This window comes from Polypterus senegalus, chromosome 10 (genome assembly GCF_016835505.1).
Source record: "Polypterus senegalus isolate Bchr_013 chromosome 10, ASM1683550v1, whole genome shotgun sequence".
NCBI classification, from domain to species: Eukaryota; Metazoa; Chordata; class Cladistia; order Polypteriformes; family Polypteridae; genus Polypterus; species Polypterus senegalus.
The window spans coordinates 92,679,076-92,817,019 of NC_053163.1; the positions used below are offsets into that span (position 1 = coordinate 92,679,076).

General features: G+C 37.9%; 3 protein-coding genes across 7 annotated transcripts in view; 1 reads left to right on the forward strand and 2 right to left on the reverse strand.

Annotated features, from left to right (window-relative positions):
• Nucleotides 1–5,866: 5,866 nt before the first annotated feature.
• hprt1 (hypoxanthine phosphoribosyltransferase 1) lies at nt 5,867–60,541 on the reverse strand. Of its 2 annotated transcripts, none has more exons than XM_039766209.1 (9): nt 60,384–60,541; nt 35,260–35,366; nt 33,886–34,069; nt 33,427–33,492; nt 22,468–22,485; nt 15,414–15,496; nt 13,545–13,591; nt 7,370–7,446; nt 5,867–6,671 (listed from the first exon to the last, which is right to left on the reverse strand). In XM_039766209.1, the coding sequence occupies exons 1-9, from the start codon at nt 60,408–60,410 to the stop codon at nt 6,609–6,611; spliced, it is 672 nt and encodes a 223-aa protein (XP_039622143.1). In that variant the 5' UTR covers nt 60,411–60,541; the 3' UTR covers nt 5,867–6,608. The 2 variants fall into 2 exon arrangements, with proteins under 2 accessions (XP_039622143.1, XP_039622142.1); XM_039766208.1 differs by lacking the exon at nt 60,384–60,541 and adding an exon at nt 48,595–48,648.
• A 21,603-nt stretch (nt 60,542–82,144) lies between these two features.
• Nucleotides 82,145–127,803, reverse strand: phf6 (PHD finger protein 6). 3 transcript variants are annotated; one of them, XM_039766213.1, is made up of 11 exons: nt 127,652–127,803; nt 120,795–120,959; nt 118,348–118,449; nt 113,000–113,133; nt 111,015–111,061; nt 107,649–107,815; nt 107,358–107,501; nt 96,999–97,103; nt 96,218–96,351; nt 88,745–88,877; nt 88,075–88,488 (listed from the first exon to the last, which is right to left on the reverse strand). In XM_039766213.1, exons 2-10 carry the CDS (start codon nt 120,930–120,932, stop codon nt 88,745–88,747), a joined length of 1,104 nt encoding a protein of 367 aa, XP_039622147.1. In that variant the 5' UTR covers nt 120,933–120,959; nt 127,652–127,803; the 3' UTR covers nt 88,075–88,488. The 3 variants fall into 3 exon arrangements, with proteins under 3 accessions (XP_039622145.1, XP_039622147.1, XP_039622146.1); XM_039766212.1 differs by lacking the exon at nt 127,652–127,803 and adding an exon at nt 122,684–122,702; XM_039766211.1 differs by lacking the exons at nt 88,075–88,488; nt 127,652–127,803 and adding an exon at nt 82,145–82,786.
• A 5,987-nt stretch (nt 127,804–133,790) lies between these two features.
• Nucleotides 133,791–137,944, forward strand: part of cab39l1 (calcium binding protein 39, like 1) — a 73,201-nt gene continuing 69,047 nt past the window's right edge. Inside the window, exon 1 of one of the 2 annotated variants that reach the window (XM_039766214.1) lies at nt 133,791–134,018. The gene's annotated coding sequence lies outside the window, so the exon portion shown is untranslated. Of the gene's footprint in view, nt 134,019–134,705; nt 134,799–137,944 lie in introns of those variants that run through there. The other variant, XM_039766215.1, reaches the window with a different exon arrangement.

Here is a 137,944-nt window from a genome sequence, read left to right on the forward strand (position 1 = left end):
TGAAGACTTCCGGTGCTGCTACCAACAGTCTCATTACTTTTCTGCCACACCTCGTGCAGGACTCATGCAGTCCTCCCGATTTTAAGAAAGCATATGTAATTGGACACATTAACTCTTTTACGGTGGATATTGACAACATGGAGCCCTGAGAGCAGCGACATCCAGGGGTAGAGGGTGAGAATCAGCTGTAAACGTCAACAAATGTCTCCCTTACGTTATGGGTATACTCCCTCTGTTAGGAGTTGACGTCCAATCCATGCGTGTGCGCGAGTAGCACGAAGCAAAAATGGCATCGATACCTAGAGAGAGAGCAGGGCGAATGCACAAAGCAATGTACCTAGTGGATGGGTGCCTTGTCTGTTGTCTCGCCGTGAGTGATGTCTTGGTGAGGGAGACATTTTTTCCCCAACTTCACTTGGTGATTGATGGGTGCCCACGAGGCGACACTCCTCTTGTTATGGGTGACTCAATGTGACCACTGGCACTGACAATCCTATGAGGATTGTCTCAGTCCCCATGGGTCTGGTGACAGTGGTGAAAGTGGCTCTGGTGACAGTGGTGAAAGTGGCTCCATGTTCCTTGCCTCTGCAAATGGTCAGTAGCTGGATTTAAAACAAAACGGGCACAGCCATCAGCAGCGTGTCTGTTTGTGGAGAGACTGTTGACCTTGTCAAGAGGTTTACTTACCTTGGCAGTGACATTCATGTCTCTGGTGACTCTTCCTATGAAGTCAGCAGACAGATTGGGAGAGCATGGGGGGTCATGGGGTTGCTAGAAAGGGGTGTGTGGCGCTCCCGATATCTATGCAAAAGGAACGAAGGTCCAAGTCTTTAGAGTCCTAATGCTTCCTGTCTTGCTATATAGTTGTGAGACATGGACGCTTTCCAGTGACCTGAGACAAAGACTGGACTCCTTTGGTACTGTGTCTCTTTGGAGAATCCCCGAGTGGCTGGACCAGGCCAAGGAACTGGCATCCCAGGAACACTAAATGTGCTGTAATGAAGAAAGAAAAACAGCAAAGCCAGCTTTGTCCTGCAAGATGTGTATGCAAACGATGGCGATGTTAAAAGAAATTAGCAATTTAATACTAACTTTAAACTTGAGGCTTGCTAACACTTAACAGCAGTGGGTCCTGATGCCTACCACAACAGCACTGGGTGTCAGGTGGAGACAAGTTGTGGCAGAGGTGCCCGTCAATAGCAGGTCACACTCATTCATGCCAGAGCAATTACTACGTGGGAAGAAAACCGAGACACATGGAGAAAACAAGCAGACCCCACAGACAGCATCCAGCACTGACAACTGCGACAAAAACACAATCGCCATCCTCAGCTGTAGCCTTGGGTTTACTTCTGAATGATCGTCTGCTTTCCATGGCTTGGGAAAACACTCAAGTTTAAATAAACACATTGAAACCTTTACAGTTATCATCTGATGTCACTGGAACAGAGGAAACTGGATACAGAATAGTACATTTTTATTTTTGATATTCGTAATCCTTGTGTGGCGTTATAATGAAGTAAGTAACCAGAGAGACGGCGTTTAATGACAATTCCAGCTGACTGAGTTTCAGGACCATACAGAATACAAGAAATGGTTTGTGCTAATATTGACATTAAAAATAAAAACACCAGCCGTGAAAAACAAACAGCACACTCAAAAGGAAGATTTACACTCTGCCAATATTGAATTCATCACTTTGCTTTCCATACCAAGTCATTCCACTTTCATTTCCATTCTTATTACGTTCCAACCCAAGCAACCCCGATAAGTTATTGAGACAAATGGATGACCCCAAATAATAATGCATGGCGGCTGAATACTTTTGCAAAAAGCGGATTTTAATTATGTGCTGATAAATCTTTTTGAGCATGTGGTTCTGTTATAAAATATAAAGTGGAAAAGCCAGTGACATCTGAAAAATTAGAAAGGGCTTAAATGCTTGGCGCGGTGCAATAGCTGTAGACGTACATATTCATGTAATGGTAGTAAATGTTAAGAAAATGCATTCACAGATAAAAAAAAAAAAAACCTGTACAATTTTTATAATTTTTTTAAATTCACTACTCATGTTTAAACTCTAAGAGATGCTATTTTATTATTATGCAGAGAATCTTCAATTCACTATAACTAGAATAAAGAGACAGTAACCTCCAACACACACAACCCATGCAGTAAGTAGTGGTTACAGTTCTAGTAGAATATGAAGTCTTGGCAACAAGCAGTCACAGTTAATAGAATGGACATGAACAGTGTCACTGTCACCAACACCTCTGTGCAGATCAGGCTTCTTTGTGTGGAGGTCAAGACATTCCTGGATTGACTAGTAGGTCCTACCAAATTCTGGGGCCTCTACATCTAAAAGCTCTGCCCGAGAGCTACAGTAATCCCTTGCTATATCGCGCATCGACTTTTGCGGCTTCACTCTATCGCGGATTTTAAATGTAAGCAAATCAAAATATATATCACGGATTTCTGCGGACAATGGGTCTTTTAATTTATGGTACATGCTTCCTCAGTTTGTTTGCCCAGTTGATTGCATACAAGCTTAGAAGCTACCCAATCAGAGCATGTATTACATATTAACTAAAACTCCTCAATGCTATAAGATATGCTTCCCGCGCAGTGCTTGATTGTTTGCTCGTCTCTGCCTCTTTCTCACCCTCTCTGACATTCTCTGCACCTGACGGAGGGGGTGTGAGCAGAGGTGCTGTTTGCCTAGTGGATACGGACGCTCCTATAAGGAATGCCGCTTTATCGAGGTGGTTCCGCATACTTAAAAGCACACTTATTGATTTTTTGATTGTTTGCTTTTCTTTGCGAGCGATCTCTCTCTCTGAAATTCTCTGCTCCTGATGCAGACACTCCATTGAAGAGAAGATACATTTGCATTCTTTTAATTGTGAGAAAGAACTGTCATCTCTGTCTTGTCATGGAGCACAGTTTAAACTTTTGACTAAAGGGTGTTATTTCATGTCTAGAGGGCTCTAATAATGTTAACAATGTGGGAGAGTTTATAAGGGCTTAAAATATATAAAAATAACCATACAAACATATGGTTTCTACTTCACGGATTTTCACCTATCGCGGGGGTTTCTGGAACGCAACCCCCGCGATCGAGGAGGGATTACTGTACATCTTAATATTGAAAAGCAAGCCCTGGAGTATGGCTTCTGCAAGATAAACAGGTAAAATTATTCATTAATGTACACTCAAAAAATGGCACTTAACATACAGAAGTTGATCACATTTCATAGTTCTGTAGTTACAATTCCTGCAGCAGTGTTTTTAATTACCCTCTTGTACACTAAGAGGTTTTTGGAATTTGAACTTGCATGGATCTGTGAGATCTTAAGGTTTTTTTCCCCCCATTTTCCTTTTTTTAAGTAGGTGACATTAATAATAATAATAATAATTAAAAGAATCAGATGACTGTATTTTTCTTTTGGCGGACTTGCACTTCTGTCAGCCTTAAGTTATGTTAGGCTAATAGTAAGATACAAGTTAAATAACAAAGTCCACAAAAACTTCCATTTCACATCTTCTTACAAAGCATGTACACACTGGTTAGTTTACTTGGCTGAGACATTCCTCTTCTTAACGTTTGGTTTTATATTTGCATATTTCCTTCAATTCTCCATACTAGGTTTATTTGAATCCCTGAATTCAACACAATATTAAAATACACTGCTTATTCCCATCAATTTGTTTACCCGATGGTTCAAAAATAGAATAGATCTAACGGACACCTTTTCCAGAACTGGTCTCAAACTTGGCCCACAGGTCCTAATAACTTCTCTCCTAACATCAGCTTTCGACCCATCTTAAGTAGGTAATTACAGACAACCATCTCTCCTCCCTGTTCTATCCTAACATTGTAACATTCAGCCTCTCTTCTAGAGAACAGACTGCTTGATCCTCATCGGCCAGGATTCAAAAAGGACCACTATATAAAGACAACTTTACTTGCCGCGGTCTCCATGATACAGCAGGCCAGAGTTACCAATATGTCATTTGTGCTCATCCTGCTAAATCTGTCCTCTGCCTTTGACATGGTTAGCTACCAGATCCTCCCTGTTACCCTCTCTGACTTTGGCATCACTGGAACTACCCTCAGGTGATTTGAGTTCTCTCTCTTAGGCAGATCCTACTGTATGTCCTGGCATGAAGAGATGTCAAGGGCGCACCAGAAAATGTGTGAGAGTAACACATTACAACCTTTCAAATGTATTTTACAAAATGACTAAATTTCTGGGTAAATACAAGTGCTTATCTTATATATAAAAGTCTACACGTGCAAGTTTGTCTGTCCAGCCCAGAAGTGAGAGGTGGAGTCGAGGTAAGGGCTTCTCCTCCGAGGATAAGCAAGAGAGGCGAGCACATTAGCAAAACGAAACCTCTGAAGAAAGTCACTCGTTTAGCCGCTAATACAGAAGCAAGGTGAGCACTTTGGCAAAACGGTATCCCTTTTACTTTTCCTCCCACTGCTAATACACAATTGAGGTAAGCACGTCGCCAAAACAAATCCTCCTAGGAGAGAGATGCCTAGAGTAGTTCCTTTCAGTTACCTGACATCTCTACATTTCAATGTTTTTTCTGACGTTTTCAATAGTTTCTAGGACCCCGGGCTTTTTACAGCACAAGCTTACACGGCTAGTCGTAACATATTACTTAAAAATTTTGCTACAAAAATGTAGCAAAAAAAAAAAAAAATACACTTTAACTATATAATTCTGAGCTTTTACATAAATTAAAAGTTTAGTCCAGATGTGCTGCCAAGATGTTAAAGGTTAAACAATAAAGCACAGTACATCCTATTCCACAAAATAAGAATAAAAACTAATTTACATCATGAACTAGAAACCAAACTTTCAACTCTGTTTGGACAGCAGGAGCAGTTTTTTTTTTTTTTAAAACTACAGTATTATAATTCTCTGATAATTTTCATACTATCATGACATCTTTCTCTTTATAAAAGTATGAGAACATTCATTAATATATTACCATATATGTTGATTGCATAATGTTAAGAGCAAGTTATGAAAAACTACTTTTCCTTTTAATTCCGAGTTCATCAGCTTCAGATTTTATACTGTGCATCTGTGTATATACAACTTATTATATATACGCACACACACAGCAAGTCCATATGAACTAGCTGAACTCCAAACAACTTAACAGATGGATAGTCACTTCAGTCCTTACCTAGAAATAAATCACACACTGCCTCACCTGTTTATCAGGAAAGGCCTTGTGTTGAACTAACTGGCGACATACTAAGACAATAGAATTTTAAAACTGAACAAGGAACCATTTTGACAAAATAAACATCTATGAAATAAAAAAATGTAGCATACTATTGCCATGATAAAATTTTACAAAATGAGGAATATTTTGCTTTAAACAGTATTTTCTTGTGTATGCTGCTTTCTCTCCATTTATTTCACACTTTTAAGTAGTCAAAAGTCATTCAACAGACCTCAGTGCAGCTGCTTCACCTCAGACCCGAACATTCTGGAAAATTATAGCTCTTCATTCTCAGATTAAAGAAGTCAGCCTGCGCAGTGCTCCCTTGGTGTGAAGAAAAGGCAAATCTACAAAGACAAATACTCTTCTTGGAAGCATAAAAGAGTCAGTTTAAAGACAGACTGGGCCCATTTTTAAAGGTTTCACTTCTCGTGTTATAGGGAGGTTCAACACTGGCCATTTCTAGAGACTTGTAACACTTTCTGTCTCATGTGAAGGTGTGTTAGATGGACCAGTAGAAATAATTAAGAAGCGTGAAGTTCGCTGTTTAGGCATTTTTAGCAAATCACATCACACACAGACTCATTCCCTCATTTCAAGGAATGCAAGAGACAAGGAATTAATTTTCTTACAAATAAAATATTTTATTGTATTTTTAAATAGTTTAGCCCAGAAGAACATTCTCAAAAACAAAAGTCCTGGACCGCCAGTGACTTTCTTAAACAACTAATGTCATAAAAAATAAATACATATATAAGCAATTTAAAACAAATTAAGGCCCTAATAAATGGAGATGGTAAAGGCCAGCTGTATTTTTATCACTATGCCTCGACTGTTAACACCACAAAGATAGCAATTTCATTGCATATTCCAATTGCCCATAACATTAGTACCACACAGTGGCTATATGTTGCAGTAATCTTTTTTTAAACTAGACCATCAGTATTGTTACCTTCCAATCTTTGTAATTGTATGTATATTTGGCTTTAGCTAGGCTGAAAAAACAGCCCAACAAGGCAATTTATACAGGTAAATATTTTACAATCACTATATATGATACAATGTCCGATTCATACTACTAGCAATTTCAGGACAGAAAGAATGATTTTTTTCAAACCTCTAAAACTCTTTACTAGATTTAAAAAATGACAACTTTAAGCCTCCATTTTCACCCTCCCACTCCCAGAAATGTGCCACAAGCATGCATTCCAATATGCATGATATCTTTTTAAAAGCTGAATCTACTGCATATATAAATGCAGCAGTGTTTGGGTGTCTCCCATGTGAAAACATAATTGAAAACTAATAGTTTAAGTGGGTCACATATATAAAAGTTTAAATTAATCGCAGACTGATTTTGGTCAATCTTCAGATTTTGACACTTTGTATTTCTCCTTTCCTTTTTCACTAATTACACAGATATGCTGCAAAAGACAAAAAAAAAAAAAAAATTACATTTTTCTCCCATGCACTGATTTTAAACAGTAGGTGCCACTTATCCACAACAAAGTGTATAACAAATTAATATTTATAACCTATAAAATTATACTATAAATACAGTACATAAAGATGTAAACATGCTTTAGTGACTCATGTAAATTAAACATCAGTTTGGAAAGTTAAGTCTACATTTACCTACAGAAGGTTTTTTTTGTTTTAATAATAATTATACTTACATTGTAATTATTTGGGGATAACCACAATTTGGTGAAAGTATAAGGTCCCAAAACAAAGCTTGGTTGTTTCGTTTCACGAATATTTTCTTTTTCTAATGAAAATTATTCTCACAGTGTAATTATTTGGGGACCATCATCAGGGTTCATTGAAAGTACAATGTCCCAAAACAAAACATGGTTGTTTGGTTTCAGGAATATTTTTAAAATATTGCCAGTAATTAAAAATAAATGCTTAATGTCTTGGCACACAATATATTCGTTTTAAGATATTAGGTGACCAATGTGCTGCCTAAGCAAAATTTGAATTTATCATGACCTCTCAGTTTATTTTCACCTGTGAATATCACTGAGGTCATTCAAGTTTACTTCTTCCAGAAACATTTTAAGACGTGCATATATGGAGATATTTTTGGGGGAGGGGGGAAACAAACAGATGCATTACTCACATTGAGATCTCGGAAATATTCATTGTAATCCAATGCATATCCTACAACAAATTTATCTGGTATTTCAAATCCTACAACTGAAATGAAAAGAAACCAGTTGTCATATTTTGAGACTATTTAAAAGAAACATTTATTTAAAATTTTAATCCACATCATTACTGCACTGTAGCTTACTGTATACCAACAGAAAATAAGGTGTTACCATTCAGTAATGACCAACTTTGAAGTACAGTGGAACCTCAGGTCATGAATGTCTCGGAACACGTACAAATTGAGTTATGACCAAAACGTTTGCCAAACTTTTGCATCTGTTCACGACCACACACTCGGATGACGAACAAGCCAGTTTCCCTTACGATTCGTATACGCCACTGATTTCTGCACGTGTTCAGTCTCTCCCTGTACATTGTTGTCGGTCAGACGTGCATGCATTCGCTGTGAACTCTTTGTGCTCTATTTCGTGTGCTTTTGCATTAATTTTGCAATTAACCAGTCTAAGCAAGTGAAGAGTGATAGTGTTGGTGAGAAGGTTCGAAGAAAATTGAAATCGAATTAACAAAAGAAATTATTGAAAAGGATGAGCGTGGCGTTCGTGTTACTGATCTTGCTGCCGAGTACAACAAGTTAAAATCTATGATTTCGACTATTCTAAAGCAGAAATAGGCCTTTAAACCAGCTGATGTTGCAAAAGGAGTTACAGTGTTAACCAAGCAGAGACCTCAAGTGCAGGAAGAGGTGGAAAAACTGTTGCTAGTGTGGTTGAACGAGAAGCAACTTGCAGGGTATAGCGCAAGCGAGGCGATGTTTTGCAAGAAAGCCAGGAAGATTCATGGCGATTTGCTGCAGGGTTAGTTTTCTTGGTTGTTTATGGTTAGTTTTTGTATAAATTAAGGATTTTTCAAATTTACATTTTTTTCCCATGCTTAAAACTCATTAAAAAAAGCGTTTACAGCGAGTGGTTTGTAAGGCTGTAGCGTGAACTCTTGCAATGTTAGTTTTCTCTGTTCAAGGTTTTCTCAGTGTTATTCAATGTTTTTACATTTAGTTTACTATTACTCTGTGCATTCTATGGTATAATTAACTATTTTTGTGCTTAATCTTTTAAAAAATATATATTTACATTCAGTTCGTATGGTCTGGAACAGAGTAATTGTATTTACATACAATCCTATGGGGGAAATTAGTTCGGGTCACGACCAGAGTTTTGGAACGAATTACGGTCGTGACCTGAGGTTCCACTGTAATTTTTATTAGGCTGCCAGAAACAGGGTAATCAGTGATACACAAATTTTTAAATATATCTTACTTAAGCATAATCAAGAGCCCAATAATCCTGCCCTAAATTTGACTTGAACATATTAAAAAAATGAGACAGATCAGATGGCACTGTGAAAGATGGCCTTGCTTTAACATATACTCCAGAAACATTAAATAAATCTAGAATTTTTTTAACCTTAAAAAGTTAAATGTAAGTTTAAAAGCAACTGTGGAACAGAAAGGGTGTTTGGATGCAGGAGAAATGCCACATAAGTATGTCCCCATAACTTTAAGCAGAACTCACTCATAAGGCAACCATACATTTCAACTGAAAACCTGCCGTTATTCTTTATGACATGTAAGTTGTTCCCTTTTTCTTTACCATGACCTGTGAGTGCAGCAGATATTTATATGATGGGATGCTGATGTGTTTAAAATTTTTCGTTATTATACTATTTAGGTTGACTTCTTCGATAATATATACAGTGGTGTGAAAAACTACTTGCCCCCTTCCTGATTTCTTATTCTTTTGCATGTTTGTCACACAAAATGTTTCTGATCAAACAACACATTTAACCATTAGTCAAATATAACACAAGTAAACACAAAATGCAGTTTTTAAATGATGGTTTTTATTATTTAGGGAGAAAAAAAATCCAAACCTACATGGACCTGTGTGAAAAGTAATTGCCCCTTGTTAAAAAATAACCTAACTGTGGTATATCACACCTGAGTTCAATTTCCGTAGCCACCCCCAGGCCTGATTACTGCCACACCTGTTCCAATCAAGAAATCACTTAAATAGGAGCTGCCTGACACAGAGAAGTAGAGCAAAAGCACCTCAAAAGCTAGACATCATGCCAAGGTCCAAAGAAATTCAGGAACAAATGAGAACAGAAGTAATTGAGATCTATCAGTCTGGTAAAGGTTATAAAGCCATTTCTAAAGCTTTGGGACTCCAGCGAACCACAGTGAGAGCCATTATCCACAAATGGCAAAAACATGGAACAGTGGTGAACCTTCCCAGGAGTGGCCGGCCGACCAAAATTACCCCAAGAGCGCAGAGACGACTCATCCGAGAGGTCACATAAGACCCCAGGACAACGTCTAAAGAACTGCAGGCCTCACTTGCCTCAATTAAGGTCAGTGTTCACGACTCCACCATAAGAAAGAGACTGGGCAAAAACGGCCTGCATGGCAGATTTCCAAGACGCAAACCACTGTTAAGCAAAAAGAACATTAGGGCTCGTCTCATTTTGGTAAGAAACATCTCAATGATTGCCAAGACTTTTGGGAAAATACCTTGTGGACTGATGAGACAAAAGTTGAATTTTTTGTAAGGCAAATGTCCCATTACATCTGGCGTAAAAGGAACGCAGCATTTCAGAAAAAGATCATCATACCAACAGTAAAATATGGTGGTGGTAGTGTGATGGTCTGGGGTTGTTTTGCTGCTTCAGGACCTGGAAGGCTTGCTGTGATAGATGGAACCATGAATTCTACTGTCTACCAAAAATCCTGAAGGAGAATGTCCGCCATCTGTTCGTTAACTCAAGCTGAAGCGATCTTGGGTGCTGCAACAGGACAATGACCCAAAACACACCAGCAAATCCACCTCTGAATGGCTGAATAAAAACAAAATGAAGACTTTGGAGTGGCCTAGTCAAAGTCCTGACCTGAATCCAATTGAGATGCTATGGCATGACCTTAAAAAGGCGGTTCATGCTAGAAAACCCTCAAATAAAGCTGAATTACAAAAATTCTGCAAAGATGAGTGGGCCAAAATTCCTCCAGAGCGCTGTAAAAGACTCATTGCAAGTTATCCCAAACGCTTGATTGCAGTTATTGCTGCTAAGGGTGGCCCAACCAGTTATTAGGTTCAGGGGGCAATTACTTTTTCACACAGGGCCATGTAGGTTTGGATTTTTTTTTCTCCCTAAATAATAAAAACCATCATTTAAAAACTGCATTTTGTGTTTACTTGTGCTATATTTGACTAATGGTTAAATGTGTTTGATGATCAGAAACATTTTGTGTGACAAACATGCAAAAGAATAAGAAATCAGGAAGGGGGCAAATAGTTTTTCACACCACTGTACATATATTATATTTGATGTAAATGTGTTTTATAGTGGCATGCAAATGTTTGCCCACTCTTGTTTAAAATGTCTTTTACTGTGAATAGTTACGTGAGAAGATTTAACTTATTGCCAAAAGGCTTAAAGTTAAAGATGACACATTTCAACATTTTATGCAATATTAGTATGTTTTTGTTTTGTAGAAATGTACAATGATAAAAAAAGGAAAGGAGAACCATGCTAATGTTGGGGCACCCCAAAACACTGGAGGTCTCAGATAACTTTTACCAAAGTCTCGGACCTTCATTAGCTCATCAGGGCTATGGCTTGTTCACAGTTATCGTTAGAAACCCCCAGGTGATGGAGATTGCAAAGCTGTATATATTCTCAGATTCCTCAAACCTGGTCCCAACAATCAGTAGCCATGGGCTCCTCTAAGCAGCTGCCTAACACTCTGAAAAATAAAATAACGGATGCTTACAAAGCAGCAGAAGGCTACAAGAAGATAGCAAAAAGTTTTCAGGTAGCAGTTTCCTTAGTTCGTAATGTTAATAAGAAATGGCAGTTAACAGAAATGGTGGAAGTCAATTTGAGGTCTGGAAGACCAAGAAAACATTCTGAAAGAACTGCTCCTTGGATTGCTAGAATGGCAAATGAAAACTCCTGGTCTGACTGCAAAAGACTTTCAGGAAGAGTCAGCAGACTTTGGGTGGTGGTGCACTGTTCTACTATGCAGTGACACCTGAACAAATATGACCTTCATGATACAGGCGTCAGAAGTAAACCTTTCCTGCATCTCAGCCACAAAATTCAGTGCCTGAAATTGGCAAAAGAACATCTAAACAAACCTGATGCATTTTGGAAACAAGTCCTGCGGACTGATGAAGTCAAAACAGAACTTTTTGGCCACAAAGTGCAAAAGTATGTTTAGAGAAAAAAAGGGTGCTGAATTCCTGGAAAAAAAAACACCTCTCCAACTATTAAACACATGGTGGTGGATCGATCAGCTTTGGCCTTACGTTGCAGCCAGGGCCACAGGGAACATGTCAATTGTAGAAGGAAGAGTGGATTCAAATGAATATAAGCAAATTCTAGAAGCAAACATCGCATCGCAAACATCTGTAACAAAGTCGAAGTTAAAAAGAGGATGGGTCCTACAAGTATATGATCTAAAGCACACCTCAAAATCTGCAATGGAATAAATACCTCAAGAGCTGCTAGCTGATGGTTTTGCCATGGTCCTCACAGTCTCCTGACCTAAATGTCATTGAAAATCTGGATAGATCTCAAAAGAACAGTGCATGCAAGACGGTTCAAGAGTCTTTCAGAATTAAAAGCCTTTTGCAAGGATGAATGGGTGAAAATACCCCAAGTAACAAATGAAAAACTCTTAGCTGGCTACAGAAAGTGTTTATAAGCTATGACACTTGCTAAAAGGGGGGGTCTTACTAAGTACTGACCATTTTGGGTGGCCAAACGTTTGCTTCAGATCCTTTTCAATTTTTTTTTTTTTTACTGGTGAATGATGGAAATAAAAATGTAAAGAGATGTGTCACCTTTAACTTTATGCCTTTTAGTGATCATTTCATCTTCAGCTCACTTAACTATTCATAGTAACAGACACTTTAAGCAAGCATGCAAAAACTTTTGCATGCCACTGTATTTGTAAAACGTAATTTTATATAACATCCCAGTCACACTAAGCCTGGCTGGAGAGTGTGGGAAGAAAAGATGGGAGGGTGATGTGTTTATTTTTCTGTATCATCCTATTCAGACCTCCTCCTCAATAAAAGCCAAACAGTGATCTCCATGTGTTCCTTTCAGTTTTCTTTTCAAAATACAGGGTAGTGGGAGTGTCTTGGATGCAGTAACAGAGCGAGGACCAGCTACATTGGTCATTCACTGGTCATCTTTTTTATCGGCCAACATTGTGCATCATGTGATATCAACAGTGCAAAGTTCACCGAGAGATGTGTACAACTAAAGGGTTAAATGTAAAAAGGGAAAAAAGTGAAAACATTTTTAGGAAGAGAATAATGCCTTAAACTTTTGAAATTAAAGATGCTTCAACACACAGATAGTAAGTTCAATCATGCTGTTTCAGACTATGCAAAATAGACGGTATGAATATAAATGCAACAACAGGAGGCAGGTGTACAATTCAGTAAGAACACATGTTTAGGATGTTGTGAGCATACTACTGGATGACTTGACACATGGATTACGCGGGACCAGTAACTTGTATATAAAAATCTCTGACAAAAGATGGTAACCTGACATTACTTAATTGTAATTTATTTTCAACAGATAATTTAGGTTATATAGTGGTTTACCACTTTGTAATAAACATGCAATATAAATTTAAATAAGAATTCAGCAAAACTGGAAGAAAAAGAAGAAAAAAAGGCAATTTCAGGAACTCTTAATCCATAACACTCTGCTAAGCTTCATCTTTAGCATGGTATAGAGCGGGCTAAGGCACGACACTTAAGTAGCCTTGATTACAATGTGCAGCTTTCCCTAATCCTCTTTGGTGACACAGAAACTGAGATCAAAATAGAGAGCAGGCTAATTTATTTTAAAGATAACACATAGGCATCATAAATATTCATCAAGAACAAGACTAGTAAATCTATTATTGTCCTTGTGTGGTGCCTCATGTTTTTTATTTGTCATTCTTTCTGTCCAATGAATCACTTAAGAGCTAGATAATAAATTTCACTTAGCAAAAACGTGATCTTCAGCAATTCTAAAAAAAAAAATATTGAACATATTTCTACTTAATGTATTTTAAATATCAAGACAAATTATATTACAGGAACATAAAAAAAAAAACTCACAATCGGGTCTGTAACCAACACTCCTAGGCGTTCGCTTTACAAGCAAGCTGCAGAGACAAAGGAAAAAGAGCATCCATTCAAATGTGTACATCAAGAACTTCACTTTTATTTAAAAAAAAAATTAGGCATCCCAGAGGTTACCACCACGAATCCAGAAATGAGGGGTTATTCAAGAGATATGTCTTAACTAAGGTCTTCAGATTCTGGTAATCTTATCTTGTGTGTCACACTAACCTGCACTCTATTGGTGACTGGGCCTTCAGCCATCCTGTGCCCAGACTTTGGAAATTAATTAGATCAGCTGATTCAATTCATTCTTTGAAGAAAAAAAAAAAACTTAAAACTCATCTGTTCAGGAAGACATTTAACTTAACCTAACATTGTGCTCCTCCTTACTTTCAGTTTACCTCTCTGTCCAGATGCTCAGGGTAATTCATGTAATATATTCCATCATAAATTATTTTATTTGTTCAGAATCCCAGTATTGAATTTAGTATTTTACTCTGGTTTATAGTATTTAATGCTTTGTATATCCTGCATTTATCTGTTTTAGTGTTCGATACAAAAAATATTTGTATCTGTTACCGGCCTCAGGCCTAGGGGAACATGGAGTAGGTTCAAGCCACTGTTGCTACAGGGTGTAGCCACAGCAATATGGTGCCAAAACCATAAAAGGAGCAGGCAGCAGTCCAGAGCCTCTGACAATACTTACATTTTTTCATTCTCATTTACCCAGAGGAATATAACTGTTTAAATGTCAACATGACGATTGGTTAAAACAATGGTACACACAAATTTCCTCTTGTTAAACAATGGTATTGTTACTAACTATCCAGATGTACATAGACCACTATATGCAGATCCGGGGTCAATGTCCCCAGAACTCGTTAATTTTCAAAGGAAATAATTACATACATTTTGTAAGGAAGCAGGCACTTCTATTTTGACAATGCGGTACAGTATGTTGACGAGATACCAATTAAAGCAGGTGACTCTTGTGAGACAGGTAAATATATATGTCCTGTAGATGGCTACCAACAATAACCTGTAACAGAATCACTCAGCCTTTTCATTTAACCCAGTCTCAAACAAAAAAGGTGTCTATTGTCTCTTCATTTATTGGCTTTTCCATTGATTAACGTGTTTATTTTTTTTTTTTCCCCCAAAAGCAACACATAGAAATGTCCCTTTCTTTAAAATAAAAATTTCTAGCCCATTACACATCCAATGTTACATATACGCTGTTGTTCTTTCAGAGACTCTGAAGCACCCTGAGCATGGGAAAGGTGCTAAATAAATAAAATGTATCATTATTACTATTACTTATTATATCTTATGGGCATTCAATCACATGTACAAATACAAATCCATGCCACAACTCATTTGCATACAAAATATTGTGTTTTCTTTAATATTCAACACTGGCAATTATACTATTAATTATGGGAAGTATTCCCCATTTTAAAAATATCAATCAAAACAAGTTTGTTTAGTTTATTTCTGTGTTAGACACAATAATACATCATCTCTGGATATTTTAAAATCTAACACCACAGGTCTATATCTAGTCTACATAGCTTATTTCAAAGGGTGCAATATTATACCAATTTACTTTCTATTTAAGTATATAAAATATGTTAAATATACTATCTGTCTAAGGAGTGCTTAGCAATATCTGGACTTTTGCAGCCAAATCAAAGCAACACAGTTCTGATACTGGTGGGACTACAGACAAGGATGTGAAGCACTATTCAACAAAAAACAGCACTTAAGGTGGCATTTAAAGTTTAATCAGGTTTGATAAAAACATCAAAAATATACGGAATTTATAATAGTACACTGTACTATTTTGCAGGAAAAAAAGGCTACCTTGCAACTTTCACCATTTTGGGATTGTACTGCTTTAAAAGTTCAAGCAATGTCTTCATTGTTTTTCCTGTGTCGATGATGTCCTAAATAAATTGAAACAAAGGGAAAAAATACAAAAATAATCAAAACAATAGACATTGGTTTTAATATTATGGAATCTTGTTATACTTGGTACTTGCAAATTCCAAAAACAATCAACAGTTTATATTGCTCACAATCCTGTTGCATCTTATTGGACGTTTAAATTAATATATTCACATTACTAATACTGCAATGTATAAATGTCAATAAATACATTTTGCTATAATCTTCTGAAAAAAAAAAAAAAAAAATTCAACCAAAATTAAGATTGATCTGGATAACAATGAATATTCTTTTTATCAATTACAGGGTTGTGGAGATATGCAGCCTATCCAGCATCCAGTGCTGAATAGAATGGCAAGCCATCTCTGGGTACACAAATACAGAGTACATCTAAAAGGTAACCAGAAAGTGACACTTAAACAGCATAAAGCTGTTAGTCTAAACCTTATAGGGAAAGTCAACTACCCATTTCCATGTCAGGGATTTATTTTCCTTCATTAGTGTGAACATCTTTCTACATGCTTTAAATGTTTTTTAATATATTAATATAGTAGTAACATTGCTATTCTACTTATGCCATGAAAAAAAACACTTCCCTCTTGTAAATTAACTATGCTAAGAAAGATTATTTCAATTGTGAATAAACTTTGGGTTTATTTTTCCTGGATCAGCGCATGACAAATGTGTGAATATGTTCAGAATTATTATATAGTATCTAAAATCTTACTTTACTGCAAGTCACACTTGAGGTCCAAGTCATTCTAAAAGATGTACAGCATGCATTTGTAGGCCTTGTCAATTTCTTTCCAAGAGAAAGCAAGAAATGGCCAAATGTCCGCCACTAGCGGCATACTCTTGTTTCAGATTTTGGGTAGATCGCACCTATGCCAATTTTTGACATCTCAGCCTTGCATTCACAGAGTAGCTGTGCACGGATCATAACTTTAGCATCAGTTTTCGGACTCATAGCATCTTTAAATCCGCAGCAGATTCGTCTGCACGTGTCACATCAGCAGTTCATATTGGGATAATAGTACTAATATTCAGTATTTTATACATAGACTTGAGCAGTAATGTAAAAAGTTGTTAACAGAAAATTTTCCTCCATCTATTTTCTGCTTAATCCAATTCATGATCATAGGGCTGATCACCACAACATCCTGTGCAACCTTTCCAAAACGCCCATTTCAAGCAGCTGCCATATTCATTGTTCATTTCACTCAAAGATATTGAATCCCTTACAAACAGTGGTTAATTATTTGAACCAGTCTGACCCAGTATATGGCTGTGGTGCTCACTTTCCTGAATTTGCCTGCAGCTGTGGCTTGAACCTTGTCCCCCCTATAGATGGCATGTTGAAAGGGCTACATCAGATCATCTCTCTAAAAATGTTTAGCTTTTCATACAAGTTAAAACGATTAAAAAAAAAAAAAAAGTAAGATTTTTTTTTTCATTGCAAAAGGTCAGAGAAAAAATTAAAACAAAAAACAATTCTTGTTGATGTATTATCACAAACAAAGCTGCAGTAGTAGATTTAATGAATAAAAAACAACAACAAACAACAGGAGAAGACATCTTCAATAGCTGGAAGCAAGCTTAGCACACTGCCAAAGTAAAATCAGAGTAAAATAATACACAGATGGATGTTTTTCTTTCCTTTTATCTTCAAATTGCATGATATCTGACCCTGCGCTCTGACCTTTAAAAGGTCATGCAAAAAGAAAATTTCTCCTTGGGATTAATAAAGTGTATCAAATTAAAAAAAATTAACATGACACAAAGTTTTCAGGGGCAAGTCACATAAAGTCACATAGTTACATAAATATTCTTTATAGTTAACCATGCTATACATAAACTGTGAGATTAAAGAAAAAACAAAGGGCAGGTAAGCCACAGACCAATCTTAAAGTAAACTGAGGCATAAAAGCCAACAGTAGTAATATTTTCACAGGAAGAAAAAAAAAAAAGCAGGCAATCAGCATGTACAAATTTGTGAATCATGCGATTTTAGTGGCAATCCACTGGTGTATTGGCTCTGTGTGAATCACTATCTGCCATCCACATCACTTAAATTATTGTGCTGATTTAAAGTTTCTTGATTAAATAATCTGCTTCACTAACTTTACTTATAATGAAAATATACAGGTGCAGTGCAAATAGACCACCATGTCTAAATTAAAAGGGATTCTCATTTGTCTCAAATCAGCTATTTATAAACTGGTAGGCAACTGTTTGAAGAGCAAAAAAACACTTCTGGCTGGTAGATTTGTGCATTACTAATGAAAAGTGTGGATCTTCAGCTATGGAATAAGATAATATTTAACTTGGTGTTATAAAAACACAGTGGGAGTAGGTGTTTCTCATTTATGGTCTGCAACAACTAATCACTCTCTCAACCAATAAAATAATAAAATAGTAATTCAGACAAAGAAATGGACATGGCAAAAGTATTTTATTTTTTAACCGAAGGACTGCAACTGGACTAGATTTCCTTGTTCTTTTCTTTTTTATAGTAATCACATTGGTACAATTATTTTGGTTTTACTATTGCTCAAGTTTCTTTGTAAATATGGTTCTTGACAATTGAGTTGGAAAACAGATGGATGGACAACTGCTATTGTATTTCTTTTTTCCTTTGATTCCAGCTATGAATACTACCTGTTCTCCTGTTTGATTTTTGGTTTTAATGCATGTAACTATTAATTAGTGATGCCCCGATCTGTTTTTTAAGACCAATACCAATCAATGATTTTAATGTTATTTGATCGGCTGATTCTGGTACCATGAACAGTTTATTTTTTCTTCTTTATCCCTGTAAAACTTTTTACATTAGTTTCCAGCATAACCAGATGTATAGAAGCCTTACAGGCGCATCTCAATAAGGCACCTCAATAAATAAGAATATCATCGAAAAGTTAATTCCAGTAATTAAATTCAAAAAGTGAAACATATATTTCAAGTGTTTATTTCTTTTCATTTTGTTGATTATGGCTTATAGCTAAAACTCAAAATTCAGTATCTCAGAAAATTAAAATATTACTTAAAACCAATTAAAAAAAAAAAAAAAAAAAGATTTTTAATACAGAAATGTTGTCCATCCATGTACACACTCAATACTTGGTCGGGGCTCCTTTTGCATGAATTACTGCATCAATGTGGTGTGGCATGGAGGTGATCAGCCTTCTGAGTTGTTATGGAAGCCCAGGATGTTTTGAAGGCAGCCTTCTGCTTGTCTGCATTGTTGGGTCTGGTGTCTCTCTTCTTACTCTTGACAATACCCTATAGATTCTCTATGGGGTTTAGGTCAGGCAAGTTTGCTGGCCAATCAACAACGGTGATACCATGGTCATTAAACCAGGTATTAGTACTTTTGGCAGTGAGTCAAAGTCCTGCTAGAAAATGAAATCAGCATCTCCATAAGGCTTGTCAGTAGAAGGAAGAATGAAGTACTCTAAATTTCCTGGTAGATGGCTGCGCTGACTTTGGACTAGATAAAACACAGTCGACCAACACCAGCAGATGACGGGACTCCCAAAATCACCACTAACTGTGAAAACTTCACACTAGACCTCAAGCAATTTGGATTCTATGCCTCTCCTCTCTATAACTCTAGACTCTGGGACCTTGATTTCCAAATGAAATGGAACATTTACTTTCATCTGAAAAGAGGACTTTGGACCACTGAGCAACAGTCCAGTCTGTTTTCTCCTTAGCCCAGGTAAGACACTTCTGATAATGTCTCTGGTTCAGAAGTGGCTTGACACAAGGAATGTGACAGTTTTAGCCCATGTCCTGGATACGTCCGTGTGTGCTGGCTCTTGAAGCACGGACTCCAGCCACAGTCCACTCCTTGTGAATCTCCCTAAATTCTTTAATGGGCTATGCTTTACAAGCCTCTCAAGGCTGTGGTTATCCCTGTTGCTTGTGCACCTTTTTCTGACACATTATTTCTTTCCACTCAACATTCCATTAATATGCTTGGATACAGCACTCTGTGAACAGCCAGCTTCTTTAGCAATGACCTTTGGTGGCCTACCCTCCTTATGTGACCTACTTAACCAGACAGAGACCATTTCAAAGCTCAGGACACCTTTGCAGGTGTTTTGGGTTAATTAGCTGAGTCGAGTGTGACACCACACTCACAATATTCTAATTTTCTGAGATACTGAATTTTAGGTTTTCATTAGTTTTAAGCCATAATCAGCAAAATGAAAAGAAATAAATGCTTGAAATATAGCACTCTGTGTGTAATGAATCTATATGCACATTTCACTTTTTGAATTGAATTACTGAAATAAATTAAACTTTAGATAACATTCTAATTTATTGAGATGCACCTGTATGTCCTATATTAAACTGTATTTTTAAAATCAAACTATAGGCCATAGGTGTTAACTGTTTTTTATTAACTAAATGAAATCTTACAGGCATATTGTTCAGTGACCATAAAATACTAAAATAAAATTTAATTAAAATACGTATTTTATTAAAGTATGTACAAAAATATTTTTCCGCTAGCAAAATACCCGCACTTCGCAGCGGCGAAGTACTGCCTTGAAATTTTTATTAAGAAGAAAATTAAACCTTCTTAAACTGATGGAAAATATACCAATAATTATTTGTTAAGGATCACTTTGTATACCACATTGTCAGTTCGGCCCTCTGGTTGTAATATGACCAAGCTGTGCGCTGAGCTTACTCTTGAGCATGCAACGTACAGTTGGCCATGTGAACAGTAATCTTGTCTCAAATCTCACAGCTTGGATTGCTGCTGACATAATCTGTTTGAGTTTCATGGTTTGTTTCAATTACGACAGTATTTGCAGGACTTGTGTTGAAGTGACATTCAGCATCTCTCAAGTGTTGTAAGCATACAACCGGTTTCATTGATAACTTCACATTCAGCTTTTGAGAATTTAAACATTCATAAACATCAAAGTGTCCACTACTGAAATCGTCACCTGTGAATCTAAGATGTTTAAGAGGCATTGGCAGTTGTCGAAGGTGTAAAATATTTGCCCATTTCGTTACACTTGAAAGCAACAACTGAGCAATTCAGCGGAAGCCATCAGCTCACATGCAGAATCATAGGTGAAGGGCTTAAGCATTTCACACTTATAGTGCTCCTGTGTAGAATAATTATCTCCTGTACCGTCATCAGTCCACACCTTGAACCTGTCCCAGTCACTCAATAAATAAGACACAATGTTCCTCCGGATATCAAGAGTGAGCCTGATATGGCCGTGCAATATGTAACAGAGAATGGAAAAGGCAGGCACCATCTCCAGGCATGGAAACCACTCTGTAAGTGACAGTTCTTTATTCAATGGTGATCACCTCAATAGATATGTTAAGGGGGGGTACAGTTGGAACGATAAAGCAAATGGGTACCTGAACAACGTAAAGTAAGTCTAAAATACCTACACAATAACTATAATCGTAATAAATGAACAATAAAACAGCGGAGAAGCCGTGGATTAAATAAAAAGGCTGTAGTTATCAGCAGGGAGATGTGAATCCTGTGGCGAAGCAAGGAAGGGAATGTAGAGACCGGAGTGACGGACAGCCTTATATAGGCAGGCAGCTAACAACATGAGAGGCATTGGGATGGGGGACCCAACGCCGCCTCACACAGTGACCGAGCTGCAGGCTATAGACATATATATGTACGTAAGTAGGATTCAGTTAGCGTTGGGAACCCACGTACCAAATTTCTTGAAGATAGGCCCATAAGTAACAAAGACCGTTGGAAAGTTCAATATGGCGGCCGACAGTGGCGTCATACCACTGAAATAAGTACGTACATCAGTTTCGGTTAGCGCAGGGAAGCTGCCTACCAAACTTCGTGAAGATGGGGCCATAAATAATAAAGTTCAACATGGCGAACGTTGTTGACCATTACGCATAGAATTTCGAAATGAAACCTGCTTAACTTTTGTAAGTAAGCTGTAAGGAATGAGCCTGCCAAATTTCAGCCTTCTAAATACACGGGTAGTTGGAGAATTAGTGATGAGTGAGTGAGTGCTTTGCCTTTTATTAGTATAGATAATACATATGGCATAGGTTGGGAGCATGCGCATTGTTGCACCCACTACACAACTAACCACCCGGATTGGGACCCAAGTGCAGCCGTGCAATAGGTAGCACTTCAGCATCACACTGTCACCAACCCACAAGTTTTCTATGTATGAGGGACAATCAAAAAGTTCCCAGAATTGTGATATAGCGGGAGAGTGAGAGATCAGATTATACACACATAGTTGTGGAGGGGAGTGCAGCATGTCTGTAGACCAGTTACAATAGGTCTGGATTGGTTTTGGCATGTAGTATTGTTTTAAATTACAATTTGAGTTAGAAGAGTGCATAGTTATTTGGCTTAATGTTGCAATTCAATTAATGTGCTAACATCAAATTCATGTGCAAATTGGGGGAGGGGGGGGGAATAAATCGGCATTTGGCAAAAAAAAAAAAAAAATATATATTCACAGTACTTGGTAGAAAAATATTTTTATGGTTTGGCCCAGATTCTCATATTTTACATACAATTCACCAAATTCAGATACACTAGAAGAATATATTCATATTTTTGGCATGCAGAACATGCATTTTGAATGAGAACTGTTGTAGATGTTATGCCAAATTAAACAAACATGATTGAAAAGGGACAAAAAGGGACCATTTTAAGAGATTTCATAAATATTACATTGGATTAAATGCCATGGTATTACCAAATTCACTGTGCAATACCAATACCTCAATTGATTACCAGTGCCACTATGTGTATAAATTTCATCCAAATATACTAAAATGAAATTTATCAGTACAAAAAGCTCTAATATACCATATGTTTTACTAGTTATTTTGACATACTTGGCGGTTTCATGCAGCAGGCTGTAAAATTCAATGCTATAATGAAAATAAAACACTAATAATCGAGTAAAAAATTAAAATAATGTGTTGCATTACTTACCTCAACAATCAAGACATTCTAATTCAAGGAAAAAGTAGAAAAGAGAAAAGCAAAAATTAATAACCTTTGCAGTGGTCAAATACTGGAATTCTACTTTTTGCATTACAAGAATTACCACATAAAAAAACAAGAAAAAGCATTTTGAGGGTGAGACAAAAAAAGGAATGGGAAGATGGTGTAAACAATCTATATTTAACATGCGCTTTAATAAACCAGTTATTCACAGAAACCCGGTTTCTAAAATTTAATGTAAAGCTTTATTCCAGTAAGGCAAACTACTGAGTTATTGGTCTTTTAGAAACCTGGTTAACACACTAAAATTTATCCACAAGTAACCCAGTTATTTGGACATGTACTCTTAATAAGGTTACAGATAAGGATGTTGTATCTTGAGCACATCCACTGCACTCTGTTCACCTGCACACACATTATCTATTCCTTCTCCTAGAAACAAAAAATCAAAAAGGTATGCATGAATAGTATTGTACATCGTTCCCACCATTTAATTTTCTTCTACGCACATGTTCTCCAGGGCTAAGCATTACACAGCAGCTACAGGTAGAACGGTCCCACAAATAAACTGCCTGAGGCAATTGTACTGTTCCTTCTCCTGGCTGAAATAACCTGGCTCAATATTTCAGGAATCAGTAGATTTATGTTGATGAACTGAACATAAAGTACTAAACTCAGCAACACAATCTTGGAGGCAGCAGGGCAACACCATAAAAGTAAAATTTGTCAAGTGTTTCTGAATACATTTTAAAGTATCAAGTAACCTAACGCAGTACAGTCATGTTCCAATTTATGGCTGAATGAGTTGAGGTAATATGTAACAACCAAAGGCAACTGGAAAACAACAGAATAATAATGTTCCAGAAATTGCCAAACTCGGCCACTAGAGGCTGTATGCATTTTGTTTATTATGTACTTGTGGCAGTTCAGGTAGCCATAGAATCATACAAGCTGTTGTGGAGCTGCAAAGGTGATAGCATCTTAACTGTCTTTCTTCTTCTACTTAAGCCGCAATCAACAATTGGCCACAAAATAGAAAAATATAAATGTGTGTGATATAGATAGATATCGATATAGATCGATCTCTCTCTCTATATATATATATATATATATATATATATATATATATATATATATATATATATATATATATATATATATATATATATATATATCTATATATCTATATATCTATATATCTATATATATAAAATAAAAAAAATCCTGGAATGGAAAAGCAAGGCAACGATACGTGATCTTCTCTGAGGTTCTCGGAAGACATTTAAAAGACCCGCAAGACAAAAAAAAGACTGGCCACAGAGCGTCTCATGGGGACCGTAAACATGAGACTTGGTGCCAAGAGATTGTCCCAGGGCAGTCTCGTGGGGACGTGGAACATAAGATTCTTGCAAGACATGCCCTTATCAAAAAAGAGCAAGGACAGCCAGCAAAACATTCAGTCATGTAAAGTCACGAGGCACACACAGATCCTGTGCTCTCAGCAAAGAAGAAAGAGCAGCGCAGAGAAAAGAGACCCAAGGCGCAATACACATGGCGAGAAAGGTACAGAATATGAAAGCAGTAAAATTCAGAAGTATTGTAGCATCCCAGCCAAGCTGAAGCCTTTTTTGTTTTAAGTGACTGTTAGGTCTGATCGAGGGAGGGCAGAGTACAGCACGGAAGACTGATAGCTGGATGCTGATTGATGCGGTAAGGGGGAGGTGAGACCCATGGGAGGAGGGGTTGGAGAGGGTGCTAGAATGTTGTGTTTGGTGTTACGCAGTCGGCGATTGTTAAAGTAGAACTTTTGTCACACTTTATTACATCAGTCGCTACAGTATAAAAAAAAAAATAATAGTACAGATCGCATTGATGCAAACAAAAGGAAATTAGTTTAAGTCAGAGAATTTCAAAAATGGGGTTTAACTCAGATACGTTTATTGGTTACTTTGCAAAAAAAAATTATTAACTGCAGATGTGGATCGTTTTGTCTGTGCTGAAATTCCAAACAGAGAAGCCTATCCTAAATTATGGTACAAAGTCATTAAAAATAAGTCTCACAGACCTCATTTAAAAGATTCAGCATATTGGGACATGAAAGATTCCAAATATTGGTTTTTACTGAAGTTCTGAAATAAAAGTGAAATTAATGAAATAGCAACTATTCAAAGAAAAAAAAAAAAATCTTACAAGTGTGTATCCAAAAAACCAAACACGGGGGTTGGCGAGCGAAGCCCCCTAGTATGTCTATCTATATAGATATATCTATATATCTAGATCTATATATCTTTATATCTATATCTATATCTACACATACATACATACATATATACATACACAGCACAACAAATTATGCGAACACTTAATCATCACAGTCTAACACCAAGCCAAATAAGCTACAGGGATCTCAATCTGTCCAGTTAAGAAACATAAGCGATTTGCAATCAATTTCACCTGCTTTGGTGCAAAATGAAAGTGACAACAGGTGCAATAGAGAGGCAACAGCAAGACAACCCCCAAAAGGGAATAGTTTTGCAAGTGGTGGTCACAGACAAGTGCTCTCTCCTTATCCTTCCTGACTGATCAAACTGTCAGAAACAGACTCCATGATGGTGACATGAGGCCCTGACATTCTCTAGTGGGACCTGTGCTCACAGCCCAATACCACAACTGGCAGCTCCACCACTGGCGCCAAGTTCTCTTCACGGATGAGAGCAGGTTCACACTAAGCACGTGACAGACCAAAAAAAAAAAAAGTCTACAGACACCATGGTGACTGCTATGCAACATTATCCAGCGTGACCGGTTTTGTGGTGGGTCAATGATGGTCTGGGGAGTTATATCTTTGTAGGGTCGCGCAGACCTCCAGTTGCTAAACAGTACCCATGACTTATTAGATACTGGATGAAATCCACAGCCATTGCCAGACCTTACACTGGTGCATTGGGTCCCGGGGTTCCACATTGTGCACGACAATGCCTGGCCTCATGTTGCCACAGTGTGTAGACAGTTCCTGGATGATGAAGTCATTGATACCACTGACTGGCCCGCACATTCCTCAGACCTGAATCCAATTGAGAACCACTGGGAGATTATTTAATCGGTGCATCCAACGCTGCCGAGTAGCACCCCACAGACTGTCCTGGAGCACAACAATACCCTAATCCATGTTTTGGAGGAGATCCCCCAGGACACCATCCGCCGTCTCATCAGGAGCATGCCCAGATATAGTCGGAAGTGCATGTGGGCACATGGCAGCAATACGCACTACTGAGTCATATTATAAGTTATAAAGTCAGCCTGTGATTTCAACTTTTGACTTGATTTTCGGTATGATGTTGAATTTTGCCCTCAATGTGTTGGTCATTTTGGGTTACACTGACAATTGTTACATTATTTTGTTCTCAATTAATTACACAGTATTAGTCAGCCAAGATTTTCCACTTGGATTGTTTTATTCATTAAGATCCAATATGTGATTTAAGTGTTCCCTTAATTTTTTTTGAGCAGTAAATATATCATTGTATTCACAGGGTTTTAGTCTTTGGAGCACTGATTGGCCAAGGCAGTGTTGTTTCTAATCTGTGCAGGTGGCTTGCACTTTTTTCTTTCATCAAAAAGATACATACTGTATCTTCTAAACAATAATACATCTTTATTATTTTATAGGGTCCTGACTGTTGAAGGGTTTGTTAAGGTTTGTTTTGATCACTGCTGTTCCACGTGGCTAATTCTTGTGCATTCAGCCCATACTGCCTTCCCTTCCACAGGAAAGGCATGTGGCTACAGACTTGAAGATCAGTTAGTGCTAGTCCATACCAGCTAGTTAAAGCATGCATACCGGTAACCTATACGAGACCTACAGAGCCACAATTGCAATGACCTACACACTCTTTGACTGACATATGGTCAAATGGCCGGTCCCGAATGGAGCCTTTGTCAGCACATGACTATACTCATTCTACGGAAGTAAAAATACCTGCATTATTATTATCCCAGCAGCAGTGGGTACAATGCAAGAAACACACATACTGGTATGCTGGTCCTTTATAGTGCCCTATAGCACAGACAAACAGAAAACAGTGTGCCATGTGGAATCAATTAACAAAACCTATTAATAAAGTGTCAGTTTAATTTTAAACCAGGTATTTGCTATCGGTATGTTGAACCACCAGTATGACAGTGTGTTGCAATGGTCAGTGTTCATACTGCAAATTATCCAGGGCAAAGGCTGAAGATATAAATAAAATAAAAAAGGGATGGGGGGACAGATGTTATTTACTTTGCAGAGCATAGACGACTAAATATATTTATAAAACCAAATAAAATTACCACAAGCTTCATGCTTGTTTTGGATCCACGGCAGCCAATGATAATGTTTAACTCTTCTTTTTACGCAGTTTTACAATGGAGTGTTTTGCCAAAGAACAACTCCAGAAGAGTACCTGTGCTTGTAAACTGAGGGTTTTAAGAAACCTGGGATCTGTCTTGACCGAGTTCCTCACCTTATTGTGGTTTTGTTAGCATATGTAAACACAACACACTAAATGTTGTGTCTTCATCTTATAAAAATGTTAAATGTTTTATGAAAACAGTGTTCCCTTTTTGCTCGGTACATTCATATTCCGTACATGTGAGAAGCCCTTTTGTTCCATAATGTTAAATTAGTGCATTGTCTTTAAGGTGGTGAACCCTAAAATTAAGATTGTTCTTGCTTAAAACATTTTTCTTATTCTTATCTTAACAGCTGTAGCTGTTTTTTCCCCTCTGCCTCTTCATAATACAATTACAGCAAGGAATTTCTCATCACATGATCAGCAAACCATTGTGGAATGATCGACAGAACTTTCTATCAATAAGCAATCTACTTTCATCTAACATCTCTAACTAGCTTTTCTGAACACTAACCTGCTCTGACACCTTTGATTTTGTGGATAATCAAGTGTCAGATTTTTCTTGCATGGCTTACACCAGAGAGAACCTTTCAATGCACTAAAATATAAATGTTTGAAGACTCTACAGCTGACACAGTACATGTGCAAATTAATGCATATATATATATATATATATATATATATATATATATATATATATATATATATATATATATATATATATATATATATATATATATACACACACACACACACACACACACATACATACATACATACATATACATACAGTGGTGTGAAAAACTATTTGCCCCCTTCCTGATTTCTTATTCTTTTGCATGTTTGTCACACAAAATGTTTCTGATCATCAAACACATTTAACCATTAGTCAAATATAGCACAAGTAAACACAAAATGCAGTTTTTAAATGATGGTTTTTATTATTTAGGGAGAAAAAAAAATCCAAACCTACATGGCCCTGTGTGAAAAAGTAATTGCCCCTGAACCTAATAACTGGTTGGGCCACCTTTAGCAGCAATAACTGCAATCAAGCGTTTGCGATAACTTGCAATGAGTCTTTTACAGCGCTCTGGAGGAATTTTGGCACACTCATCTTTGCAGAATTGTTGTAATTCAGCTTTATTTGAGGGTTTTCTAGCATGAACCGCCTTTTTAAGGTCATGCCATAGCATCTCAATTGGATTCAGGTCAGGACTTTGACTAGGCCACTCCAAAGTCTTCATTTTGTTTTCTTCAGCCATTCAGAGGTGGATTTGCTGGTGTGTTTTGGGTCATTGTCCTGTTGCAGCACCCAAGATCGCTTCAGCTTGAGTTGACGAACAGATGGCCGGACATTCTCCTACAGGATTTTTTGGTAGACAGGAGAATTCATGGTTCCATCTATCACAGCAAGCCTTCCAGGTCCTGAAGCAGCAAAACAACCCCAGACCATCACACTACCACCACCATATTTTACTGTTGGTATGATGTTCTTTTTCTGAAATGCTGTGTTCCTTTTACACCAGATGTAACGGGACATTTGCCTTCCAAAAAGTTCAACTTTTGTCTCATCGGTCCACAAGGTATTTTCCCAAAAGTCTTGGCAATCATTGAGATGTTTCTTAGCAAAATTGAGACGAACCCTAATGTTCTTTTTGCTTAACAGTGGTTTGCGTCTTGGAAATCTGTCATGCAGGCCATTTTTGCCCAGTCTCTTTCTTATGGTGGAGTTGTGAACACTGACCTTAATTGAGGCAAGTGAGGCCTGCAGTTCTTTAGACGTTGTCCTGGGGTCTTTTGTGACCTCTCGGATAAGTCGTCTCTGCGCTCTTGGGGTAATTTTGGTCGGCCGGCCACTCCTGGGAAGGTTCACCACTGTTCCATGTTTTTGCAATTTGTGGATAATGGCTCTCACTGTGGTTCACTGGAGTCCCAAAGCTTTAGAAATGGCTTTATAACCTTTACCAGACTGATAGATCTCAATTACTTCTGTTCTCATTTGTTCCTGAATTTCTTTGGATCTTGGCATGATGTCTAGCTTTTGAGGTGCTTTGGGTCTACTTCTCTGTGTCAGGCAGCTCCTATTTAAGTGATTTTTTGATTGAAACAGGTGTGGCAGTAATCAGGCCTGGGGTTGGCTATGGAAATTGAACTCGGGTGTGATACACCACAGTTAGGTTATTTTTTAACAAGGGGGCAATTACTTTTTCACACAGGGCCATGTAGGTTTGGATTTTTTCTCCTTAATAATAAAAACCATCATTTAAAAACTGCATTTTGTGTTTACTTGTGTTATATTTGACTAATGGTTAAATGTGTTTGATGATCAGAAACATTTTGTGTGAAAAACATGCAAAAGAATAAGAAATCAGGAAGGGGGCAAATAGTTTTTCACACCACTGTATATACATACACACACACATATGTGTATATATATAATTCACAGCATTAAACACATTCAAAAGTAACTAACATACTGTATGTATTGCCACATCAGAGTCCACAAATAAAGGGTAGATTCCTTGTTTTTATATAATATAATGCAACATCTACCTTTATAAAACAAAAATAATCAAACATTGCTTATTAAATAATTTAATGTTATTCAATAACCTCCATGTAGACATCTTTCAACTAAACTGTTAGCCAAATTTATTCCCTCTTATGGATAGTTAAAATAATCCTGAATTAGTCACAATTAAAGATAAAGAGAAGACTCATGTCTTTCTATAAATTCTTCCAAGTTACAAATCTTCAGTTGCTCACTTGTAGCAGTCACATTAATCAGTCTTGAACATGTGTCCTGACAGTCCTCAAACAAAAAGGAAGCATTTTAAAATTAGCATCTGCAGCTGATGCTTTTTGACATCAGCACTGAATGAATGGAACATAAAAGAAAAAAGAACTGGCCATCATGATTGTTAACACTGCAATTATGGGGCTACTACAAGTAGGCTCACTTTTGTATCACTGGCAGCTCTGAAAATTCCAACAATTGTCCGCTTGCTTTGCCAGCAGATGCTAGGGTCTCTTATCTTTACATATATTCTATTATGTTTTGGGCACAAGGCAACAAATGCTAAACAGGAGCTTGGAGCTACCATTGCAAAATGTTTAGGCTGTATTTGTTTAGATGTCAACTGAGATGGAGCTGCAACGATTAGTCGACGTAATCAACGACGTCGACTACAAAAAATCGGCAAAACACAGATTTTTTTATTGTCAACGTGTCATAAACAGAACCTTCAATAGAGGCTCCAGTCACAAAGAACCACATTGGCTTTTGTAACTGCAATGCACTACATAAATGTCTGGGGGCAGTATCATTTGTTATTGTTTATCAAGGCTGCACACAATCCTACCAACAAAGAAAGAACGTCTGAGGAGAAGAAGAATGTAGAGGAAAATAAACGTGGTTGCAATGGCGAGTCAGATAGAGGAGGGGGAAGGAGATGGAAAAAAATTGAGAAAGAAACTTTCTAAAGTGTGGGAGCACTTCACCGAAAAAGAAAAAAAAGTTGAATGTAGATTATGCAAAGCGGAGCTCTCTTTTCTGTGTATATCAAGGTTTCGACAATGACAGTTAACCCTTAAACCAACACATACTTGTGGGTTAATGCACCCCTGGACACCAAATACTTTTTAGCTGCGCTTTTTAAGTAAACGTCACAAATCACAAAGAAAATGTGAAATTTTAATGGAACACACATTTTTTTTCATGCAAAGAGCATCACAATTACTGCAACACTGATCATTTTACACACTGCAAATGAACTGTAAAAACTATTAAAAAAAAAACTACTGCAACAATCTATTATTATATGTTCAAAGTGCAACTGAAGCCATTGATGAAATCAAGAAAATCACCAAACCAACTGCACTTGAACTGGTTTCATGCAAACACACAGAACACTGATGATTGCAGGCTCGTGTAGTGCAGCGGTTGAATCCCAGAGACAGTGAGGCTGCAGGGGCCAGCAGTGCTGATGAGCTGGCTGCTCAACAAATATACGTAATGACTGATCAACTCTGGCATGCTGCCAAATTGCACTGAGAAACCACTTTAGCCGGTTGTGGCGGTTTAAGGGTTAAGTGCATATAACTTCAGTTATGTTTGCTAACGTGTCTGGAGCTATAGTTAAAGAGTGAATAGGAGTAGCTGAGCCATCCTAGTGTTTTTTTCTTCTTTTTTCGTATAATATTTGAGTTCATATGAATAGTAAACCACCTCTAACTAACGTTAGGTAACTTGTGTTTTAGAGTATATCAGTAATTAGCTTGTTATGTATTTTAGTTCGTTATTTTTTATTTGGCATAATATAGTACATGATGTGATAAACTACAACACTTTTCCTTCAGTGTGTGATGATTAAAACATCTTTCTCTGTCTGCAAAATCATTCCTGTGTATTCCTGCTACCTGTACTCCCTCCGAGTGTCTCTTCTCTGTAGCTGAGAACATTGTCTCGAAGAGAGCCAGCCTCACACCAGAGCATGTCAAAATGCTCACGTTCCTGCACTGCAATCAGGAATATATAAACTGAATCTTTTATAGACTGTACATTATTGTTTTATTTTATTTGTATTGAAGCTTTATTTAAACTTTTGGACTTTAAGACACACCAGTCGCCATTTTTGGTTAAATGCACTTTTTTTGTTTAAAGACTATGTGTACTTTAGTTTGTATTGTTTAATGTATTTCTTTTTTATTGTGATGGCCACACTAATATAAAACATTAATTATTTTCAAATTCATGTTTCACTGGTTGTTTTAATTTGATTACTATTTATATTTAATCGTGTTAATGCAGACATATCAGAGTGACATTCACAGGTGGACATACGTGAGCAGATGAGAGAAGACATGCACTGGAGCCCAGAACAAAATGAGCAACCACAGGTCACAGGCATCAAAACAGTCAGGCATGAAATAATCATGACTAATCGGGGAAAAAGAATTGAACGATTAGTCGACTACCAAAATAATCATTAGTTGCAGCCCTAAACTGAGATTACATTTATAGGTTACGTCAGGATAAATGATTTCTCAAATTTGTTGTGTTACAACAATAATTATCGCCAGAGTTGCACAGCTTACATATGGCTTTTATCCAGTTTTTCTTAACTGATGCATTGTTTGAATCCTTAGGAAGTCCACACATCTGCTTTAAATGTCTATGGTACTGATTTCAGTTAAAGAGGACACACCATTAAATGCAAAGCAGAAAGACTTAAAGGGCACATTGGCACCATCTACTGGATCTGGCACCTAAAAAGGAGGGTAAGCAAAAATCCACATATAGTAATAGAGCTGGATAGATATTCACAAGATTGATCTTCAGAGATTAAGAATCAATATCATTTAAACAAACAGTAACAATCGGAAAACTGACAATTTTTACCCAGGCCTATAATACATACAGAATACACATTCTCAAAACTACTTATTCCAATTCAGGATTGCAAGGTACAAGAGCATATCAAAACAGAACTGAAGAAATACTGGAAACAACCCTGGTAATAATCTTTTACCATGCTGTTTGGACACCCCAAAAAACAACTTATTAAACTCTACAAAAATAAATACACAAAAACTTGGGATGCAGCAGAGCCACTTTTGGAAGAAAGTGATGCAAGATGGTTTTTTACAGAGGTTTGTATTAAGTGTATGCTATGGAGTTCAAGATGCATACTTTCTTAAAATTCCAAACAAATAAAAGAAAACTACCGTAGAAGGTGAAACCTACAGATAAAGGGTCCACAAGCTTCAAGAATATCACTTTAGTGGGTGATTAAGTTTTTTTTTTTTTTTTAATAACTGTGGCGTTTATCATGATCAGATATTACAGCAGGACAGTAACCGTTGCTTCCACTTGGACAAAGTCATCTACCTTGGTCTTGACACTGGACCATGGAGTGAAGAATATGCTCCTTTAGAATCCCTAACAACAGACCCCATGTCACACTATGTATATAATTCAACATAATTCATGGACAAGAGCTTTACCATAACACAGAAAGAGCATAATTATGAAGAATAAACTGAAACAGATGTGCCATATAAACTTACTGCCAACCAGCCTTCAAAAACAGGGTACAGTACTAATTTACATTTAAAACATTAAAACAACCAAAGGAATATATGTGAAGCATCTACACAACATAATGACCACCCTTTGCCAGGCAGCAAACACTAAAACTGGAGAAAGAAACTTAAGATCTTTCAGTCCACTCTACCTCTTGTATATCATGTATGGCATCTACAGGGTGGTCCAGATCTAATTATGCAGATCCAGATCGCCTGGATGACTGATTTATGCAGGGACAATTCCAGTTTGGCGCAAAGATGATTCTTGATGTCGTCAGTTCGCACACTTTGATGGTCCAGGATTTTTCTGGTGATTTTCTATGTAATAAACTTAGTAAGTTATAGCGTAATGAAAATTGCATAATTAGATCAGTACCACCCTATAGAACTAACTTTAGGTTCATGTTTACCAGAAACACACACAAGTAGACAATTGCAGACAATAAGAGAAGATGCACAAGATTACCTTCCCAGTCAAAGTAGACAGGTCATCGCCACCAATAACTTTTATATCACCAGTTGATTGATCATTCTGCAAAGTAAAAACATAAAAATTGTAAGATTTGGTGTATGGGAGAGATACGGAAACTTACAAAAAATTGTTAATAACAAATGACGCTACTTTATAAAATTACATTACAGTGAAAAACTCTTTCAGATAACGGCCAAGAGATGAAGTGCTAAACATGTACTTTTTTTTTTGTTATGGTTCTACAGTGGGCTGGCACCCTGCCCGGGGTTTGTTTCCTGCCTTGCGCCCTGTGTTGGCTTGGATTGGCTCCAGCAGACCCACGTGACCCTGTAGTTAGGATATAGTGGGTTGGATAATGGATGGGTAGATGGTTGGTTCTACAGATTCTCTTAAGATTTCAAATACAACAGATATCTATATTCACAATAGTCTTTAATGTTTTTAAATACTTACACAGTAGCTCTTTAGCCGAATGAAATCCACAGTCATTGGAATGGAACGGTCACTGTTGCGGTTCAAAGCTTTGATGTAGTCCAAGAGATCAGCAAAGAACTTGTACCCACCCTTAAGGACACACAACGCCACAATGTGATGACCACCCATGTCACGCATAATGTCACGGGCCAGACGCTCTGTCCTGTTCATAAAGAATGAATATTAAAGAATGTTTAGTGCCTTTAGAGCACTGGTCTACATTAAGTTTAGAAAAACTAAAAATAGATTGGTTTATTTCCCCTTAGGTGCCAAGAAAGGTCACAGCAATATGCATTAGCCCTATGAAAACCCCTAGATCACATTTGAGATTAGTTTACACATTTGTAACAAGTTGCTGATAGCAATAAATAAATTTATAGTATATATATCTTCTGAATGAACTCTTGGCACCTTTAAGGGGATGGTGACTTTCTCACTGTAGACTGAAACAAGTTATATTTATATTCTCAAATATGTACAGTGGCAACATCAGTGGCATCGCTTGGATGCCACTCCTGTATTGTGTATTAGAAGTAAAAATGAAGACATTAAAATGGAAAGTGGTTTTAATGAAAAGGCATGAAGGGTATGAAAGAACTACTGTAAGATGAAGGTGGAAGTATAGGGAGCGAACATATGGCCACACATGAAATGGAGTCAGTGAAGGACAGTGAGATGAGAAAAAGTAAAAGTTATACCCACACTTAAGAAAACAAAATAAATAAAACAAATTAGAGACAAAATGTTTCAACTGAGCTGACTTCACCAGACATGCTGGCTAAGCAAGGCTACTCAGCAGAATCACAGTCTCTAACCTTGTTCTTTTTTTTCCAGTGTAGAGATAACCTATTTTTATTTTATACATTATGCATGCAGGAGAAGCATCAGAGAGATCTCTCTTTAGCATAAGGGCTCCTGAGGGCAGTCATATTAAAGATGAAGTGATGTAAGGTGTCATATTACTTTCAGCTTTGGTCCGATATGCTTTTACAGGGCCATGTATTAATTGTAAACACAGAGACTACCTAAACACTTTATAGCAAAATATGAGTAACACTGTAGAATGTGTGGAGTAGCCCTACACATGCAACTAATCCCAACTTGGAAAAACAGTAACATTTCTTTCTATATTTTTTGTTTTTCCTTCGACCCATTCTATAGTTTCAATGCTGTAGCAGCTCTACTACCCTCTTGAGCTTAAGTCATGAACTTGCTGGGGGCCCTTTCAAGATGTACCTGACAAATCAACAACAGAAATACTGCAAGAAAGTTTTATTGACAAAATTGTTTGAGTCCTACAACACACATTAAAAACAGCTGAAAAGTAACACTAAAATATTTAAAGTTACTTACCGGTCCATTATAAGACCATGTGGTATGTAGACACGCTCCAAGTCTGCAGCGTAATGTTTGGGAATGCAGAACAAATCTAAGTCATAGCCCTGTTCTTCATCACCAATCTAGAAAAATACACAAAGAAGAATGCCTCTTAACTCGTACAAAAAACAATTAAAACATTTTATTACCATATACAGCTTATTTACATTTGTGTTTGGCTTTTTGTAATTTGCATTTTTAAATGAAAAACCTGTCAGCTGGATACTTCAATATTTTTGAACCTGGAGTTCCCTGTGTTTATATACATACTAGGACAAGAAACAACACTGGTAAATCTTTAAATGAGAAATCTTAAATGTAAAAAATTAATAGATTCATTCAGGCTAGGGTTAATTTAACAAATTATGTTAAATGTTAATAATGTTAAATTAACCCTAGCCTGAATGAATCTATTAATTTTTTACATTTAAGCTTTCGCGTTTAAAGATTTACCAGTGTTGTTTCTTGTCCCAGTATGTATATCAAGGGTGCCCAATACGTTGATCGTGATCAACCGGTAGATCGGAAAGGTAGTGCAGGTAGATTGCGCTGCCTTCAAAAAATTTTTTTTTTTGAAATGTCTATCATATATCCGCCCTATAGCATTTGCCACTTGAATGACATACAGGGCGGCCAGTCTGAGATCTCTAGTCTTCAAACACACTGGTCAACCAGGATGCATGATCAAACACGCAAGCTACTGCAAAAGTCCAGCTATCTAAGTGATCTAGTTACCCTTCCAATTTATACTGACTAAAGAAGGCATTTCAAAAAAGTTTTGTTGGTTATGGGCTGAATGTGGAATTGGAAGAGGATTTCTTTTCTCTCACAATGTCACAATCGAAGTGCGTTTGTCTGATCTGTCAATTTATCATTGCTATTACAAAGAAGGAAAATGTGGAAAGGCACTTTCGAACTGTTCATAAAAACTATGACACTGACTTCCTTCCAAACAGCGATCTGAGAAAGAGAAAGGAGAGGGAACTAAAATCACAGTTAAATCGGACACCTGTCATTTTTCACTCGGCTGAATTCAATAGCAAAGGCAGACACACCGAAGCATTGTTCTGGGTTAGTCACTCGATCATTAAGCATAAGAAGTCCTTCCAAGATGGAGAGATGATAAAAGATGCCTTTGTTGAGGCAGATGGCTAAGGAGAAATTCCTGCTGAGATTTCAAGACCCCCTGGCTGGGGAAAAAGGAGTTTCTCCTTGTCATTAAACATGCAGAATGCAAGCAACTTAATAACGATCAATGGCCGCTAGACATGGCAATTTTTTTTCTCGATCTGACCAACCTGTTGAATGAGCTTAATTTACAGCTGCAAGATAAAAGATAAAACCATGGTCAATATGATTAGGTCAGTTAATGCTTTCAAACGAAAAATCCAACATCTGTCCTCAAAGCTGCAGCGCCTTGATTTGGGGAACATCCACAACCTTGCGTCAGAACTGTAGACGCAATGGAAGGCGTGTGCGCAACTTGACACCATACGCTACAGAACAGATTGAAAATTGTCTGTCAGACTTTAATGGAAAAAAAGTAACGTTTTGAGTGTTGCCTAATGTAGCGGAGTAAGAGTAGTGTTTCTTCCTTCACAAATGTACTCAAGTAAAAGTAAAAAGTATAGTGCAGTAAAACTACTCTTAGAAATACAATTTTTTTTTAAAGTTACTCAAGTAAATGTAACTCGTTACAACCCACCTCTCTCTCTCTTATATATATATATATATATATATAATCAAAAAAATTAAAGGAACACTTTGAAAACACATCAGATCTCAATGGGGAAAAAGAAATCCTCCTGGATATCTATACTGATATAGACTGGGCAATGTGTTGGGAATGAAAGGATGCCACATCGTTTGATGGAAATGAAAATTATCAACCTACAGAGTCCTGAATTCAAAGACGCCCCAAAAATCAGAGTGAAAAAATTATGTGGCAGGCTAGTCCATTTTGCCAAAATTTAATTGCAGCAACTCAAAATTGTACGCAGCACTTTGTATGGCCCCTGTGTTCTTGTATACATGCCTGACAACATCGGTGCATGCTTCTAATGAGATGACAGATGGTGTTGTGGGGGATCTCCTCCCAGATCTGGACCAAGGCATCACTGAGCTCCTGGACAGTCTGAGGTGCAACCTGGTGGCATTGGATGGACCAAAACATAATGTCCCAGAGGTGTTCTATTGGATTTAGGTCAGGAAAGTGTGGTGGCCAGTCAATGGTATCAATTCCTTCATCCTCCAGGAACTGCCTGCATACTATCACCACATGAGGCCAGGAATTGTCATGCACCAGGAGCCACTGTACCCGCATAGGGTCTGACAATGGCTCCAAGGATTTCATCCTGATACCTAATGGCAGCCAAGGTGCCTTTGTCAAGCCTGTAGCGGTCTGTGTGACCCTCCATGGATATGCCTCCTCAGACAATCATTAACCCACCACCAAACTGCTCATGCTGAATGATGTTACAGGCAGCATAATGTTCTCCATGGCTTCTCCAGACCCTTTCACTTCTGTCACGTGCTCAGGGTGAACCTGCTCTCATCTGTAAAAAGCACAGGGCACCAGTGGTGCATCTGCCAATTCTGGTATTCTATGGTGAATGCCAATCGAGCTGCATGCTGCTGGGCAGTGAGCTCAGGGCCCATTAGAGGACATGGGGCCCTTGGGTCAGCCTCATGAAGTCTTTCTGGTTGTTTGGTCAGAGACATTCACACCAGTGGTCATTTTGTAGGGCTCTGGCAGTGCTCATCCTGTTCCTCCTTGCCCAAAGGAGCAGATACTGGTCCTGCTGATGGGTTATGGACCTTCTAAGGCCCTCTCCAGCTCTCCTAGAGTAACTGCTTGTCTCCTAGAATCTCCTCCATGCCCTTGAGACTGTGCAGGGAGACACAGAAAACCTTTTGGCAATGACACGTATTGATGTGCCATCCTGGAGAAGTTGGACTACCTGTGCAACCTCTGTAGGGTCCAGGTATCACCTCATGCTACCAGTAGTGACACTGACTGTAGCCAAATACAAAACTAGTGAAGAAACAGTCAGAAAAGATGAGGAGGGAAAAATGTCAGTGGCCTCCACCTGTTAAACCATTCCTGTTTTGGGGGTCATCTCATTGTTGCCCCTCTAGTGCATTTGTTGTTAATTTTATTAACACCACAGCAGCTAAAACTGATTAACAACCCCCTCTGCTACTTAACTGACCAGATTAATATCCCATAAGTTTCATTGACTTTATGCTATACTCTGATTAAAAGTGTTCCTTTAATTCTTTTGAGCAGTATATATATATATATATATATATATATATATATATATAATAACATGATTGACAATGTAATTGTTTTGTCATGAGTGTTGCTGGCATATATATATATATATATATATATATATATATATATATATATATATATATATTATATACAGTAATCCCTCGCTATATCACGCTTTGACTTTCACGGTTTCGCTCTATCGCGGATTTTATATGAAAGCATAACTAAATATATAACGCGGATTTTTCGCTGCTTCGCAGGTTCTGCGGACAATGTGTCTTTTTACTTCCTTGTACATGCTTCCTCAGTTGGTTTGCCCAGTTGATTTCATACAAGGGACGCTATTGGCGGATGACTGAGAAGCTAACCAATCAGAGCACGCAGTTAAGTTCCTGCCTGCTGAATGCAGTGTTAACCAGGAAGTCTCGTCTCACTAATTCAGCATCAGCGTGTTTGCTGTGTAAAGAGTTGTGCTCTTTGTGTTTATCTTTGTGCATAGTCAAGCCCTTCATTATGGCTCCAAAGCGATCTGCTACTGCTTCAGGGGCCGTGCCCAAGTGCAAACAGAAGATGTTAATGATTGCGAAAAGGTAAGCGTTTTGGATTTGTTGAAGGCTACGATTCTTTTATTTAAAAGTAGGAAAGGAATATAAGATCTACGGCCGCAGTGTCCTTTTAACCAGGGTGCAAAACGAGTTGTAAGTGGATGTAATAAGGCAGTAGTCTGGATGGAATCTGCTTTAGGGGTTTGCATTGAAGACTGCCAGAAGAACAACGGCAGTGCTACACATTTGCCTGAAGAGGCTCCTTTAAGGGCTGTAACGCTCTCCTTTGTTGTGCAGTAAAATAAAACTCATTGTTATCGGACAAGTCATCGTGTCATTGTTGGTGAGTAACCATAATTAATTTTCTACCAGTGTTTAGTACATGTACGTGCGTTTAGTACATATATACGTAATACGTACATATATACACATACACATACACTATGGGGTACCAAACAGGCAAATACATTGATTTTCTGAATATATAAAGTCAGCGTCAGAATATATAAAGTCAAAACCTGAATATATAAAGTCAGCGTCGGAATATATAAAGTCAAAACCTGAATATATAAAGTCAGCATCGGAATTTATAAAGTCATAACTTGTTTCTGAATATATAAAGTCAACATCGGAGTATATAAACTCACTCCTGAATATATAAAGTGAAAGTCAAAATCTATTGATTGAAACGACTCTGAACTGAACTAAGGTAACAAAAACGTATTCAGAAAAATAAATTGAAAAATCACTATTCGTTTAATGTTTTGAAAATGATGCATGTGCCCTGCCCAGGATTGGTTCCTGCCTTGCGCCCAGTGTTGGCTGGGATTGGCTCCAGCAGACCCCCGTGACCCTGTGGTCGGATTCAACGGGTTGGGAAATGGATGGATATTCCAGCACTGACTTTGTATATTCTGACGCTGACTTTATATATTGAAGTTTTGACTTTATATATTGCAGCGCTTACTTTATATATTCCAGCGCTTACTTTATATATTCAGAAATATTCCAACGCCGTCTTTATATACTCAGGTTTTGAATTTATATATTTGGGAATGACTTTATATATTCAAGTTTTGACTTTATATAGTTAAATTTAGTCATCATTGCATAACTTTTTATTTACCATAGAAATTTAAAGACTAAATTCAACTTCCATTCCTAGATATTTCTGGTGACTAAATAGAACCTACTTATATCCAAATTCGAGCTATTGAGCTGTCGCCTGCCTGCATGAATAAGTCACCCTCGCTTCGCTCTTACTTTTTTACCGTTCATTTAATCATGGCTAGTGGCCGAAAAATTATAAAATTGAAGGAGGATTACACTGCGTAGCTTTACCAAAACAATTATTAATGGTGAATCGATTATTCATAAAGCTTCAATTGGTGATCGTTTTTTCTGTGTTAACCTCATATTTTTTCATACTTCTTCTCAAACCAAGGGGGTGCGAGGGTAAAATGAATCGGGAACTGCTGATCAATGTAATCGGTGTACCAGGAAATCATGCATTGACAGAAGTTCCCCGTTGCTTGTATTGCAAAGTGTGATTAAATACATGATTTTTTAACGCGTTATGGAGCACATGCATTGAAGCTTCTCAGCTGTGCTTGTGCTAAGAAAAGGAAACATTTTAAAAATAACGTAACACAATTGTCAATGTAACCTTTTGTAAGTAGTGCCTGGAGGATTCAGTGTGGAGAAACTGTAGAGACAGCGTGTGTATTAACTTGTGGATTTTTCTGTGAGTATCTGGTGGCAGCATCACAAAGTCGCTTCCGTAACACTGTGTTATAGTGATAGGTCGTTCTTGAACGATTCGTTCATTTTGAATGAATCTTTAATGTGACTCGAGAAGAATGAATCGTCTCGTGGGAGTGATTCGTTCAGTCGCGCATGCGCATTTGCACAACTTCCTATAGTTTCTGTATTGGAATTGATTCACCTGTTTCGAGTCTTCGGGTTTTCGAGTCGTTCTTTCATCACGTGACAGCTCAATAAGCTTAACCAACTCAGTCTGAGCCGGAAAGAGAATTGAACGAACTGACTCGAAAAAAGATTTGTTCATTTTGTTGAACGAGACTCAAAGGTCCGAGTCGGTAAAATGATCCAAACTTCCCATCACTACTGCGTTAGCTGCGGAGCTCAGCTCAGAGCGAAAGGAGGTGAATGGGAGGGGAGATGATGACACGACTCCCCCACCTGCCTTAACTGTCAATCCCCCACAAACACAGTCTCTCGGAATTTGCATAAGCACAACCCTTCATCTGCAATTTTAACTTAGTTACAAAGTGATCAAAACTCTCGTTTATATCCTGCGTCGTCTCATTAAACTTGCATCCCGCATTACCCGTGGGCATGACAAACGCCAGCGGCAACCTGTCTATGAACTTAACTTAAACTTTAGGTTTACACCATGCTTTGTTTCCGAAGTAGCACTCATGAATATGGTTGTATATGTCACTCGCTCGCTTCTTATTGTTTCGCTGCCTTCTCAATTATATAATGCAGGTTTTCTTCGGCTCTTTTTGGAGCTCTTCCTGGTTTTCTACGCACTGCGTTGACAGTCAGTTCACGTGATTACGTGGGAAGCGTGATGATGTCACACGAAACTCCGCCCCCCACAGCTTTCGAGCTCAACTCCATTACAGTAAACGGAGAAAAATAGCTTCCAGTTATGACCATTACGCGTAGAATTTCGAAATGAAACCTGCCCAACTTTTATAAGGAAGCTGTAAGGAATGAGCCTGCCAAATTTCAGCCTTCTACCTACACGGGAACTTGGAGAATTAGTGATGAGTCAGTGAGTGAGTGAGTGAGTCAGTCAGGGCTTTGCCTTTTATTAGTATAGATATATCTATATCTATCTATATAAAAAAAATTTATGGTCACTCTGTCAAAGCTCCAGAGGTCCTCTGTGGAGAGAGGAGAACCTTCCAGAAGGACAACCATCTCTGCAGCAATCCACCAATCAGGCCTTTACAGAAGCCACTCCTTAGTAAAAGGCACATGGCAGCCTGCCTAGAGTTTGCCAAAAGGCACCTGAAGGACTCTCAGACCATGAGAAACAAAATTCTTTGGTCTGATAAGACAAAGATTGAACTCTTTGGTGTGAATGCCAGGTGTCACATTTGGAGGAAGCCAGGCACCACTCATCAACAGGCCAATACCATCCCTTACAGTGAAGCATGGTGGTGGCAGCATCATGCTGTGGGGATGTTTTTCATTGGCAGGAACTGGGAGACTAGTCAGGATAAAGGGAAAGACGACTGCGGCAATGTACAGAGAAATCCTGGATGAAAACCTGCTCCAGAGCACTCTTGACCTCAGACTGGGGTGATGGTTCATCTTTCAGTAGGACAACGACCCGAAGCACACAGCCAAGTTATCAAAGGAGTGGATTCAGGACAACTCTGTGAATGTCCTTGAGTGGCCCAGCCAGAGTCTAGACTTGAATCCGATTGAACATCTCTGGAGAGATCTTAAAATGGCTGTGCACTGATGCTTCCCATCCAACCTGATGGAGCTTGAGAGGTGCTGCAAAGAGGAATGGGCGAAACTGGCCAAGGATAGGTGTGCCAAGCTTGTGGCATCATATTCAAAAAGACTTGAGGCTGTAATTGCTGCCAAAGGTGCATCGACGAAGTATTGAGCAAAGGCTGTGAATACTTATGTACATGTGATTTCTCAGTTTTTTTTTATTTTTAATAAATTTGCAAAAACCTCAAGTAAACTTTTTTCACATTGTCATTATGGGGTGTTGTGTGTAGAATTCTGAGGAAAAAAATTAATTTAATCCATTTTGGAATAAGGCTGTAACATAAAATGTGGGAAATATATATATAATCTCTCTCACTATCTATATAGCATTTTTAATGTAGGTAGATCATTTTGACCTGGTCATTTTAAAAAAGTAGCTCACAAGCCAAAAAAGTGTGGGCACCACTGGTGTATATAAACACAGGGAACTCCAGTTTCTGTATTACATCTTGCCTGAAGAAGGGGTCCGAGTTGCCTCGAAAGCTTGCATTTTGTAATCTTTTTAGTTACCCAATAAAGGTGTCATTTTGCTTGGCTTTCCTCTAAATCTTAAGAAATGTATCTGTGTTTTTATTAATTCTTATCAATATAATTATTCTCTTACGCAGAACTACTCCTATTTTGTTTTTTTTTTGAATACAGATTAACAATGGAATTCTAATGAAGAACAGTAAATAAAAAACACAGAAAAGTCTACACTGATCTGCATAGGAATGGTTTTGAGACAATAAAGCTGTTGAGAACAAAGTCAATTTCATCACAAGCATATTAAGTAGTAAAACAAAAGGAATCTTTAATCATATAAGCAGAGTAATACATGTTTAGAATATAAAACTTTTATGCTGTGCTCTCTATAATGAGGATTTAATTTTGAATTCATGTAAAGCCTTTTTCATAAAATAATTTAAAATGAAAAGTTTCATAACCGTATAAACGTAGTGAGTACATTGCCATTTTACACTTCATCTGTTGGTGTCTAATATTAGAAGTGCTGTTACATCTTGCAACATGTATAAGTTAAAGCTATTAAGCATTTTATTCAAACAAAAAGAATGCAAAAATCAATAACAAGAGGAATGTGCAAAAACACTACAAGGTTGCAGGCAAGTCTGAATGGAGTACATGCAGTTTAAGATGTCCATGAATATTTAAATACAAGTCTCTTTCATAACAAGATGCAGTGTTTGATGACATAAATATATACAGTGTGTGTCTTGTGTCATAGTTGTCTCAACTTATAGCAATACTGCAGATACGAACTAGCATATAAACCTTCCACATTTTTCTTTCAATTAATTTTCATCTTCTATTTTCTATTTATGAACAAAGCAAACTAGTTGACAGTATGTATTTTGTCCCCATTTTCAATTAGTCTGCACTTTTGTTCTTACAAGTCACTAAATCTAACTGGTAGCGCCCAAAGATGTGTAATACACACCATCACAAGTAAGCCTTTAGAGTGCCAGATGTGTTTTTAGCCAAGTGGTACAACACAGCCCCTGTAATTGCCAGCATCCTAAGCATTTATCCTAGCGACGCAGTCTCTGGAAGAATAGTTTCTGGGGTGGGGAGGAAACTCTTTAAGCAATCCTTCAGTAGAGGCAGCATGCGTCTTACAATCATCAGTTATGAGTGGGTTTTCATACCACCATTATCCCAATTCCAACTCTTTGAGGTATCAAATCTTTATCCAAAACAGCACAATTTTTACATACAAGACTGAAATACTATACAGGTGCTGGTCATAAAATTAGAATATCATGAAAAAGTTGATTTATTTCAGTAATTCCATTCAAAAAGTGAAACTTGTATATTAGATTCATTCATTACACACAGACGGATGTATTTCAAATGTTTATTTCTTTTCATTTTGATGATTATAACTGACAACTAATGAAAGTCCCAAATTCAGTATCTCGGAAAATTAGAATATTGTGAAAAGGTTCAATATTGAAGACACCTGGTGCCACACTCTAATCAGCTAATTAACTCAAAACACCTGCAAAAGCCTTTAAATGGTCTCTCAGTCTAGTTCTGTAGGCTACACAATCAGGGGGAAGACTGCTGACTTGACAGTTGTCCAAAAGACGACCATTGACACCTCGCACAAGGAGGGCAAGACACAAAAGGTCATTGCTAAAGAGGCTGGCTGTTCACAGAGCTCTGTGTCCAAGCACAATAATAGAGAGGCGAAGGGAAGGACAAGATGTGGCAGAAAAAAAAAGTGTACAAGCAATAGGGATAACCGCACCCTGGAGAGGATTGTGAAACAAAACCAATTCAAAACTGGGGGGGGAGATTCACAAAGAGTGGACTGCAGCTGGAGTCAGTGCTTCAAGAACCACCATGCACAGACGTAGGCAAGACATGGGTTTCAGCCGTCGCATTCCTTGTGTCAAGCCACTCTTGAACAAGAGACAGCGTCAGAAGCGTCTTGCCTGGGCTAAAGACGAAAAGGACTGGACTGCTGCCGAGTGGTCCAAAGTTATGTTCTCTGATGAAAGTAAATTTTGCATTTCCTATGGAAATCAAGGTCTCAGAGTCTGGAGGAAGAGAGGAGAGGAACAGAATCCACATTGCTTGAGGTCCAGTGTAAAGTTTCCCGGTCAGTGATGGTTTAGGGTGCCATGTCATCTGCTGGCGTTGGTCCATTCTGTTTTCTGAGGTCCAATGTCAACGCAGCCGTCTACCAGGAAGTTTTAGAACACTTCATGCTTCCTGCTGCTGATGAACTTTATGGGGATGCAGATTTCATTTTCCAACAGGACCCGGCACCTGCACACAGTGCCAAACCTACCAGTACCTGGTTTAAGGACAATGGTATTCCTGTTCTTGATTGGCCAGCAAACTTGCCTGACCTTAACCCCATAGAAAATCTATGGGGTATTGTGAAGAGGAAGATGCAATACACCAGACCCAACAATTCAGACGAGCTGAAGGCCACTATCAGAGCAACATGGTCTCTCATAACACCTGAGCAGTCCCACAGACTGATCGACTCCATGTCACACCGCATTGCTGCAGTAATCCAGGCCAAAGGAGCCCCAACTAAATATTGAGTGCTGTACATGCTCATACTTTTCATGTTCATACCTTTCAGTTGGCCAACATTTCTAAAAATCCTTTTTTTGCATTGGTCTTAATTGATATTCTAATTTTCCCGAGATACTGAATTTGGGACTTTCATTAGTTGTCAGTTATAATCATCAAAATTAAAAGAAATAAACATTTGAAATACATCAGTCTGTGTGTAATGAATGAATCTAATATACAAGTTTCACTTTTTGAATGGAATTACTGAAATAAATCAACTTTTTCATGATATTCTAATTTTATGACCAGCACCTGTATATGTGTGTGTGTGTGTGTGTATATATATATATATATATTTTAAAATGATTTAAATCAGAGTACAGTAATATTGTTTTGCTGTCATTTTATTAAGTTTGAAATGTTTGCTGTAAAATTAGCAAAACATAATTTTGCCTTTACTTCACTATTAGCATGCAGTCTTATCTTACTCAACTGCAAGAATCCTAAATGATTACTTAAGTTCAGTGGGTAATTTATGTTATTTATTATATAAAATTAGGCAAAAATCTAATTCTCACTTGGAGGATCTGTGCAAAACTTTAAAACGTGGCTAGATTTCATCAATAACATTTCAGAATAAGCATTTAAATTGAGGAAGCAGATTCTCTTCCCTTTTTTTATTCTAGTTATTTTTCCTACTATTAAAATTTTACTCTGTTGGCCTAGCTCTCTCTCTTATGGGTGGGGGTCGATTTGATTCAAACCTAGTTTTGTAAAATTTGACTTGCTTGTATGGAATGTTAATAAATCCCAAAAAAATGTAAAAACCATTTTGCATACAAATGGTCTAGGAATAGAATGCATTCATAACCAAAGACCTATCTGTATCTGAGTAAAGGATACATTTGCAACATGCAGTTGTGCAGGAAAAATGTATAAAACCTAGCAGAACTGGCTCTCTGGATAATCAAGCTGAAGTTTTTATTTTTTATTTTTTTTCTGATTGTTTGAGGGCGGCAGTCAGGAAAGACATAATCTGGATGTTAACCCCCAATGCAGATTTGAATAAGCATTTTCAATTTGTGCTTCCCTGCTGCTAAAGCAGACTATTTAAAAGCATGCTTCCGGGCCTTCAGACACTTTCCCATATAATTGTTTCTTCTACCTCAGAAATGCCAAATCATTCTGTTTGTTGTGGCCTGTAAAGGGTACATCACACCCCAACCCCCAGACCCAACTGACTCCATGCCAGCCCGAAAAAGACCATTTATTTAAAAAATATTTCTTCCTTAATAGCACGACTTTTTCCTGGTCAACTCCTCCAAGGCAAGCTTTTATGCTGGACCAAGAAGTACTTTGGATGCTACTACATTGTACCTAGGAAGCAGTTCCGGGTCAGGGTGAGTCTATTTAGAAAAGGGGAGACTTCTCCTATGTGTCCCCACCACTGGCACACAACTAGCCCTATCAGGAATGCCCTCCAGAACTACAACTCCCATGCAGCCTTGTGGATGTCCAAAACAGAACAATACCAGAGGAACACTGTCCCCCATGCACACTGGGGGAACTTCTGGTCTTAGAAGAAAGTCTCCCTCTATCTACCTATTATTGCAAATTCCCAGCTGAGGCAGGGACCCATCACGGTCAGAATGCCTATCCATCAATGCTGTCCATCCACTGTGGCCTTCTGTCCAGAGCAGCAGGCCAAATCGCCAGGGCTCCCACCAATCTTTACTGACCATTTATTATGATAGCCTTTTTGCATTGTAACAGAATATCAGATAGCCCAGTTGGGATACCAGGCGGCCCATGGCTTCCATCACAAGGTCTTTGTTTCTAGTATGAATTCCATCACCTTCACTATATTTTGTTAAATACTCGCCTTCCTTTAAATGCATCTTTTGCACTCTGCCCCTTTAAAGATGAAATACTCTCCAGCTTTAAGGCAACTTAACCGATTCATACCTACTATTAAGCAATTCATCAGGGTTTATAAAGAACTAATCTTACGAATTTATCAGCCACTGCTGGTCCAAGCACACACTGTGGAACAATAAGAAGCCATTCCAGCCACGTTTATAGTATGACATAGAAAAATGGTTTAGAGGCACATCACAGCATTTAATGCTACAGTTAGTGATTCTCCCTGCTGATCTAAATTCACCAATTATTATAACTTAATCAGTAATAAAAAATCAACATCTGCTTATCTAAGCTTTACAGTAATTTAGATGCTATGCTTATTTATGCTATTACTGCAGTTGAGTAAGTGCATGTCTTTTTGCTGCAAACTTCCTGTAAACAGACTGCAATAAGGTAGGCTTTAACAGGAAGAGAGACCAAAATATTAGACTTTATGTGCATGAAAGTGGAGTAAAACTGACAAAAAGGAATTGGTGGAGTCACCCTGTGCAATCAGAGACTCTGCAAGAAAAGCTACTTTAATTCAGAACTTTTTATTTTATCATGCATTTAAAGTATACATTGCTCATCTTAGTTTGGACAGTGAGCAAGCTTGTGTTTAGTACAACAGCTGAAACCTTCCATTAGAAAAAGCAGAGATAAAGAAGAATTAAACATTTCAGCATAGTTAACAATAGATTTTTTGGTGTAACAGCAACATTTGTGTATTTTATTTGTAAACTTGTGTAACAGGAAGATACATGGCTAACATCCTTAACATCTTATGAACATTTATTTTAAAAGGCAATGAGCCATGGACCACACCTTACCACAACCTGTATAGGTCAAAGCAACCATTAGCATAAAACACACACATTACCCTTTTTCAAAACCTTGACATCATACAGTAACTGAATCAATATCGAAAAAAAATTATAAATCAAACTGAGTCAATTTTAACCCAGACTTAAACTGAATTTGGAAATGTTTTACAATACCCAGCCTTATTACTTTAATTTGCTCTTTGTTGTTGAAGTGTGTTATCACCATGCCTAGATTGAAAGAGCTGAGGACTTCAGAGCAAAGGTTGTAGATGGATAGGAGTCTAGGAAAAGATTTAAAAAGAGCTCCAAACAGAAATCATCCATTCCACTGTCCAGAAGATCATCTAGAAGTGGTCAAGTTTAGGCTGAGAGCAGAACGCAAGATGCTTTATAAAAAAAAACATAAGACAGTGATTATATTTTTATATTGTGTACATTAAAGAACCATCAACAACAAATCAAATTAATAACATATTGAACAATTATAAAAGTAAAGGTGAATAAATCTGACTATGCAGCTGTATGAATAAAAGGTAAAGCACTACTTCCGAAAACAGAAATAGCCCAAAAGTTGATACAAATCTATTGTTTTGTACCCAATACTTGTATTCAAAATTTGGTTGACCCAAGTGAAAGCATATTCAAATTATTGTGTTTACGTACATACACACAATTCCAAAAATGCTATTTTTGGACTCGGGGAGGTCTAAAACGTTGAGATTAATTAAAATCTTGACATCCATCCTTTGGACAATTATAATACTTTCCCTGTACTTTGTATATAAGACTCATACTATTTAAAACAGGCAACTTAGCCATCCTTCGGATTGTTCAGTTTTTACTCATACCCTATATTGCATTATGGTAATTATACCCCACAGTGCTCACCTAGCATACTTTTGGCAAACCACTGCATGGAAGATGAAGCATATAAATCATCATAGGCCATAATATGCTTCAGCATTATGAATTCTGGCCTAGCTTCATCTGCACTTGCATCTGAAGTGTTTCAGTCGGTTTTCAAAGCTCTCATGACCGTAATGGCACAAATGTTCATTAACCCTGTGACAACTAGAGTTTTCCTCAGGACTGTGGGCAAATTAAAAAGATAATGCTCAGGAGGTAACTGGTTTTCAGTCTAACACAGATCTCACATATTTACTTTTTATGTTTTCAATGGCATGTTTTTTAATATTGCCATTAAATAACTTGTACCCTTTAAAATAACCATCAAGGAAGCTGAAAAACTCCTGAAGCATGAGGATAGGCCCCACCTCTAAAAATGCTTTGTGAGATGGACATCTAACTGCACACCCTTTATTAGGTATGAACAGTCTTAACAGCAATAAGGAGAAAAGCTTTAACTTGAGTCCTGTGTTGGCACCCATGTGTTCAACGTGAAAAGTAGGCAGCCGTACTTTAAACTGATAGCCACCTCAATATACCTGAAGGTAATTTAGTGGTGGTTCTTTCTACTATTTCTGTTCAATTCCCATAAATGGCAGAAGTGACTCTACTCCGTTAGGCCGCTGAGCAAGACCCTTTAACCTGCAACTGCTCCATACTGGGTATGACATTAATCTGCATCCAGCCCTGCAACGTTAAAACAACAAAAACCCTGCACACAGTTCAGTGTGGTCCTGAGGTCTCACCTGTTACACAACTGCACTCGGATCTCAATCCGGGTGGTTTTGCCATGAGGCGGGTCTGACAACACACTGTAATCAGTGCATGCTCTAACAGCAAGTTACCGGGGGAAGAACTAGTCTTAAGCTAATCAATGTGTACGAAGAAGGCAAATCAGTGAGCTGTGCAGACCATTCTGATCAAATCTGTTCCGAATTCATTCCTCAACGTTTGATTACCACTTTGACAACATCCTGTCGTAACAGCAGCTGAACAAACTTATTAAACTGCGGATATTTTTTTTTCTCCCCCACGTGCTGTGTGCGTCTTAAATAACAGTTTCTACAATTGCACTGACAATCGTAGATTCTGTTTAAAAAACACATGAGGCATATAGACGCAAGGTCAGTAATGAGATATATCCTGTTGCTAATATCGCGACTGGTCCAATTTTAACACTTTGAATGCAAGGTCTGAGTTAAGGTGCATTTCACTGAGCCTTTCAAAACACAACATACGAAAGAAATCTTATCCTAATATACAGCCAATACAGAAGCAGCCAGCTTGCTGCTGGTCTTTGCTGCCTCACCTCATCTACTATAGTGCTGCCATCTGATGGAGAACAATAGAATTTATTTTTGGTGGAAAAGGCTTGCGGTAGAGTGTTATAAATAGACGTCCGTAGTAATATCACTGCAAAAAAGGGATAAATCTGCTGATGCTTTGAAACAACTAGATTTATTGTAAGATAAACATTTTGATTATTTGGAGATGGTGATAATCAATTGGAATGAGGAACCTGTAAGCTACTGCACTATTACAGATAGCTAACCCAAAGGCATTTCCTAATCATAAGGCATCCAATTAGTCATGACTCTCAGGACAGCAGCACAGTCACCAACTACCAAATGTATTGTGTGCAACAAACATGAACAGTGCAAAGAAATGTTATGTTTGCAGTATGTGTACATCTAAGCCTACACTCAACATGACGTCATGATTCCAGGACTTAATTTATTAAAATGGAGACTTTTAGGCTTGTTGGTTGTGAAAATAAAGTAATCAAGTTTTTTTACATTTTTGAGAGACTTTCTGTTGATAATAAAACCATTGCTTTCTAATACAGTTCTTAAATTTTATTGCAAGTTTTGATAGAGTTAATTATTTATAATATAGGCAGAGACCTACTGTATACTGTAACCAATATGTTAAAGCAAACTCCAGAGATGATGATGATACACTTACAAAAGCACTTTTCCCATGTGGTCATGAATGATGTTTCTAGCTCTTTTGAGATGGTGCTAGAATCAGCTCAATGCATTTCTAGCACAACCTTGTCATTCATGTTGCTTCCACCACATAGCTTTCTTAAAAATTTTAAGTTGATTAAAAGGAGAACCTTCCATTTCCTTCAAAAACCTCACATGTACAAAAAAAAAGGACTGGCCAATTCATTCAGCACAATAAAACATGCAGTTTTATGGGCCCTTTAATCTCTACTTTGTATGTGAGCAATTTTAATAGCAGGAACCATTGCGGTCTTAAACCATTGTTTCTTATTTTCTTTAACACTAGAATTACCAGAGCCTACGAAAAAACTCGTAATTCCGTCCCACCTTAAACTGCTTCTTAAATCCCTTCACACCTCTCCATGCGTCCTTTGTTCTCTAAATGTGCTGATAAAGAGAAGCCGGCTATTCCATCCCCCCACCAATTTAGAACGTGCACGAACTTCTCCCAGCTCATGCCTTGATTGAGCATCTGGGAGTGAAGTGGAGTTTTAGAGGGAAATAATAGATCGTTGTTTGGAACACACGCATTTCATGTCTGTTCCGTTTCTACAGTAATCTGTGTCAACACATTGTTAAAACAGAAACTTTTTTATATTCTAGTAGTAGATGACAAAATGTAGGCATAAACTATATAATGTATGAAGCCTGAAGTCCAAATAGCAAAGAAACATTTTCACAAGAATAACACAATTGCACTTTTATTCAAACATATAACTGCAGAAAGAAAAAGCCGCCTTAACATGCGACATTGACACCAGTTTACTATAACTGACTCCGTGGTTCAATAGATACAGCCCCGCTTGGAATCAAGGGTCACGGGTTCGATCCTGCGCCTCCCTTTTGAGAAGTAAACTGTTCTTAGTCTTACTGTTTTAGTATAAAAACATACATTTGATTTCAGTCTGTAACAGCCGGTGCAATTTATGATCTTTGTAAAGGTTAGCTTTTTTTTTTTTTATTCACTTTTCACTCTCTCAGTCGCGTTCAGAATCAATCCATACAACCCCATCTGACACGGCTGTTTTCACTAAAGACGCGCTATAGCTCTGCAGTGTACCACGATGCATACTAACGCCCCGGTTCTGACACACAAACGCTGGCGAAGCTGCCTTCTTCATATCTCACCGTCACTTGCTTTTCAGTTTTATTGAGTGTTCCTGCCAGTCCCGCATGTTGCTGTATGCTTTTCTTTTGCACCCAGGACATGCAGAAGAAAGAATGGTAAAGACCAGTAACCGGCGCTATATGCAATCATCAGACACTCCCCATCTGCCCGTGTCGTTCAAACACAGGAACATATATTGGTGTAAAAGTATAACAAAAGTGCACTTTTATTCAAGTGCACTTTTTCCATCGCCTTTTCCTGTAAGAAGCAGTGTACACACTTCTCTCTATGCTGTGGTTTCTATTACACACCTGAAAGAAAGAGACAATACATATGAACATATCCAGCATACAGCAACATGCGGGGACTGGCAGGAACACTCAATAAAACTGAATAAAAAGAAAATCAAGTGACGGTGAGATACGAAGAAGACAGCTTCGCCAGCGCCTGTGTGTCAGAACCGGTGGGGGCGTTAGTATGCATCGTGGTACAGCACAGAGCTATAGCGCGTCTGTATTCTGTTTCTTTTGTACTCCAGGGCACGCAGAGGAGAGAATAGTAAAGAGCAGTAAGTTCGGCGCTATATGCAATCATCAGACACTCTCCATCTGCCCGTTGTTTTGTTATACTTTTTATACTGCTCAAGCGGGCATGCTCAAAAATACACGTGTAATGCCACGAAAAGTGCACGCAGACACTTCATTTCGCAAACAAAACAAGTGCACTTTTATTCAAAACTACCTGTATAACCGAAGAAAAAGAAAGCAAGTTACAGTAGGCGATTGATCGACATCTTGCATGGTGCAATGCTAAGAAGTGAAGATTTTCATTCCGTGCTATATAAAATCATCACATTCAAATATTAACAGTTCCCACACACCCAAGGACCGTCCTTCCTACATTTACCACGTGTACTTGTTGCCGTGTACACACCTCTCTGTGCTATGGTTTCTATTACACTGAATGAGCACCTGACACTGTACTTTCTTCCCTGGGGAAGGTCCGCATCAGAGAATTTCCAGTTCCTGCATAAATTCACACCCGATCTGACGCTGTTCGTTTTCAAATAATATTGCATTAGTGCGATTATATTTTCACATATATTGTCTTTCTTTCAGGTGTGTAATAGAAACCACAGCATAGAGAGAAGTGTGTACACTGCTTCTTACAGGAAAAGGCGATGGAAAAAGTGCACTTGAATAAAAGTGCACTTTTGTTATACTTCACCAATATATGTTCCTGTGTTTGAACGACACGGGCAGATGGGGAGTGTCTGATGATTGCATATAGCGCGAAGTTGGTCTTTACCATTCTTTCTTCTGCATGTCCTGGGTGCAAAAGAAAAGCATACAGCAACATGCGGGACTGGCAGGAACACTCAATAAAACTGAAAAGCAAGTGACGGTGAGATACGAAGAAGGCAGCTTCGCCAGCGTTTGTGTGTCAGAACCTTTGGGCGTTAGTATGCATCGTGGTACACTGCAGAGCTATAGCGCGTCTTTAGTGAAAACAGCCGTGTCAGATGGGGTTGTATGGATTGATTCTGAGCGCGACTGAGAGAATGAAAAGTGAATAAAAAAAAAGCTAACCTTTACAAAGATCATAAATTGCACCGGCCGTTACAGACTGAAATCAAAAGTATGTTTATATTCTAAAACAGTAAGACTAAGAACAGTTTACTTCTCAAAAGGGAGCGCAGGATCGAACCCGTGACCCTTGATTCCAAGCGGGGCTGTATCTATTGAACCACGGAGTCAGTTATAGAAAACTGGTGTCAATGTCGCATGTTAAGGCGGCTTTTCTTTCTGCAGTTATATGTTTGAATAAAAGTGCAATTGTGTTATTCTTGTGAAAATGTTTCTTTGCTATTTGGACTTCAGGCTTCATACATTATATAGTTTATGCCTACATTTTGTCATCTACTACTAGAATATAAAAAAAGTTTCTGTTTTAACAATGTGTTGACACAGATTACTGTAGAAACGGAACAGACATGAAATGCGTGTGTTCCAAACATCAATCTATTATTTCCACTCTAAAACTCCACTTCACTCCCAGATACTCAATCAAGGCATGAGCTGAGAGAGGTTCGTGCACGTTCTAAATTGGTGGGGGGATGGAATAGCCGGCTGCTCCAAGCTTCTCTTTATCAGCACATTTAGAGAACAAAGGACGCTGGCGGAGAGGTGTGAAGGGATTTAAGAAGCAGTTTAAGGTGGGACGGAATTACGAGTTTTTTCGTAGGCTCTGGTAATTCTAGTGTTAAATGATACATTCTGTGTGGCTGTGATTGAGTGCAACACAAACAGATAAATGAAAGTTACCCTGTGTATTTTCTGTGTGTGCTTCACCAATTTTTACGTAGATTCTTCCATTCTCTTCTTTTGATGTACTTTACAACTGGTCTATTTTTTACTGGAATTTTAGAAATTATGAAACCACCATATATATACCTTACCAAAATGCCCAGAGTCTTGTGATGTCACAACACAACCACAAACTAATGCATGTGCAAAGTGCAGGACACCTGGAAAACACTGTTAAATTATACAGAAGTATCAACTGACAACAATAAACTGCCATTTGAGAGTATCATGGTAGGATAGATCCATTCAGACAGTGTTTATTTAATGGCGCAGTTTAACAATGGAATGTCAAACAAAATTTCATGAAGCTTCAAGCAAAGGTCAAAAACCAAGTAGAGATAAAGCTAAGCACAAATTCACTAAAAGAGTTGTAAGTAAAAATTTCTTACATTTTGCATTTTTGAGCACCAGCTAGCCTTCATTTAAAGCAAATTGTACTCTTAACCTCCTTAGCATTGTAAACATGTAAAAAGCATTAAAATTCATTATTATACTTTTGAGATTTAATAAAAATGCATACAAATAACAGTACTGAGTAACAGTAATAATACTACTACTAATGATGCCAAAACAGTATATAATCTCAAAATGAGTTCTTTGTGTATTAAGCACAGTGAAAGACACAATCCAACATCACAGTTGGGACAATAATAGCGTGCTTCTTTTTGGATTTTCTTTCTAGATTTATCAGTTAGTTTTTGAACAGTACACTACACAGTTATGAGTTGGATTCTTTTTTTTTTTTTCCCTTTTCCTGTTGTAGGTATATAATCAAAATGTCTACTAATACAATGCTCTGGATCGATCCACGATGTGCTGGGTCGAAAACATCTCTTTAGTGGTAGTGTAGACGGCGGATGTGCAGCAACAATTTGTTCTACAAGCTGGCATGTAAAGTTTTCATGAGATAACAGTTTCGCCAGCTTTTTGTTTGTTTAAGACAAAGGCATTCCAAATGCACTGTTCCACCAGATATCGTTTTTTTTTTAGTATTTCTTTTTTTGCTACCGCATAACAATATAGAAAGACAATTCTTGATTCACAAGATCTACACCACTTATTGTGCTATTGTAGTCAATCACAGCACAAGGCTTCATAAGCTGCTTGTTGCCTTTTGCCTGTACATTGACTGTAGCTGGACCATCTTTCTTATCTTTCAATTTCAGAGCAAGCTCTTTATCCTTTTGCCAAGCTACTAGCGCACCTCGCTGTAATTTCAAACAGCTTTGGTAAAGTATACAAATCGTCCATGGTTACACAGTAACCATGGTCCAGCAGAGAATCTATCAAAGTCAGCACTGATGACATAGCAACTCTGTACTGATTGTACTTCAGATCAAACATTGTCCCTTTCCCTGTGTACAGAACCGAATTCCAAACATAACCCGTTTTAAATTTACAAAGCTCGTAAATATGTATGCTCTATATGTCTTGCTCTTTTTGACGTGATGTACTGTATCCATGACAGTCTGCCCTTATAAGCCATGAGACTTTCATCAATGCTGACATCATGGTCCAGAATGTAAATGCTCCAAAATTCTGCCCAAATGTTCTTCAGTTTGGGCGCTGGATAGCTATCCTGATCAAAGTCTTCACTGTTGGTAAAGTGCAGATATTTCATAATTAGTGAAAACCTGCTCTCAGGCAGAATTTCTCCAAAGAACGGCAGCACTGACAGCACTTTTACAGCCCAAGTGATTCTCGGTTCTAATGCTTACGCAAGGCACATCTGTACATTTGGCCCGAGTGACAATCGGGACTAAAACTTTTAGCACGATTTTCGCAACCTGAGTAACACTCGGGTCGAACACCAAGGAGACTACACCTCAGATTCCATGCCAAACGCACACGAGCCTGGCAACAGAACCCATGACCTAGAAAACAGATGCAAAGGACACAAAAAAAGCCAATGACATGCCTAATGTGCAATAACTACAAAAAATGAAAAGCAAAATAAAGACTTCCTAGGACAAATAAAGCTAAAATTAAATATAACATTAGGAAGATGTCAAACCGGCTTCAAAACGGACAGAAGTCAACTGTGCATTAATAAATTCTCACATCATAAGAACAATGAACTTCAAGATCTGCTTCGTGTAAATTGTTTAAGGTGTATACTGTTAACGGTCATGTCTTAAAAATTAAAAACACACACACACACATACACAAAGCTCAGCTTTTCTTCTATAGTCACTATAGTTCTTATAAAGCCATCCCAGTGCAAGTTTTACACTGATAAGGATTTACAATTTGCTCTAACTTTATATTATGTATGGATTTATAATTTACTACAACTTATTATATTTACCTTTTTTTTTTATTCAGTTTTTGTAGTGCAAAACTCACAGTTAAAGAGCAAAACAAATATAAGGAAGTACAAGACATAAGAGCTGCCAGATATATCTTCTGAATGGGACAAATATCTTTGTTCTACTTGTTCATACATTTGGCATCACCACTGAATGATATTTTGGAATGAATAGGTGATATACTGGTGGTCAGTAAATAAGATTAATACATTCATGTTCTTGTGAAGTATTGTACTTGCTAACGTGCTTGTGTTTTCCATCAACTTAAGTATGTTAAGAGTTACTCTAGAAGTTTGGCTGATCCCAATATTACAAGATACCCCTTTTACAAATGATTAACAACAAAGACAACTAATTGTTTTTGTTGTGATAAACCTTTGCACATATACAATAAGAAATTTAATTGGTATAAGTGATGATTAAGCTATAATTCTATTTTTCACACGTTAGAAAATTGCATTTTTATAAATGAATTAACAGTTGTAATATACAGTAGAATACATTCTGCTCTTTAAGTATTATTTGACAGATTATGGCACCTTGCTGATGAAAAAAATAATTGGATATCCATATTTTTAGATTTATGTCTAAAACTGTACTTATTTTCTAACATTACATTATATATTTTTAAAATAAAAAGTCTTGAGGCATGTAAACTATGATGACAGACATACATAGCTACACTGATCACACTAAAGTCATGTATTGCATTGTTGCAACAAATTATTTTGTGACACCAATTTTGATGTCATTTAACATGAAGTATGCAAATCTGTGGTAGGGGAACCTTGTCCTAATTTTGAAAACAAAACTGCGGGCTGGAAACTGGAAAAACTAGGATATTAATGTGTAAATGTGAGATGCACAATGCTTGAAGGCCACACCCCAACAGATTTCAAGTTTAATTAATGCATTTTCCTACACACTGCATTATATAGGAACAATTATATAAAATGAAGAAAACTGAACACTTGGAAGTAAAGCAAATCTTCAAAAATTAAAAAGTGTATAATACACAATTACTATTATGTTGGCAAAGCTGGTAAGTGACAGTGACAGGTTCAATTTCTTAACTGCAGCACACAGCCTACCTTGGAAGTCAAAGTTAGGAGGCATTTCTAGACAGAATGTCAGAGAATTAAGTTCAACTTTATTGTCACATATACAAAGCACAGTGAAATTTGATTACTTGTATCTCTATCATGCAACACAAGGTACACTGGCATGTACAACAACAAAAAAATCTTAACCTATACTGTTCAGTTCAGCCAGTAAACTCTACAAGTATTTTGTTTAGGGGAAAAACTCATGTAAATGTGAGGAGTGAATGCCACATTCCAATCTAAAGCTTTTCCGTTCAATAAAATATGTACTTGACAAACATCTTTACAACAATATTGCACAACAGTTTAATGAACACTTGGTCCTCAAACAAATTCTAACACGTTTCCTAAAAAATAAGTGAAAAACAAGAATCTCTCTTAAATTGTCAATATTTATTTTGGTCAAGGACACCTTAATATGCACTGCAATGTTATGGAGGGTGGGAGTGTAGAAACTTGGACTATGTTCACTTTTAAATTAAACACAGATAAAGGCCCAAACATTACCCTGAAATGACCATCAGTACGAAGAGATAAGCATTTGTGCCTTTTTCTTTTGTTAATCACTGGTGACAAGTAACACGATCACCACTCATCAACTTGTTCATTTTTTACTGAACTTGCTCAGTTTTATTTGCGGTTAAAGAGCAGGAGCTATCAAGCAAATCATTTACATTGAGCATGAATGCCATACTTTCTACATAAGCAGGTAGCATCTCTAGCAGTGCGAAGACAAAACATTATAGGGTTTTTCTACCTTGATTCCATAGGAAAACAGAACTATTAAAGGAACATTATATAACCATTTTTTTTCTAAAGCCACACAGTCAATTGCACAGGGAACCAGGGCCTATACCAGAAGCACTGGATGCCAAGGTTGGAACCAAACTCCAAACTGGGAACCAGTTTACCACTGGCAAACTAACGTCTTCAAAACAAATTTGGTTTGCCATTAATCTTACATAGGTGTCTTTCTGATATAACCAAACCTCGAGAAAAAATAGGCTGAATCCAAATACAGTAAGCGGTAAAGGAACGAGAATTCAAGCCAAACCACTTACAACTAAAAGATGCACCCAAGGCGCAGCTCAAGATTTATCCTTGGGAGGTGATTTTATGTGACACAATACAGAACTAAGCAACATCTATTATGTTAAAAAGTAGCTGCTTCATCAAACAAGTCTCATTTGAGAGAACAGGAGGCAGCACCGATAAACGGTCACTCTGCTGTGAAAATCAAATTATGTACAGAGTTCCACGAGATCAGGAAACAAAACTATGAAGTGCTTAAAACCGGCTGAAACTGTCAACGTCACTGCATTTTTTTGTTGTTTTTCCCGGTGGCACTAAAACACCGGTTACTCCCAAGACTGGCTGCAATCGTGCAGGATTTGTTCTTGTGGTTGTTATGCCGCGGTCTCGTGTGCTGACAGCACAAAACAACTTGAGATTAACCAAATAAAATGCTCAAAAATGCAGTATTCTACTTGTTGAATATTATTATCAGAGATCAATTGTAACAGCGTTATAGTTTGAGCGAATTAATTTAAAATCGTACCACCCTCGAAGATATATGGAATTAACTTATACAATATTTACAAAAATATTAACTATGATACCAGTGCAACGCAGCATATAGAATTCGGCATTAAAAACCTGAAAAAGGAAACAATGATGTGGGCACCACCCGACCGGTTGACGAACCAAAATTAACGTGTTAGAGAAGATTAAAAAAAAGTGATGCTTTGTCATTCGAAGACGATAGACGCATGCGGGCCTAGCATAAGGAACAACACGTGCGACTCATATAGTCTGCACTTCTCGGAATACACAGGCGAAAGGGGGCACAGGAAAGCGGGTGCGCCTGCATCTTACACACGTATTTTCTATCAAGAATATAATGCTTTTGTCATTTCTGAAAAATCAAGTAGTAACTGGTCTCCTGCCATCTCTTCATCAGTTATTCAGGCTTAGCAGGATTCCACGAACACGCGTGATTTATATCCAAGGAGTCAAACCTAATTTGCCTAACATTTCTGGGAAGCAAATATCTCCAAAGACAACAAAACACAGTGAGTGCAGTAAAAGAAAACTCGTAATTGTGTTATTTTATAAATTTGTGTATTTTTCCCCCATTCGTGCGCCACCCGCCTGGCTTGCTTGTTTATCACTCACCACAACACACTGGCTGTCAGTCGCCATCTGGCCTCTACACGTTATCTCGCCCTCGGCTCGTAGCCTGCTATAGAGGACTTCTTTTTGGCTCGGGAGATCCTTAATTGTGCCTCAACGCGCGAGAATGTGACCGCGTCACCTCGCGCCGGCAGTAGTGTGCGTGCGCGCGCTCGAGCGCATGCGTAGACCCCATTTATTGCGCGCTTTAAAAGCTGTTAAATATTTACTGAAGCAGTGCTGAGCTTGCGCTTCCATTATGGCACAGTGATAACATTGTTACGGTAGATTTTAAGTAAGTAGGAAGGATCATTGCTTTTGCTGCTAGTCTTGTCTTTCATAGAGAGCCCTAGGTTTCGATCGCAGGTGGTGGACGGAAAATCCTATCTCTGTTTTAATTCAATCTCCAGAAATGAAAATACTAGTACAATTGTGCTAGAGAAAAATTAGATTCTAGATAAGCAATATATTCCTAAATAAAGCGAACGTATTGGCTTTATGAACAAAAAATTAAATGTAACCCATGATTTAGTTAAGTACTCTCCGCATCTTTAGAACTCTCAATCCAGTCGTCTCCACCACCAAGAGTTTCACAAAATACGTCCGTTCTTCGATCATTGTTAATACACAAATTCTTCAATATTCTGTTTTCTCAAATGCAGTCACCTTTCTACTTGCTGATTTTTTTAACCCCCCGATGTTACTCGCAAACAGGAGGCAAAGGATTTACGAGTGCACTACCAGCATGACGATGCCTCGGGTGAAGATAACTTAAAAATTCCAACCACCAATTTTTTCAAACCCACTTTAGTCTGAGCAGGATCATAGGCTGGGGCCTATCCCAACAAGTTAAGGACGCAGGTCCATTGGGTGGACACAAAGACACACAAACGCTAGAGCCAATTCGCCAAACCTGCATGTCTTTGGACTGCGTGAGGAATTCGGAACACTCGGAGGAAATCCATTTGGACATAAGGAGAGTAATACAAAAATTCCAACATGTGGAAGGTTCTGTGAGATGCAGTAGGAAACTTAATAAGACTCAATTCTTGGGTGAAAATGTTAAAATGTAGCAATTAAATCATTCAACTCAAAATTAGTGCCTCAATAACAATCTGGTATGTAATGTAATAATATTATTATATGCGAAATTTTCGAGCATTTAAATTCTTTGGCTGATTTAACTACAATGAATTATGGTCTCTCTCGGCAGAATACACCAGTTGAGAATAAAAAAGAGATGGGAAAAACTGCTGAGCGAGATTCAGATCAATGCCTCTTACTTTTTTATGTTTTTTTTTTTGTTCCTTTTTATTAATTTTGTTACAATCCATACAAATCAATCATGTTTTTACAAAAAGAAAAATTAAGTTAAGAACAGATCGATCCCCACCCTGAGAGAGAGAGCAAGCCAAACGGTGTGAAGTTTAAGACCTGTAAACATACCAAAATTAATAAATTCTCTGTGCTTTATGAGCTTATTTTAAAATATTACTGATTAGATCCTGCCATGTTTTGAAAAAAGTCTGTACGGATCCTCTAACTGAGTATTTGATTTTTCCAATTTCAAATAATATAACACATCAGTTTCCCACTGACTTAAAGAGGAGAGTTTGGGTTCTTCCAGTTTATCAGAATAAGTCTGCGTGCCAAAGTGTAGTGAATGCAATCACAATTTGTTTGTCTTTCTCCACTTTAAACCCACTGGAAGAACCCCAAACACAGCTGTTAATGGGTTAGGAGGGATTGTGAGACCAAGGCTGTCTGAAAGGTAATTAAAATTTTGTCCAGAATAATGTTAATTTGGTGCAGGCCCAGAACATGTGACCCAGTGAGGCTGGAACTAGTTTGCAGCGTTCACAGGTTGGATCATGCCCTGGAAACATTTTGGAGAGTTTTAGTGAGACAGATGTGCTCGATATATAATTTTGAGTTGTATAATTGTATGCTTTGCGGATATGGAGCTTGAGTGAATTCTCTGCATTGCTACTTTCCACTCCTTTTCTGATATATTAATTGAGAGATCTTTTCCCAGTGTCCTCTTGGATCTTTGAAAGGAGGGATTGTAAAATGATTTTATATATTGTAGAGATGGAGTCTAAGTCCTTGAGATTGAGCAATATTTTTCCAGCATGGATGAGGGTGCAAGATGAGGAAAATCTGGAAGGTTCTGTTTAACAAAGTTCCTGATTTGAAGATAGTGAAAGAAATGTGTAGCTGGAATGTTAAATTTGGAATGTAATTGTTCATAGGATGCAAAGACGTTGTCTATATAAAGATCTCTAAGCAAGTTAATTCCAAATTTTTCCAGATATTAAAACTGCATATGTTTGTGAAGGTTGAAAGAGGTGGTTCTCTTGCAGAGGTGCCACAGATAGAAGCTTCTCCGTCTTAAAATGCTTTCTACATTGGTTCCAGATTCTAAGTGAGTGGAGCACAATTGGGTTATTAGTATATTGCCGATAACGTGTGTTTATTGGAGCACAGAGCAAGGAATACAAAGAAGTACTGCAGGATTTTACTTCTATTGCGGTCCAAGCCTGTGTATGTTCTTCTATTTGTGTCCAGGTTCTTATCGCCTGTATATTTGCTGCCCAGTAATAAAACTGGAAGTTAGGTAGAGCCATGCCGCCTTCTGCCTTTTGTCTTTGTAGGGTCGCTCTTTGATGCGTGGATGTTTTGAATTCCAAATAAATGAGGTTATTGTTGAATCTAATTGCTTAAAGAATGATTTATTAATGTATATTGGATGTTTTGAAATAAAAAAAGGAGCTTAGGAAGAATATTCATCTTAACAGTGTTAATTCTTCCAGCTAGTGTGAGATGAAGGGTTGACCATCTATGCAAGTCTTGTTTAATTTTTTCCATGCAGACGCAAATTTTGTTGATAAAGAGCTTTATGTTTACTTGTGATGTTTACCCTAGGTATTTAAACTGTTCTGCAATGATAAAAGGTAGGGTATCTAATCTAATATTATATGCTTGAGAATTCACTGGAAAGAGTACACTTTTATTCAGATTAATTCTGAGACCAGAGATCTTTTGAAATTCTGTGAGTGCTGCTAAGACTGCAGGCACAGAATTTTCTGGGTCCGATATATACAGTACCATATCATCTGCATATAATGAGATTTTCTGTTCCAGTCCTTCTCTGCTAATCCCCTTTATCTGATCAGTATTTCGACAATGTATTGCCAGTGGTTCAATGGCAATTGCAAACAGCAGCGGTGACAAGGGGCATCCTTATCTAGTAGCCACGTTCTAGTTTAAAGTAGTCTGAGCAAATGTTGATGTAAACTGAAGCTTCTGGGTTTAGTATACAGTAATTTAATCCATGCACAAATGTTCGGGCCAAACCCAAACTTCTCCAATGTAGTAAAAGGTATTTCCATTCAATCATGTGAATGCTTTTTCTGCATCCAATGATAATAATATTTCTGGGGTGTTTGATTTAGTTGGTGAGTATATTACATTAAACAGGCGTTGAAGATTTGAAGATAAGTGTCAGTCCCTAATAAATCCAGTTTGGTCTTGTCATATTACCGAGGGGAGCACTTTCTCCATCCTTCTAGCTATGATTTTAGAGAGTATTTTAACGTCGTTATTCAGAAGTGAAATTGGTCTGTATGATGCACATTGTAATAAGTCCTTATTTTGTTTTGGAAAACAGTGATTAGTGCTTGGAAAGGTTTGAGGAAGAGATTGGTTATCTCTGGCTTCTGTAAAAGTTGCTAATAGGAGAGGAGCTAGCTGAGCGGAGAATTTCTTGTAAAATTCTGCAGGGTAGCCATCAGGGCCTGCTGCTTTCCCTCCTTGGAGTGACTTTATAGCATCTAGTAATTCTGATAACGCCAGAGGTTTCTTAAGTTCCTCCGCAGAAATGCATTAGATTGTGTATTGTCTTCTTTAAACTCAGTAGTATATAATGATTTATAGTAGTCTCTGAAAGTGTGCATTATATTTTTGTGGTCGACGATTTTATCTCCGTTCGCGTTGGTGATTACTGAGATTGCGTTGCGCACTTCTTGCTTGTGAATTTGTTGAGCTAAAAGCTTATTAGCTTTCTCTCCATGTTCATAGTAATGATGTCTGGATTTATAAATTAGTTGTTCAGTTTCTTTAGCTGTCAGGAGGTTTAGTTCTGAATGCAGAGCCTGCCTTTTCCTATGTAGAGTCCCGCTTGGTAGTCTGGCATGTTCTTCATCTATTCTAGTAATGTTGCTTTTTATCTCTGCTATTTTTTTTGGCTTCATTTTTATTTCTGTGGGAAAGATATGATATAATCTGTCCTCTTAAGAAGGCTTTAAGAGTTTCCCAGAGTATTCCTGCAGAGATCTCGGAGGATGTATTTGTCTCTAGAAAGAATTTGATTTGTTTGGATTTAAATTCTGTACAATTCTCGGCTGCTAATAGAAGCGGGTTGAGACGCCATCTGCGGGGTGAGTGTATGGGGCTTAGTAATTTTAGCTCCAAGATCATAGGTGCATGGTCAGAAATAACAATAGCATCGTATTCGCAAGATTTAATCATAGGCAAGAAGTTATTGTCTATAAATAAGTAATCAATCCTTGAGTAGCAATAATGTACTGGTGAGTAGAAAGAATATGTTCTTGAATTTGGGTTTAAAAACCTCCAGGGGTCTAATATGTTGTGATCAGTTATAAACTTTGTAATTATCTTTGCGGTGTTAGATGCCGTTCCACCTGGCCTTAATTTCCTATTTCCCCTAGAGTTGTTGCCATGCAGCTTATTACTACGTTGGTAGTTATAATTGTAAAGATTAAGAGGATAGATTAGGTATAGATCAAGCCTGCTCTCTTTCTCTCCCCACCTTAACCCCCCACCCTCCCTTTTTGCCTCCCCAAGTGAGGATAGAACCCACTTCACACAGTCCCGGTCCTCTGACATACCCAGAGACAGAGCACGTCTAAAGCAAAACAAACCCCCACGCAGCGGCATTTTAGGGTTAACAGATAGAGATATCTATTACCAATATAGTCTAAAAAAAAAAAAAAAAATTGTGCACTTAAAATATACAGTGGTGTGAAAAACTATTTGCCCCCTTCCTGATTTCTTATTCTTTTGCATGTTTGTCACACAAAATGTTTCTGATCACCAAATATAACACAAGTAAACACAAAATGCAGTTTTTAAATGATGGTTTTTATTATTTAGGGAGAAAAAAAATCCAAACCTTCATGGCCCTGTGTGAAAAAGTAATTGCCCCCTGAACCTAATAACTGGTTGGGCCACCCTTAGCAGCAATAACTGCAATCAAGCGTTTGCGATAACTTGCAATGAGTCTTTTACAGCACTCTGGAGGAATTTTGGCCCACTCATCTTTGCAGAATTGTTGTAATTCAGCTTTATTTGAGGGTTTTCTAGCATGAACCGCCATTTTAAGGTCATGCCATAGCATCTCAATTGGATTCAGGTTAGGACTTTGACTAGGCCACTCTGTGGTGTTATGGGTCCACAGCTCGTTGAGAAAAGGCCATTCATTTTAAATAAATAATCACCGCACCTGAGGCGGCTTCGTGAGGCGTTGTTGTAGCGAGCCGCGGGCAGTCATCGATGTGGGCGTTTCTCACCGTGTGCACAGGTGGGGAACTGCCCACATTTGTGATTGCTCCCGTGGCTAATGCTACAGCTGTGATGGCCCCTCACGTTTTAAAGAGAAGCGCGAGTCGGTTGTGGGAGGTGAAAAAAAAAAGAGATGGGGGAAACGATCGGAGAGAAAAAGGAAAAAAATGGAGAGAAAAAGAAAAGGAAAGGAAAGGAAAGAGGACGGAGGTTAACGGGAGCAGGAGAGGAAGCAGGCGGTGCGTGAGTGTGGTGAGCGCGCGATCGAGCGCTCGTGGACAGCTGCGTGGAAGCTGGGTGTTAGGCCGACACCCAGGTGTTTGTGTTGATGTCGCCCGCTGGCGATCAGGTAGCGGAGTGACCAGGAAGGCGACTGGCGCAGAGAGGCCATTGAAAGGCAGCGAAGTCGGAGACTTGGTGGTGGGAATCCCCAACGTGAGCGACCTGGCCGTTGGTGGAAATCAAGTTCTCTGGGACTGGGATGAGTGCCATACCGGAGCCAGGGATCGGGAGGTCTCCAGTCTCGTGTGTGTGTCTAGAAGAGGGCAGCTGCAAAGAGCGTCTTGCCTGCTGCTTGGCCCAAACGGGATAAGCAGGTGAGACGCTAACAGAAAATAAGCACGGAGCTTGTTTGTTGTTTTTAAGACTGCTTCCAAGAGAAGATTTTAACCTCTGGTTTTAAGGATTGTTTTTTTCTATTTATTGGTTTTACTCCCACGTTCTTTTATGGATTATTTATTGACTCTTTGAATGAACTGCACTATTTATTTGAACACTTGTTTTGTTGGTTTTTAAATAAAAGCACTACTCATTTTTGCACCACCCCTTGCTCAAGTGTTTATTTGCCTCCACTGACTAGCTCACTCGGTAACTTTATCGACGGTGTTGGGTTCAAGGGTTCCCAAATATCAAAGGGAGCGTGGAGCCAGAACCCACATCGTCGCACACTCCAAAGTCTTCATTTTGTTTTTCTTCAGCCATTCAGAGGTGGATTTGCTGGTGTGTTTTGAGTCATTGTCCTGTTGCAGCACCCAAGATCGCTTCAGCTTGAGTTGACGAACAGATGGCCGGACATTCTCCTTCAGGATTTTTTGGTAGACAGTAGAATTCATGGTTCCATCTATCACAGCAAGCTTTCCAGGTCCTGAAGCAGCAAAACAACCCCAGACCATCACACTACCACCACGATATTTTACTGTTGGTATGATGTTCTTTTTCTGAAATGCTGTGTTCCTTTTATGTCAGATGTAACGGGACATTTGCCTTCCAAAAAGTTCAACTTTTGTCTCATCAGTCCACAAGGTATTTTCCCAAAAGTTTTGGCAATCATTGAGATGTTTCTTAGCAAAATTGAGACGAGCCCTAATGTTCTTTTTGCTTAACAGTGGTTTGCGTCTTGGAAATCTGCCACGCAGGCCGTTTTTGCCCAGTCTCTTTCTTATGGTAGAGTCGTGAACACTGACCTTAATTGAGGCAAGTGAGGCCTGCAGTTCTTTAGACGTTGTCCTGGGGTTTTTTGTGACCTCTCGGATGAGTCGTCTCTGCGCTCTTGGGGTAATTTTGGTTGGCCGGCCACTCCTGGGAAGGTTCACCACTGTTCCATGTTTTTGCCATTTGTGGATAATGGCTCTTCATTCACTCAAAGTCCCAAAGCTTTAGAAATGGCTTTATAACCTTTACCAGACTGATAGATCTCAATTACTTCTGTTCTCATTTGTTCCTGAATTTCTTTGGATCTTGGCATGATGTCTAGCTTTTGAGGTGCTTTTGGTCTACTTCTCTGTGTCAGGCAGCTCCTATTTAAGTGATTTCTTGATTGAAACAGGTGTGGCAGTAATCAGGCCTGGGGGTGGCTACGGAAATTGAACTCAGGTGTGATATACCACAGTTAGGTTATTTTTTAACAAGGGGGCAATTACTTTTTCACACAGGGCCATGTAGGTTTGGATTTTTTTTCTCCCTAAATAATAAAACCATCATTTAAAAACTGCATTTTGTGTTTACTTGTGTTATATTTGACTAATGGTTAAATGTGTTTGATGATCAGAAACATTTTGTGTGACAAACATGCAAAAGAATAAGAAATCAGGAAGGGGGCAAATAGTTTTTCACACCACTGTATATAGTCTTCAGCAATCTTAGTGCATTAAGATAATACACCCAGACAATAAACCCGGGGGATAGTGTTAGAAATTTGTCCAGAATAAGCATAATAAGTCTTAATGCAATAATAGCAATAACAATAAACCAAGGGTTTGATGTTGAACAGTCTCGTTTAGGGTAGAGATAAAATAATTAGCTAAAAAAAAAGAAAAAGTAATTAAGCACAATAAAACATAAACAGATAGCACCCTAGTAATACTAAGTAATAGTGAGAATATATGATGATAAAAACCTGTATTTTAAACAAATAGATCAGACAGTAGATTATTAGTCCTTGCTATATCATTAACGGCTATGACTCACTATTATGTATCAGAATAGTCCCGGGATCAGCTTTCTTAATTCCTTTTCTGCTTCTTCCTTGCTAGCGAAGACATAGAATTGACCTTGCAATTCCACTTTCAGTTTGGCCGGATACAAGAGGCTGTATTTGACGTTGGCTTGCCGTAACCGCTGTTTAATGTTGTAGAAGGCTGCGTGTTTAGTAGCTGTTGCTGGAGAGAAGTCAGGGAAGATATGGATCTGGTTATTTTCATATATAGTATCTTCCTGTTTTCTGAGGAGTGTTTCAAAGCGAATAATAAAAGATCTGGGTCTAACAGTATTTGATCCGCGTAAGTGGTAAGCCGCTGCTATCTCAGATTCTGCTTTAAAGTCCACCCCGATTATTTTAGAGAAGAGTTCAGCTACGAAATTCTCAGGGTTTGGACTTTCTCGATTCTCAGGCAGACCTTCAATTCTGACATTATACCTTCTGCTTCTATCTTCCAAAGCAGCCAGTCTGTCTCAGAGTTTTTTGCATTCGGAGCTGACATTTACTGCTTTTTCTTCGGCACTGGCAGCAAAATTTTCAGCTATTTCAATCCGAATCGTGAATGTTTCCTTGAGATGCTCCAATTGATCAGTAAGCGTGCTCAGTTTAGCCGAGTTTTCCTGAATGTGTTCTTCAATTTTACCCAGCAGCTTTTCATTTGCCTGTTGCAGCATCAGCCGCTGCGTTTCGTTTGCTTGTTGCAACTCCTGTTTCAATTCCTGTCTCAGTTTCTCATGTGCCTTTGCCTTTTTATGTTTTAAAATTGACAGATGTTACCCTTCTGCAAGAAAAAAGGTATACGAGGTGTGGCAGAAAAGTAATGAGACTGATTTTTTATTTACCAAAGTTTTTATTTTTTTCAAACATCAATGTTATCCCCTTCAAAGTAGTTCCCTTGGGCAGCTACACACCGATGGAGACGTTGTTCCCACAGTTGGTAGCAGCGCTGGAAGTCTTCAACTGGTATGGTCTTCAGCATGTCTGTTACACTCTTTAGGATGTTTTCTAAAGTCCCGAAATGACGTCCTTTGAGGAAATTTTTCAGTTTAGGAAAAAGGAAAAAGTCACACGGACTGAGGTCAGGTGAATAAGGGGGCTGGGGAACCACAGGAATGCCTTTTGAGGTCAAAAATTCTGTTATGGAGAGGGCAGTTTTTCGGCACCATTTTGGCACAGACCTTTCGCGTGTACAAATATCCAGTCAAAATTTGATGAACGGTAAATCTGTTCAAATTTAATTGTTCACTCAACATTCTTAATGTTAAACGACGGTCTGATCTCACAAGAGTGTTCACACGTTCGATGTTTTCAAAGTTGAAGTCTTCCCTGAACGGTGTTCATCTTCAACGTGTTTTCTGCCTTCCAAAAATGATTTGTGCCAGCGAAAAACTTGAGCTCGGGATAAAGAATGTTCCCCATAGGCCTGTTTTAACTTTTCAAACGTCACACTTGCCGTTTAATGGCACAACGTTGCTCCAAATTCCGCTGTTCCATTTTGCGTGACGCACAACCAAAAACACAACTTTGCTAATAGCAGTCACAAAAATCACGTAGTTAACGGAAGGAGTTGAAACTCGCACTGAGCTATGGGAGGGTACTGATACACGTGCTCTATCAAGGACAACCAAGTACCAAGTTATCTGACAGGCATTCAAAGATTTTGGTCCAAAATTATCTTAATTTTGTGCACACCCACAACATGTGGACCAGTGATGCTGGAGATAGCTTGCAACCTTCACAGGCTGACTTTTGACCTGGAAACATCTTGGATAGTTTTAATCAAGATAAATGTGCTTGATGGAAAATTTTAAGTTGAATAATTGAGTAATTTGTGCATATGGAGCTAGAATGTATTCTTTGCATGGCTGCCTTACACTCCTTTACTGAAATATTAAGTGAAAGATCCTTTCTCCATTATACTCTGGGATCTTTTAAAGGATAGGACTTTAAAATGTTTTTATAAATTGTAGAGATGCTATCTGAGTCTTCAAGACCGATCAATATTTCTTCTGGAATAGAAATAGGTGGAAGGTAAGGAAAATTGGAAAGGTTCCATTTGCAAAATTTCTCACTTAAAAATAGTGGAAAAATTGTGTTGATGAGAAGTTAAATTTTAAGCTTAATTGCTCATAGGATGCAAAAATATTCTCTATGTACAAATCTCAAATTGTTTTAATTCCAGAGATTTTCCAAATATTAAATACTTTGTATGTTTGAGAGGGTGGAAGAAAGTGGTTGTTATGTAGAGGTGCAACAGATAAGAGCTTCTCTGTCTTAAAGTACTTCTTACTTTGGTTCCATATTCTGAGTGAATGAAGAGCAATTAGATTATTAGTGTATTGACAATAGTTTGTATTTACTGGAGCACAGAGCAGTTAATATAAATACTGCAAGATTTTGATTGTATTGTAGACTAGTCTTGTGTATGTTCATCGATTTATGGTGGTGTTCAGGTCTTCATGGCCTGTATATTTTCTGCCCTGTAATCAAATAGAAAAGTTAGGTAGTGCCATGCCCCCCTTCCGCTTTAGGTTGTTGTAGAGTCGTTATTTGGATGCGTGGATGTTTCGACTTCCAAATAAATTAAGCTATGAATTCTTATAATTTCTTAAAAAAGATTTCTTAATGTATATGGGGATGGTTTGGAATAGAAGAAGATGCTTGGGAAGGATGTTCATCTTAACAGTGTTGTTTCTCCCTGCTAATGTGAGATAGATGGTGGACTCTCCCTGCTAATGTGAGATAGATGGTGGACCATCTGTTCACATCTTGTTTCAATTTCTTCTTTGCAGATAGCAAAATTTCATTGAAATATAGTTTTATATTAATTTTCAGTCCAGATGTCTTGAAAATCTGCCATAAAGATGAACGTTTCTATTTCCTTAGTAGTCAAGAGGTTAAATTCTGATTACAAAACTTCTTTCCTATAAAGTGCCTCATTTGGAGACCTGGCGTATTCTAGATCTATTCTAGTAATTTTGCTGATTAACCAATTAAACCAATTTATTTTTGTTAGAATGTTATGAAATAATCTGTCCTCTTAAAATGCCTTTAGAGTTTCCCAGAGTATTCCTGCAAAGACCTCTGGGAATGCATTTGTCTCCAGAAAATAATTAATTTGCTTGAATATGAATTCTGTACAGTTCTCATCAGCTATAGACAAGGGGTCAAAACGCAAGCTATGAGATGAGCATGTAGGGCATAGTAATTTAAGCTTCATGATCAGAGGGGTGTGGCCAGAGAGAACAATAGCATACTTAACAAGATTTGATAATTGGAAAATAAATTATTGTCTATGAAGAAATAATCAATGCTTGAGTAACAATGATGAACTTGTGAGAAGAAGGAATATGCTCTTAGATTTAGTATTTAAAAACCTTAGAGGGTTTCATAAGTTCTGATCTATTACAAACTGCATAATTATTTTGCCAGTACTAGATGTTATCGCCAGTGTGGCTGAAGACCTATCCAGGTCTGTATTTAAAATTAAAGTCTCCGGCCATTATAATTTTATGAGTGTTCACATTAGGAAGAGATGCAAATACATTTTGGATTAAATCTCTATCATCCATGATAAGTGCATAAATATTTATCAGAATCACTTTAATATTAAATATATTGCTCATCACTATGACATATCGCCCCCAGGATCACATATTACGTCCGTCTCTACAAATGGGATAGTTCTGTGTATCAAGATTCCCACACCTCTAATTTTCTTTGTATAGCTGGAGTGAAAAATTTGGCCAATCCACTCCCTTTGCAACAAAAACTGGTCCTTACTTATTAAGTCTCCTGTAGAAATACTATCTTGGCATTTAAACCTGTTAAGTGAGTGAATACTTTTTTTCTCTTTAATTCATGATTGAGACATTTGATATTCCAGCTCACAAATTTCACAGGTCATAAAAATCATTGCTTCTGAATTTTTGTTGACATTTTGTAGTCTTAAGGTAGTACATTTTAAAATTTTGAATGCTGTGTTAAATGAGCTTTCATTGATGACAGCATTTTTGCCTTAATCGTTATTTCTTTCATGAAAGGCTAAGGACTTTTGCCTCATGACTTGTAAATAGATCAAACAAAATTGATTTTTGGAATTTGTGCAATTGACAGCAGCATCTCTGCATGCAAATCTCCCACTATGTCCTAGTGGAGCACCACTTGCACTTCAGAATAGGTATTCCAGCTGAAGCTAAACATGTCTGGGCTTAGCCAGTACTTGGATGGGAGACCAACCAAGAAAGTTGAGGGGTGCTGCTGGAAGAGGAGTTGGTGAGGTCAGCATAGGGTGCTTACCTTGTGGTCTGTGTGTGGTTTTGAGTACAGTGAGGACACTGTGCTGTAAAAATTGGATAAGACATTAAACTGGGTTGCTGCACCCGGCTTTCGAGTTTATTTGTGCAATTTACTGGTGCTCTGAGTAAACTATAAAGGGAGGATGTATTGCAGTTTTACCCTCTTCATAGCTATCAAGACAATAGAAGTTTTGTCTGGTTCATTTATCAACTCATGGTAAATATATTTTGAAAGGCTGTTGTAGAGCTTAAAGTTTAAAATTTAGTTTTCATTGTTAAAGCAATGGCTTTTTCCTTATTGATACATATCAATGAAAACTAAACACCAATAAAGAACATCAAGATGTAACCAACAGTTGTATAGTCATGTGCTACAAAAACAGTTTATATAATGTTCTTCAAGAAAGACCAATATCAATCCAGTCAAACAAGAATGCTTGTCGGAATGACTGAATTCAAGTTTAAGTGGAAACGGTATGGTAACATTGTGAGAAAAGATGACCAACTAAAGAAGTCACAAAGTGCAGAAAGTTAAAGGTGATGAAGAACCAAGCCTAAAACATAAAGAATGCAGAAACGGAAATGTAACAACTGACAAAGAGCCTGATCATCTTTTGTCCACCATGGCATCAGCTATTACAAACAATTAAATAGATACTACAGAACATAGACATTTTTGGGCTTGCTGATTAATTTTTTAATCTATTTGCTTTGTAAAAATGGTGAAATGATAACCTGCAGTTGTAGAAATACAAATAAAATGCAGCATCAAAAACAGTTAGAGAAAATGGGTAAACAATTGAGTGACATTTGTTTATCATAAAGCAGGCTAGCCAAATATATAAAAACTAGAATATGAAGAAAAGTGCAAACTAGTAAATAGCTTTTCATTAAAATAACCTGGGGTATAAAATACTGTATGTCTTCAAAACTGGAGGAAGTCTTAATCAGCTATCTGCATTTTTATCAAAATCATTTCAGCACCCCAATAATCACAACGCTATCATATGATAATGTAATATATTGCACTGTCGATTGTATTTTACTTTATATTATCTGTGACTTGAACAGCATAAACAAATTCTTAAGTTGTGTTGCCTGCCAATAAGGTTAAAGGTGTAATGTATAGATGTCCAAATTTTGATTACTAATTGCTGATATTCTCACTTCAAAAAAATTGTTTTTCCTCTTGAAAACTACTGGAATTCAGAAAATGTAGAATACTTGCAGCTGGTCTTCCTCTTCTATTGGCAGAAAAACATAACCAAGAAGGTACTGTCTAATGTCAGTTTGTGTTTATATAATGGCTAAAAAAATTTCACCCACTTGGAGGTTTTCATATTTTATTGTTATACAAACTATAAAACTATTTTTTCATGTCAGAGTGAAAACAGATCTCTGCAAAGTGGCCCAATTTAATTACAAATAGAAATGTTATTACTGTGGCACATCTAAGTCATCACTGGTGCAACCAATTGGTTTTAAAAATCAATTATTAGATTAATGGAAATCACCTTTCTGTAGTTCAGGATTTCAATCAATTTAGTAGTCTAAATGCACCTTGCCTAGAAGGAACAGCTTGTGGTGAGTCAGTGAAGTGGCCTATCCTACATAATGGAGACAAAAGAACAATCCAAGCAATTCTATGGAAAGTAGATTGAAAAGCACAAGTTGGGGGATGAATACAAGAAAAGAATCATTCACTACTACTGTATATAACAATGTGATGGTGTTATGTATTGTACATTATGCTAATTATGTTTACCCTGTTATGTGTATACATAATATGTATTCTTACCAAGAATATTCCTTGCAACTTTGATACCTGGCAATAAAGTTCAAGAAATGGAATGAGTATGACATAGCTGTAAATTTACAAAAACCAGGCCATTCACAAAAACTGAGTGACCATGCAAAAAGAACACTAGTGAGGAGGAACTGGAAGTGAAGGAATTGCAAGCTACAGTGGCTATGCATATAGGCACTGTTACCTAGGTGCTTCACCAGTTGCAGCTTTATGGGAGAGTGGCAAAGAGAAAAAACATGTCTTAGCCAGAGTTTGGTAGAAAGCACATGGGAGACTTTCAAGTCATCTGGAAGAAGGTTCAATGGTCTGATGAGAAGAAAATCTTTGGCATAAGCCAAACACTGTATTATCAAGACACAGCATCCTCCACCATGAAGCACAGTGGAGGCAGCTTTGTGCTGTGAAGATGCTTTTCTATAGCAGGCCCTGAAAGGCTTAAGATTGTAGAGGGTAAAATGAATGTAGTACATACAGGGAAGTATTAGTGGAGAACATGATGCAGTTTGCAGGAAACCTGTACCTTGGCACCAGACTTCTTTTCAAGCATAACAACCCTAAGCATAATGCCAAAGCTATACAGGAATGACTCAAAAACAACAAATGTTAATATCATGGAGTGGCCCAGTAAGAGACCAGGGACCTCATGTATAAACGGTGCGTACACACAGAAATGTTGCGTAAGAATGTTTCCACGTTCAAATCGCGATGTATAAAACCTACACTTGGCCACGCACATTTCCACGGTACCTCATACCCTGTTGTATGCAAGTTCTCCGCTTGGTTTTGCAGACTGGCGGCACCCTGCGTCAAAGCAGTGCTACTGTTCCTGTGTGGTTATCCTTTCTTTTACTGATGCGGCTTTATAAATACACAAAATTAACCCCATATTGTTTATTAGTGTAATGCATCTGATTGTAATTAACCTGTAACAATATAATGGTCCACGGAATGCCCAAACTATTCCAAATACCATAGCTGCTTTAGCATTGTTACTCTCACTGCATCATCATCTTCTTCTTTTTCTTCTTTCAGCTGCTCCCTTTAAGGGTTGCCACAGCGGATCATCTTTTTCCATATTAATCTCACTGCACCACTCCATCCACCATCCATCCATCCATCCATCCATCCTCTTCCGCTTATCCGAGGTCGGGTCGCGGTGGCAGCAGCTTAAGCAGAGAGGCCCAGACTTCCCTCTCCCGGCCACTTCTTCCAGCTCTTCGGGAGAATCCCAAAGGCGTTCCCAGGCCAGCCGGAGACATAGTCCCTCCAGCGTGTCCTGGGTCTTCCCCGGGGCCTCCTCCCGGTTGGACGTGCCCGGAACACTTCACCAGGGAGGTGTCCAGGAGGCATCCTGATCAGATGCCCGAGCCACCTCATCTGACTCCTCTCGATGAGGAGGAGCAGTGGCTCTACTCTGAGCCTCTCCCGGATGACTGAGCTTCTCATCCTATCTTTAAGGGAAAGCCCAGACACCCTGCGGAGGAAACTCATTTCAGCCGCTTGTATTCGCGATCTTGTTCTTTCGGTCACTACCCATAGCTCATGACCATAGGTGAGCGTAGGAACGTAGATCGACTGGTAAATTGAGAGCTTTGCCTTACGGCTCAGCTCCTTTTTCACCATGACAGACTGATGCAGAGCCCACATCACTGCGGATGCCACACTGATCCGACTGTCGATCTCACGCTCCATTCTTCCCTCACTCGTGAACAAGACCCCGAGATACTTAAACTCCTCCACTTGGGGCAGGATCTCTCCCCCAACCCTGAGAGGGCACTCCACCCTTTTCCGGCTGAGGACCATGGTCTCGGATTTTGAGGTGCTGATTCTCATCCCAGCCGCTTCACACTCAGCTGCGAACCGATCCAGAGAGAGCTGAAGATCACGGCCTGATGAAGCAAACAGGACAACATCATCTGCAAAAAGCAGTGACCCAATCCTGAGTCCACCAAACCGGACCCCTTCAACACCCTGGCTGCGCCTAGAAATTCTGTCCATAAAAGTTATGAACAGAATCGGTGACAAAGGGCAGCCCTGGCGAGTCCAACTCTCACTGGAAGCGGGCTCGACTTACTGCGGCAATGCGGACCAAGCTCTGACACGGTTGTACAGGACCGAACAGCTCTTATCAGGGGTCCGGTACCCCATACTCCCGAGCACCCCCACAGGATTCCCGAGGGACACGGTCGAATGCCTTTTCCAAGTCCACAAAACACATGTAGACTGGTGGGCAAACTCCCATGCACCCTCAGGACTCTGCTAAGGGTGAAGAGCTGGTCCACTGTTCCGACCAGGGCGAAAACCACACTGTTCCTCCTGAATCCGAGGTTCGACTATCCGGCGGACCCTCCTCTCCAGAACCCCGAATAGACTTTTCCAGGGAGGCTGAGGAGTGTGATCCCTCTATAGTTGGAACACACCCTCCGGTCCCCTTTTTAAAGAGGGGGACCACCACCCCGTCTGCCAATCCAGAGGCACTGTCCCGATGTCCATGCGATGTTGCAGAGGCGTGTCAACCAAGACAGTCCTACAACATCCAGAGCCTTAAGGAACTCGGCGTATCTCATCCACCCCGGGCCCTGCCACCAAGGAGTTTTTTGACCACCTCGGTGACTTCAGTCCCAGAGATGGGAGAGCCCACCTCAGAGTCCCCAGGCTCTGCTTCCTCATTGGAAGGCATGTTAGTGGGATTGAGGAGGTCTTGAAGTACTCCCCCACCGACCCTAGCGTCTGAGTGAGGTCAGCAGCGCACCATCCCACCATATACGGTGTTGACACTGCACTGCTTCCCCTCCTGAGACGCGGACGGTGGACCAGAATCTCCTCGAAGCCGTCCAAAGTCGTTCTCCATGGCCTCCAAACTCCTCCCATGCCCGAGTTTTGCCTCAGCAACAACGAAGCCGCATTCGCTTGGCCTGCGGTACCTATCAGCTGCCTCCAGAGACCCACAGGACAAAAAGTCCTATAGGACTCCTTCTTCAGCTTGACGGCATCCCTCACGCGGTGTCCACCAACGGGTTCGGGGATTGCCGCCACGACAGGCACCGACCACCTTGCGGCCACAGCTCCGGTCAGCCGCCTCAACAATAGAGGCACGGAACATGGCCCATTCGGACTCAATGTCCCCCACCTCCCTGCCGGAGGTGGGAGTTGAAGCTACTTCTGACAGGGGACTCTGCCAGCCATTCCCAGCAGACCCTCACAAGACGTTTAGGCCTACCAGGTCTGACCGGCATCTTCCCCCACCATCGAAGCCAACTCACCACCAGGTGGTGATCAGTTGACAGCTCCCCCCTCTCTTCACCCGAGTGTCCAAGACATATGGCCGCAAGTCCGACGACACGACCACAAAGTCGATCATTGACCTGAGGCCTAGGGTGTCCTGGTGCCAAGTGCACATATGAACACCCTTATGCTTGAATATGGTGTTCGTTATGGACAATCCGTGACAAGCACAGAAGTCCAATAACAAAACACCGCTCGGGTTCAGATCGGGGGGGCCATTCCTCCCAATCACACCCTTCCAGGTCTCACTGTCATTGCCCACATGAGCATTGAAGTCTCCCAGCAAAATGAGGGAATCCCAGAAGGTATGCCCTCTAGCACCCCTCAGAGACTCCAAAAAGGGTGGATACTCCAAACTGCTGTTCGGTGCATACGCACAAACAACAGTCAGGACCCTTCCCCCCACCCGAAGGCAGAGGGAGGCCACCCTCTCGTCCACCGGGGTAAACCCCAATGCACAGGCTCCAAGTCGGGGGGCAATAAGTATGCCCACACCTGCTCAGCGCCTCTCACCGGGGGCAACTCCAGAGTGGTAGAGAGTCCAGCCCGTACGGACCTCGCATTTCAGAAACAGTTTCATCCCAAGAACTATAAATGCACTCAATCAATTGCTCCTTGTAGAACGGTTTGTACTTATAAGTACAATTACCCCACTGTAAACTTGCACTACAGTTATAATATTGCACAACCTGCACCACTTTATAAAGCATGTATTTACATATGATGACTATATCATTTTTAAGATGAAATGCAGCAAAATATGTTGATATTATACAGATAAACCTTTAACTTCATTTAAATAATCTGTATTGTTAATAATTAAACATGCAAGGACATGGTGCCACAAAGCTAGCAAATTCACGTATTGTTCCTGCCTCGCGCTGTTTATTTGCCGAGGCTGGCGCGACACTGGAAGGATAGAAGGATAGAATAATTAAACACGTAGTATGAAGATATTTCAATGTTCCTTAAACGTTTTGAAGAATTGTCGTTTTAAGCTTACAGATGGCTTAATATCTATTACAGAGTTGATTGTGTGGTGATTGGGTATTTGGGGAAAGAAAAGTAAGGACAAGAATTGGAGGTTAGGGCATTTGAAAGAGACAGTACTGCTACAATAAATTATTTCATCGAAGGTTGCGCATAGCGCAGCAGCATCTTGTGTGAGACATGAACAATCAATCACTGTGCCAGCGTGTTCCCATGTTTAATAACATGCTTTCATTCCAATCATCATGAAAATGATATCACGTATACATCTCAGTATTTTAATTATTCAGAGAGCTGTAATATCACGAATGTAATGAATTCTGTGTCCTGTCGGAGAAAGAGAAAGAACGGAAGCACGTAGTGATTCACACACATAGAGCACATAGAAGATCAAATACAAAGCATTTAACATGCTACTTTAGTTACAATGGGATTTGAGAAACTAGTAAATTAAATGATTTTATGATGAAGTTTATGATGTTCTACTTTAATGACAAAATAAACTACGTGATTGAAGTGGAAATTTCGAGATTAAAGTTGACATTTCGTGCTTTTTTCCCCACCGTGTGCCAATTTTTTTTTTGTCTGTACCCTAATAAGCTTTCACATGACAATCGGCCGATGGGCTACAACTCGCCTTTTCACGGTGACTTTGATATGTGAGTTCTTTTTTATTTTGGTACTGTGCGACTTTGCGAACTTGAGCTTTCGAGTTTCTCTGACACGCAATGTCACTCGATCAACTTCCTTTTGTTGTTTATACCACTATTTAAATCAACAAATAGTATATTTTTCCTTTGTCTCCACTTGGTATTCGCTGAAATTCTTATATTTTCCCCCGTGCTTTTCCCAGAACGCTGAGCTTAAGGGCTATTTATATTGATTTTCATATTTAAAGAGGCGTAATTCTGGGAGGAATTGTGGCAGGACAGCAGGCTCGTGCACGAGCGTTACTTTTCACGCTGACCAGGATTTATGTAGCGGAAGAACGTGGAAGCTGGAGTACGCACAGATTCCTGCATCTGGATTTTTCTGTGCGTAAACAGATTTCGGCTTTTGTGCTTACGTCATGTTATAGTGCGAATTCTACGCACGACGTTATGCCTGAGGCCCCAGATCTCAAACCACATAAAAATGTGGCTGTACTTGAAAAAGGCTGTTCTCTCATGATCACCAAGCAATCTGTAAAAAGCTTGAGCAGATTGGCAGTGAATGGGGAAAAAAAACTGCAGTGTCCAACAAAGCTGATCAAGACTTCTGAACACTGACTCAGTGCTGCCATGACTGTCAACAGTGCATCTACTAAATACTGGCTAAAAAGGGTGAATTCTTATGTGATCAATTATTTTCTATTTGTAAATATATTAAGCTACTTTGCAGAGATCTGCTTTCACTTAGACATTAGAGTCTTTTTCTGTTGATCAATATCAAACAAGGCAAATTTAATCCAGTGTTTCACAGTTGTATACCAATAAAATATGAACACTTCCAAGGGCTGAATACTTTTAAAAGGCACTGTAAGTTGATAATTAAACCAAAATCACAAGGATCAAAAATGTAATTACAGAAAATGTATTGGTCTATGACTTTAGTTAAACCTAGTCCATAGGTACTTCAACTTCCATTGACTTTTGACTTTTTTTCTATCACTCATACAGTAGGGACAGAAGGTGAAATTCACAAATTTCAGGTCAAAAATAAAACCCTGGACATCAGATGTGTAAAGCAGCATTGATCCTTCCATCCATGTACCATAAACTAAGCTGACAATTACTGAAATTAGAACTGACTTAATTCAGAAATTGATTTGAAATAGTGTTTTACATGATACAAAAAATAAACATTCTTGGCTGATATTTGTAAGATTAAAGATGGTATGCAATAAATCCAGATTCCTAGAATTTCTTAGATTTTGCACATGAAAAGATAGCAGTACTGAATTAGCTACTGGGGAAGAGGAAGAAGTGCAAAAAATGTGGGTTTCCCTTTTGTCAGAATGATTGTGTTTCTGACTGGAAGTTCCATGTGAGCAGTTACTTTAGTCACAGATAATTACTGTTATACAAAGTATGATATCGTACCAAAAACCTCTGGCTTCTCCTCTTGCACAAGAGGGTACCACAAGTATGTAAGCAACTGTATATTTACCAGCCAAATGAGTCTTCTTTCTTTTTGATTGTTACAAATAACTGGACATCTGCTCTGCAATTGCTTTTTTAATAAAAAAATAAAATAAAATATATATATATATAGTATATATATATAGTAGTTACATACACATTTACATAATTAAGGGAGGGTGGGGGCAGTTGTGGCATGATCCTGTAGCCACCAGTCATGTAGTTTGACATTCCAACAGATTTGATCTGGCCTAAAGTTGCAGCAGTAAGCTGATATGTGTGTGACAGCCAACAACTAATGAGTGCTCAACTGGAATGCATAATACATAGAATGTGATCACAATGAAAAAAGGAATGCAGCAGTTCTGGACCTTGCAAACAGAAGAGGTTTGTCAGTCTGATGTCTTGCATCCATTATATTGCCACTTCACGTCTCTGGAAAGCATTCACTCAAGCACCAGTGCCGCCTGAAACCTTGTCAATTAGATGGCATTATGGAGCAAGAACCAAATACTTTGAAAACATAAAATTATACCGTGAAGTTTTTACCAAGTAGTGTAATTTGTTGTCCCCTACAATTTCTACTCTTGTAAACTGACATTACCAAGATGATGAGATTCAGCAACTGCATTTGACAAGTTTGTTATCTTCTCTGACTCCATGTCATGTAATGTGACATCAGCTTTATTCTTTTTGCAAACCACCAGAAACCTCTCTGGTCCTATCATGATCCATAGTGTGAGGTTATTTGTCTGAGACTGCTAATCACAGTTGACAGGTCAGCTCCAAACAGAATAAAGATGATTGAAAACAATTTCAGTGTCTGAGGTATATATAAAGGCAACTTTTCTGAGATAAAATGCGCAGTATTTTGCAATTACTTTAGAAGGTTTGGCGTTTTACCTTTCATGCACAGCACTTCACAGTGCAAAACATAATATTACAGCACATAAATGAATGTCATATTATTAAATAATACTGACTTTGCTATATTTCTAAGACACAATGTTTGACAAAATAAGATCTGGGACCTTGCAATCCTTAACTGGATTAAGTGGCTTGGAGAAAGTTACATTTTATCTTCTTGTTGCAAGCACACATGCAGTGTATATATATATATATATATATATTTTAACACAAAGTGTCAATAGCGGTGGTTTTTTTTTTTTTAAATATTCAAATAAAAAATTTAACACACACAGGTATTTCATAAAGCACACCCAGATTCCTAAAAGGATGTCTTAAATATTTTTACTGACTTATAAAACTGCCTTTACCAAAACAGACACGCAATACAGGAAATACATTTACAAGTCACTATCTGGAGAGCGGCATTCGCCACAAGTTTTCATTACAAACATGGCTATAGGGTGTTTTAAACTCTTAATTATATTCCTCTGGAATTACAGTTACTGTTTTTGCATGTCTGTATGTTGAACAAATACAGAACAGAAAAGAAAAAAACAGTTTAATGAATCTTTGCAGCCAATACTGCGATTAGCATTTTACTCTTGAGTGTTCTCCATCAATGCTGTGCCCAACTCGGTTATATTCCTTCATGAAATTTGCATGTCCCCTCAACAGGTTTCTCCACAACACCCATAATTCTGCTTGCTTGGCAATTCTAAAATTAGTTTTGTCAGTTATTTTGCAGAAATACTCCCTGTGATGGACTAGAATTCCAGCCATGGGCGGCTCATGGCATGCAAGCTTTACTACCAGTTTAGGCAATGAACACATCGTTCCCAGCGCTATAAAAATCAACGAAAATAGATGAATCCTTGTATTTCTTGATGTATTCAATCTCTCCTGGTGAGTCTGATGAGGTCTTCCTGCCATACGTCTGCCTAAATATTCATAAAACAAACACAAGAAAGCAGAGACAAATGCAAATAACAACAGGAACTCAGTCTAAGAAATGTGTGCTATCAAAAGAACCTGTGATATGTTAACCACCGTTCAAATACACATAAGGCAACAGTCAGTTTTCAAGGATTCTGAAGTCACTAAATAAATTGTGTAAACAAAGCTTGTTCAGATAAAGATAAAAAATTTCAGAGACTTGACATGAAACAGAAGATGTGTAACCACATAAGGATTTTAAATCGCTCAAAATCCTTACTCGCTCTAGGAAAAGGGAAAAAAAGCTATGCAGTCACTTCTTTAAGAATACATATTGATTATCCTGGTACAGAGAAAAAGATTTAAACTGGCCTTATGATAAATGTAGATCATCTTATCTACACACATTTAATTAAATTAATTTTTATGCACACCATTTCCACACATTCAGAGCACTGTACATATACATGTATGTTTGTGTATCTATGAATATAGATGGCTGCTTAGGTTTGCTGTTTTTCAGACTCTTCCTGCACCAAATTGTGGTAAAAAAATAAGACAAGATAAGCAAAGCCCCCTTAGCACTGGTTCAATTATCACCATAAACCTACCTACCTTTGGCATGATTTAGAAGTAAATAAATTCCTATGCTTTAGATGTTAACTTTGATTCCACACGAACTACTGCTCATGTGTGAAAACATTACATATTAACCATGACATTTTAAAATGCAACTTGATGTATAACAGAGCCACCTGTAAGCTCTTATATTAATTACAGAAGCAAGTTTAATGCACATCAAGTGTGGATTTATGGGTTCATTATTGTCACGTACAGAAATATTCTTACTTGCAAAGGATTTGCACATAATCAAGTAACCAGAACATTTTTATACTTTAGGGGCAGAATTATAAATTTTGTCCTGCACAAGTTTTCATGCCAAAGATTCAATTTAGAATCAATGGTCTTTAAATATAAATCTTTGATTATTTATAGAAGACTGTAACACTTGAGTAAATTAGGCATTTTTGTTTTTAAAGCATTCACTCCCTCAACATCTGTTTTTCCTGGAAGAACCTCTGAACCTCCAACCCATACACAGGATATTCTTTAGTATGTGCAACACTACAAATTAACTATAAAGCACAAGAGAGAAAGAAAAAGCAGACCTGCATATAACTAAACATTATGTACACAAAAGCTGAAAGAATATTCTACTGCCATACTGCTCAAGGATAGTTTTTTGCCTTATACCAGCTATTGCTGGAATAGCCCTGGTTCAACAAGCCAACATGTGGTTTATGTAAGTTCAGAAAACAAAGGGATAAAAGAAAGCACTGGACAGAGAGTAGTATGGTTGCATCAATAATATGACATAGCCCTTCTAAAACACTTATATAATGTGGAACAGAACTGTCCATTTTAATGTTAAACATTATGATTTCAACTCAGATAGTGAAAGTTATATATCAGCACAAGGTAATGTCTAAAACACTGAGAGGCAGAATATGACTCGTATTACTTTTTCTAATTGCAAAGTCTATGATCAGATCCCCAAAACTAATCTTATGTAACATATCTGTTTCTATACTTAGTAGAGATACAGCATCCACCCTGCCTTGTTGCACAGTAGTTCTATTGGGATTTTTATTATATTACAACTGAGAAAATGAATGCTCAGCTTAGCAATTTATCACCATTTAAATTTTATCTATATATCTATCTATCTCTACGGTGGGCTGGCACCCTGCCCGGGGTTTGTTTCCTGCCTTGTACCCTGTGTTGGCTGGGATTGGCTCCAGCAGACACCCCCGTGACCCTGTGGTTAGGATATAGTGGGTTGGATAACAGATGGCTGGATACATACATACATGTATATACTTTTTCATTTAATGTGGGAGACCATTTTTGTGGAACCTAGTTCAACTGAACCATTTGCAGTTTTCTACCAGATGGTCCATGTCTGGAAAATGTCTGTGGTGCCCTCCTTCCCTTGATGCCCTAAATACATCCTTATTTTGCTTAATGGTTAATCCAGCCCTAATATTAATAAACAAATCCTACCTAGGGATGTCAGTTTAGTCACATTCTAAAAATCTGCAAACAAAAAACAAAAAAAAGGCAACTGCAACATTCAGATAGGGAGTTCTGACCAATTTTTACCTTAAACCTTACCTTAAACTTACCAGTGCCCAGCTACTGTTTACATTCCAGCTTGTTTAATTTGAATTCCTAACTGTCTACATGTACAGCAGTCAAAGATACTGCTTCATAGAGTCACAGCTCCAAAGACCTGGATTTATTTCTTAGTCACAGTGAATGCAGAATTAGAAGATTCTACTTTAAAGTTTTCTCTGGATGCACAAGTTTCCTTAAATAACCCAAAGTTGTGAGGCTTAAACTAGTCAAGAGTTCTCCCTTCCTGTACCAATGCTGGTATGACTGACAGTGGCTCCCTGCAACTTTGCCACTGAAAAATAACATGGTCATAAAAATGACTCAAAGCACAAAATTTACATTCAGATTTAGCTTCTAATGCAGAAGAGGTTGTTTTGATTTGTGATATATTCCCACAAGGGTATATCCACTATCATGAGCCTTCTGATATTTTATAAACGGTTTCCAACAAACAGGTTCAAGTAATAAAAACAATAAGCAGCACCTCAGCTAAACCAATTACTAAGTGGGCTTTATCAACTCTCTTTTAAAGAAGGTTTATTTCTGACAGAGGATTCTTGAAAAAATAATAATTGGAATTGCTCGAGAATATTTTTCCATTTATCATAAATTCTATTACGATATTCATTATGCAGTCTCTTGCACTAACAAATACATCTAATCTTTTCACAATAACTTTATTTGAAGATTTTAATCTATAAGGAAATTAAAATATAATTTACACAATAAAGAACATCTGGTGTCCCAGGGACATAGACATCAAAGGGCCCACTTTAGAGTTACTCATTTAAGAGAATTAACCTACAGAAGGTCAGAAATAAAGCTGCTAAGCACAAAAAAAAAAGTATTGACTCTATTCAATACTTTTAACAGGAAATACAATTTAAATGTAAAGTGACTAAGGGTTTTTATCTCAGTCATTTTGACTCTTAAAACATTTATTTAGAAAACAATATTAAATATATTAATAGTTCTAAGAGAGTTTAAAATATATGATATTAACATAATTGCAATGGAATTCAGTGTTCCTTGAGAACACACAATATGTTTATTCAACATATAGCAAATATGTAGCAGCAAAATTAAGGAATTAAAGCAAATGACCTACAGCAACTATATTAAAAAATCCTGTCAGTACAGAGCTAGTACACTTCAAACCATTTATCAGTTGTCATTATCTTTCATTTTGAAGAGAAGTATTAATTGCTGATGAATTGCCTTTTAAAATTAAGGAAACATAAAAGATGCTTTATTGGTTTACATTATATGTTTACTACAAAAAAATGTAAAACTGAAGTTTGTGGCTATTATCCAATATGCTACACAGACATGTTCATGTCTTCCCTTATTGTCCTAACGAATTACAAGTATCACAGCACCTTCAAACAAAGAGCTGCATTTAGTCCACCTTAAATATGTTAATGCCCAGGCTAGCTGGATTAATACTATAATGATTTTAACTACAGAATCTCACATCAATTGCTGGTATTTAGCATACAGTATATTGTTGGTATTGAAAAGAAAGAGAAATGCAGTGTCAACTCTGAGATACACTACCAGAATATTTTTTTTCCTCCCAAGGGAGACAAACTTTGATATTAATACAGCACTGGAATCATTTCAATAAAGATGACCAGACAGCTCATGTTCTTTTAGGTTTTCCTACGATAATGTTCCATATGGTTCCCTGGTTAAGTGGATTATGATTGGAAATATTGATATTTTTCTGAATTAAAACAGTAATTACGCAACATAGCATTTTGCAAAAAACAGTTCTTGTGCTAAAATGTAACATTACTTCAAAGCTTCTGAAAAGACTGTAAATGTTTTACATTGTGAAACAGTGTTCCTTCAACATTTCTATAACAAAAAGAGAAAACTGCATAACAGTCAATAGATAGTTTTATGCCTTTGTAACCTCTGGTTTTTCATATTTAAAGTAGTATCTAATACACATATTATGTACATTTCTACAAATAGAAATATGGTTATTGCCATGAACTTAACCATATTTTAAATAAAACTGAAGTGAAAAGCTTGTTTCCTTAATAAAAAAGCTGAACTACAGCATAAGTATTTATTACCTTCATTCATTAATAAGATAACCCAAAAAAGGGTTTATAGATAATTGAATAAGTAATACACAGAGTAAAATTTACTTGCTGGTTTCATGAACTGCATGACACTTTCAAGTGGACAGCATTCATTGCCATTATCACTGAGACACTTGGAATCAGACCACCATTATAAAACATTTTCTAATCCATTTAACATATTCAGCATCACAGATGTGTAGAGCCTATCCTAGCAGAATGAGACACAAAGCAGGAAAAATAGCCATGGACAGGGTCTGTCTATCATAAGACTATGTCACGTACACACCCAGACTCACACTGGGACAATTTGGAAGCGCCAATCATTCTAATTAGCCTGTCTTTGAGGAAACAAGAGGAACCACCTCACACAGACTCAAGAGAGACTGTGCAAACTCCACATGGACAACAACCAGGAGTGGGATTCAACCCTGGGATGCTGGATCTGTGAGGCAGGAGCAATACCTACCATGCCACCTTTATATGTTGCACAATTACTACTTTTAGAAGTGTTAAGAAACATGTTTAAAAATGACTACATACGTATTATAGTACATACAGTAGGGTTTTTCTTTTATTTTTGAGATTTTTATGTCTACTTGCAAATATGTACAGTGCTCTAAGCATGTAAATGGAAATTGCACTATACAAAAAAAAATTTAATTGAAATATTGCTGTTTGCTATTCATATTCCAATATCCTATAGGTAACAGATACTGTACCAGTAATTGAGAAGTATTAAAAGAGGGAAACCAAAGAGGATGATTTTTTTTTTTTTAAAAAGCATTACACTTCTGACACCTAAGGCAGAGTTCATGCTACCAGAAGAGAATTAATCCAGGCCCACAAAATCTATAGCAAGTCATAGATTTTTCTTCTTTTTAACTGTAAGGTAATAAAATATCATACATGTTTAAAAAGAGAAAAATAACACAAAAAATAAAATTTGTCACAAAAAAGGGAAAAAGAACAAAAAGGAACAGTCATTTTTTTAAGTTGAATTAAATAGTTCCAATTAATGCTTTTTTTTTTTTTTTTTAAGTATTCTTTTCTTTCAATATGATATAGTAAAAATACAAGCTTCTCAAAGGCTGGGTCTTTCTACTATGGCTGGCCTTCTATATAGGGAAAGCGGCAAAAGATCCATGATACTGATTAGCCTCCAGGTGAATTATGTAATTTCCCTCCCTTTATCCCCAGTGTAATAACTTAGGTCGTTGTGTTTTGGTGAGGGGAAAAAAAAAAAAAAAAAGGACACCAAAAGGCAGTAATGTCCGGTGCCTTAGCAAAATTTGGTGGGGAAGGTGTTTATGGGAGGCGGTGCTAACATCACTTGGAAGAGTTCAGACTACAAAGTTTCTCCACTTTTTGGCTATTGGAACAGAATACAAAAATATGTACACTTTTTTCCCCCAATCTGCTGTTCTTGCCTCTGCCTGTAAAAGAAAACACATACATAAAAGCTGAAAATGTTTATTTTATCTTTATGACAAAAAGGCATACTTTGCATTAAAAATTAAAACATTTTGTTCACTAAAGGGCTGATTAATTTAAATAGCCCACATGCTCATTTAATTCAGGGTACAAACATTTAAGGTAAAAAGAAAAATGCACTTCCAGCTCTAGCTAAACTCCAGTAACTACTTTTAAAATTGGTAAAGTTTTAAGTAGAAATTTCTGTAACACTTTTACCTAATTGCCATTTTGCTGCAGAGGTGGATTGGTGCCCCCATGGTCAATTCCAGCCCTCTCTCGACTACGACTCTCTCGTTCCTCATCTTCCTCATCTCTTTCTTCATTACCACTGTGATTCTTACAATAAAGTCTGTATGATAAAAAAAAAAATCAATTTTATGTTTACAAATGGAATGACTAAATATGAAAACATAAGGAAGTTGAATTAAAATCCAAATACTCTCCATTTGATTTATGTTGAGTGAGAAAACATAAAAAACAGACTTTAAATAAATGCATAATTTTTTGACAAGAAAATCTGAACTGATGTTATGGAACTGGGGTTAGGGGCACCTTACAAGAGCAAATTAAACTTTTATGTGTAAAAGAAAAACATACTGTATACATCCAAAAACCTTTGTTCATATTTTTCAATTTTACGTACAACATAATTTGAATTTAACAGAATGCTAACAACTAAAAAAAGATGAACTGTACCCTTTGCATTGTTTTGTATATTGCTTAAACTAAGTGCATCGCATATTGAGTGAGGAGGTAGACATTGAAGCCTATTTTAATTTGTAATACTGCAAACAAACTAGAAAAAAAAGTATCTTAAATATACCATGGCAACATTTTAAACAATTGTAACTGGCTCTTCTAAATTTAAGTGTATTTAATATGTAAACTGATTACTTGTGAAACTGGAGTTTTACACATTTAAAAAAAAAAAAACAACAAAAAAAAAACTCTAACAACAGGGCTTTTAAAGTGATGGGAAAAAAACTTAATTAGCAGTGAAAACTGGTCACTGATTACGAAAAGGGTTAGAATGAAAACCTGTAGCCACTGCGGCAGACCAGGCCTCGAGTTCGCCATCCCTGGACTAGTGACAATAGCACACAATACATGCAGCACACACAAAATACAAAAATACAGAGTGAATATAACATCATACATTAAACACAACATCAGAAGATTTATGCAAGAAACATGCATTATCAGCAGGAGTGCCTACTGAACAGTCCTATGACCTGTGGATAAAAAAAAAAAAACTTGTCTCCAAATCTAAGTGTTAAAATGTCCTGAACCATTTGAGAGAATAGAGGAGAAAGAACAGTAAGTGTAGGATGGGTGAAATCTTCAATACTAAATTCCACATCAGTGCTTGTTATATATATGTCTTTACAAGAAAGGGAGTTGTCCTGCTACTAGATTATTGAGCTAGTTTCACAACAGCAGATAGATAGTGATGGGTATCGAAAACTAGTATTAAACTAGGACAGGTTCCTGTCCGGTCAGTACCAAAATATCAGCAAGCTCCTGGACAAATGGTGCCGCTATCTGTATTTTTGTAACGCAAGTCATTCCAAAATTACCAGCATTTAATACCTAACCATTGCCTAATGATGACTACACCGCACGTGTCAGGTGATCACATTTAAGTCCTGTAGCTGCATGTGTAGAAAAGTGTAATCTGTCTTTTGTAATTTTTTTTTTTTAGTTTTTAGTTATGAACTCCCCCAAAGATTGATTATACTTGTATATAGTTTGTAGCATCTAGTGCTGGGCAGTATGACCAAAATTCTATATCATGGTATTTTTCAAAATTGCACAGGTTTCACGGTATTCAACGGTATTTTTTTCCCCATGCACGAGTTAACCACATTTTTCACTGCAATTACTGCAGTAGACTGGCTAAGAATAACCTATTCCACTGTCATGAGAATTGTATTTTGTACAAAAAAAAAACCATTGTAATGTGCACACAAGTATTAATACAGGTTTGCATGGCCCCATAAAGTGATAGTTTTCAATGGGGTGGCACAAAAAAAAAAAAAAAGAAGGAATCGCACTGCATGACAGTTGCAGTCAAAATATTGAAACTTTTTACTGAACAAATTTTGCAAACAACTAAAATTTTGACAACAAATTGCCTAAAGAGGCATTTGGACTTAGTAAAATATCCAGAGGTTCTTGTCAAAAGTTGTATTGCACTGAACATGTCTTAGAAAAGAAACAATTGGTAAATATTTTTTGAAAACAAAATACACTTTTTGTTAATGTTAACAATCTATGTCCACTGACATGTTAAAGTGACTTTTTAAACAACTTTACCATCATTAAACTGCATAATATTTAAACTAATAAATAATAAAAATAAAATAAATAATAGTGCAACTTCCAGTAATAATACTATTACTTCAAAACTTCAAGCCCAGGTACATTACACAGTATTCACCAAAATAAAATAAAACAAGTGCAACTTGGTGAGGAGATCTTTACCAACTGAACCGTTATTAAGGCAAATTGCATTAATATGGACCTTGCTTAAAGATAAGCTATATACATAAATAAAACTGCAACTTACATTTATAATGCTATTTGTGGTATAGTGGGTCCACGAATTAAAAAAAAAAAAAAAACCACAAAGGTCAGCTTTTAAATCCAGTTCGCCGTGTCTATATCCGTAGGCACGATTGCACGACTGCGGGGAGTTGATGAGGTGATTGGGGCGAGTCGCACCCGATCATTCTCAATTTCTTCGTTGGCTTACTGCGCCGTGTGAATAAGGCGCTGCACCCACGTAGACGTATATTTATGGGCCGGCAGGATAGGGGGAAGGAAAAAAGAAGATAGAACACAAGGAGTTTAAAGAAAGGAAAAGGCAGTCATGGGAGACGATCCAGACACCAGGAAGGAGTAGGCAGCACAAGCTGGGGCTCCATGAGGGAGCGCAGGCTTAGGCGATCTATGGGCTGGTTCACCTAATGACTAAGTGTGTAGAGTTGGGCGAGCGAAATGTAAGACCTCCCAATGGATCTGAGAAGTGACTGAGTGAGCACGAATGAAGACGGGAGGTGTACCGACCTCGGACGGTCTTGCTGCACAGTGTGGTGGCAGCCAAAACAGGGGTTGGCAGAAAGCAGTTCGTGTTGCAAAGGCTCCGCCAGCAACGCCAGTGAAGGGTGAGCCATAAAGACAGAAGGTGGTGTGCTGTGATCGGGCGAAGAGAGAGACTGCATTTTAACGGATTTATTTATTATGGATTTTATCCTCACATTTCACTGGCTTTATGGATTTGCTATTTACTTGGATACTGTATTTTTCTGAACACTGCACAACGGACACTTTTGGTTTTACTTTGACTGTTTTTAACAAAAGCACTTGAGCACTTTCCACCATCCCCTGGCTTCAATGAGATGTCTCAACTCATCTCGGTCATAACTGTTGATGGTGTTGGTTCAACAGACTCCCATGTGGGAAGAGGGAGTCTGTAGGGGGCCGGCATCTTCACACTATTACACAGTAGTCAGGTACATAACACAGTATCGAAAAAAAAACAAAACAAGTACAACTTGGCTTGCAGTTTTATCCAGCAATATAGAAACAGCATTCACGCATTTGAACATAATGGTCCACATCCGACCTTTTGAAACCAAAGTATCTCCAGACAATAGTAACGGCACCTTTTTTCGTCAAAAGTTCTTCTGTGTCATCATGTTCAACTTTACCATCTGCTACAGCTTCAGTTTCAGAATGTTCTCCGTCCATTTTCACAGCTCAATACCTCCCCTAACGCATGTACTCCATTGCATGCGTATGTAGCGGTGCACCAGTGGAAAAAGGTTCTCCCCCCCTTAAACAGTTTCCCACTGCACCACGTTCCGAATGTTGTTTAGGCGATTTAAACTGGTGTGCCGGTATAAGAAAAATCCATATCATAAAAATAAAAAACGTTTTTTGGTATGAACCGGTATACTGTCCAGCACTAGTAGCATCCCAACTATATTGTAAGGATCCAGCTGTAGATTCAGATGGTTATGTGGCTGGACAGCTACTGAGCACTGTGCTTTCATAAGGCGCAGGGCGATATGGAAATAAAATGCCTCAGAGTAGGAGGTCTCTCTTTGGGGTTAGGTGTGGAAGGAGCATGAGGGACAGGATGGACGATGGAAGGTGCTGGAACAGATGCATACTTTTTCAGCATGTGAGGGAAGAAGGAACAGTACAGACTGAACGAGCAAGTAGAGGGGAACGACAGCAATAGAGCATCGTGCTTCAGGCCGTAACACTGAAGTAGAAGACGAGCAATGTAAAGGAGTTAAACAAGTCTGATTGCGATTAGAAAGTTGAACTTTCTCCCATGGCTAGAACAGTGGGAGTTCAGTGGAAAGGCAATACAGGCTCATCAGTTTCAAACTAGATGTCTGCATGGGACTGCCCACCCACTGCAGCATACACTCGTCCCCATTTGTGCTGGTTCTGCCCACAGAAACACATTGCTGCTGTATGTAAAAAATTACGTATGTTTGATAATATTGTTTAACATGATCATATACAAGGAGGGGACCAAAGTTTCTTCTTTATTCCAGTTGTCCTTTTTACTAATTTTTTGACCATGCTTTTGCTTCATTAGTATTTAATGTGGATCTCAGATGGGATTTAAATAATTTCTGAGCACAAGTCTGCACAATGTTTCACAGAAAGGCTTGTTAAAGCTTTGTAAGCAGCTAACCGTTTACTGACATTTGCCTTGGCACCATACTCTCAAACTGTTTAATCAAGATGAGAATGTTTCACCAGTTTGTAGTCATTAAGAAGGTCCATTTCTCTTTCAATGGCACAGGGGTGACCTGTGTGTTTCTGAAGCAGGTGGGAATCCTTGATTCTGCCTGTGAGACATTTTAGATGTCCCTGATGTTAGTAGCTACCTGTAATTAATGATCCTCCTCAAATCTGCCAGGCTCTGGGAAGAAAGAGGCACATGGTGCATAAGATAAAATCAACCACAGAAAGAACTGTCTTTGCAACTTCAATCTATTCAAAAAAAAAAAAAAAAAATCCTGGGAGAGAAAGTCTAGGGAGACGAGACGTGGAAGAAACTTAAAAAGATCTGCAAGATGAAAGATTGGCCACGGAGTGTCTTGTGGGGACTTTAAACATGAGACTTTGTGCCAAGAGATTGACCCAGGACCATCTCTCAGGGACATAGGACATGAGAATCTTGCAAGACACGCCCTACTTACAACCAATCCTTATATATACTTTGATACTATCCGTATGTATGGTGTTTGCATCAATACCCCGTATGTATGGTTTTTGCATCAATACATTGACACAATACAAGATAGAACCATGCAATGGGACTCTGCCTCTGTAGTTAGAACATAACGTGGCAAACGCGGACGCAGTATTACATGATTGGCTAAGAATGTTCGAATGCTTCAGTGAAGCCGTTGGACGGCCAAGTATTGTAAGTCGGTGTTGGTTCGAGCAGATATGAGTAAGTTTGGTCGGTTTTTGGAACGTTGGTTTGGTGGGGTGTACTTTCTGGGATTAACTTCGTTGACTGGCTTAAACCCTTCAACAGCTCCGGAACCGTAAGTAGTTTAGAACGTATCACCATTTGCTTGGTACATTGAAATCTATCTTTGGGCAGTTCGGTTTTGGCATCTGTCCTTCTGACATACATTGGCAAACTGAGTAATGACGGCTGGGTATTAACAACGGTCATTGTTTAAATTTTAGCCGATCTAAGATCTAAAATGACCATGCCAACATAATTATTACTCAGACTCCGATTAGAGTCGTAAAAAAAATACGGATTGTTTTGAAAATTTGTTTGCCGGAAAAAAATCAAATAAGGTGCGCTGAAGAGCTGACTTCATGTCTCGCAGACCCATTTAAACAGGAATCTCTTCATTACATCGGCCGAAAAGGTCTATTTTAAGCACAAATCAGTGCCATGATAACAAAATCATTTCTAGTACTTAAAAAAAAAAAAAAAAAATAATCTTTGCAGAGAAAGTATGGATTTCACAAACGTAGAATTTGTAGCCCGATTCGATTGGGCTCCCAGTTGCTAGTTTCAAATAAGATCACGGACAACAAAACACTCAGTCGTGTAAAGGCTTTGAGCACACACAGATCCAGGGCTCTCAGCGCATATAAAGCGTATAAGATCAATACGCTATAGATGAAATGTCGATGACTAAGCGAAGAAGAAAGAGCAGCGTGAAGAAGAGAGACTCAAAAGCGTTGGAGAGAAAAAAAATGCAAAAAAGAAAAAGAATAATTCAAGGTGCAATTTCAGAAAATAAGGAAAGTAATAATCAGCCCGGAACAAGTGGAATTGAAAAAAAAGCATGTCTAATAAGGCTCAGAATTAAAAGACAGAAAAAGGCAAAGTAGAACTTCATAAAGACGTTCAAAAACTTTGGCTCTATACAAATGCAGAGCAGGTTAGAGATTATGAAAGCAGTGGATTTCGAAAGGCTCAAAAAAAAGTTGGCGCGATACAAATAGAGAAAGTTAAAGAATATGAAAGCAGGAAAATTAGAAAGCATAAAAAAAAAAGAAAGTAAAGATCGCAGTAGTGCAAACAAACAGAAATTATTACACGAAAAAAGGGAAAATAATCACCACGGTCCAGGTGCCACTGAAAGAAAAAGAAAAAAAAAAAAAAAAGCAGAACAAAGCAAGGTCAGAAATAAAAGAAAAAAAAAAAAAGAGTAGAAAACAAAGTAAAACATCATAAAGAGGTTCAAAAAAATCAAGGAGGCCAAACACATGCAGAGCAGATTTGAGATAATGAAAACAGTGGAATTCAAAAGACACAAAAAAAAAAAAAAAAAAAACGTAGGCGCGATACACATGCAGAGCAAAGATACAGAATATGAAAGCAGAAAAAAAATGAAAGTGTCAAAAAAACAAAAGATCACATTAGCGCAAATTATTACTTGAAGAAATAAGAAAAAGGTGAATAGAGATTGAATATATGGACATAGGTGATATGTCAGAAGTATGTAAATATTGTAAGGTTTGGAAGTTTAAGTCAGAGAATTTCAAAAATGGAGTTTACCTCACATGCATTTATTGGTTACTTTGCAAAAAAAAAAAACACAACATTAACTGCTGCTGATGTAGATTGTTTTGTCTGTGCTGAAATTCCAAACAGAGAAACCTATCCCGAATTATGGTACAAAGTCATTAAAACACATGTCTCACGGACCTCATTTAAAAGATTCAGCATGTTGGGACTCAAAAGATTCCAAATATTGTTTTTAAAGAAGTTCTGAAATAAAAGTGAAACTAATGAAATGCAACAATTCAAAGAAAAAAAAAAAATCTTAAATGTGTATCCGGAAAACCAAACACAGGGGGTTGGCGACCAAAGCAAGCAGGGGGTGAAGCCCCCTAGTATAATATATTTAAAAAACAGAACCAATGAGGTGCCAATACTATGCACATTGCCCCATCAAAACAATAAAAAAAAGTCTAAATACACCCTACAAAGAAATGTTTGCTTGAAAATATTCTTAATAATTTTGCAATGGATTTTATTTGGGCTGCTGCTAAACAGACTTAAATGTAAACATCAACCAAACCCTTACAGAAGTAACAGAAAAGTTCCCGGTTCCTAATTTAATTAACATTAACTAGTACAATAAGTAAAACAAGGTGCTTGGCTACCAACTACCATCTTACTTGTAGATGCCTCTTGCCATGTTCTCAATGTACTTGGCTTTGTCCTGCAGGCCACAGTGGTAATGATAGGTCTTCACACAAGCTTTGATCTCACATCCAATGGTAGCTCCTGCCTGACTACACAAGGTGCATTTCTTCAAAATAAAATGAAAGCAAGAAAGATACTTTAGTATTAAATGTTTAACACAATATATCATTCAACTGGCTCAATCCAATTCAGGTTGGATTAGATATAAGGTAAGAAACAATCCTGGGCAGTGCACCAGTTCACCGCAGGACTATCACTATAGCTCAAGTCCTCAATCTCATTCTCACAGAGGCAATAATCCCAGTTGACAAACAAGTGTTTAAGAATATAGGAAGAAAACACATGCAGATCCAGGAAAAATAAAATTCCACATACACAACAATAAGGCATAGGATTCAAAAACCAAAGGTGCTTGATCTATGGGACAGTAGCACTAACTACTAAACAACGGTACCATTTTCTTGATCAACCAACATTTTTGTACTGGTAACTTCAAACATTCAACAGAATTGGCATGCATACAATGAAAACTCAGCATAGCATACAGTACTGACATCATAGCACACAACTGCCAATTTACTATCTACCCAAGTCAACTTTCAGGTAACTTGTCACCAATAACAAGAAGCTTAACCAAACAGTATGTCAAATGTAATTGTGACATATGTGCCTATAAGTTTTGGGCTGAATAGATGTTTTCAAATGAGCTCCTATTCTACAATATAAGCAATATACTTAAAAATGTTGACTTACCATTCTTTTTCCACGCTTGATTTCCTGAATGACTGTTTTAATGTCAAAGTTTCCAAACTCTGCTCTTGAAGTTGTAGTGAGTTGCACTGTACCAGAAGAAAACAGCTGCAAGAGCAAAAAGTGGCGGCAATTTTAAACAGACTTGCAGTAAAGAGATTTATGAACTTTTTAAAAATATATTACAGAAAATCTAAAATTTAATTTTGAAAATGTAATTTTTAGTTAAATTAATGGTGGGTTTGTGGCATATCTAGTTAGTTTCAGAAAACCTGGGTACACCTTTATTAACATTTGAGTCCTTTCCTCTAACATGCAAAACATAATTAAATTCCAACATAAAAGTGTTATATAATGTAGAAAGGAGAGGTACTGTGCTGTAGTGATCACATTATAAATTGTAAATATGGTAATGGGACACATTTTTGAAATAGTTAAGGATTACATAGACAAGTTAAACATGGTATAAAAACACAACTAATTTGTTGTTTCCAACAAGACAGTAAAAAAAAAAAAAAAAAAAGTCATTGACCTATATCCCTGTTACAAAATAGTAACATTCTGTTCTAAGGGTTACCGCCCATTTCTCCATACACCACACTCCACCCCACCCCAGACTGCATGATCAGATTCATATTGGTTTTGTTTTTTAAGTTCAGGACTGGTGCCTGCATTATGAAAACTGCCCATTACAAAGCTCTTACAGTGCATCCGGAAAGTATTTATAGGACATCCTCAGAATTCTACACACAATACCCCATAATGACAACATGAAAAGTTTAATTGAGGTTTTTGTAAATTTATTAAAAATAAAAAAACTAAGAAATCACATGTACATAAGTATTCACAGCCTTTGCTCAATACTTTGTCGATGCACCTTTGGCAGCAATTACAGCCTCAAGTCTTTTTGAATATGATGCCACAAGCTTGGCACACCTATCCTTGGCCAGTTTCGCCCATTCCTCTTTGCAGCACCTCTCAAGCTCCATCAGGTTGGATGGGAAGCATCAGTGCACAGCCATTTTAAGATCTCTCCAGAGATGTTCAATAGGATTAAAGTCTAGACTCTGGCTGGGCCACTCAAGGACATTCACAGAGTTGTCCTGAAGCTACTCCTTTGATATCTTGGCTGTGTGCTTAGGGTCGTTGTCCTGCTGAAAGATGAACCGTCGCCCCAGTCTGAGGTCAAGAGCGCTCTGGAGCAGGTTTTCATCCAGGATGTCTCTGTACATTGCTGCAGTCATCTTTCCCTTTATCCTGACTAGTCTCCCAGTTTCTGACGCTGAAAAACATCCCCACAGCATGATGCTGCCACCACCATGCTTCACTGTAGGGATGGTATTGGCCTGGTGATGAGCAGTGCCTGGTTTCCTCCAAATGTGAGCCAGGCATTCACACCAAAGAGTTAAATCTTTGTCTCATCAGACCAGAGAATTTTGTTTCTCATGGTCTGAGAGTCCTTCAGTCCTTTATTTTTTTCTCCAGCCGTCTGGAGTTTTTTTTTTGTTTTTTCTGGCCCCCCTGGCCATTGGACCTTACTTTTATTCGATGTTAATTAATGTTGATTTATTTTGTTTTTCTTATTGTGTCTTTTATTTTTCTATTCTTTATTATGTAAAGCACTTTGAGCTACTGTTTGTATGAAAATGTGCTATATAAATAAATGTTGTTGTTGTTGAGGTGCCTTTTGGCAAACTCCAGGCGGGCTGCCATGTTTCTTTTACTAAGGAGTGGCTTTTGCCTGGCCACTCTACCATATAGGCCTGATTGGTGGATTGCTGCAGAGATGGTTGCCCTTCTGGAAGGTTCTTCTCTCTCCACAGAGGACCTCTGACAGAGTGACCATCCGGTTCTTGGTCACCTCCCTGACTAAGGCCCTTCTCCCCAGATTGCTCAGTTTAGATGGCCGGCCAGCTCTAGAAAGAGTCCTGGTGGTTTCGAACTTCTTCCACTTATGGATGTTGGAGGCCACTATGCTCATTGGGACCTTCAAAGCAGCAGAAAGTTTTCTGTAACCTTCCCCAGAATTGTGCCTTGAGACAATCCTGTCTTGGAGGTCTACAGACAATTCCTTTGACTTCATGCTTGGTTTGTGCTCTGACATGAACTGTCAACTGTGGGACCTTATATAGACAGGTGTATGCCTTTCCAAATCATGTCCAATCAACTGAATTTACTACAGGTGGACTCCAATTAAGCTGTAGAAACATCAAGGATGATCAGGGGAAACAGGATGCACCTAAGCTCAATTTTGAGCTTCATGGCAAAGGCAGTGAATACTTATGTACATGTGCTTTCTCAATTTTTTTATTTTTAATAAATTTGCAAAAATCTCAAGTAAACTTTTTTTACGTTGCCATTATGGGGTGTTGTGTGTAGAATTCTGAGGAAAAAATGAATTTAATCCATTTTGGAATAAGGCTGTAACATAAAATGTGGAAAAATTGATGCGATGTGAATATTTTCCGGATGCACTGTACAATCTATGATTGTGCCAAGCATAAACAAAGTACAAGAAATATTTGTATGGATCAGTTACCCAAGATCACATTCTTCCACTTTTGTAGATGCATAAATCACTCATTTGTAGCTCAAAACAATTTAATGAAATATTGTAAATATGCACAACACGCTATAAACATGAATAAAGACATGAATAGCCCTCATCTCATGTCCAATAATGCTATGCTAAGCCAAAACTCCCTGGGATATACAAATGGAAAATTTAAATTAACAAACAAGTAAGCAAATGTTAATAGAGTGATCCCTCGCTATATTGTACTTCGACATTTGCGGCTTCACTCCATTGCGGATTTTATATGCAAGCATATCTAAATATATATCACAGATTTTTTGCTGGTTCGCTGATTTCTGCAGACAATGCGTCTTTTAATTTATGGTACATGCTTCCCCAGTAGGTTTGCCCAGTTGATTTCATACAAGGGACGGTAGTGGCGGATGGCTGAGAAGCTACCTAATCAGAGCACGTATTATGTATTAAATAAAACTCCTCAATGATATACGATATGCTTCCCGTGCGGTGCTTTGCATACTTAAAAGCCCTAACAGCACCTATTGATTTTTGATTTTTTGCTTTTCTCTCTCTCTGACATTCTCAGCTCCTGACGGAGAGGGTGTGAGCAGAGGGGCTGTACGCACACGGGCCTAGAGGATACAGACGCTCCTCTAAAAAATGCTGAAAGACTACCTTCACATTGCTTGAAATTTGCTTCCTCTATCTACCATGGGTCTAATGCACATTTTCTTTAAGGGAAGAAGGTATGTTGAATGGGATTTTTATTTTACTGTTTTTGCCAGGGAACTGAATGGGTATCGAGTATCATGAAATTAAACTAGCATTATTATTTGTTGACTGCAATCAATACCATACTGCTAAATCTGAGAATAATTTTAAATTTAATTGAAATAGCTCACAATGTAATGATTTGATAAAAAGAGGTTAGATATGGAAGACAGCACTTATTTTGAAAAAGGCAAATAAACCTGTACATCTCCTCGCAATGCTGGCCAGAATGACATTTTAAAAAAAATATGGATCTCTATAATTTAAAAGTAAGATTGGCCAGTGTATACTGGAAAAGAACATCAATGCAATCTCTAAGAAAATATCCGAGAACCTAAAAAAGCTCAGAAAGAGTTTGAAAACCTGTTCAGGAAAATACTTTAAGGATATACTGTAGATATTCCTCAAATTAAGGATTAAAAGAAAAAAAAATTAAATAAATCTACTTCCAGTTTAAAGGTTAAAACTGCATCATATCACTATAATCCGGGAATATGCCAGGACCTGATAACTACCCTGCAGAGTTTTATAAAATACTGAAAGATTTGTAAGATTTTTACTTTAAGTCCATCAATGAATCAATTGAAGATGTGCCTCTCCCTGAGTATATGAATACTAATAATAGAGTTATTAATTAAATAAAAACAGGAAGGAACCCTGGACTATGTGGTTCATATAGACGCTTACTAGTGTTGTTTGGCAAAATTCACCAGTTCACCAGTGACCTTATTCAATGAGCATTTTCTTGGAATTTTGCTGTCCATCTGTGCTGTGTGCAGAACTTATGCATGCATATTGCTTGCGTACTTCACCTGACATTTTACAAGTACATACAGTAGTTGGCTATAATGAGAATATTAGTACTGCGATGAAAAATATAACAATGACCCCTGTTTGCTTGTTCACTTGCCACCACACCACATGCTAATTTTGGCCACCTGCATGTGTAATTAGCCACTGAGTGCACCTGGGAATTAAAGCAAGCCTTAAAGAAGCCTTCCCCACTCAAGACTATGACAGTTTGGAGAGATAATAACAAAAGATTTATTACTATTTACAAGGCATTTCTATGTTAAAGATGATAGACAGATAGGTAGATAGCAAAGAATTTGGATTTGGAACTAGGAATGCCAGAATACCAAAATTTTTGTATTCAATTCCAGTACTAGAGAAATTTCAAGATTCTTGATACCTATTCAATACCAAGGCAAAAACGAAAATCCTATTCAACAGTTTTTTTATTAAAAGCACCTTTCTTATTCAACTGAACAATACTGTACCTTTTTCTGTAACAGAATATAAAATACAGTATATAAATACTAACATTAGTTTTAAAATAGTGGTATATCCATCAAGAAGTTACCCAATTATTTAAGTAAACTACTATTGGCATTTATTAAATATTAAAATAAAATGCAGACCTTGAATTTAATGTGTGATATACATGATGATTCATTCAGTGTAACAACAAACAGGAGAAATTTTATCATTGGGAGGGATTTCAGCATAAGGTTTATAAAGAATGGTATCACCATGGACTATGAAATTTATCACAGAATCTAAAAACATTCCAAATTTGATGGTTGACATTTTCTCTCTATTATCTGAAAAAATACTTTTCAAAATCAATACTAAAATAAAAATTCCAATATTAAATCTGTACTGTTAAAAAATATAATAAAGGAAATTTAGGAGATTTTAAACTCTTTATAGCCATTTATTTAGTAACATGCTTTCAAAATCTGGCTTCTCAGATAATTAGCTTTGTTATGTTTGTATATTTGCAAGATTGGTAAAATTTGTAAAAATGTAGTTAGATTCTAATTCTAAACTGTGTATGCTCGGTCTTTTTGCACCCGTTCAACTGTAGAAACAGAGTAGTCATCCAACCTATTCTAACATTAGTAATTAAGGCAATCATGATAAAAATGGGTGGGTAAATAGCTACCACTCTTTAGTTCTGTTGGAATTGCTAATAAAGGGACTTGGACTCTTTAGAAAATGTAAGAACATTTGGTTCAATGGTATTCAATTACAAATTCAGTTAGGCCAGATTTTCAAAACAAGAACTTTAGCTGGGCCAGACATTTCCAGTGGCTTGTGAGCAGTAGGTAATGGCAAATTTGAAACCAATATAAATTAATGTATTTAGAAACATGCAATGTTTACTCATGGATTCTCTTTTAAATTTGGTCACATCAGACACATACACATCAACAAGTGGCTTTTTAAAAAAAAAAAAAAAAAGCTGTAACTGAACAGAATTTGAGGTAGTAGCAATACTTTTTTCCACTTTTGAAATAAAAAAAATCATTTTGGCCAAATTGGACCTAGTAACATCTCAAAGTGCATAAAAATAATGCACAGTATTAGCAATAACATTTGCTTCCCTTTTAAAATAAAATACATACAGTACTTCGGTCACATAGTGCATTTAACATAATAAAAAAGATCTATCAATGCTATCAATGCACAAACCCATAACAAATAACAATAATAAACGCACATGAATATATGCTCCTGGTAGGGCTTCCCAAGGCAAACAGGTCTGAGGTGAAGATCCAAACTAACTCGATCTTGAGACCCCACATGAATTTAAATCAAGGATCAGCATTTCTCTTGCCCGGGAAAGGGTACCCGGGGGCCCCACCCTGGAGCTAGGCCCGGGGGTGTGGCTTGCTGGCAAGCACCTGGTGGCTGGACCTTTGACCACGGGGCCCAGCTGAGCTCAGCCCGAAGGAACAACGTGGTTCCGCTCTCTTCTGGGCCCACCACCTACAAGAGAGGCCATAGGGGTCGGGTGCAATGCGATATGGGTGGTGGCCAAAGGCAGGAATTCTGGCGTTCCAACCCTCGGTTGCCAAAACTGGCTCTTGGGACATAGAATATTACCTCTCTGCCGGGGAATGAGCCTGAACTGGTGTGAAAGATTGAGAGGTACCAGCTAGATATAGCTGGGCTCACGAACCATTCCTCTTGAGAGAGGCTGGACTTTGTTCCACTCTGGAGTTACTGTGGGTGAAAGGCGTCGGGCAGGGATGGGCTTGCTTATGGCCCCCTGGCTCGAGGCCTGCACATTGGGGTTCTCCACATTGGACGAGAGGGTTGCTTCCCTGCGCCTTCAAGCTCGCTTATGCGCCAAACGGCAGTTCAGAGTACACAGTCTTCTTGGAGTCCCTGGAAGAAGTGCTGCGAGGTGCAGCTCCTGGGGACTCCATCGTCCTGCTGGGAGACTTAAATGCTCACATCGGCAACAACAGTGAAACCTGGAGAGGTACGATTGGGAGGAACGGCCTCCCCAATCTAAACTCGAGTGGTGTTCAGGTGTTGGACGTCTGTGCTGGCCACGTATTGTTCATAAGTGCACTTGGCGCCAGGATGCCAGAGGCTGCAGCTCGATGATCGACTTTGTAATCGTGTCATCGGATCTGCGACCTTATGTCTTGGACACTTGGGTGAAGAGAGGGGCTGAGCTGTCAACTGATCACCACCTGGTGGCAGGTTGGATTAGATGGCGGGAGAGGCTGCCGGACATATCAAGCAGACCCAAACGTATAATGAGGGTCTGCTGGGAACGTCTGGCAGAGGAACTGGTCAGAAAGATCTTTAACTGCCACCTCCGGCAGAACTTCAATCTCATTCCGAGGAAAGCAAGGACGTTGAATATGAATGGGCCATTTTCCAAGCCTCCATTGTCAACACAGCAGAACGGAGCTGTGGCCGTAAGGTTGTCGGTGCCTCTCATGGGGGCAATCCACGAACACCGGTGGTGGACACCTAAGGTTCAAGAGGCCGTCAAGTTGAAGAAAGAGTCCTATTGGGTCTGGTTCACCAATGGGACTCCAGAGGCAGCTGAGAGGTACTGGCGTGCCAAGCGTGTGGCTGCATCGGCTGTTTCAGAGGCAAAAACTCCGGCATAGGAGGAGTTTGGGGAAGCCATGGAAAACGGCTTTCGGTCAGCACCGACAAGGTTCTGGCAAACCGTCAAGCGCCTCAGGAGGGGAAAGCGGTGCTCCACCAACACTGTGTACAGTGTTGACTTCAACTGCAGACGTTATTGACTGGTGGAAGGAAGACTTCGAGGATGTTCTCAATCCCACCAGCATATCTTTATTAGAGGAAGCAGAGCTTCTTTTGTGGGGCTGTCCATATCAGGGGCCGAGGTCACAGAGGTAATTAAAAAGCTCAGAGGTGGCAGGGCCCCTGGGGTGGACGAGGTTCACCCTGGGTTCCTCAACGCTCTGGATGTTGTGGGGCTGCCCTGGTTGACAAGTCTCTGCAACATCGCATGGACATCGGGGGCAGTGCCTCTGGATTGGAAAACTGGGGTGGTGGTCCCCCTTTTTAAGAAGGCTGACCAGAGGATGTGCTCCAGCTATAGGGGGATCACACTCCTCAGCCTCCCTGGTAAGGTCTATTTCAGGGGTGCTGGAGAAGAGAGTTCGGTCGATGGTCGAATCTCAGATCAATGCAGATACCGTCCTGGCCGTGAAGCACTGGACCTGCTGTACACCCTGGCCAGGATCCTGGAGGGGGCATGGGAGTTTGCTCAACCAGTCCACATGTGTTTTGTGGATTTGGAGAAGGCATTCGACCGTATCCCTCGAAGCATCCTGTGGGGTGTGCTCCAAGGGTACAGGGTAAAACGCTCATTGTTACAAGCCATTTAGTCCCTGTATAGGAGGAGCAGGAGCTTGGTCCACATTGCCGGTAATATGTCGAACTTGTTTCCTGTTGAGGTTGTACTCCGCCAGGGCTGCCCTTTGTCACAGATTCTGTTCATAAGTTTTATGGACAGGATTTCTAGGAGCAGCCAAGAAGTGAAAGAGGGTCTGGTTCGGTGACCTGAATCTCGTCTCTGCTATTTGCGGATGACGTGGTTCTGTTGACTTCATCAGACAGTGACCTCCAGCTCTCACTGGAGTGGTTCGCAGCCGAGTGTGAAGTGGAGGGGATGAAAGTCAGCACCTCTAAATCCGAGGCCATGGTTCTCTGCCAGAAAAGGGTGGAATGCTCTCTCCGGGTTGGGAACACATTACTGCCTCAAGTGGAGGAGTTCAAGTATCTCAGGGTCTTGTTCATGAGTGAGGGAAGAATGGAGCGGGAGGTTGACAGACTGATCGGTGCAGTATCCACAGTAACGCGGGCTCTGAAACGGTCCGTCATGGTGAAGAGAAAGCCGAGCCAAAAGGCAAGGCTGTCAATTTACCAGTCGATCTATGTTCCTACCCTCACCTATGGCCACGAGCTTTGGGTAGTGGCCGAAACAGCAAGATTGCGGATACAAGCGGACAAAATTATTTTTTTCCGCAGGGTGGCTGGACTTTCCCTTAGAGATAGGGTGAGGAATTCAGCTATCCGGGAGAGACTCAGAGTAGAGTCGCTGCTCCTCCACATTGAGAGGAGTCAGTTGAGGTGGTTTGGGCATCTGGTCAGGATGCCCCCTGGACACCTCTGGGTTTGGGTGGGGGAAGGGATTGTTCCGGGCATGTCCCACTGGGAGAAGGCCACAAGGTAGACCCAGGACACGCTGGAGGGATTATATCTTCTGGATAAGCGGTGGACAATGGATGGATGAATACAATGTCTACTGCACACTGAGGGAACACAATTTTGTTTTAAAGCACCATGTGTGATTAGCAACGGTTTTCTTGTAAACAAAACGGTGGCAGGATGCATACTTTGCGTTTGAGGTACTGTTATGGTATATAGAGGCCAACAGCCCCAGCACTACATGTTTTGTGGTGAAAAAACATAACATTTAATATCTGAAATTGACAAGTATAATAATATTTTTTTGTATTTATATAGCACTTTACTCACTACTTAAAAAGCTTTGCAAACTCCATGCAGGGGAGACCCGGGACACGAACCAGCACCTCATCGTGAGGCAGCGGCTCTATCATTATACCACCTGTGTAGGCGTATTGTACAGTACAATATTGTGCTTGATAGTTTAAAATTACAAACATGAAATTTTAGAAATTGAAGAATATTAACCGCAGGTTAATAGCGAACTCTACATTCTACAAAAAAGTTATAGAATCTCACAAAGCAAACAGTACTTTATTTGATTGAGTTTTAAAGAAAATTCAAAACTTTATACATGTTTTCATCAAATGTAGTGTTTCAAATTTGTTCTTTGTTTTGAGTTTCAATGCCTTATCATTGTCCTTGTAACAGCCATGAAACCCCAGGATTGAAGTGTGTGTGTGAAAGGACAACCAATCGTATGAAAAGACACAGAGACAGTGCTTGTCAATAAAAAGGGTCTCACTGGAGCAACAATTAGATTAATTTGTGAAATCCTAAATTTGCACTCACTTTGTGAGACTGGAATATAAGTAAGACTTAACACACAATTGATTATAGAATCATTTAATATGTAGGTCGATGCCATGACCAGCTGTTGCAGCCAAGGAACCTTACCACACAAAAAAAAAACAAAAAAAAAAACACAACACCACTATCACCACTTCTAGACACACAACAATGCACTACATTGTGGGTTGAATGTTGCTTGGCTATGTTACATTCGTAGTCTGCACTACTTTAAGAGATCATTTAGGAATTTCTGAAGGCTTGTGAAATGTGTATTTCTCACATTTTCTCTGCATTTCTGATAGGACCACTGACTGGGCTAGTGCGCCAATCAGAGGTTGCTTCTGGGCCACATGTGACCCTGTAGGTCACCATTTGAATAGGTCGGCTCTAAGCCATTAAATATCACATAATTACTCTTCAACTGTCTTTTTAAGGTAAATATTGACAAAGTTGCGACTGCACCTATTTGTTCTTTCCTTTAATTACTTTTTTTATTTTATATTCTGTTAGAAAATATAAAAGAATGTATATTTTTTGACTACTCTGTTATATTTAATAAACAAAATTTGGAAGAATTCCTGAGTGCCTGGAAAAACCTTCACCATACATTCAGAATCCTATTGTATAGCATAACATACCAAAAAAAAAAATCACTACAAGTTAAATCAAGAAAAAGCAATGAAATACACATCCTTCAGATGCAACTTGAGTGATGCTATAAAATCAATACTCACCATACATTTGTAGTGCGCTGCAACCTTCTTTGCTGTAGATGCATGCAACTTTCCTCGGGTTTCATTCTCTTCTTCCCCTGCATGACAGAATCCACAGCGGGGTCCACCATCACTTGAGCTACTTCTCAGAGGTGAACGGTCACGCTGATGAAGATAGATATAGAATGAAATCTCAGTCAAAGCACATTTTTAAATGTTTTACAACGGCTGATAAAACAGCATACTCTCAAACTATAGTACAGACTGCAGTACTTAAAATATGACATTGCTGAGTAAGTTGCACTTTCTTACATGTGAGGCACTCTCTATGTCATCGGTACCATGCGAAGATGTGGATCGAGTATCCTCCGATTGGCCTCGAGAACTGGGTACTTTTGGACGCCCTTTTTCCACCTTCCCCCTTCCTCTTCCTCGTGACGGTGATGAATCAGAATTATTTACACCTCTCTCCAACTCATCTGCAGAACAGAAAGGCTTACACTGAAAATTACACTTTCAAAGATTTATTAAAATGAATACCACTAAATAAAACAGAACTCTAATGTGCAGAAATACTAAAACATCATTCTTAACATCTAAAACCACAGCCTATCAATAGAAATGTTTTATTTAGAAGCTGTCCACAAATACCTACTACTATACATAAAGATAAGCTGAAAAAAATAACACACACTGTGCTTTAACAGAGAGCATAACCTACTCTTAAATTTACAGCCACATTTTTACATTCAACCACATAATTGGTTTCTCAAACCTGTTTAGCAAAATGAAAGGCTTGCGAAGGATAGGAGTAAAAACTTTCAATATATTCAACAAAATAAGTTTTCGTTTTTCAGGCAGCTTAATCTTCAAAAAGAATGATCAGTCTTCTATACTAATCCAAAATGTCACAAAATAACTCATAATGGCAAGGCCTTATAATTAATAAAGCTAATATTTTTTTAAATATATGAAAAGGATAACTTAAGATAAGACTATATCTCATGATTTAGTGTTTAAATCTAAAAGCGTTAACTTTAAATGAATTAGACTCTGCTTGGCAATTTGATAAATCATCTTAAATTATGGAATGTGGGTGTTCTGCCTTACAAAGTAGCTAAGGAATTTGTTTGAAAATTTTATAAGAATTCACTTGGAAGTGAGTAAATGTAAATGTTTTGCCATTTTTGGTGATCCCTTCAAAGTAAAGGCCTGTAAGTAGTTCTACCAAGTGATTTAAATAAGCATAATTAGCTTGATATAAACACCATCCATCCATTATCCAACCCGTTATATCCTAACTACAGGATCACAGGGGTCTGCTGGAGCCAATCCCAGCCAACCACATTTTCCAGTAATATAGTTCATGTAGCTATGATGACTAAATAAACTATAAAATAATTTACTGAGTATACTCGCTAGTATATTGCTTGATTAGAGCATGGATTACACTACCGTTCAAGTTTTAGAACCCCTCCGTTTTTATGGAAATGCATGCAGTTTAATGTCTTAATGCTTCATGAAATCAAGGCATATAACAAACAATGGCAAATAAAAAAATCAAGGAATCATTTAAGTGTACAAAATGTTATTCAAATTTTTGAGTCCTCAAAGTAGCCACCTTTTGCTGTTACACCAGCCAAACTCTGGCAACCCTTTTGATTCAGAATGCCAGTCACTACGTGCAAGTCACCACCTCTTCCTCCAGCAAAAAATATCCAGACCATCACACTTCCTCCTCCATGTTTGACAGTTGGTATCACACACGGAGGAACCTTCCTTTCATCAACTTGACAGCATACAAACACCCTGCATGATGAATTAAATTCAAATTTCAATTTATCATGCCATAAAACATTCTTCCAGTCTGCAGTAGTCCACAGCCGGTATTCCAAGGCCCTAATTTGTCCTTTAAGGAATGGCTTTCTTACTGCCACTCGCCCTGTCAAACCTGCAGCACAAAGTCATCTGTTCATAGCAGAAATTGAAACTTGCTTTTTTCCACCACTATTATGTTGTGCTTGAAGCTGTCATGCTGTGAGGCACCTAACTGCAAGCTGGTTGTGACTTCGGGTCTGCCAGATCGCTACCTATCAGAGTTTCTTCCAGTTTCCAATTGCCTTTGGATGGTGTAGGACACCATACTCACGGACACTTCAGTTCTTTTTGGCAATTTCTCTAAATGGAAAGGACTACACTTCTAGGGATAATAATGCTCTGATTGAATTAATTTGTTAATTGCCATTTTCTTGCCATTATCACTGGAATTTACAACTTTCTACAGTGTAATAGTGTATTGTCGAAATAGTATTTCAGAGGGTGTAGTAACACAGTCTCTTCCAACTCTGCTTTAAGACAGACAGAACAGAACAGAAGTTACCTGTGCAAATTGTTTGCTTCAACTTGCAAGGCTTAATATACTTTAACTGCTGCTGTAGGTTGTAACCTATTAGTTGTTCCCTAATTAAGGACCAATTGTAATATTAAAATATTTCCTTTTTTCAGTTTTAAACATTAAATTTAATCCTCTGGCAGTTTACTGCTTATCGTTTCACCATTTTGGGTCATTCAATGCATTTCAACTGATTAAATATGAAGAAAAACCGGAAAAAATAAATTGTAATAGTGTAATACTGTACAGGTTATGTAATAGTGTAATACTGTACAGATTATGATCACTAGTCTAATGTATAGTGTATATTATAAATGCACAGTATTTTAATGCAAATAGTTAATTTCTTGTAATTTACATTTTCTTTGTTTCACTCTGAATTCACTATTTTGGGACAAATAAATACACATTCTTTTTACTGACTCTACAAAAGCCTTTGTAAACACAGCTTGGCTGTCATTTTTAGTTCTTAACACTATGAAAAGAAGAGAACAATGGCTTTTACTCACAAATCAACTTTAAATCAATTATATAAAGTAAATTAATGTAGAAAACTCAGAAGATTGCTTTTGACACCACTATTAATTAAAACAGAAGTACATATGTAGATACAAGAAAAAATTATTAATGGTTTAATGGTATCTTTTAAAACTGTACAAATATTTTTTCCTGTCAAAAAGACTGACAAACTACACAGATAAAGTCACCTGTGTTCTAGCTTAAAACAACCTTTTATTAATTAATATTACCTTATCAACTCTCTTCCTCTTTCACTTTTAAATGAGAAAATAACTGTAACCGATACTAAGAAAAGGACACTGCACATACCCAAAAAGAGTATCCATAATCACCCGCTTTAGGTGTTTCATATTGTGCCCAAAAAGTCAATAACTAGGAGCCATAAAACACTCAGCTGGAACTCTTCTATTCAACATAAATACTGCTGCTTTTTATTTAACCGTATTCTGTAACATAAGGTACTGTGAATTTGCCAATATTTAGTGCCACTGGGACTTGGGTTAATGAATTAGAATTTAAAGCCCAGCACCATTACTTTTAACTCTGAGTTCAGACTGATATTATAAAGCCAATTGTTCTAGAGCAAAAACGTAATGTCCATGTTAAAACCCGATGTGTTACAGGGCTACATTTGCCAAAAAAATCTTACTGTTTCTAAATGAGTTTTCCTTTGCTATTAATTATATGATTTCAGTTATTTTCAAACAGAAAATCATTCTTCAAAATTATTAAAAATAAAGAGAAAAACCTTTTTTCTTTTGACATACCATCACTTGAGTCCTGTGTGGAATCCCGATGCTTTCTGCAGTATACTCTTGTAAAATAGAAAAGTATAATCAATTAAACTTACACTGTATTTCCCCATGTACTTTGCATTTTAAACTCTGTGTAGTAAATGAAAAAACTTCAATTAAATGAATAGTTAGCGATTTAGTTGCTATTTAATCATTGTCTCTCCAACTTATTTTTTAATAATAGACATTTCAAAATGTTGTTTTTATTCAAACATAGACACTACATATATACACCCTACTTAACAACAGAAACGTATAACTCAAACAGATATTTGTCTTTTAATTTGACATGGTAAAAACACACAAACATGGAAAAATTTGTTGGTATCCATTCACAAAAAAAGGACGACCCACAATTTTCTCCGAAATAACTTGAAACTGACCAAACTAACTGGCACCTGTCATTGTTTATTCCGTATTTAACAAAAATCAGACTTTGAAATATTCTTCTGTTGGAACAAAACTCTAAAGCAAATTGTAACACAAGTAAAAATGGCATGGACAAAAAATGACAGAACCCTTAACCTTATAATTTCTTAGTACAACCTTTAGAGGCAATCACTGCAAATAAGTGATTCCTGTAGTTCTCAGTGGGACTTCTGCACTTAACACATAGTTTGGCCCACTCTTCCTGAGCAAAATCCTGCAGCTGTGTCAGGTTTCAAGGGTGCCTCCCCCAAACTGCAGGTTTCAGTCTTTCTATGGATTTGATAGGACTGAAATTATGGTTCATAGAAGGAGACATCAGAACACTCAAATATTTTGTTTTTAGCCATTCTTGGGTGCTTTTAGCTGTGTGTTTTGGGTCATTATCCCGTTGGAGAATCAACAACCTGCAAATGAGACAGTGTTTTCTGACACTGGGCTACATTTTGCTCCAAAATGTCTTTATAGTTTTAAGATTTCATTGTTCCCTCCACAGATTAATGGCACCCCAAGCAGGCAGCAACAAAGTAGCTCCAAAAAATAACAGAGCCTATTCCATGTTGAACAGTAGGAATGGTGTTTTTTTCTTTGAAAGCTATATTTTCTCTTTTGAGGACATACAGCTTATGTGACTTGCTAAAAACCTCTAGTTTTGTCTCATCTTTCCAAATGACATTCTCCCAGAAGCACTGTGGCTTGTTAACATGTATTTTAGCAAATTCCAGTCTGTCTTTTTTTATGTTTTTCTTTCAATAGTGCAGTCTTCCTGTGTTACTCAAAAAGTGACGGATGGTGCGATAAGACACTGATGGACATTGACTTTTTTAGTTCAGCTTGTATCACTTTGGAGACTGTCCTTGGCTTTTTGCCTTTTATTTTCACTATCCTCCTGCCCATTCCGAGTTTGATTTTCCTCTCATATCTGTGTCCAGGGAGGCTGGCAACAGTCCCAAGGTCATTAAACTTCTTAATATTTGTAACTGCTTTCACAGAAACATCATGCTGCTTGGAGATGGTCTTACAGCCTTTGCCTTTAATATGCCTGTCTATAATTTTCTTTAGGATCTCCTCAAACAACTCTCTCCTTTGCTTTCTCTAGTGTATGTTCAATACGGGACACATGATGATTCCCAAGAGCAGAGTGACTACTTTAATCCGTTTAAATAGGCTAAAAGACTGATTGCATAATTAGAGACAGGTGTGATACTAATTAAAGAAAACAAAATCACTCTGATCCAATTATTTATGATATTTTCTAAGGGTACCAACAAATGTGTCCAGGCCATTTTAGAATATCTTTGTACAATAAGCAATACTTTCCCTTTTTTCACACTTGTTTTGCTTTACTCTATGAAATACCAAAGGCATTAAAAGTATACATGGAACAATTGTTTTTCATTTAATGCATTATCTGTAGGCAAAGAGAACTGGCATTGAGCTGTAAAGGTACCAACAAATTTGGCTACATCTGTGTATGCTTGTTTATGGATATGATGTTCCTTCTAAAATGCTATACTGCTTTGTCTCCTTACAGGTAAATGCCTTGTGAAGAATTCTCTTTAATTTGAGCTTTATCCCAAAGTGCACAGTAATAGTGATATGTTCGGCGGCATGTCTTCACATCACAGCCAATAGTTGCTCCAGGCCTGTGACAAGACGAACACATCTGTAAAATAAATGAGAGGCAGCAGAAGAGTTATTAATTACATCTGAAAATTTCATCAAAATTCTCCATACTCAGGAGCTTCAACATTAGAGACAGAAAAGGAAATTACTACCATTCATGCAAAGTACTACAACATATTGTACATTATTACATTATTTACCATATTTATTAAGTGGACCAAAAAAATATGAAGAAATTGTACATACATTTTAAAAAGCATGGTACTAGATCAAAACTTCCTAAGAACCCCCACAGGAATAAACGGAGTAGCTTCAAATGTTTGAATTAGGAAATACTAAATTTGCATAAATAGCGAAATTTAAAAACACTGCTGGATATACCTATGGTATCCCTGAATTGAGAGAGAGACACAAACAGGAAAACGTGCATATTGCATAGCAATCATTTAAACTTTACCAATATCACCTTTCTTAAAACCTTTCATGCATTCTGATTCAAAGATATATGTTGAAACAGAGAAATAAGCACAAATATTTGCTGACCTCCATAACCCTCATCACTTAATTCAACTGCACTATATATTCACTTTAAGAGGTTAAGAAGTTCAGTGGAAGGAGCAATTTGCAAGAAAAAGTGTCTTCCATTGGAAAATCCTCAACAATTGTGTTCTTATGCAAGACCCTGCCCAGCATAATCAAGTTAGGCCGATGGATGGACAGATGAATGGATGACTATAACCCTATAAAGTCTGTTCAGTTCTTGTCACTTGATTACATATTTCACGCCTGCTCAATATTCCCTCTCACTGAAACACGTGTATTATCAATCCAGCAGCAGAAGGCAGTATATTAGCGAAATACAGAAAACAGCTTCCATATAATAAAAGAATTAAAGCAATCTTAAGTGTACCCTTTTCAGTTATTATTGTCTAGTTGTCTGTTATTGTAGTGCTCATTAGACTTTTATTCTTTATACTCCTGCTAATTTTTAAAATTTTACTCTTTAACCAATGTAGGGAGCGCTTATTCATTGTTCACATTTTGCCATTCAAAAAAACAAAATGGGAACTAGGATCCACCGCCATTCTCTACAAAGGAAAAAAACATGGATAGAATAATGTATAGATGGTTAAGCTGGTTATTTCATTGCTATTTGCACACAAGTCTAAAAACTTCTGAGTATACAGTCTTTTTAAAGACTATCAATTTAGTGCTCAAGAGAGGTTATCACTTGCCAAATTTACCCTCTTTGAAGTCTCTTGTACTCTAGTCTAGAATAACAGATGTGTGATGATGCGGGTTCGGCTCCATGCTCCCATTGCTGTTCGGGAGCTCTTCAACCCTACACTGTCGGTAATGTCACCGATGAGCTAGTCAGTGAAGGCAACAATTAAGCAAGGGGATGGTAAAAAAGTGCAAAAGTGCTTTTATTAAAATAGTCAACAAAACAAAGTGTTCAACAAGTGCAGTGATTCAAAAATAGTTCAATAAATAATCCATAAAGAAATGTGGAGGTTTAAAAAATAATAATAAAAAGAAAATCTTAAAACAACGAGGTTAAAACTTTCATCAGGAAACAGTATTTAAAATCGATAACAAGCCTGGTGTCTTTCACTCCAGCGTCTCTCCTGCTTCACCTATCTGGGCCCCGCAACAAGCGAGACACTCACTCTACAGCGGACCCTTGTGACTGCCTCTGCTGTCAGTTGCCTTACCGATCCTTGGCTCCGGTCGGCTCCTCCAGACAGCGACTTGGGAATTCCCCACAACCAAGGCTCTCACGCAGGGAACACCACGTCCCAAATCCCGACTCCCGCTACCTTCCGTGGAGAGTCCTGCGCCTTCCGGTCACTCCCGCCCTCCAAAGCAAACTCTGCGGAAGCGACCACAGCCACTTCTCCCAGGTGTTGGCCAAACACTCAGGCTGTCTATTTAGCTGCCGCGAGCTTGCTCTCGCTTGCTTCCTGCTACACCGACTTGCTCGCTCTCTCTCTCCTCACCGTTTCCTGCTGCAACCTCCGTTTCCTTTTCTCTCTCGTTTTTTTTTTCCCTCATCCATCCGACTCGTGCTTCTTTTTATATAGCGAGGGGCCATAGCAGCTGCAGCACATTAGCCACAGGAACAATCACAGATGTGGACAGTTCCTCACCTGTGCACACGGTGAGAAACGCCCATACCGCAGATCGCCCCGTGGCTTGCTATGGCCCAACGCCCCCTCGCTAAGCCGCCGCGAGAGTGGAGATTATTTATTTAAAAAATGGCCTTTACTAAGCGAGCTGTGGACCCATAACACCACATTCTGGTGGCAGCGGTGTAAGATGTAAGTGTAAGGATGTGATTAAGAGAATTCCTGGTTTTATTTTAATCAATGTAATTAGATTTCAGGAATAGTTATGTTCACAACAAATACCCCATTCAAACAAAATTAATATTAATTGTACTTGCTATCACAACACATTCATCTAAAGATCAATAGTTGACTTTGCAGTTTTGACATTTGATCGGAGACCATATTTTCTCATCATTTGGGTAGAGCAGTGTTCCAAGTTGTCATGGAAGGATCACACATATCATGGGCTGACAATTATACAAACCATAAGTTGCACAGCCTCAGAATTGTGAAACTGGTTTGAATGATGTTCTTGGAATGGTTAGCAGACACTTTCCATTAAAATCAGTTAAATCCCACTCTTCTAACTATCAAGGAAAACCAGATATATCAAGCCTAAATGTTCAGAAATATCAAGTCTAAATATTCTGGACATGGCTATAAGGAGACAAGGTAGAAAAGGGGATGGTGTCTGTTATAAAACCTTGACCCAGTGAAAGAAGCCAGTGATGAAAGAAACAAAATTTAGATAAAGGACCCCTTAAATATTAGCAAGCGGATCTCTGCATTTAACTGCAGCATACTAATAGGCCAAGGCATAGGCAGAAGGAGTGGTCCACATGTATAGAACACATTTTTGAGCCTACAGAGACTGACTTAAGTGGCTGTAAAATGGTTCTGACAAACCAAATAAAACACAGATAAGGCGAGGTGGTATAAATTCCATGGTTTGGGTGGGGTTGGTTTGGGGCGGTACATGTATGGTTCACTATCAGACAGCAGTGTTAAATATGTCATCTTTACAATATTTACATTTTGTATTGACTGAACATAAATAAACATCTGGCAAAATCCTACATACATCATCCCCACTTTGCTAGGAGAGCTTTGATGGAACTTAGGCCAGACTTTCATCTGCCTGAAATGTCTACATCAGTAAGAGACAAGTGCCTCTTTAAATACCATCATCTACAGCTTTGCTACATTTCATCCAGTTTTGAAGCTAATTGTAACATAAAATTTCTTGTACTCTGTTTTCAAGTTCTGCTCTCTATAATTTGTAAATTTACAGTAATACCAATGGTATTTTCCAATAAGTATTTTATGAACAGCAATTTTTGTAAATGTCCCTTTAAATAAATCCTACTTTGCCAACTATTCTGCGGAAACATTCAGCTGTGAATATTATTACACTATTTAAACATGATAATAAATTCGATTATTCAATGACTGACTTGACTTATTATTCCAATATGTTATTAAAGTATATTGAATTGCTCAATTTTGTAAACATATTAAGATTTGTACTACCCCAGGTTATGTATATACTGTATATATAAAAAAATTACAATAATCATCACCTATTACCAATCATTCTCTATTCCATTTCTCTTACTGGTATCCAGCTGGGGCACCTGAAATACTAGTAGACTTAGAATCCAAGGATGAGAGATCTTGTTATCATATTAGACTAGCCAACACAACTTAAGCCGATGTCACATTACATGACTTGGACAAATTTAAATAACTGTAAATCACTGCCCATGGGACATTTACCAACTAGGTGCTGATCTTCTAATAAAATAATGCTTTCCTTTTTTTGTGATAACCAGTAGCATGGTGCCTGAAGATCCCAGGGCTGCAAGAAGGGTTAACAGCTATGGCAAGTTCAGCCATAGTCTCTCTATTTTCTTTTCCATTCTATTATGGAGTGTAAAACATTAGACATCAGTCAGACAAGTTTCTCTTCTGTTTGTGAGGTTCAACACACCCTTATTCCTCATTGTATTTTAAATTCATTGTACTTCTGGATGAGCATTAATTGGTTTGCAGCTCTCATACACAATGAGCCATCCCCCTACAATTAAAAAAATATCAAATCAAGTCACAAACTAATTGTTTTTCATGGTCATTGAGTAGGTTACATTAGGTGACCAGGATCACAGGAGCATACTGCCCATTGCCTCTCGCTAAGGCTATGTAAATAACAGCTACAACTGAAAATTGCTAGAAAGGTCATATGACAAAGCCTTTATACAATACTGTATAGTGGCTGGGTGGGGCAGGGCAATGTGTGGCCAGTTAGCCAAGGTCTGCAGAACTGTCCTCTGCCTAGATTTATCTCTGACTTTTTGATAGGAATGACTGAACACACCAGAGGTTTATTTTATCCAGGGATAGTGCCGACTCAACTTTTTGTTTTCCTCTGTTTCATTATCAACTGGCCACATCCAAACAATAATATTTACTATAAGGATCATTTTTGTATTAATGAGGCTGAATTTAGTTTGTTTACTGTGTGTTAAAGTATTTATGGTCTAAGTTAAAAGTGGGTGTTCAATTCAATGCTGAAACTAGTTAGCATTAAATCCGGCAGAAATAGTCGGCCCCAGAACTAAACTAAAGAATCAGTGACATACACTATTTCATCTGTGTGGTTTACAGTATAAATGCTACAAAGAAAAGCAATTACCCCCCCAAGTTTTCATCGACTTTCCTAACTCAAGATGTGCATGTTAGATTAGTTAGTAGCCATTTATACTTGAGTGTCGAGGTTGTGCATGAATAAGCCCTTCAGTTGATATACTCTATGCAGGGTTTGCTCTGGCCTTGACTCCACTGTTCTTTAGACAGGCACTGGGTCCCTTTAACTCTGAAGCAGATATATAGGTGTGAAAATGGATGAATGGAGTTATTTTGATGAAAATGTAGCAACCTACATTTCAAGTAAATCTTTAGGTCTTACACTGGGAATACTATATTAGGGTTCTTCCGAGAAATCGGATGTTGCATCATTGGTCCACAGACCGCCTACATTACATCATGCTTGCAAATCCATGGAATACCCTTACTCATTAACTACTGCTCTCGAAAAAAAGCTCAACAAGTCCATTTTAAAAAGCAAGGCTTAAAAGAAATCTTACCAGTTTATTTCCCCTCTTGATTTCCTTCTTTACATCTTCAATGGAAAAGCCTCCAATGTTTTCACTGTCAGTAGGTGCTGTCACAAGAGCTGAAGAGAAAAGCTGAAATCAAAGTCATCAATTTTAATAAGTTAACTTTATGCAAGATTATGTTTTTTGTTTTTTTTTGTGAGAGTACGATACTAAACATTTCTTATACAACTGTATTATACTAATACCTTTCTGTCACTGTAAAAATTAAAAATATGTTCACCTGTCTTGGAATTGCCAAAGTCACTTCTAAATACCTAATTTCTTCTAAACTAAATGGTCATGTCCCTATGTCACGCACTTACAAGTGACATTTCGCCTGGAGCATTGATGTTTCGATCAACATGCCACAAACTAGCAGTTTGCATGTATGTTAAACTCAAAGGGAATACATACAAAATTAAAATGTGAATCCATTAACTTAGTTCCTTTTATAAAAAAAATTTAAAGGGCAGGAAACGTGCTGGCATGAGTTCAAAGAACAGCCATCCTGCTGAATTTGTTTTATACACACTTATTACAGACAGTGGGGGAGTGGCCTGTTCACAGTATAACATCCAGGCAATACCATGACTGTGGTCAGAAATAGACCCATGATAAAAGGTACTAAAGGGGACTGACACAGTATGTGTAAATTAGCAAGAAGGCAAAAATTGATCAACTGATAACAGAATACAACAGTGGAGCTAAAGTAATGCTATGACGATGTTCATGGATTGCATGTTTGGCATTTCTAATTAGACAGTAATGTTAACTTATTTTAGTTATTCGTTTGGATAAAGTTTCGTCCATGGTTTTGCTGGAATTGTATGAGTGTTAGGCACTGTGCTCACTTCGCTCGCCAAAACCTTGTGTTTTCGTTAATCGGATATACAATTTCAATTTTTTTTCCTTTGGAATTGTTTCAATTTCATTATTTGCACTTTTACTTCAAAGCTTCATTAAAAACAATATTTTTTGGAGACACATTGCGACAACGCAACATAAACTGCCCGTGAGTGAATATTGTTTCCGTTTCTCTAATAAATAGTCTGACTTTTTCTAATGTTTGTCCCTGTGATTTATTGATTGTCATAGCAAAAGCTATTCTCACAGTAACCATTTTAATACGAATGGCATATCACGATCTCCTTTGGTGTGTAATGTTATTTGCAGAATATATACATTACCTTTCTTTTTGCCTGTTAAAATTTGCATCGCTTCTCCATGATCATAAATATACACCTGAACAAATTGTGTATTCTTTGAAATTCAACTTGTCATTGCTTCAACTGTTCCGGGACCACAGATTCTCATAGCGTATGGTGTATTATTGTGTAAATCCACATTTTGTGCATTGAATGATGCGTATGCGAAAAGACTTTGCTGTCTACACTTTGCCTTTTATTTCTGACCTTGATTTGTCCTGCTATTTTTTCCAATTACACCTGGTTCTGATGATTAATCACCTTTTGTTCTGCGGTAATGCAATCTTTTCTTTGATACTGTAGCGACTGACATGATAAAGTGTCAAAAAAGTTTTACTTGAACAATCACTGACTTCGTAATCCCAAACACAACTTTCTAGCACCCTCTCCAATCCCTCATCCCCCACATGTCGCCCCCCCGCCCCCTTACCGCATCAATCAATACCCCGCTATCAGTCTTCCGTGCTGTACTCCGCCCTGCCTCAATCGGACCGAGCAGTCACTTAAAACCAAAAAGGCCTCAACCTGGCTGGGACTCTACAATACTTTCGAATTTTACTGCTTTCATATTCTGTACCTTTCTCTGTATGTATATCGTGCCATCATTTGTCTGAGCCTTTCAAATTCAACTGCTTTCATAATCTCTTATCTGCCTTTTTTTCTCTCCAACGCCTCTGGGTCTCTATTCTCCGTATTGTCTTTATACGCTTTATATGTGTTGAGAGCACAGGATCTGTGTGCATTACGTGCTTTTACTGCGACTGTTTTTTGATGGGTGTGCTCTTGTACGATATCTTTTGTACATAGGGCGTGTCTTTCAAGAAACTCATGTTCCACGTCCCCACGACAATCTCTTGGCACCAAGTCTCATGTTTACGGTGCCCAAAAGATGCTCCGTAGCAAGTCTCTTTTGTCTTGCGGGTCTTTTAAATGTCTACCGAGAACTTCCGAGAAGATCATGTATCGTCACCTTGCTTTTGCTTTCCAGGATTTCTTTTTATAATAGAGAGGAATTTCAGACTAATTCTTCCCACCCACTTTTAAGCCAAATTCAACCACTGCACCACTATACTGCCCAAGTTCAAGACTTATAAAAATATAACAGGGAAGCTGAATTATATCTTATGATGCCACATTAATTCTAAAGCCACCGTTAGAAAATTCTCACTGAAGCAGCAGTAATCCTAACCAAATTGCAGTCTTCAGGCCATTAAAAAGTATTTATCATACCAAACACTTTTGGTGAGCTGCAAGTTTTTGGTTGTCAGACACTAGAAGTTGTCCACATTCCTTGTCTTTATTTGTCCTGCAGAAGGCACACTTCCGCAGCCTTGCAGCACTTTTCCTCTGCACTGCTGAGCTTGACATATTTAGTGTCCTTGTCACACGTTCCACCTAAAATAAATAAATACAAAAAAAAGGTTTAAGGGAAATCTGTGGACAATAGTCATCTACTGAACAACAGCAATACTGACTGGCACCTAAGACACACAAATTTCAAAGGTAAATGCCCAGGGAACATTTCCCTCAACACTCCAAGTGAACTTTGTGCTGTGTGAGCTGTGGCCCTGTCCTGTTGAAACCACACGTTCTGTCCTAGGTCTGCCAGGTGTTTTTTTTTTTTTCAGTGTGGACCCAGTTGCCCAAAGATAAGAAATCCATAGCAAAATCATATTCTAATCTGGTACAGATGCATTTTGACCGAGTGTGAAGCATGTACGGAACACTCTCTGTGTCACTATCACAGAACAGTTGTTCTTATAATATGCTTTAACAACAAAGCTCAGATGTTCACCAATCCAACTAATGATGGGTATTGAAAACGGTAGAGCCTAACCTACCAAATGAGACCTATCCCACCTCTCTACCCCCAATATAGTCCGAACAGTTCTCCCTCGAAATGTGGGAGATCTTTATATCCCACCCTGTACTTTACACAGATCGTAGTGGTAGCTATAGAGACAGGCAGCCTATAATCATCTCAAAAACCACTAGTTACAAAATAAATAAAAAAACTATGCTTATTTATTCATTAGTTAAGCCGAACAAGCAAAATGATCAGAATGTTCTGAGTAATGTTTTTGGAGACTATACATAATAGGTATTTGTCTGTAATGTAAATGCTGTTTTATCTTAATCTACAATGTTTAAATTTCATCAGAATGGAAGTTGCAGTTGTAAGAAATTTGGCAAACAACAAAGGATACAGTAGACAGTCAGTTTGTCATATCTTTAATTGCAATGGTTTTAAACATAATTCATCAGAAGCCATTGCAATTATAAAGTTGTTGGACAGTAACAAAAAATGTTTTGTTTCACAGTAACATTTTCCCACCCCAGCTCCCTTGACACTTGAACAAAAGGTGTATCCCCTGTTGTTAGGCTGACAGTTTCCTTATAAAAAGATTTGTTGTGTCACACTGCCAGAGTCCTTGGTCAGTATTAGTCAGTCATTACATTTTGCAAGCGGGAAGTCGTGGTATGAATACTGCGAGTCAAGCAAAGTCGTATTAAACTCTGACTATTGCGTACTAAGTGGTTCCTTGCCAAATTTTAAATTAACCATAAAAGTCAAGAAATACTTCAATAAAGCCTTTTTTTAACCAAAAACCACTCTGATCAGCTGCCTTAGCAGGCCTATTAAAATAATTAACATTGACAGGAAAAGTGTTTTGAGAATGTAATGCCTTTTGTGTTTAGAAATACATACAGAAAAATAAGTAGGTAACTTATTGTCAATATTCACCCTTCAGCTTTTTTTTAAATTTTGTGCATTCTGTCTTTGGCATAGCAAAAAGACAGTGAAATCAGAGATCTACAGTGTACTTCCAAAGTCAATTAATCTCAAAGATTCAACAAGAGGTTTAATTTAATTATGTGAAGTACTGAAACTAGGGACATGAATAAAAAAAAACATTTAAACAATGAAGTGATTTGAGGTTGAAAACCACTAAGGAAATGAAACAAAAAAAAGCATATATATATATATATATATATATATATATATATATATATATATATATATATATATATATATATATATATATATATATATATATATATATAAACACATACAGACACATTCACACACATACATTGGGTTGGAACAATTAGCTCACCGACTGTGACATTTCTTGACTAATCCAATTCCTCACGAACGTGACGGTCAATGTAGGGACAGTAATTTTGAACTACAAAGAGCAGTGGCAGTCTTGTTATTCTGATCCGAGAGAATATGCCAACATCCAAGTGGTAACAAGTGACATAATTCAAATTTTTTGTTTTAAATAGATAGATTAGGTTGAAGTGCTTTAGCATTTTATAATAAATATTAATGTAAATAAGAATTCAGCAACATTAGGTATGCAAAAAAACTCCCAGGAACTTTTCTCAGAGGTTGGCCCCAATAAAGTGGGAATTTCATGAACTCTCAATCAACAACACTCTGCTAAGTTTTATCTTTAGTCTGGTAAGGACCAGGCTAAGATATGACACTTGGTTGACTCGGTTACAAAGAGCATCTTGCCCCAAAACTCTTTGGTGGAACTGAACCTGGCTCATATAAGCCTGTTGTATTGATTTAAGCAAGGCCTACTCCCTAATCGCATTTGATGGAATTCTCCCCAGGATTGTTGGGACTGAGGCAAAGCAAGGCAAGAAAACAAACAATAATGGCTGGGCTGCCAGTCCAATGGTGGGCCCATTCAGACATACTAATGCTGGTGCCAATTCAGAGTTGACAATTAACTTAGTACATAAACCTTTGGGCTATGCCAAAAAAACACACACAGATAATGGAGGGAAGAACAGCTGACCACAGACTTTTAACCATGAACCCTAGACCTTTTCAAGTGTAGAGTTAACTACTGTACTACAATGATGTCAAAGAATTCATAATAGTCAAGAGGGAATTAAATCTGGCTACATCCACCAAAGCCTTGGTACTAATTCTAAATAATACTTTAACTGAATAAAAATATGTGGGAAATAAAACACCAAAATAACTTTCTAAGGAAAATATACCATGGCACAATGTCATTTTAGCAGTCTAATTTTCATGTTTAAAAATGCTGGGGCAAGGTGCTTTAAAAGTCACAAATATAGCAAATAACTTTTCAAAATTTTCTGCAACCTGTAAGATTTACTTGGATCAGGTGGTTTTGAGAATATATTTTACTTAGAAACACTGCACCCTTTAATCAAGTCAAGGATACAAATAATACAAAGGACTTTTTAAAGACTGCCTTCTCTAAGGATATAATATGGTGACCCAAGCTCATTTCCTGGAGGGCTGCAGAAACTGTAGATTTTCACCCAGTAACAAGTCTCTTAATCAGAAGTTTTTTCATGGTTGTAACTGAACTAAATTGTTAATTTGAATATTTGCTTTAGTGTTTCTTCACTTAATCCGTGAATTTAGAAATAACTAATGTTAAAAAGTCTAAATTTGTATATATTAACAGTACTACAAGATAGTCCACAGGAGTGTGCTCACACTTTACTGGGTTTATTAGCATTCTGCCATTTTTTTCTAATACTACAGAAAATTTACATTAAACAGACTAACATGCAAATGACAACAAATATGAAGCTCATCTTTGGTGTTTGTTACTTTTTGATTAAATTGTTTAGATGGAATTTAATGAATGTATATTTTCCAGACTTGGATAATACAAATTCAGGGTCATTGGGAGCTAGAAACTTTAACAGCAGCAACGAACTCGAGGTGGGAAATAAAAAGTCCCACTCCAAATTAATTTAGACATAGAACATGGGAGACACGGTAAAAAGGCAGAACAAAGTTTCTTGAACTAATGGTGCTTACAAAGAATACAAAATTTTCCAATATAAAAACAGAGCTAAAATTCAGAAATGTTTCTGTGAATGTGAAATACAGTATAAGGAAATACAAAGTCTAACTAAATCAAGTTCACAAGCAAACTAAAATTAGTTAAAAGAAAATTATTATAATGAAAAGTCCTTCCAAAATGACCCTCCATTATCAAATGCTAAGTAGGTACGACTTATAACAATCACTTTCTTCTCCTTTTCAGCTCTAGAGTCACAAGAATACTATTCTCGAAGTGATAAATACTGAAGGTGGACAATGATTGGTTGGTATCTCGACTAGGATGAAAAATGTTCCTTTATCTGGCCAGCAGGCTCCATAATGAATGGACAACCTGACTGGGTTGATTATTCTTCCCTTTCCCAAAGATTCCAGCATAATGGAAGGACAAAGTGAGAGTGCCTCCATGGGATTCCCCATTACACTGGGTGGCAACAACCCCCGTTTAGACAGAATCTGCAGGGCTGCATGGGATTTGTAGTTCGGGAGAGGTCAGCACTATTGGAGGGTCTCCCTGAACAGGAAGTGCTTCCTGGGATGGGCCACGACATACTTGAGCTCTCCTGGGTCTGGCTTAAAAGGGAGCCCTCCACCTTACTTACCCGAGAGAATCAGAGTTGGGAGTGGAGAAGGAGAAGCTCAATGAGGGTGGAAAAGAAAAGATGAGAAGGAAGTAAGGAATGAATAAACAGAAAATATTATACTATCTGCCTTGTTATTATGCATATATTGTTTGAGCTGTGCCATCTGTTTAAATCCTTGCCTTTCAACATTGATAAAAAACTTGCTGCAATTTTGTTTTTTTTTTTTACCTCAACTAAGGGTATGTTTTTTTCCCTTAACATATAAAGGTGTGACTGTGGCATCACCTTAGACCTTAGCTTCTGTCAAATCTAAAAAGACAATTCAGTTAGGACTGGGTGACAGAGAGGATAAAAATTTAGAAAGCACTACTGCAGTTAACCCATATGTTATCTTCCAACAACTATTTAATATATACATATTGCTGGGCTTCATTTAAGTTCATCTGTTTTCAACTACTTTGTTTTCCTTCCTCTGCCTGTCATGATTTATAATGTAATTAGTAAAGTTTATTTTTGCATCTACCTGTAAACTTACCACAGCACCATGTGCCTGCACTCAGTGAAACACACCATACAATAAAATATATAAACAGCATTAAAGGTTACAGAAAGTAATCCACTTACAAGATGTTCAGTTGTAATTTAGAATGGATTTAAGCAGGCTGGACAATGAAAAGATAAATGTTTAAATGTGATAAAATCAAACTGAAAAGCAGTGGGCTTTTCTCCAATAGTCCAAAGATATGCAGGTTAGGTAGCTTTGTGACACTAAATTAGGCCAAGTGTGTGTATGTCTGTGGATGGGTTGGCACTCTGTGCAGGGACTGTTCCTGCTTTGCCCCCTAGTCTTGCTGGGGTAGGTTCCACCGTCCACACAAACCTGCTCAGAATAAGGCAAGTTTTGAAAATGAATGGATAGAAAATACTGTGATGTCATTTTACAAGCATGTGAAATTTTATGAGCCGTGAATCATAAAAACTGCAATATTAACTCAAAAGATAAATTCTACAAATTAGTTCTTTCTCATTTTGTTTTTAGTGAGAAGTTAAGCAAAATTACACCTTTTATTGGCTAACCAGAAAGATTACACTATGCAAGCGTTCAATGGCAACTTGGGCCCCATCTTCAGGCAAAATGTAAACATTTTTTTTAAAAATAGATGCCTCCTTTTTACATGCAACCTGTATTCCTCCCGCAGCAAATATTCACAAACATATAAAACTCTGGCGAGGTCTTACTGAGGCACCACATGATCTGTCACCAATCTGGAATCTTCCCACTGGGAGCCTCCACAGTTCAACAAAGATCAAAACATTTACAGGGCCTTACCTGCTCAATGCTCTGAGTTTGACACGTTGGACACGAAAAGCCCGTATGATATACAATTAACTATTTTGTTTCGGACTTGTATTTAACCAAAACCTTTAATATTACGGTTGCACTGATATTTATCTGGGTCTAGGCGTGATTTGCACATAGCTCAGAATAAAAATTTTAAAAGAAAATTAAGTCAAGAATAACGGTATAAATATGTATATATGTAATTTTGAAATAATCCACAAAATGTGCAGGTCATATAGGTTCAAGTTGATTACTTCTCAAATAAGCGAGTAGCTGGTTAACTAATTTGGGGATTCCCTGATATTAGGCTTTAACTTATAATAAAGAATTTAAAGATCTCAAATCTTTGCTAAATAAGGGTACTCCGAGCAGATTTCAGAAAATAAAGAGTCAACCTGTGTTTGACGTTTGGTCTTGCTAGGCGTCTTTCATTTCAAATGTGCCGCTTTTTACATCCGTTAAAAGTACTGCCGTACATAATGACCTATTGGGATGACCCGTTTTCTTGTTCTGTTAAAATTCCTTTATATTAAAATAAAAACATGGAAGTTCAAATGTGATAAACAGCTCATTATAATCACTATATACTGTACACACTAACATCTAAAATGACCCTACTAGCAGAACCCGTACACTCGCGCACACATTCTCTCCATGGTGCCACTGCGCCCGTTGAGCCTTCTGACGACAAATGGGCGGAAAAGCCATGTCGTCGCCGTGTAAACAAGGCGGGCTGGGAGAATTTCGCGCAGCAATGGCGCGCTCCGGAAAACGCCGTTTCCAAATTCAAAGCTGCTGCAATAAAACGTACGTCAAAGACCAGTGAGAAGGCCACGAAAACGGCAAGCGTGGTAGGAAATGTACTGTTCTCCCGTCTCATCAGTGAACTCTCGCGACTGTACTTCGAGGAGGGGGGTGTGGTGGCCCCCCCACCCCGAAATGGGTACTATTGATACCCCTCCCGGCCTTTCTTATTTTGGGAGCCCGATGTTGCGATTTAAATTGCGCAGGCCATTAAGATAAGGGTGTGCACTGAGCATGAGCGAGGCTGCAAAATCATCACAGACCGAGTAATATGTCTTCATCAAACGCAAAAACGGTTTTTGGGGAGCACCAGGAAAAGCGCCCGAAATAGCTCAAGTCAAGAGTATCTACCGCTTCTCACTGAAGGTACCTAAAGGAAAGAGGAGGCGGTGGTGAGAGGGTCTTTCAGCCCCCTCCCCCTTGATCACATTCTCCGTAACACACCAGGACACCAAACATGGTCCAGCTGGTCTAGAGAGGCTAATAAGGGTTACAACAGACACCTTACCCTTCCAGCCCTGTTAGTGTTTTAGTCACGTTGCTCCAGTGGATGGGACAGGAAAAAAAAAGACTTTCTCTTCTCGCGGTGGGAGCGCCGGCTCCAGTACAGTTGGCGCTGCGCTGAATTCGGATGACGTTGCACGACGTACGAAGGAGAGGAAAAAAAAAAACCACACACACACTGTCAACCCGCCTTCTCAACCGAACTCCGCGTAGCTATTGGCCATTATAAGACCCGCCCCTTCCAGTTGGTCACGTGGTTCAAAGGTAACGCCATAAGCAACTTGCCATGTAATTGCAGAAAAATAAAAAATACGCATTTTAGGTGTTTGAGCTGGCTTGCGTTAAAGAAAAGGTAGACAGGATCAAAATAAACTGTACCTAAAAGCAGAGTTAATAAAAATAACAAAAGTGTATTGTTTTTCTTTGTCTTCACGTGTTAGTTATAAGCCTTGCCTGTGCTGGTATCATTGGGTACAAACCAAGGACTGATGCCCTAGCATGGTACTCGCTCACTTGTATCGAAGTGATGTAGAAACACCAGTCCATCTTTGAGAAACGGATAGAGAACCGAAGTGCTTGGATAAACTAGTCATTGTGCTTACTATACAAAAGTGAAAGTAAATCAAGTAAGACTGAAAATGGAGAATAACAGACGGATGTGAGGTACAGCAGACCAAATCATTCCACCTGGATCGTTGGTTAATTGATTGCAGTATTCAGGAACTGTAAAAATTGAATTGGGTTTAGCTGCAACAGTAACGAATGAGCAGTGCTTTTGACTACTCTGTGTGTAGAAAAGCGCTTTATTTTTCCGATTATTCATGAACTTCTTAACTATTTTTGACTTAAATTATAATTCTGACAAAATGACTTTTTTATGCCTTTTACGATTTGAAAATTTTACAGAATAGAAGAATGGTGGGTAGTGCAATTTGGATTTCTTTTTGGGTCTACTGCATCATTTTACAATTTAGAGTCTATTCATGGATCGTAAATTCCCAAGTATTACTAGATGACAACCCAGGAATGATCTTAGACCCTGCAGTTGTATTTTCTACGCATGACCCTATTTAAATTTACCTTGAATAATTAATGATAATTATTATTATTAGCTTCTAAGTCAAGTGCTTTAGTCACAACACCATACTAGTTTAAAAAGTGAATGATTACTCAGTCACATTTATGTTATTGTATATTTTTTACTGCGATTGGACATTGCTTTTTAAGATTAGATGAAATAAACAAAGATAAGAAAGTTTGAAAATGAGTTGGTAATAAATTATGCTACTGCAGTGTCATCTTTGCAGTTATGTGTGTGTGTGTATAGTCACAAAGAGAGAGCGAGAGTAAGAGAGAACAAGAGTCATTTGGCTTTTTTACATAGTTACCCAAATTGTCATTTGTTACAGTTCAGCTGTCCACATGTTTATTTAAACTTAGCCATTTCCAGTTATAGCATATCAGCATGTTGAAGATTACATGTATAAAGTATAAATTTCACCTGTCTTGTATTTTATTTTTAAGTCTCTTTAATCTGATTCTGGGTCAAGGAGGTAAGAACTGGCACCAGCTCATTGCAGGGCATACCAGTTCATGACCCTACATTCATTTGCACTTAGATGCCAGGTAATCTACCATTCACATTTTTACATTGTTGGAGAAAGCTGAAGTATCCAGATAAAAACTGATACAGAGAAGGTGAGTACATGCATGCAAACTACACACAGACAATGATCAGGTCAAGATACAAGACTAGCCTCCAGGAGATGTAAGAAAGCACAGATGATAACTGTGCCACCACAAAATATAAAATGCTGAGTGTAATATCAGTTGAAGACTCTGTTCAGAACATCTTCATATTAAAGACACCAACAAAGAATCACTTAGCTTGTATTGCTAGTTTTAAATCAATCTTGGAAAATTTACACATTACCATCTTCCACAATGACAAGTATGTTAATTTTATTCATGTGGCAAACAATCATATGTTCATTAAATTATTCAATATGAAAAAAGTATTACTTTTTCAATAGTGCTTTAGACGGATAGGCAAATAGGGCTATAACTAGTAGTGCCAATTTAGAGTTGTAGCTGGTCCAAATTTCAGTACTGTCAATTTCTTTATAGAGTTTATATGTTTTCCTTGTTTCTAGGTGTTTTTTCCTTAAATTTTAAAATGCATTAATGTTACATTATTTACTGTCTCTAAACTTTAGTGTGTCCAATCCTGAATAGATCCCACTGTACACCTTATACATCCAAGATATTTTTTTCTTCCTCCAATTCTTTAAAAAAATAGTGAATGTATGTTAGATGTGTTTTTTTAATATATTCTAAAAAGTTTACTCACCAGCTCAAAGGCAGTGATCTCGACACATGACTCATATATGTACAAATACTTTTCTAGTAAACATGTGTGATACAATGTCCACAAAATACTTTATACTGTAACACCTTTCTTAGTATGCCCATTCCCAAAAGAATGGTCAATATGTTTATATGCTTCTATTTCTTTTAAAGACTTAAGTTATGCCCAAATTGTCCTAATATTTATATGTAAGTACAGTATATTGAGGCTTAAATCATTTTAACGATTATATTACATAACAGAAATCCTTTCAGATAAAATATGTATACAAATCAAAATAATACAGTGGAAATACCAGCAGTCAAAAACCTATTTAGTCAGTTGAACCAAGGGAATTCTCTTTTCACTGGACTGGCTAAGACAGTCGGTTGCTGCATTTGATATGGGGTAAGGATGAGGGTTTGTGTCTCTAGAGCCCAGTAAGGGTGATATTTGTATATTCTTTTATAATGTAAAATATACCTTCTCATATAAATATGGTAATAGCAGAACTCTGTATGTTTATAAGTTACTGTGCTAACACTCTTAGGTTATATTTGTTTTATATTCTGTAAGCAACATTTTCATAACTGCTTAATCTAACTAAAGGTCACAAGGGACCTATCCCAGATAAATTGAGCACAAGACAGGACACAGTCTTGGACAGTAGCCCACTGTTTAGTATTCAACAAAAAAGCAGCAGAATTCCTTGTTCTTTTCACCTGTTGTGTGTTCAGTTTAAGACAAGTGTTACACATTCACTGAATATTTACAAATTTTACTCATATTGTTGCATCCATCTATTTTGTAGCTCACTTAGCCTATTCACGGTTTCTGGAAATTGGTGCCTGTTGCACACAAAACTGAGTGCAGAACAGTAATCAGTTCTGGACAGAGCTCCAATCTATCTCAGGGCTGCACACATACCCAGTATTAATTTAAAATTATAAATTAACCTAATGGAGATGTCTTTGGGATGCAGGACGACAACTGTAATATGTGAAGTAAAACCTTTATAGGTATAGGCAGATTGGAAAATATCACAAAGGCAATATCCAGTTAGAGGATTTGAACCTAAGACTCTGGAACTAATGAAGCAGTGATTCTAGCCATTAAAATATACCACAGGTTAAAGACACTGTTATCTTTAACCTGATGCCTAAAGTGAAATTTGTGTTTACCTCTCCTGAATGTCACAGTAATTAACTAGGTTGTCTCAGACTTCAGGGATCTGGGTCCAGTTCAATACTTGCTCACTGTCTGTGAGGATTTTGCTTGTTTTCCTTGTGTTCTTTTGTTTCTTTTTTCCCAGATAGTCTGAATTTAGCCAATTTTCAAAAAATGTGCATGTGAGTTCAACTGGACTGGTACTTCTGAGTGCAGGTATGTGCCCTGTTACAAGCTGGCACTCTGTTTAGGGCTTATTACTGTGTTGGATCCAATGCTGTTTGGGTAGGCCTCAGCTGCTTGTGAATTTTGAAACAGAAAAAGCAGCCACAGAAAATGTTCTATCATCAGTAGCACATCTAATGGTATTATTTTTCCATGTGTCTGTCTCTAACATTTTTTATTTTATTGCTGGAAGGTCTTAACCTCAGAAAATATATAAACTGAAGTACTGAAATAGATTACAGTAGTACATTAACTCTTCTTAATAGCTGGAAATCTGGCCTGAGATGATCTCATCTGTTGCAAAGCTTTATACATGTAAATGCACACATGTCAGTACTCCGTGTCAGGACTTTGCAGAAGAGTAAAAAGTTATTTGGATAATCTGTAAAGTGGTGGCAAGCAAATGTTATCCAGCAAACTGAAGGGCTAATTGAGTTTGTTATGTGTCAGAACTTTTGCTGCCATGCTTTTTATCAGTTGTAATCTGCTAAGCACAATATAATTGAGAAAAAGTGTCCTCAGTCTTACCCACAGATAATATGCATATGGCAGAGAACTCCTGCGCCTGAAAAAAAGAGATAAAATGGAGTCAAGAGATATTTTGTGAACACTAGGAAGTTCTGACATCTGCAAGAATGGCTCCAAGGCATATATACAATAAGTGGATCCAGACCACTTCACTTTTTTGACATTTTGTTTTGCTGAAGCCTTATGCTAAAACCATTTACATTTATTTTTTCCCCACATCAGGCAACACTTGATACCTAAGAATGACAAAGTAAGAACAAGATTTTAGACATTTTTACAAATGTATAAAAATTAAATATGGAAATATCACATTGACACAAGTGTTCAGACTCTTTACTCCATGCTTAGATAAAGCATCTTTGGCAGCAATTCCAGGTAAGTGTCTTCTTCTGTATGACACAACAAGCTTTGCACACTTGGATTTGCATATTTTCTGCCATTCATCTTTGCAGAACCACTCATGCTCTATTACGTTGGATGAATTTCAGGTCTCTCTCAGGTGTTCGATTAGGTTCAAGTCTAGGCTCTGGTTGGGCAACTCAAGAATATTCCCAAAAGTTGTCCCTATGCTATATGTTGTCTTTGCTTTGTGTCCTGTTGGGAGGTGAACCTTCAGCCCATTCTCTGGTCCACAGTGCTCTGGATCAGGTTTTCATTAAGAATACCTAAAAAACTTTGATCCATTTAACTTTCCCAAACCCATTCTAGCCTCTTAATCCCTGACACTGGAAAATAACCCCAAAGCATGCTGCTGCCACCACCAAGTTTCACTATTTGAATGACATTGCATAGGTGATGAGTGCACCTGGTTTCCACCAGACATGACGCTATCTTTGTTTCAACAGATCAGAGAATCTTGTTTCTTATAGTCTGAGAATCCTTTTGGTGCCTTTTTGTAAACTCCAAGTTGGCTTCTATGTGTCTTTTAGTTCTGTCTGGCCACTCTACCATAAAGCCCAGTTTGGGGGAATGTTGCAATAATGGCTGTCCTCTAAAAGTTTCTCTGGTGCTCAGTCAGAGTGACCATTGGGTTCTTGGTCACCCCTCTCAGCTTGGGTGGATGGCAAGTTCTTAAAAAAAGTTGTGGTTGCTCCAAAAATTCATCCATTTAAAAATGCTGTAGTTTGTTACATTCATTAAAAATTCACTACTGAACAAAAAGAGGACAATGAAGTTTACCCAATATAAACTTTTTGATTTTTTTTTTAACTCATTCTTTGTACTTGATTTATTACTGACAAATGTTATGTTTATAATGTGAGTTTATGGATGTGCCTAGGGGATGGTGTGTAAGGGAGCTCTTTTAAGCTTTGGCACCTTGCCTACAGTACCTACGGAAGTAATATTTTAATAAACTGTACTTATGTTAGCTAATTTTTTTCTAAGAAACTAAAATGGACATTTATAATCATAAACATTTACTTTAGTATTTCTCCAGAATTAAACCAAATATAATTTAATTTAATATCTTCAGTGTACATTTATTATCTTTCTCAACTCATCTATTCCAATAAAGGGTCATGGAGGGCTTAAACTCGCGAAAGTTAAATCAAGTTCTGGACAGGAACTAAACCAGGAAAAGGCACCAGCCCATCAGAAGGCCTACTCAGTCTCACACTGTTTCATAAGGGATGCATTTACAGTTGCCAATCATCGTTTCGTCATCACTGGAATGTAGGAGGAAACTAGAATACCTGCACAAACCCCAAACGGACACATAAAAAATGCCTTAAATGTGCCTTAAACGACCTAATGCTCCCTGTAAAGCTGCTTTGCCAGCCACTGCACCACTGATGTATAAAAAAAATCTATGTTCTAATAGAACGGTGGCCACGCCCCCAGTGCTCGGTCATTGGCGTGCGCGACGTCCATCATTATCCTGCACATACTCGGTAAGCGCTTGAGGTGTGAGGTTCGGTGTTCTGTGCGAGAGGGACCTCATAGTTAGCGGAGGTGGGTAGAGAAAAACGCTGAAGGGTCGTGGCTCTGTGTGAAAGTGAATGAGGGAGTCATATAAAGAGAAAGAGCCACACATAGAGGCAGAGGATCCTATCAGCTGTGCTTTTATTAATCTTTCGCATCACAGGACGAGACGCCTTAACGGGTGAGTTTCCTTCTTCTACTCTGCATCTGCCGGAGAGAACCACTGTGTTCGCTGACATGTCTCTTCATTTTAAATGTTTCGCTATTGAAAAAAAAAGCTGACGACAGGCATTCGATCAGTATCCTTCTGAACTGTAACAGGTGAACAACCCTGCTGCATGACAGTTACAGACACAAGAGCATTACAACTTTGTGTTGTCTCAGACACCAGTTTGCCCCCCTTTTTTCTGTTGGCACAGAAACTATATACTTTACCGTGTCCCTTGCGTATAATATGACGTTTTTCTTGGTTACTCCCTTTCCCTATGTGTCTGGATATGTCTCTGTCTCTATATATACAGTACTATAGTGTATGTGTGTGTGTGTGTATATATATATATATATATTAATATATATTTATATGTATATAATACAATATATTTCCTAAAGGCAAGGCAATTTGTCTGACACCGGATATTGACTTGGAAAAGTACCAGCTAACACAGCTGCGCAGTATATGGGCGGAGACGGAGCCACTTGAGGTCATTCGGTATCAGTAACACTAGATAGAAGAAATAAAAGTACTGAATATAGTAAGTCAGGTTGAAGATAACTTGGTTGAGAGCTCAGTGGCAGCCTGGCATTCACGAGTGTATATTCTGTGTCGCTTTAGCTTTCTATTAGAGTTGCATTGGGAGAGGCGAAAGGCAGATCTTTATCTGTTTTTTCAGTATGTCAATCGCCCGTCGTTCGTGCAGTATTTAAAAGAAAAAGTGACAACGAAAGTGAGAGGCACACAAAGGCATGTGTTTGTTTATTTTATAATTTTTTGTCTCTGTGAGCATGTAAAGGGTAATGCATTTTGACCAATCCTTAGGATAAGCAGATGCATAGCTTTATTTTATTGATAAACTCGTCCGTTGAGGTATGGTAGTGCTCATCACAATATCTTACAGTTCATAACTGTGTTGCTCCATTGTTTTCTGTAGATGACTAGATACACGAATATACAAAGAGATAAAGGAGATATCTTGATGTTTACCCACAAAATACAATAATGCAAGTAGCAATGTTTAGTTCAATTTGGAAGGTCCCGGCTGTCTTAATGTATTAGGATAAAATAAAAACATTTCCTATATAGGAGGTCAGTGCAGAGTTTCTACATTGTTGTTTATTTAAAATATTCCCTAAAGTTGTACTTCTGATGCTGTCATTAGAGACAATTACTCTGCAACACTTACCAGAAGATATTACTTCCTAGTTGCTGTCAGGTTAGTTTTAATATCATAAGCGACCTATGTGAAAATGTTTGTTCTTAATGAAGCCTTAACATTATTTTTGTGTATTAAATGGACAACGTAAACCTGCTAATTGTAAAAAGTAAAAGTTTTTTTTTTTATTATTATTTTTTGATAGATAAAAGCATGGCAAGTGGCATGTAAACCTGTAATGAGGAAAACAGGCTGCTTTACTTTAAATACTTTTTTGTAACAAATAAGTTAGTCTTAGCCTACGTTGTTTTTTGTTGTTGTGATTTTTGTGCCCTGTTGCTGAAATGTAGTCTTGCTGCAGTAGTTTCTCTTAAATGGCATCCTCCACATGATATCAAGGATGTTTAAACATTTCATTATTTCTGTGGCTGGCATCCAGTTTTATTATGTTGCATATTGTGTGGCAAAACAAGTTTAAGCAAGTTATAAAATAAATAAATAAAAATATCCCAGAAGAAGTGCATCAATTAGATTCATGATGTCTTTATATTTGTCAGTATACACATATACATACATCTTGAAACATTTTATTTTTATTTCATCTGGATGTATATGAATTGCATAAAACATATGTGTCACCCAGTTTATTGTGGCTTTCTGGCTTTCATTTTTATGAGACAGTTCACAATAGGAACACCCTGGAAATAGATCCCTGCCTGAGCAAGTTTCTTAATTTTCTTAAAAGTTTACTTAATGTAATATAGTAATTTTTCTGTGTTTATAAAGGAGAGGGTCAGGACAAGAAAACACCAGTACAATTTCTTTTTTCCCTGTATTTTAGTCTGTTTATATGTAACAACAAAGATCAGGGTTGTGTCTTTGGGTTACTTAAGAGTCAACAGTTGGGTAAAACCTGGAAACTCTAACTTCCATCAAACATTACTGAACTTTTTCAGTCTTTCAAGCAGCAGTGATTATGAAATAAAGTTGTTTAGCACTGAATCATACAGGACTAATGACAAAACATAACTGAATTACATTTTTTGGTCATACGACTTATGGTTCTTAGCAGGTTCACATTCTTTTGTGGACTAACTTGGGTGTGTATATTTTTTGTTTCATACTAAACTATTGCTGAACAGGAAGCGTGCTGGATTTCAAATATGCCTCCCATCCCTGCAGCGTGGTTAATTTCACTTTAAATGGAACTGTATAAACAAATACTTAACCAAAAAGGGAATTAAAAGCAACAGGGAAAATCCCTGCAAATTCTTTGTTTATTTATTATGAAACATCTAACATTATTAATATACCAAAATAAAATATAAAGAGTAATGACTTGATTTTTTGCTGTTGGTATTGGCCAATGTTCTCTGCAATTCTGTACAGTTTAAAATTAAAGTAGATATTGTAATATTTAATAAACAGAATGGACTACTATGTCCACAAAATTATAATTTATTACTTTTTAGTTGCATATGTAAAAGTTTACAATTGCTAATTCATCTGTCTTAGGGCAGAATATGAGACCTAGCTTGTTTTTTTTTTTTTTCTAATTATTTTTAAGGGCGATGATAGGCTTGCAAAATAAATGGCATTGTTTGTTGAAATGTACTGCCTATGAAAATTAGATGGATACTTGAAGAACATTAATTACACTACAAGTAATACTAAGGAAACAAACATTTTAGCAGCAGTTTTACTCATCAGTTTTATCTTAATCAGATTCAATCAACACAAGCAAGAATTTCATATGCCAACTCTTTTTACCTTTTCTCTAAGCAAAACCAGCTTGACATTATAATGGCTTATGTAAATAAAATCAGTTGGTACAAGTAAAACAAATGTATTATGAGTGGAGAAAAAACACATGATTAAAAAGATAATAGTTGGAATTTTACACCTGAACATACATACAAGGATGAAATAGTTGTCTTCCCCTGTTGTTACTTCCACCTTCAGAAAACATAACAAGAACAAGATGTTCCTGTGCCTCTTGCCTGGCTGAGCTTGTGATGCTCTCTTGTGGCCTACTCTGCTTTAACGTCTAGATTTACAATAATAATAATAATATATTACATTTTATTTATATAGCTCCTTTATATATAAAGGCAAGAATGTAGTCATTTTTAGTAAGTATAATACATGGTAACAAGAATTGTTTAGATTAACTGTCACATTAACTCATCATTGTTTTTACCTATCTGCTTATCAGCGTTACCTTGTACTAATGATGCATGCAGGTGAAAACAATGTTTCACTTTACATATCCTTCCTCTGTTTCTACAAAATTTCATTATCATTGTGCTGCAAAAAAACTATTCCTATTACATTGTGTTATTGTAGCATAAGGATACATTTTGTTTAGAGACATTATTTACTAACAGAGTCAGAAATTGAACGAAACTAGTGGCAGTCCTCATTAATGTATTTGTTGGGGGTAAAGTTAGCCTTTCTACTTCCTTCACGAAGGATTACTTGGCAAAACACCTAATTTGAAAAATACACAGCCATAAACCCTTCACATGACCCAAAAACAGGATTTACAACCACACTGTCACAAATAAATATAACAAAAATGTGGATATAGTGATTAGGTGCTTATTTGTATAGCATCAATATTTGACCTGTAGTCATTGTAGAGCAGCAGAAACAGGCACAACAGGAGTAAGCTGAGCCAAGAGGATGAACCAAAATAATTAATACAATAGAGAAAACATGTTATTTGAATGATCCA

What these genes read in the sequence shown, in the direction of transcription:
- hprt1 (XM_039766208.1), bottom strand. Translation starts at nt 48,633, where the DNA reads ATGGTGATAACACACTTCAACAACAAAGAGCAAATTAAA. An exon ending in TTCGGCTAAAGAGCTACTGT is followed by an intron (nt 33,493 to 33,885) that starts GTAAGTATTTAA and finishes TTTACTTTGCAG; the next exon opens with AATGATCAATCAACTGGTGA. An exon ending in AAAATGGTGAAAGTTGCAAG is followed by an intron (nt 13,592 to 15,413) that starts GTAGCCTTTTTT and finishes TTGTCTCTGCAG; the next exon opens with CTTGCTTGTAAAGCGAACGC.
- phf6 (XM_039766212.1), bottom strand. An exon ending in CAGCTCACCAAAAGTGTTTG is followed by an intron (nt 118,450 to 120,794) that starts GTATGATAAATA and finishes CTTTGATTTCAG; the next exon opens with CTTTTCTCTTCAGCTCTTGT. An exon ending in CACACAGGACTCAAGTGATG is followed by an intron (nt 107,816 to 111,014) that starts GTATGTCAAAAG and finishes TCTGTTCTGCAG; the next exon opens with ATGAGTTGGAGAGAGGTGTA.